Raw genomic sequence first — 121,896 nt, 5'->3', positions numbered from 1 at the left:
ATATCACAAGGGGTGTTATAATGTGTTAATGTAGATATCCATTACCTAATGGAGGACGTTTTACCTGTTCCAAATGTGTGCAATTTTAAAGTATTTAACATTTTTTTCATTCAAAATGTTGTTTGATTTACACACATAGAAAATTGACAATTTTTCCACCTTGTTTAACAATCTCAAGTTATCAGTGGATGTATTAAACATTCAATATAATAGTATATTGTTTGTAAATATGTGTTAAACACCGATAGCATTGTCATAGTTTGGGTGCGACTACCCATCCTCATCTATCATTCAGTAAACTTTTATTTGGTTTTCTTTTTTATTGAAAACTCCTTGTAATAATGTGAAATTACAATAGACATGTAGTTCATTCTTTTAATGAGGAATCAGTAATCACAATAAAACCCAGTGAATATGATCAAAATATTATATTTCATAATATATGACTTATTTTGACTATAGACGCACGTACCTAAAATCTGTATTATAAGCTGCATCTCATATAGAAATCGCACCATTTTTTTTGAACATTTGAGAACAAAAAAATCAACATTTCTCATGCGTGTAGATGCTCAAATAGAAACCGCTTTCCGTCTGTTGCATTGTACCATTTTAATAGAAACCGCAGCTTCCAATACAGATCTTACAGTACATAGAGTAAATATGGTTATTTAATTAATACATTTACAGTATTTGTTGATTGGCTCTTTTGGTTTCATATATACATGTAGTACCAGTGGTAATCTTCCAGTCCTATCTACAAATGCGTATGAATGGGTATTAATTTTCTCATTATATATGTGCCCACAACCCTATAGGATCTGCACCAAATACTGAAATATTAGTGTATTACAATCACTCCACCACTTTCCTAATTGAACTAGATGCTTTCTCTTCGTACATGTTGATCTGAGCAACAATCAAAGTCACTAGTTTAAAGTTGATACAGGTCTCATACCTTTGCCAACCACCTGCTTTTTAATTTAAACCACTATGGTGCTAATAATTTAAATACACTATTTTACATAATTATTCCCAAAAGAAGTTGTAATGATTAACATACTGTAGATGCATTCATTATTCAGTGGGTTTAAATTTTGTTGATTAATAAAATCCTCTTAATTATAAAATCTACGTGAACATGTAAAATAATAATAAAACTCATTGTTTTCTTGACGAATTTATGAAAAACACAGTGAATATGCTCAAACTTAAATAGTGAAAATAAATAGTTTTATTGTACTTTTGAAACAAACAAACAATAAACTATTGTAACATTTACACCTGTGTGCTGGTAAAGCAAAGCACTGTGGCTTTATCACCACACAGTTTGTATCCTTGTATCTGTCAGGGCTTAAAGTTCAATTTACGTTAAAGTTTGATTATTGAAGATTTAACCATACATGCTGTAGCTGCTATAGTTTCATGGCCTATGAAGACAGTGACTGTGTTATGTGTATTTTGGATTTCTTTTTTGCTTACCATTGATATATTTACGTCTGCAAAGTATAATTTCTTCAAATTTAATCAGAGAGACCTTAACCCTTTGAACAAAAAGCTTTTCCCACCTTTCACAGTAGTCAATGAAAAATTCTGATCAATTTCAACAAAAATTACAATAATTTATAGAAAAATATCTGTAAATATACAAAATATTGGACCATAATTTTGGTGCCTACTACAAAAGTATATCCTTATAAGTATATCCTTAAGTATTGGATATTTTAGCAATGAAGTATATACATTTAATAAGAAGTATGACATTAATTGTGGCATGTGCTACTGGCATTTGCCCAAGTCATTAAACTTTGAAAACAAGAAAATAAGTTCATGAATTTAATGAATCAAACCAGTAAAATAAATAAAGTTGATAAAAACTTATATGAAATATATATTGTCAATTAATAATATTAGTAACTTTTTTAACTCTAGAAGAACAATCTGGATGTAATGTATGGTAAAATGTAAATACATTACAACAGTAAATATAAATTTAATACAATGTCATGTAACTAAAGGAAAAAAAAAATGATGACTTGATTCCAGTGGCTTACAGCAAGTCTCAGAAATAATGGGGCAGCCAATCACTGGTAGCTACTTTCAGCCGCATCCACAGTCTGTATTGCAGTAGGGAACACATAATGCTTTCTGTCTGGCACATGTCTGGGATTTCCCATTTCAAAGGTGATTTGCTGGAAAATCCCTTGCATACAAACACCTCATTGCATACGAACATAGAACACTTCACCTATTCGAATACAAGGCTGTCGCTGATTAGCTCCTAAAAGTATAATGATTCTTCCTTTTCCGTTTTCATATTAGAGACGAAAAGAGATGATTTGCTCAGAGATGAAACCTATTATCGTATAAATTCCAGCAAGTTGTTATAAATTAGTTGTTCTGCGGTGTAACCTTGTCAAAACCTCATACTCTGTTTGAGATCTGTACATTATGATTCACCTGTTAGTAAATAATCTACTGAATTGCAGTACACTAGCTTTCCAAAAGGGTTAAATTTGTCATTTACAGCCTGGTGTGGAGGACAATATATTGCAATATATTACTGTTATTTTATCATTTCAACCAGTCCCTATGCATGCCCACAAATCATAAACAATTGTGTCATTTTTATATAATACATGTACATCTCTGTTTTCTTTAATTTCAGATCCTGTTTGGTATCAGGGATGTTATTCTGAACAAGAATCATCTCTTGTTTTGACCTACACAATTATAGATAGTAGTAATGAATTGACAGCTGCCATTTGTTGTAATCAATGCAGACAAAGAGGGTGAGTTTACCATGCAACTACTCCCTGAGAATATTTCTCCATTCCCTTGATACAATTTGTTAATGGACCATTTTCTGTTCACTGCAAGATCCTGTGCTATGTTTGAAATTGAACATAAAAACAGGACAAACAAAGGTCATAGCGTCGTAGTGGAGACAAACATCATAATTGATTCGACAAACGCAAAAGTATTTTGGGGGGTATTTCCATGCTTAATAATGTGCTGTACACATTTGATGATGGTCAATTTCGATGAAGTAATGGTATTCAAACGCAATATTCCCCTGTCAAAGATCAGCCTTTTGATGTGAGTTACGAAATAAAGAAATTTGAGTTCAAAATCAAATCGTTTGATTTTTGTGGCAGACGTTCGGTGCCCATCTTTCATGCAACTCGCGAGATTCCACAGTTGAATGGAAAATCACCTATTAGAGGAAGTTAATCTGTAATAACACTAATATCATTGTTGTACAGATATTTTTAACATCTGCTATTTTAGGTTTCAGATATTTATAGGTTAAATATAAGTATTAAAATGTAATGAAAATTACAAAAAATATGTATTCCAGGATAATAATATTTTGCCTAATAATAAACTGTAAGTAGGGAATTTATTGGTTTGGGCAGAATGCTGCTAGGTATACAATGTAATATTCAAATAGAAGTACTGTACAGAGTTCTCTGGGTTTTATGTTCGCTAATTTCACTGATAGCTAGCTATGCTAAATTCAACTTAATGTGTTGAATTTATTGTGTCCTTCACAAATCCGTATTTTTAAAACCTAGGGATATGCCCCCCCCCCCCCCAGTGTATCTGTATTTGGTCTGTGTGCATGTTAACTTAAAATAAAAATAAAATGCAAGACTGCTTCATTTTTTAGAAACCTTAAACCAGAAACAAATCTATTTAATTCTTGGTCATATCAACTAAAATTAAACTTGGTGAATATTTCCCATTCTATATAGTACATGTACATGTACAGACTATATAAAAGTTAGCAATGGATAAGTTTATATAACATGTCAGGCTTGACCTTGTGACTTATTGCCCTAAATCCTGTACAGATGGCAGTGTTTGACACAATTGTACCTTATTACATTAGTAGGGAAACCATGTTGTTTTCCTTACTTTGATATGAAATCCAGTCTACTCAACACATGTTCTGTGAACACTTGATATAGTTCCTGCTGTGCGTTGTTATTTTTATCACAGTGAATGATTCTAACTGGGCATGTTTTGATTGCTGTATTTACATAACATTGAAGATTGCTATGAAACAATAATTGTAATTTACACATGCATCACTTAAAATGTTTATTGCTCTGGCTCTACTTTATATATGCTACTCATTATACAAGTTAGCATACGTATCTATGCTGTCTGTTGCAAGTTGCAAGGTTTGGATGGCTGGCAGTCTTTGCTAAAGTTCCCTGGAAAGACCTGACTGTGTGTATTAACACTGCCTTACAGTGTAATCAACTCAGTTTATATAAATAATAATTTCTATTATGACATCACTAAAAGTAAGAAAATGAGTAATAAATTAAAAAGACATTTGACAATGATTTTATGCAGAGCTTTAGTTTTGTACATATTATCAATAGCAATTTTAAATTTATGTATATCATCACACATAAAATGTATTAAAGTGAATGAATATTTCAGATTTTGTAAAAAATTTGGAGCAGTGAGCTAAAGTTGGAAGCAAAGAGTGAATTTCAATGTAAAAAATGCAAAAACTTTAAAGAGAATACTGCAAATATTGAAGCCAACGATGAACAATTGCTATGAATACGGTTGGGAAGACACGCTGACAACACTCAACCAAAGGTCTTTCAGTTTGCAAGAATCTTTCATTGCTTCATAGTTATGTGCATGCACACTGTACATAAAGATATTTTGACCATAGGTACACCCCTGTTACATAATCCCCTACAATGTGTGTGCTACTATAATAGAGAAAATCTGTGATATAATATACGAGGATGAAAATGCATTTTCTAATATCAACCGATTACATGTATAACATATTTCTATGTTTGTTTTCAGATACCAATATGCTGGCATATTAAATGGTACTCAATGTTCTTGTGGTTATTCCTTTTATTCAACATTAACTCCATTAGATGAGGAATTGTGCCATGCAAGGTAATCTACATCATTACATCATGATCTGTACTTGCGAATCACTCACTCATATATCACCACTCTGATATGCAAATGAGCTAAAACTAAAATTTAGTATTCTTTGCAGTTGCTGCATAAGTTTAATTGGCACATTGTATTTGACAATGTTTATATCATTATGTTGAGTTTTTTAATTGATATTAAAAATATGGTACATCTTACACCATGCAAACTTTTGCCTGTACAGTCACATATATTTTGTATCTGTTTAATACTATATTTTTGTCAACGATGATTTCATTATGAATAAAATAATCAAAAATCATTTCAATGACCAGGGCAAAGAAAGAATCAGTTTTATCCTCAGAAGTTTTATCCTAGAAATTTTAGATTTTAAGACTACACATAAAGTTTTGAGACAGTTGCATGCTTAATTCAAGTGCTTTTTTGACTGTGATCTGTTGGTAGACTTTATGAGAGATTTTGTAGAGTTTGAAACTTTATTTCAGTACAAGTATAAAATGTAAAGAAGAACTTTTTACAAACCTTGTGACCTGTATTGTAAACCATTTAATTTTCACTGCTTCACACTTTGACACAAATTGTACACTCACATAGTTATATGTATAGTTGTATCTAGGAGGTACTGTTACTTTGAAATACTGTAAAATGTTTATTTTGCATTGCTAGAAATTTTATGACATTTAAAGATTTTATGGCATTAATAAAGTCAGAGAATTTCACGAAAGTCACTGATACTCTGAGTCATAGGATCCCTGATAAATGTAAATTGCTATGAAATTTTGAAATTCTTGAAGATATGTATTTTCCAAAATTGTGATTTACAGTATTATGTCTCAATATTATACAACCATGTGGGGAATATGTCTTACAAAATATCAAGATGGTCAGAGTGAAATATTTAAGGAGACAAAAAATGCTTTTTACACCAAAATACAATGTGCAAGATTTCGACAAATATAAAATGGAATGTTTTCTTGAAGGTCAACATGACTTCATCATAGCATACCAAGTGATATGAAAGATTAGTATATGATGGGATATTTAACATCACCTGACACAATATACAATAAATAAACTAAATATATGATAAGAATGATAAGATCAAGTATCATTTTGTTGTGAATACTGACTGTGAACAACTGTTGGCTATATCATTATTATAATACTGTAAACATTACTTATTTGCTGGTTTTTAATTTTGCTAATTTTGCCGATTAGTTAAATTCCTTCCTTAATCAAATCCATGTGAACATATAAAATAACAATAAAACTAATTGTTTCTCTGCCAAGTTTGTGAAATTAAAACCCAGTGAAGTTGCTCAAAACATCAAAATAGTACAAATAAATGACTTTAAAGTATTACTTATTAATTTTCACTGGGTTTAAATTTCGCTGATTTACCATTTCAGGCATATTCAGTGAGTTTTAAATTCATAGTTTTATCATTTAGATAATGTGTTCTATGCTAAATTTTACATATTCACTGGGTTTTCAATTAGCGCATTTTCCAGTCAGCAAAATACCGGTAAGCAAAATTAAAACCCATTGAATAATTAATCCCTTCACAGTATTACTGTAAAATCTGTATTAGAAGCCGCATTCCTAATAGAAGTCACCAATATTTTTTTTTGAATTCTAATTTGTGTAGATGTTCTAATAGAAACCGCATCCCCTCTGTTGCATTGTACTATTTTAATAGAAACTGCAGCTTCTACCGGGGTAATACAGATTTTACAGTGCAGACCATTATATTTTGTTGTAAATCCTGTGGGAATTCCTTTCTTGGAAAAAAATGTAACTCTGCATTTTATATTGTAATTTGTATTGTTTTGACAGGTGCTTTGCTGATACAGTGCAGCCATGTGGAGGAGATAAAGCATTTAGTTTGTACTCAGTGTTAGGTCCCTACATAGTGGATGTGTCAGTTGAAGTGCCAAGATACACAGTTCAGCAGAATGATCACATAGTGGTAGAAATATCTGTGCAATTAGCTAGTCCAGGAGATACTGATTTAGGTGAGTATAGTTGAAATATCTGTGCAATTAGCTAGTCCAAGAGATACTGATTTAGGTGAGTATAGTTGAAATATCTATGCAATTAGCTAGTCCAGGAGATACTGATTTAGGTGAGTATAGTTGAAATATCTGTGCAATTAGCTAGTCCAGGAGATACTGATTTACATTGTAGGTGAGTATAGTTGAAATATCTGTGCAATTAGCTTGTCCAGGAGATACTGATTTAGGTGAGTATAGTTGAAATATCTGTGTAATTAGCTAGTCCAGGAGATACTGAGTTAGGTGAGTATAGTTGAAATATCTATGCAATTAGCTAGTCCAGGAGATACTGAGTTAGCTGATTATAGTTGAAATATCTGTGTAATTAGCTAGTCCAGGAGATACTGAGTTAGGTGAGTATAGTTGAAATATCTGTGTAATTAGCTAGTCCAGGAGATACTGATTTAGGTGAGTTTAGTTGAAATATCTGTGTGTAATTAGCTAGTCCAGGAGATACTGAGTTAGGTGAGTATAGTTGAAATATCTGTGTAATTAGCTAGTCCAGGAGATACTGATTTAGGTGAGTATAGTTGAAATATCTGTGCAAATAGCTAGTCCAGGAGATACTGATTTAGGTGAGCATAGTTGAAATATCTGTGTAATTAGCTAGTCCAGGAGATACTGATTTAGGTGAGTATAGTTGAAATATCTGTGCAATTAGCTAGTCCAGGAGATACTGATTTAGGTGAGTATAGTTGAAATATCTGTGCAATTAGCTAGTCCAGGAGATACTGATTTAGGTGAGTATAGTTGAAATATCTATGCAATTAGCTAGTCCAGGAGATACTGATTTAGGTGAGTATAGTTGAAATATCTGTGCAATTAGCTAGTCCAGGAGATACTGAGTTAGGTGAGTATAGTTGAAATATCTGTGCAATTAGCTTGTCCAGGAGATACTGATTTAGGTGAGTATAGTTGAAATATCTGTGTAATTAGCTAGTCCAGGAGATACTGAGTTAGGTGAGTATAGTTGAAATATCTATGCAATTAGCTAGTCCAGGAGATACTGAGTTAGCTGAGTATAGTTGAAATATCTGTGTAATTAGCTAGTCCAGGAGATACTGAGTTAGGTGAGTATAGTTGAAATATCTGTGCAATTAGCTAGTCCAGGAGATACTGATTTAGGTGAGTATAGTTGAAATATCTGTGCAATTAGCTAGTCCAGGAGATACTGATTTAGGTGAGTATAGTTGAAATATCTGTGTAATTAGCTAGTCCAGGAGATACTGATTTAGGTGAGTATAGTTGAAATATCTATGCAATTAGCTAGTCCAGGAGATACTGACTTAGGTGAGTATAGTTGAAATATCTGTGCAATTAGCTAGTCCAGGAGATACTGATTTAGGTGAGTATAGTTGAAATATCTGTGTAATTAGCTAGTCCAGGAGATACTGACTTAGGTGAGTATAGTTGAAATATCTGTGCAATTAGCTAGTCCAGGAGATACTGATTTAGGTGAGTATAGTTGAAATATCTGTAATTGTAAATAAATTAACGTACATGTATCTGTATAAATATGTAGGTGAATAGTGAAGTGCTTGTATATGCTTGTATATCATAGAAGTACCAGTTATATAAGCTGGGTGTACAGATACTTCTTTGGTAAAATAATCATTAGGCCAAACAAAAAAATATCTTGTTTATCAGATCCAATTGCACCTGTTAGATCACATTTAATTTTTTTTTTCTTTTTATCACTGGTAGCTTCTTCATCTCTATCTCCTTCAGTGTTTGCAATGTTGTATTTGAATTTCTGCATTTTGTATATCATTTAAATGAAATTTTTTGCTGGCCACTGCAAGGTTTTCACATGAAAAATCGAGTGAAAAAATCAGATTTTTGTTTGGATATGATAGATAGTAGAGGGTCGGCAAGGGGTATTTTCGTAATAACTTACCAGCTATCCCCTCCTTGCCCTTCCTTTATAGTATGTGTAAGTTTGTAGGCAGCTGTAACAGTTAAAGTAATTAATCAGTCATTTGAATTTGAAGTACCAGTACTAAACTATGTGACTATTAAGATTGAGATTTTTTTCCTCATGCTTTTCAGGATATGATGCTACAAATGTATCTTTAATATATTTTACATGGGATGTATCTGGTAGTATTACAAGTAAACAATCATCAATAGAAGATACCACTATTTCTTCCAATATACTACATACATTTCAAGATGTAGGAACATACACAATAGGTAAGAACAAAACACACATTGTTGCTATGCCTTCACTTTTCTCATGTTAATTGTGGTTTTCAAAGAATTAAAAAATTCTGGTTTTCAAAGGATTAAGAAATTCTGGTTTTCAAAGGATTAAAAAATTCTGGTTTTCAAAGGATTAAAAAATTCTGGTTTTCAAAGGATTAAGAAATTCTGGTTTTCAAAGGATTAAAAAATTCTGGTTTTCAAAGGATTAAAAAATTCTGGTTTTCAAAGGATTAAGAAATTCTGGTTTTCAAAGGATTAAAAAATTCTGGTTTTCAAAGGATTATTAAATTCTGGTTTTCAAAGGATTAAAAAATTCTGGTTTTCAAAGGATTAAAAAATTCTGGCCATCAAAGACTGCATGATATATGCTGCTACACATAGTGATTGCAAGGAACACCTCTCATTAAACTAAGAATTGTACTATGATGTATCCAGGACATAGTATTATGAATGAATGATCGTAAAATCTTCACTCTTTTCAATCATACTGGAGTGTCACCATAATAACTGCTGAACTTCTTTATTGCTTATATTTTTACAATGTATCTAGTCGTTATGAAGTAAATGCTGTGTTTGTATTGCCCGACGACATATACTCACTATTTCTAGCTTGTCTACAATTATTGGAACACAAGGACTAAAACAAACTTGGTTTAAGCTAGCGAACTGATCTATCTATTGCTATCTTTAAATCAACATAACTCCTTCAAATGTTCTACACCATACATATATCATTGTTCATTATTTGAATTAACACATCACTAGCTGAAAGCCTCCATATATACCGGGTAGCTAACATGAATAGGAAGAAAAAACCAAAAATCAAACTAGTCAGGCATTGAAAATTACTATTACATTAACATTTATTTAACTTGACCTGCATTTTTGGTGAATTATGTTGATTGAAAGACAAAACAGTGTTTGTTAGCTTGACACAAGTTTTTAGTGTTTACAGTGTTTAGCTGACAAAAATCTGTTTTTATTTATTAAAAATAACTTACTAATGAATTCTTTGAAATTTATATTTTCCGGTTCTGGTAATCTTGTAATTGTAGACAACACCATTGCTATTGCATCTTGCATGAGCAAATTGAGTCCCTAAATTGTACTTTTACAGTGCAAACCACTGAGATTTTGTCATTGCGATTTCTCTGGAGTAAGATTAGAACTGATTACATAAATTTGTCTACAGTATCGACATATTTACACATAGAACTAACGTAAATACATCAAGACTGGCTGACATTTGAATATTTTAAGTGACTGATATAATTATGATGGTGCCAGGCAAAATTTCCATAATTAGTCTCGACATTCAGCTGTTTGTGAAGTCATGAGAATGTCGCTATTGTCAATAATTATACTGACATTACAGAATACTTTAGACTTGGTTTAATTTATCTTTGCAAATAATTCAAAATAAACTAATTACATATGTGTTTGATGATAATTCAAAGTGAAATGACAGCATAGTCTCAATTCTTGTAATCAATCATGTAAATAGACTACTGAAATCTGAAACGTGAAAGTGCCAGACAACACATTTGAAGTCAGTGACGACTTGTTTACTTGCACTTCAGTGTAACAGTAGCACAATTCAACATTTGTGAAACAAATTCGATTTACAACTTGGCTTGCTCTTTGTTGGCGCTTTGTTGAATTTAAACAAATTAATAAAAACACTCATTGATTACACTTGGTTTCATGAAGGTGTGTTTTATATAAAATATTTATAATATTCAAATGGCGATTGAAAACAACAAGCCTTAGCAGACAAATATCACCCGTATAGAACTCTATTGTGGTCATTTAATCTTTAATCTCTCATTTCACACTGACTTGCTTTGCAATTTAACTTTCTGTACTAAACGATGATATTTTTAATTTATTTTTAGCAAATGAATAATTGTAATTTTAAACATTTTAATGCTTAGACAAACATTGAACAGCATATGCACTACAGTATGACTATATCTAAGCATTTAGATTGTGTAAAGGTTGTTATATTTGCTTGCTTAATGACTGATTCACAGATGAAGTTTTATTAGGCATATTCCATGCACTTGGGGCTTAGAGTGAGCACTGCACATGAACGAAATGCAAGAGTAAGATTAAAAAAAGGTTTGAGATGAAACATATTTTTGACTCACACATATGTGGTATCACAGAAGTATAATGTAACGATTTGTTTGCTTTTTACAGGGGTTACAGTTCACCATACTATTTCTACAACCTTTGAAAGATATGTTAATATCACAGTAATTGCACCAATACCAGCTGGTTTGGAAATTGGTCATGTTCCCGGTTCCAGGTCAATTCCTTCATGTATACCAGAACATAGTGCAATACCCGATAATACCCCAACAGTATCTGGTTTTGTGGACACCGCAATTCATTTGCAGGCCTCTGTAGTGTTTGGTGTCAATTTGACTTTTAATTGGGCAATCAGTGATGATGACAGGGTGATTACATCATCTCCTTACATGGATGATTCACAGTGCACAGGCATGGGATGTTTTAAAGACTTACAGGTACACTGATTTCTCTAGTTTATTACTCTTGATGCAACAAGAGCATTCTCTTTATGGTTCTAAATATTTAAAAATTTCACAATTCAAACTAAAACAAGAGGTTTCTACTGGCCAATTGAATAGCATAGAAACATTTTCAAATGACATTGTTGCACACTGTGCTCATTGATTGGCTGGTTAGATATAGCTGCCATTGAAATTTATAAATATTTATGAAGATGAAAGAATGTCTTTGTACCAAGAGTACCTCAACCACACTGTTTAACCATTTTTTCACATGTACTGTATCACATTGTTTAAGTATTTTTACTCAAATTTTGATTACATTTTTTAGCCAATAAGGTTATGTCCATTTGGTTCAAAAATATCAAAACAATATATAAAATAAGCAAGGCAAAATGTTTCGTCAAAATTAATAAGTTGCTGGGAGGGTGTCTGACCATTTGGTAGGTTGCTGAGAGGGTGTCTGACCATTTGGTAGGTTGCTGGGAGGGTGTCTGACCATTTGGTAGGTTGCTGGGAAGGTGTCTGACCATTTGGTAGGTTGCTGGGAGGGTGTCTGACCATTTGGTAGGTTGCTGGGAGGGTGTCTGACCATTTGGTAGGTTGCTGGGAAGGTGTCTGACCATTTGGTAGGTTGCTGGGAGGGTGTCTGACCATTTGGTAGGTTGTTGGGAGGGTGTCTGACCATTTGGTAGTTCAGTATTCCACCTGTCTTGGAAGCTGGGAGGGTGTCTGACCATTTGGTAGGTTGCTGGGAGGGTGTCTGACCATTTGGTAGGTTGCTGGGAGGGTGTCTGACCATTTGGTAGGTTGCTGGGAGGGTGTCTGACCATTTGGTAGGTTGCTGGGAGGGTGTCTGACCATTTGATAGGTTGCTGGGAGGGTGTCTGACCATTTGGTAGTTCAGTATTCCACCTGTCTTGGAAGCTGGGAGGGTGTCTGACCATTTGGTAGTTCAATATTCCACCTGTCTTGGAAGCTGTTGGAATTTTTGATTTGGTTTTTGGTATATAAGCTAGTGCCTTCATGGATGGACATGTCAATATGAATTTGTTTCAGGAAATATTTTATCTATTTTAACTAAAACTGTTTAAATTAATTTCTTCTTTAAAACTAAAATTTCAGATCTGCTGTGAAGATCTGTGGCTGAGATGAAAACTACAGTGTCTGTTGTATACTGTAAAATACTTTATATTCGCTTGGAATTAATTTTCGCTGTAGGAATGACTCGGTGAAAATAAAATCCAGCGAATATACCTTTTTTCCTATATTTTACATTCAACTTGCCAAAAATCAGTGAAAATAAAAACCCCTAAAATGTCTTTTCAGCGAAAATTAATTCCAGCTAAAATAAAGTATTCTACAGTAGTTGACAATTTGGATTTTCTATTCCTTTATCCATTATTATAAGGGATATTATAAACTTCTATGGACAAAGTTGTAGCTTATAATCTAATCCTAAAAAAAACATCAAACTATTTTTGTTTGTTCAAAAATTCACATTAAATTGAAACTATTTTTATCCAGAAAAAAATTGTGAATAAAAATAAAAAAAGTTTTTGGATTTCTATACATTGTCTCTTACCTTATATCTCCTAATAAGTTTATGGATTTCTATACATTGTCTCTTACCTTATATCTTCTAATAAGTTTATGGATTTCTATACATTGTCTCTTACCTTATATCTCCTAATAAGTTTATGGATTTCTATACATTGTCTCTTACCTTATATCTCCTAATAAGTTTTATAGTTTATGAATTTGTATAGCTTTAATTTCTGTTATACACTTCAAATTGACCTACACTTCAAATTGACCTACACTTCAAATTGACCTACACTTCAAATTGACCTACACTTCAAATTGACCTACACTTCAGCCTACTGCATTGATGTAATAGGTTCCTCTACAGTTTCAGTGTAAGCGTAATGAGATTTATCTCACAAACTGTGTTATGATGTCAGTAAAAATTGGAAGGCATATCACATGTTACATGACCACCGGCTATGTTAAATTACAAGTCAGTAAAAGGGCAAGTAGTTGACATGCTGACATTTTAAAAGCAAATCAAAATAATGTCATAAGTGTCTCATTAGAATACTATACAAAAGTAAAAATATTTTTGATAATTTGCATAATTAATCAATTTTTGGCTTTTCCACTAATATTTCAAGTACTAATCATCACATTACAATGAAACTTGGTACATAGATGCTCTATGACTATTCATAGACCTGATTAGTTTTGGGTAAAAATCTGCATAATAATTACCTTATTTGCATAAAGGTTAATCAATTTTCGGCTTTTCCACTAACATTTCAAGTACTAATCATCACATTACAATAAAACTTGGTACATAGATGTCATGAGACAATTCAAAGTATTTGATTAACATTAATGCATATTAATTAACTAATTTGTATAAATAGTAAATTTTCAGTTTTTCTGCTGAGTACTAATTTTTACATTTCAACTTGGTACATTGATGCTTCATGATTATTCACAGACCTGATTAGTTTTGGGTTGAAATGCCATGCATAATAATAACCTAATTAGCATATTGATTAGCACATTTTAGGCATATTCATTTGTTTCTCAAGTACCATTCAACAGATTTTGATGAAACGTGGCACACAGATGCCCTGGGATAATGCACAAACCTGATTTGTTTGGGTTGAAATCAATGTGGTATAAGTACTGTTGCTGATAGGGACATGCAACTGGAGTTATAATTTTGTCTGACAAAATATATGACCAAAAGTCATCATATATATATATTATTTCATTAAATATTTATAATTGTTAAACCATAGCTACTTGAAGCACATGTGCTAACTTCATGCCTCCAATACCTTCAGCACACAGGAGTTCTTTCTAAGCTTTCTTTGATCATATATTCATATATCATGCAACAAAAATTAGGAAAATGTGATCACCGTACTTAGTTCAAATAAAATACAGTGAATACGGTATGTTTTTTTTCTGTTTCAGGGCATATTGCCATTGTTTCCTATGGCAAGGATACATCTTAATATCTCAAAATTTAGCCTAGTGAAACAAATATATATAATGTTTTACAAAGCACTTTTTGATGTCTAGAAGTATTAAAAAATTGACAATATTTGAGTGGGTTTTTTAATGAGGAAATGTGTTTCCATTATGGTCTATGGAAACTACTGCTATTAAAATGGCATTTGTATTATTTTACAATTTTTTCTCAAAAATCAGATTGACAGTGAACCAAAAAAGTTCACATACTTCTTGACTAATACTAAAACGAATAATTGTAAACAGATTTTGACATGAAACATTGCTACTGCTATATACACTAAAATATGCATACTACCTTAGGGGTGTAGTTATGTAGTGTTTCTTTCACATGGAGTCTGCTTCATTTTGGAATGAAAATATACAATCTCAATTTAATGATTTTCGTTGAACGACATGTTTGGATTTCCTGAACAAAACATTTACCTAAAGTTACATCATTAGTGCTCATAGACTAAATAAATATTCCCAAACCATCACATTTTGATTGATGGATCTTAATGTTTGGGCTGCAGATCATGAACTTTCTCCTTCTCATCTGATGAGCTGAGAGTCTAATGTGATTATAGTTTCCACCAAAAGCTCATTTACTTGTTTGTTAGACGCAAATTGATATTATAAGAATGTCTGTAAAATATGTTAAATAATAACATTGAATGATGTACGTTTTACTCTTTGTACAGGCCCTTAATTTAAAAAAAAAGTCTGTATAAATCACTACATTAGATTGAATGCATGTAATGATTGGAAACAAATGTTTATACATGTAGCTGTAGGCTATAGCATTCAATTGTGTACAACATTCTTAAAGTCTATATAATTTTCTTATATAAGCTTTAAATCCATGCTGAATATTTAGATCAACACATCCAAATTATTTTGTGATATTGTAACCATTAAAGTTGACTGCTGTAATTCTGCTGTTTTTGAATACAATACATGTGTGGAGATGTCAAAGCACACACATTAATATTATAAGCTAGTTTGACATTTTAGGTTGAAGTTAGATTAGTCGTAGTTCAACCTGAATGTCAATTTTTGAACTCCATCACTCACTGTTTACAAATACTTATACATCCAAATACGTAATTTTTCATGTTATACTAGAAGGCCATGGATAATTAACCTTTTCATCACCAGCTCCCACTTTTCATCACAAAATAATCCTGTTTATAGTATGCCCCTTCTTTCAAAAGATTGGACAAAAATGATCAATTTTTTTGAGTAAAAACGGAAAATTTAATTTTGTATGTTAGCTCCAAAATTTGAATTCATTTCCAGAAATATTAAAGAATATAAGAAAAAAGTGCAGACAAATTTGAGTGAGAAAGTCTGGTGGTGAAAAATTACTTTAATTTTTAATGTAGTTTGTTATTTCACTCTTTCAAACTTTCTTTTACGAGAGGTAAGGTAGCAAAGAATGAAAGTTTAAAGTTTTCTGGCACCTAAGATACAAAAGTATAAAGTTGGTTTTATTTATTTAACTACAAGTTTAAGAAAAAAAAAGTGTTTTTCTTCTATATTACTATCAGTTGATTGGACATGGACACACACCCGATATCACATTACGTATATTACTGGATGTAATGTTTTGTTGGCAGCAGGAATGATGTTACTGTAAACTGATTATTTTATTGAGAGACAAAATTCATAGTCCATGAATGCTGTCAAAATATTGTATCACAAAATTTATATCAGCATAAATTAAAAGGTTTACAGTAATCATTACTTTTATTTTTTTCTGTTATTTTTCTTGTGGGTGATTAAGAAGTTTCAGGTTGTGTATCATAGGTTTACCCTTTGAGTGCCAGATATTTTTTCCATATTTTTTCCTTATTCAATAAAATTGTCATTATTTTGGACCATACAAAGAGGGAGGGTTGTCACCTGCGCACGCGCGGGAATCGAGTCCCTAGCGATGATAACAACACATGCTAAAAACGCAGAGGCTCATTGGTAGATACTTGTTTGTAAACAATGACACGCTCGCTTTAATATATTAACTTTTAGTATTTGATCAAAAGATTTGACATTTGTTATTAACATTTTATGTGGGAATGAGCAGACTGTACAAAGTCATTTTGTAGATGGCGCCAAAAGTTGACAATGGCGATCAAATGGTTAATGACATTAGGGAAACACTTTTTTGAGCGACAACGTATGAAATCTCATGGTAACATGAAGATTTCATTATAGCATTGATTCCATTGTTGAAATTATCTCTTAATATTTCAAAATTTTGCTCACTGAGATGGGATGGTTAAGTCGGATAGTATTACTGATATGAACCATATCATTGTTAAAACTATTTAATAAACTGGCACTAAATTTAGTCAGTTTTAGTGTGACAGTTTTTCATTATTTACCTACCAGTACTATGGGAAATTATCTCCCATAATGCTTTCCATGTATGTGCAGTTGTAAACACGGTCTTTGTAGTGCAAAATTTGAATTTGGTACAAACTTCTATAAAATTGTATTGCACCAAAATTTTGTTTTGTTTGATGTTTCAAGTAACTGAAAGGAATGCGAGACTTTTGGTATTCACATTCTTATCCACATCAGAAATATCATTATTTCAGCTTCGTAGGACATCATCAAGTCACTTAGTCACAGACAGGATAATTCTTTGAAAATGAACTACAGTATATTAAAATGTCCATATTTAATATGAAGCATGATCCATTACCTTAAAGTGTAATCAGAGATGTACATTGACTCTTAAGTTGTTTTCCATATAAGTGACCTTTCTTTTGAACTTATAGGACAACTATTTTTTATGAATCTACTACCAATAGTTTAGTAACAGCCTTGTTCCAAAGTCAGATCTCTGTCTCTTAATGTGTGAACCTAGCTTCATTTAGTTTGTGTATTTGTTTTAACTTGAGTACTTTCTTGGTGGTACTGCATGTATTTAAACACATGGTTGGTATAATGGAATTTTAATTTATTATTTATTTATTTTTCAGATGCATACTTTTAACACTACTGGGCTATTTACCATCAGTGTTAATGTGTCCAATCATCTTGGCAGTGTTGCTGAGACGCTTTGCATTGTAAGTCTATTTTTAGTATATTGAATATCACGACCTGGGCTTTCACTAACCTTTCAATAGAAATTAAACATAAAAAAAATTGATATAAAGTTTATGTTACAGTAGCAGTTGAGATTTTTAATATCTGTGAACGTATTTCAAACCATCAGCATCACAAAGCATACCTAACACGCAAAACTTACAGATTACAACACTTAGCAAATAAGCAAGGATACTATCAAAAACAGTTAGAGATGAACACAAATATGTTTTTACCAGACTCACTAATTTGCATTTGAATTTCTAAAAATATAGTATATATATATATATATATATTGTGGTCATCTCATAATTCATATGACTTCTTCAATTCACATGACATTTTTAAATTCACACGACTTCTTCAATTCACATGACTTCACCCACATGTCTTCAGTTCACATGACTTCACCCACATGTCTTCAATTCACATGACTTCTTCAATTCATGACTTCTCCAACTCACATGACTTCTCCAACTCACATGACTTCTCCAACTCACATGACTTCTTCAATTCACACGACTTCATCCACATGACTTCATCCACATGACTTCATCCACATGTCTTCTCCAATTCACATGACTACTTCAATTCACATGACTTCTTCAATTCACATGACATTTTTAAAATCACACGACTTCTTCAATTCACATGACTTCACCCACTTGTCTTCTTCAATTCACATGACTTCAATTCATATGACTTCTCCAACTCACATGACTTCTTCAATTCATATGACTTCTTCAATTCACATGCCATTTTTATATTCACACGACTTCTTCAATTCACATGACTTCATTCACATGTCTTCAGTTCACATGACATTTTTAAATTCACACTTCTTCAATTCACATGACTTCATTCACATGACTTCAATTCATGTAATTTTATTCAATTCATGTGATTTCTTCATAGCACACACTTGCATATCCTCTTCATAATTTGTTGATACTGTGTACCATTAGATAGCACTGTTGATTTCAACTATTGTACATATGATCCAATTTGAGTTTAAATACACCTTAACACTTTGAGTGCTTTTGTTGCTCCAAATTCAGTGTAAATGTTTTTCACAAACTGGTAAAATTGTCACTAAATTTCATCATCATTTTGCACCATACAGTTTCAAATATTGCTTTTAGTTTTTAATTAAAAAAGTTTGTCAATTTTTATCAACATTTCCTGTGGGGAGGAGCAAACTGTACAAAATGTTGTAGATGGTTCCAAATTGCACTCAAAAGGTTAAATAATTGAAGTTCCATTAATTCATATGAACCATTGCTGAAACTACACTATTCTGGGGGCGGAGCTACATCACTGAACTATTATGTAGTTCTATAGGCTCTGTGTGAGCTGCTGTCAAACACTGATTGTAGAGTCAGTAGAAAAAACAGCGCAAACTAAACTATATGACAAACTTAAGTAACCAAATTTATATATTACACATGTAGGGGTAATCTTTTTCAATACACTGTTCAGAAGAGTCTTAACAACTAGCCCAAAGTAAAACAATTTTGCTCGACCGTTGTTTTCATTGGTCAGGTGGTAAAAATACTCAGATGTTCACTCCCAAAAATATCGCCGATTTGTCATTATGACCGTATCACTTGTAGCCATGTTCAACAATTAATGAAGTCATTTACCACAACACAATGAGAACCGATGCGTTCATGGCCAACTAACAAACCGCACTAATAATAATTAAAACTTGTTGTCCAAAGCACCAATCAACAAAAACATTTTTGCTTGTGACAGTACTGTATACAGACTGTAGAATATCAAATGATTGGAAGTGGATTATTAATACTGACCAGTTATAATGTTAACTCTTATTTCAGGTTGTGGTGGATAAAGGGCATTCAAACATTACCATTACAATGGAATCACCTTCCTATTATGTTAAAGTATTTGACACATCTGTAAGATTTGCTGTTTCTATAGTAACTGCACATCGCCAGGACAGCACGATGTTCATCAACTTTCATGATGGAATATCTCATGAATATTCATTACATGATGGCAACCAAACTGATTCCATGACACAATGGTATGAACCAAACTATATTCATATCACATCCAGTTATGGTATAGGATGTACTTTGAACTTACAGTTTGAGCACAGATATTTTGAGCCAGGAATCTACAATACAACAGTGGAAGTTACGAGTATTCATGACCATCCAGAATTTGCTAGTTTACCGCAGTATATTATAGCACAGGAGGCTATTGCTAGTTACCCTACTATCAACATTAATCCCTGGGTAGTAGCTAACCAAGACATCAATGTAACAGTGACTTTGACTGTTCCAGCGGAAATTATATTGTATGATTGGGCAGTAAATGGAATTGGTATAAATATCTCTGAAAGTGTCCAGCACACTGAGAACACATTTCATTACAACTTTCCTGAAGCTGGATTATATTCACTAAGTGTGAATGTTTCTAACTATGTGAGTTTTCTCACTGCATATGTGGAAGTCACAGCTTTAGAAATGATTGTAGACTTACAATTGGATGTTGGTGGTAGCGAAGTTATAACAACTGGGGACACTGTCTCTGTCCTGGCATTAGTCACTGCTGGGAGTGATATACAGTTCATCTGGGATTTTAGTGATGGCTCAGATGATGTGACAATATCCGATGAAGACCCTCCCTCTGCAGACTATGTAGCTGCACAGAGAAGCAATCACACATATACCATGCGTGGTGTGTATGATTTAGTGGTAACTGTACAGAACTTAATCAGCTCATATGAAGTTTATCTAGAAGACCAATATATTGTACAAGATGCAGTAGAAGGACTGCTGCTATCAGGAGGCCATCCTACCATACTGGGTAATAGAACTGAAATCTATGCACATCTGTATGAAGGAAGTGATATCAGCTTTGATATTGATGTTGGTAATGGACGAATACAAGCTGATGTTGTTGGAAACCCTGACAGTTCTTGGACTATCTACTATACCTTTAATGCTACAGGATCATTCAGAGTTACCATGTATGCTTATAATAATGTGTCTATGGAATCAGATACTGTGTCTGTATTGGTTCAAGAAGACATAGAATCAGTGACTGTTGAGTTATATACAGAAGCAGTTATTGGAGTTGAAGTGCCAGTAACAGCTTTAATTGATGGTATGTATTGTCTTTGCTGAGTCAATATGTATGTATAGAATATTCCATATACATGTAACCTATTCATTACAATAATGCTACCAGTGCTAATATGTAGAACATTTCTTATTGCCCAATTCTGTATGCCGTCTAGTCTTGTACTAACACTAATATTGAACCAATATATAGAACATTTTTTTAAAGCTTTGTGCAATGACCAATACCCATTGATTGTCCAATACAAGAGGCCATCTAACCAAATAATGCCACCAATACTGAGCTACTACATGGTGTGTTCCTTGCTGTTCAGCCCCATGACCAATATCCATTCATTGTCCAATACAAGAGGCCATCTAGCCTAATAATGCCACCAATACTGAGCCACTACATGGTGTGTTCCTTGCAGTTCAGCCCCATGACCAATATCCATTCATTGTCCATTACAAGAGACCATCTAGCCTAATAATGCCACCAATACTGAGCCACTACATGGTGTGTTTCTTGCTGTTCTGTCCCATGACCAATATCCATTCATTGACCAATACAAGAGGCCATCTAGCCTAATAATGCCACCAATACTGAGCCACTACATGGTGTGTTCCTTGCAGTTCAGCCCCATGACCAATATCCATTCATTGTCCAATACAAGAGGCCATCTAGCCTAATAATGCCACCAATACTGAGCCACTACATGGTGTGTTTCTTGCTGTTCTGTCCCATGACCAATATCCATTCATTGACCAATACAAGAGGCCATCTAGCCTAATAATGCCACCAATACTGAGCCAATATACCTGTATAGAGCATTGCTTACAGACCAATACACATTGACTGCTCAATACAGCAGACCATCAAGCCAAGGAGTGCCACCAATATTGAGCCACTACATTCCTTACAGTGCAGCCCCATGAACAATACTTGCATGTCATATGGCGTTTCATTTAAGGTAGAGATGCAGGTTCGTGGGCACTTGGGAGTGAAATTATTTTTTTTTTGCATTTTATTATCCAAAAAGTCTTGGCTATAGACTGTTGAAATTTTGTAGAATTGTGAATAGTTGAACATACTCAAAAAACGATTTTAAAATATAGATAACATGTGCAAAATTATCTCTTTTGAATGCTTAGCAAGATTTAGCAAGGCTGTACATAAATAATAAAAAAAAAACATGGTGAAAAAAATAGAAATGTCGGGATCTCAATATTATGCACTGTATTTAACTTTTTACAAAACGATAATACATTTAAATTTGAAACTGTAACAGCCATTTTAATTATGAGCATTAGCAAACTTCTTACTGAGTGAATTGTTATGCAAATTAGCAATTATCTCAGCTTCTTTTTAGTGCACTCTCCAGAACATTAAAAAAAAATAGCTCCTAGATGCTTTGACTTTTTGTTTTGAAATTTTCACAAATGATTGACAATGTGTTTATCTTCAAAATGCCGTTGGGGCATTGTTTTTAGTTGAATAGTGTTACAGCAATCATACAGACAACTAGCCTGGGTGTTAATTTATGCATAAACTTGAAGTAGTGAAATTTGAGCTGCTGCCCTACTAAATTGACAACTGGCAGACAGTTTTCAAGACGCTGCTTTCTTCATAGTAAACAGGTGTACCCATAAACCAATTTTGACAGGAAACAGAAGCATGGTTTAGAAGCTAATTTTGTTAGTCCCCGTTCGGACGCAGTCCGAAAACGGGGACTTATGTTTTGACCTGTGTGTGTCTGTGTGTGTGTGCGTGCGTCCGTCTGTCCATGCGTCCGGACCCTTATCTTAGAAATGCCTCGACCAATCACAATCAAACTTCACACATACATCATACATGATATTATGCATATGCACGTCAATTTGTTTCACGATCTGATTCAAGATGGCCGAATGGCGGCCATTTTTGTGCTAAAAATCATCAAAATCAAGCATTTCTCGGCTGTTTACAGATGGATTTTTTCAAACAGGTTCCTGATGCACATCATTTATTTTTCAGATCAGATTCAATATGGCTGTCTGGCGGCCATTTTGTTTTAATGAATGGGCTTCTAGACCCATATCTCTGACTTGTTTTGACTGATTATATTCCAATTTTTAATATTCATTATACATCATGTCATAGATTAACAGATATATTGGTTTGATAATCTTATTCAAAATAGCTGAATGGTGGTCATTTTTGTGCTAAAAATTCATCATATATCAAGCATTTTTGGCATTTATGGATGGATTTTGTTCAAACTTGGTACATTACATTAGACGTTGCGGGTTCCTGATGCACGTCATTTTATTTTTCAGATTGGATTCAAAATGGCTGACTGACGGCCATTTCGCTTTAATGATTGGGGTTCTAGAGCCATATCTCTTAAATGCTTTGACTGATTATATTCAAATTTTATATATTCGTTATACATCATGTTATATATATACATGTATTCAAAATGGCTGATTTTTAATGCTGTTCCAGAGCAATATCTCTCAATATAGACAAGTACTTGTTTGACGATCAGATACAATGTACAAATGTCAATCATTTTAATGTTAAAAAATCGTATTCCTGACATGGTTGTAATCCAGCTATATTACTATAAACAAAACTATATATCTTAAATTTGATAACTAACAGGGACTGTGCCATGCATGGCTTGTACTATAAACAAAACTATATATCTTAAATTTGATAACTAACGGGGACTGTGCCATGCATGGCTTGTTTAAATCACTTTTGACCAAAAAAGCACATTTTTGTGCATATTTCAAACTACAGTGTTCATAAAAATAAAATACTAACAAAACTTACAATAAGCTTTCCGAAAATATATTGTTTTGTGGACAAGGGAGGTCATCTTGGTTTCCTAATTAACTAATTAAAATACCTGTCAGGTAAACTGCATCTCTACCTTAATTTTACTGAAGTTAGGAAGTATTCTAACTAGATTGTAATATTGCTATTTCATAGAAAAGAATACAGTTGTTGGTACTAGTTTGTGTCATTGTTTTTGATATTTCAGATGTTATTTCAGCACGTACTGATTTGATATATAACTGGAACATTGATGGCATATCATTGCTAACACAGATTCCTGTTATTGGTTATACATTTACAAATAATACACACTTAAAGGTCACTGTGAATAATTTTGGTAAGTATAAAACTAAAATTATTGTCAGTTTGTATTTTTCTCTCACAGATTATCATGTATGAGTGTTCAGTCACTATAATCCTTGTAGTCATCATATACAGGTTCTGTTCCCAGGAGTTTCTTATCCAGGGTATCTATTTTTTTAATCCAGGGAAATTCAGTTCCCATTGTGGTGACTAAAGAATATAAGTGAGTTTGCTTGTAGAGGACATCTTTATAATTCTGTGGTCTCTGATTTTCAAAGAGTTTTAAAAACACCTATTTAGTTTTAGTTCTGAAAATGCTAATTCAAAGATTCTGTGCATTCAGTCAAAATATAACAACCCCTTCTTGGTTTTAGACAAACATTTAAATTCTAAAAATAAAATACAAATTAATGCCCTATAACTGTAAGGGTTATATTGTACATGTACTTCGACAAAGACTTTCCATTTTTAACATTTTGAGAAAAAACAACTGATTTTAACAAGAAAATTGTGAAATATATTAAGAATAATTCATATTCATGTTTTCCATATGCACACAATGATATTTTTCCCAATTATTGATTACACAATAATATTACAGAAAAAAATAATTTACTATATTATTTAATATTTTAGCATATTATGAATTGTGAATCTTGAATTATGACTGAAAAAAGCTGAATGAAATAACTAATTTATGAACCATTACTTTAATAAAGATGATTTTACTTGGTAGAAAATACCTTATTTTCTACGTAAAAACAAAATAATTTCACAATATCCAAAACTGAAAGATTTTATTGTATGTTATTTATTTATAGTTGCCAGACAGATAGCCGAAATAGATGTCAGTGCAGTTACTACATCCAATATGTACTTGACCCATGCTGTAAGCATAGAAGTTGAGAGAAATGTTACATTCACATTAAAAAACTCTCAGTCCAGTACCCTTGATGTTAGTATTGACTATGGTAACGGTGTTACACACAATATCTCCAGTGGATTGACAGGAGAGGATTATAGCTGGGTGTATGTTTATCCCATTACTGGGATCTTTGAGGTTACTACCAATGTCACACATGGAGGTGTTGTCAACACGTTTACAAGCATTATTAGTATTCAAGAAGTAATCACAGGTTTGGAATTGATGGGTTCCTCAGCTGTTAAATTCTACAGGTAAAGTAAACTAAGCACTGTAAACAATTTCACTATTTTCATTGAAAGGATGATTCATTGAAAATAAAATCCATTGAATATACCCTTTTCCCTATATTTCACATTCAAGTCATCAATATCAGTAAAAATATACTCCATAAAAAACACCAAAAAGTCTTTTCAGTGAAAATTAATTCCAACTAAAAAAAAGTATTTTACAGTACACTGTCATGATATCGCACATATTGCCAACTACTTGGTTGCATGGGGGGATGTATTATGTGTAATTAGTGCCTGTTGAAACAAAGTACAAAAACAAAGATTTATAATTTCACCTCCAAGCATGTATTTTTCTGTTCATCGACCTGGCTGCACCTCAGTCTCTGACATGTCTGGTTCAATCATGTTCAAACTTTACAACATACATACATCTTGGGATACATATGCATTTGCATTCATCATATGATCTGATTCAAGATGTTTGATTGGTAGTCATTTTACTGGCTACATTCTAATGAATGAGTGACATCAATGTGTAAAAGGCCTGTCTAAACTGACTGTGTACATAAGGTATTCAATATAAAAACACTGCAACTAGCCAGATAGTTGACAGTGAAATCAATGTCACTTGTGTAAAAGGCATGTCTATAAACTGACTGTGTACATAAGGTATTCAATATAAAAACACTGCAGCTAGCCAGATAGTTGACAATGACATCAATGTCACTTGTGTAAAAGGCATGTCTAAACTGACTGTGTACATAAGGTATTCAATATAAAAACACTGCAGCTAGCCAGATAGTTGACAATGACATCAATGTCACTTGTGTAAAAGGCATGTCTATAAACTGACTATGTGCATAAGGTATTCAATATAAAAACACTGCAGCTAGCCAGATAGTTGACAATGACATCAATGTCACTTGTGTAAAAGGCATGTCTAAACTGACTGTGTACATAAGGTATTCAATGTAAAAACACTGCAACTAGCCAGATAGTTGACAATGACATCAATGTCACTTGTGTAAAAGGCATGTCTAAACTGACTGTGTACATAAGGTATTCAATATAAAAACACTGCAACTAGCCAGATAGTTGACAATGACATCAATGTCACTTGTGTAAAAGGCATGTCTAAACTGACTGTGTACATAAGGTATTCAATATAAAAACACTGCAACTAGCCAGATAGTTGACAATGACATCAATGTCACTTGTGTAAAAGGCATGTCTATAAACTGACTGTGTACATAAGGTATTCAATATAAAAACACTGCAACTAGCCAGATAGTTGACAGTGAAATCAATGTCACTTGTGTAAAAGGCATGTCTAAACTGACTGTGTACATAAGGTATTCAATATAAAAACACTGCAACTAGCCAGATAGTTGACAATGACATCAATGTCACTTGTGTAAAAGGCATGTCTATAAACTGACTGTGTACATAAGGTATTCAATGTAAAAACACTGCAACTAGCTAGATAGTTGACAATGACATCAATGTCACTTGTGTAAAAGGCATGTCTAAACTGACTGTGTACATAAGGTATTCAATGTAAAAACACTGCAACTAGCCAGATAGTTGACAATGACATCAATGTCACTTGTGTAAAAGGCATGTCTAAACTGACTGTGTACATAAGGTATTCAATATAAAAACACTGCAACTAGCCAGATAGTTGACAATGACATCAATGTCACTTGTGTAAAAGGCATGTCTATAAACTGACTATGTACATAAGGTATTCAATATAAAAACACTGCAGCTAGCTAGATAGTTGACAATGACATCAATGTCACTTGTGTAAAAGGCATGTCTATTAACTGACTGTGTGCATAAGGTATTCAATATAAAAACACTGCAGCTAGCCAGATAGTTGACAATGACATCAATGTCACTTGTGTAAAAGGCATGTCTAAACTGACTGTGTACATAAGGTATTCAATATAAAAACACTGCAGCTAGCCAGATAGTTGACAATGACATCAATGTCACTTGTGTAAAAGGCATGTCTAAACTGACTGTGTACATAAGGTATTCAATGTAAAAACACTGCAACTAGCTAGATAGTTGACAATGACATCAATGTCATTTGTGTAAAAGGCATGTCTAAACTGACTGTGTACATAAGGTATTCAATGTAAAAACACTGCAACTAGCCAGATAGTTGACAATGACATCAATGTCATTTGTGTAAAAGGCATGTCTAAACTGACTGTGTACATAAGGTATTCAATGTAAAAACACTGCAACTAGCCAGATAGTTGACAATGACATCAATGTCACTTGTGTAAAAGGCATGTCTAAACTGACTGTGTACATAAGGTATTCAATATAAAAACACTGCAGCTAGCCAGATAGTTGACAATGACATCAATGTCACTTGTGTAAAAGGCATGTCTAAACTGACTGTGTACATAAGGTATTCAATATAAAAACACTGCAGCTAGCCAGATAGTTGACAATGACATCAATGTCACTTGTGTAAAAGGCATGTCTAAACTGACTGTGTACATAAGGTATTCAATGTAAAAACACTGCAACTAGCTAGATAGTTGACAATGACATCAATGTCATTTGTGTAAAAGGCATGTCTAAACTGACTGTGTACATAAGGTATTCAATGTAAAAACACTGCAACTAGCCAGATAGTTGACAATGACATCAATGTCATTTGTGTAAAAGGCATGTCTAAACTGACTGTGTACATAAGGTATTCAATGTAAAAACACTGCAACTAGCTAGATAGTTGACAATGACATCAATGTCATTTGTGTAAAAGGCATGTCTAAACTGACTGTGTACATAAGGTATTCAATGTAAAAACACTGCAACTAGCCAGATAGTTGACAATGACATCAATGTCATTTGTGTAAAAGGCATGTCTAAACTGACTGTGTACATAAGGTATTCAATGTAAAAACACTGCAACTAGCTAGATAGTTGACAATGACATCAATGTCATTTGTGTAAAAGGCATGTCTAAACTGACTGTGTACATAAGGTATTCAATGTAAAAACACTGCAACTAGCCAGATAGTTGACAATGACATCAATGTCATTTGTGTAAAAGGCATGTCTAAACTGACTGTGTACATAAGGTATTCAATGTAAAAACACTGCAACTAGCTAGATAGTTGACAATGACATCAATGTCATTTGTGTAAAAGGCATGTCTAAACTGACTGTGTACATAAGGTATTCAATGTAAAAACACTGCAACTAGCCAGATAGTTGACAATGACATCAATGTCACTTGTGTAAAAGGCATGTCTAAACTGACTGTGTACATAAGGTATTCAATGTAAAAACACTGCAACTAGCTAGATAGTTGACAATGACATCAATGTCATTTGTGTAAAAGGCATGTCTAAACTGACTGTGTACATAAGGTATTCAATGTAAAAACACTGCAACTAGCTAGATAGTTGACAATGACATCAATGTCATTTGTGTAAAAGGCATGTCTAAACTGACTGTGTACATAAGGTATTCAATGTAAAAACACTGCAACTAGCCAGATAGTTGACAATGACATCAATGTCACTTGTGTAAAAGGCATGTCTAAACTGACTGTGTACATAAGGTATTCAATGTAAAAACACTGCAACTAGCCAGATAGTTGACAGTGACATCAATGTCACTTGTGTAAAAGGCATGTCTAAACTGACTGTGTACATAAGGTATTCAATATAAAAACACTGCAACTAGCCAGATAGTTGACAATGACATCAATGTCACTTGTGTAAAAGGCATGTCTAAACTGACTGTGTACATAAGGTATTCAATGTAAAAACACTGCAACTAGCCAGATAGTTGACAGTGACATCAATGTCACTTGTGTAAAAGGCATGTCTAAACTGACTGTGTACATAAGGTATTCAATATAAAAACACTGCAACTAGCCAGATAGTTGACAATGACATCAATGTCACTTGTGTAAAAGGCATGTCTATTAACTGACTGTGTGCATAAGGTATTCAATATAAAAACACTGCAACTAGCCAGATAGTTGACAATGACATCAATGTCACTTGTGTAAAAGGCATGTCTATTAACTGACTGTGTGCATAAGGTATTCAATATAAAAACACTGCAACTAGCCAGATAGTTGACAATGACATCAATGTCACTTGTGTAAAAGGCATGTCTATTAACTGACTGTGTGCATAAGGTATTCAATATAAAAACACTGCAACTAGCCAGATAGTTGACAATGACATCAATGTCACTTGTGTAAAAGGCATGTCTATTAACTGACTGTGTACATAAGGTATTCAATATAAAAACACTGCAGCTAGCCAGATAGTTGACAATGACATCAATGTCACTTGTGTAAAAGGCATGTCTATTAACTGACTGTGTGCATAAGGTATTCAATATAAAAACACTGCAACTAGCTAGATAGTTGACAATGACATCAATGTCACTTGTGTAAAAGGCATGTCTATTAACTGACTGTGTGCATAAGGTATTCAATATAAAAACACTGCAACTAGCTAGATAGTTGACAATGACATCAATGTCACTTGTGTAAAAGGCATGTCTATAAACTGACTATGTACATAAGGTATTCAATGTAAAAACACTGCAACTAGCTAGATAGTTGACAATGACATCAATGTCACTTGTGTAAAAGGCATGTCTATTAACTGACTGTGTGCATAAGGTATTCAATATAAAAACACTGCAACTAGCCAGATAGTTGACAATGACATCAATGTCACTTGTGTAAAAGGCATGTCTAAACTGACTATGTACATAAGGTATTCAATATAAAAACACTGCAACTAGCTAGATAGTTGACAATGACATCAATGTCACTTGTGTAAAAGGCATGTCTATTAACTGACTGTGTGCATAAGGTATTCAATATAAAAACACTGCAACTAGCTAGATAGTTGACAATGACATCAATGTCACTTGTGTAAAAGGCATGTCTATAAACTGACTGTGTACATAAGGTATTCAATATAAAAACACTGCAGCTAGCCAGATAGTTGACAATGACATCATGTAAAATAGTAAAACTGCTCATAACTGCATAAACTTCCTAGAGTTGTTTTTCATGTAAAAATTGATTTCTCTCCAGGCCTTTCAAGGTACTACATTGGTTTGCTTCAACCATCAATGGAACCGCAGTGATATACAAGTGGACAATAACACCATTATACGTAGACACTGATGCTTATGTATCTGGTGTGAATTCAATATCTTGGACATCTGTTCACGCTAGAGTGAGTATAATCTAATATGAGATTGGATCAGGATAATCAGGATTGGAGCGAGTCAACCAGGAAGGCATTTAATTTGCCTTGATTAAGCTGATTGGTTGTCATTTGAAATTGCACTGTGAGACAAAGTAATTTTTGGGAGTGGAGCTATGTCACATAATGTTGTATTTTGCTAAGACTTTTACAATGTTTTTCTATGGGCTCTGTGCGAGGTGTTGTTGAACTTCAGTCGAAGAGATGCTAAAAATAGCTAGTCGATGAAACAACACAAACTCAACTTTGAAATAATCCTGAGCTACCAAATATATATATGTTGCACATGTAGAGGTAATCTTGTTACACTGTTCAGGAGAGTCTCAACAACTATCCAAAAGTACAGTTTTCTGAGAGTTTTTGGTCTTTGTTTTCACTGTGATGGTTGCCAGGCAGTGAAAATGCCCGGATGCTCAACCCAGGAGTACCTATATGTATTATTTGTGGACCACAACAATATTTAAAACCACTAGAAATTTTAGATAGAGGGAACTGTTTACCCATTCCTATCAACTATTGTTCTGCAATTGTGGTGTGTAATCTATAAGTTAATTTTATTTTTGTAATTTCAGAAATCGCATCTCTTCAGGACCCCAGGTGTATATAATGTTTCATTGACTGTTTCTAATGCATTAAGTTCCGTCTCAACTTCCATGGTTACCATTCTACAAGATCCAATCAAACACCTTGATGTTTCCATAGCAACTGTTCTCCATGAAGATCCATCTGTGTTTGTGATCACTATTAAAGGAGGAAAACACTTTGATGTTGATATGAGTTTTGGAGATGGCACAACTTTTTCTTTTAGCACTGAAACTGAAAAAAATATCACTGAATTTTCTGATTTTTCTGGGCAACTTCCTAAATATACATATCATGTGGTGAAACAGTATATTAACATTGGTCACTATGACTGTGTTGTCAATATTTCTAATGATGTTTCATTTGAAACAAAGTCATTGGCTGCTATTGTTGATGAACCAATCTCTGGTCTGTTGTTTACTTCTGTGTTACCTCCTGTGATGTCTCTGTATGATGAATTGACAATGACAGCAGAGGTTGCAACTGGTACAGACGTTGTATTCAACTGGAATTTCAACGATAATTCTGTTGTTCAAACGTAAGTATTCACTTCTCAGATAATGTTATTCTCAAAATAATTATAGTTCTTTTCATTTATGATCTCAAATATTATTTCACATTACCAGTATCTAAATTCATGTCTTTGTATTCAATTTATACCACGTCTGTATTGTTGAGATTCAATTTATACCATGTCTGTATTGTTGAGATTCAATTTATACCATGTCTGTATTGTTGAGATTCAATTTATACCATGTCTGTATTGTTGAGATTCAATTTATACCATGTCTGTATTGTTGAGATTTAATTTATACCATGTCTGTATTGTTGAGATTTAATTTATACCATGTCTGTATTGTTGAGATTTAATTTATACCATGTCTGTATTGTTGAGATTCAATTTATACCATGTCTGTATTGTTGAGATTTAATTTATACCATGTCTGTATTGTTGAGATTTAATTTATACCATGTCTGTATTGTTGAGATTCAATTTAATTTATACCATGTCTGTATTGTTGAGATTTAATTTATACCATGTCTGTATTGTTGAGATTCAATTTATACCATGTCTGTATTGTTGAGATTCAATTTATACCATGTCTGTATTGTTGAGATTTAATTTATACCATGTCTGTATTGTTGAGATTTAATTTATACCATGTCTGTATTGTTGAGATTTAATTTATACCATGTCTGTATTGTTGAGATTCAATTTATACCATGTCTGTATTGTTGAGATTTAATTTATACCATGTCTGTATTGTTGAGATTCAATTTATACCATGTCTGTATTGTTGAGATTCAATTTATACCATGTCTGTATTGTTGAGATTTAATTTATACCATGTCTGTATTGTTGAGATTCAATTTATACCATGTCTGTATTGTCGAGATTCAATTTATACCATGTCTGTATTGTTGAGATTTAATTTATACCATGTCTGTATTGTTGAGATTCAATTTATACCATGTCTGTATTGTTGAGATTTAATTTATACCATGTCTGTATTGTTGAGATTCAATTTATACCATGTCTGTATTGTTGAGATTCAATTTATACCATGTCTGTATTATTGAGATTCAATTTATACCATGTCTGTATTGTTGAGATTAAATTTATACCATGTCTGTATTGTTGAGATTCAATTTATACCATGTCTGTATTGTTGAGATTCAATTTATACCATGCCTGTATTGTTGAGATTCAATTTATACCATGTCTGTATTGTTGAGATTCAATTTATATCATGTCTGTATTGTTGAGATTCAATTTATACCATGTCTGTATTGTTGAGATTCAATTTATATCATGTCTGTATTGTTGAGATTTAATTTATACCATGTCTGTATTGTTGAGATTTAATTTATACCGTGTCTGTATTGTTGAGATTTAATTTATACCATGTCTGTATTGTTGGAGATTCAATTTATATCATGTCTGTATTGTTGAGATTTAATTTATATCATATCTGTATTGTTGGGATTCAATTTATACCATGTCTGTATTGTTGAGATTCAATTTATATCATGTCTGTATTGTTGAGATTTAATTTATACCATGTCTGTATTGTTGAGATTCAATTTATACCATGTCTGTATTGTTGAGGTTTAATTTATACCATGTCTGTATTGTTGAGATTTAATTTATACCATGTCTGTATTGTTGAGATTCAATTTATACCATGTCTGTATTGTTGAGATTCAATTTATACCATGTCTGTATTGTTAAGATTCAATTTATACCATGTCTGTATTGTTGAGATTCAATTTATACCATGTCTGTATTGAGATTTAATTTATACCATGTCTGTATTGTTGAGATTCAATTTATACCATGTCTGTATTGTTAAGTTTCAATTTATACCATGTCTGTATTGTTGAGATTCAATTTATACCATGTCTGTATTGTTGAGATTCAATTTATACCATGCCTGTATTGTTGAGATTCAATTTATACCATGCATTCTGCATTAACACTGCATATATTTTTTTAAATGATTATTTTTGATTTCTTTTTAGACATGGTCATTCAAGTACATTTGTACTGCAAACCAAGTACTGCATATATTTTTCTAAATGGTTATCTTTGATTTCTTTTTAGACATGGTCATTCAAGTACTGCAAGACACAAGTTTTCAAGTACTGGTACTTTTAATGTCTCAGTGAGCGTACAAAATATAATGTATGACGAACCAATCATGCTGCAGTATCCTTACAGCATCATTATTCAGGAACCAATCACGTATGCGGATGTGACACCGATGAACACGAACCATGCAGAGTTGTCCAATGATCTTAATGCTACAACACAGGTGATAGATTTCCAAGTATTCGCTGATGGGTTTCCGGTTGTTTTTGAAATTAATTATGGCGATAATTCTGCTACTGAAATAATAGTTGGAGAAATACGTACATATCTTGGTGTAGTTGTGACTGGGCATCATACATATTCCAGTGGTAAGTAATGTTTTAAATTAACAGCTTCAACCATACATACTATGAAAAAGCCTGTAAACGCAACTGTAGCAAAGATAACAAAAACGAAAGAGTGTTTGAATTGAATGTGCTGTTTCATCTTTATCAATCTTTCATTTTTATTTTTATTCTTTTTTTTTTTTAAATGTTTTTGAGCCAGGCGACAGTTCTGGACTGTGTTTTTTTTGTATGTACTAGTGCTGTCACATAGTGCATCTTTCATATTTTTCATCCAATTCATATTATTGATTGACATTCAGGCATTGTGATAATTAATGAAAGTATTTTCCCAAAATGCTATAAAAAAAAATTGTCAGCTAACTGTTGAAAGTAACCATAGGTTTTTTCTTTAACATGATCATAGCAAGTTACAAAATTCATAGAGAATGCTGAGGCTTGTTGATATTTCTGACTGTTGCTCAAAATTGTGCTTAATATTTTTTTATAATATTTATCAGTGTCAAGTTACCTAATTAGTATGCATTTCAAGAAATCAATGTGTGTGCATGCGCAGTTTAAAATTGAACAATTTTGAGCGCAATGAAATTATGCATAGAACTAGTAGCACTAAACACAATTTTTGGGCCTGTATATATTTTGTGATGTCTCTTAAGATGTTACTGACACTAAATACCTCATACTACATGCTTTTACTTACTTTGATGATTTATGTTTTTCAGAGGGAGAATACACAGTTTGTGTGACAGCCATAAACCTACTCGGTAATGTATCAGTCTGCATGATGGAGCTTTTTAAAGTTCAAGTTGCACCCCATGGATTGTCAACTGACAATACTCAGTACATTACTAGATTTGGGAATACCACTGATTTCCAGCTGTTCTTGGAAGGTGGAACTGATGTACATTTTGACTGGATAATGGGTGATCAGACTGTGTATGTTGATGCAGGTAGGAGGACAGATTTAGTCACTTGACTATAGATGTAAATGGCAGCTAAGTTTTTAAGTGTTCTATTCTCTTGTCATCAAGTCCACATTTCCAAATACTATGGATACATATATTTATAAGCGATGAAAAACTTGTCTTTTCAGTAAAACTGTGCCAACATGCTTTCCTGTAGCCAACATGGTAGTTATAAATTGACTCATTCTATGATAACAAGCTGAAAAATGATGTAAAATTAATGTGTTTTTAGTGACACATTTGTTATCAGACTCCAGCAAACGGTTGAAAGTATTGTGATCATAGCAAGTTACGAAATTCATGCAGAATGCGTTATTTCACTCTAGTACTGAGAGAAATCACAGTATGTGTGTATGCGCAGTTTGAAGTGAAACCATTTCGAATGCAATAAAATCATGCATAGAATTCACTCCAACCACAAACTAGTGGCATCAAACTGGTTGTCGGTTGAATTGTTTTACAACTGTTCGTTAAATGGATATTGTTGCTTCGACCATATGCTATGGACTGAATTTGAAATATTCTATCTAGATAGAACATAGGTCAGGGAAACATAGGTTACATAGGTCAGGGGAACAGTAACCATAGTGACGGAAAAAAACAAAAAATAATTGAGGGGTAAAAATAAGTCTTGCTGCTCTCTTGCTCGTCAAAATCTATTTAACAATGTGAGTGCCAAAGTCAACTTCAGACTACATTTATTTTAGTTACATTTATAGTCTGCTCTTTTCCATGTGAAATGTTAAACAATTTGTTTGTTTGGTCCAGAATTAAGATTGAATTCAGTGAAAATTACCAAAATTTAAGCAGGTAAAAATTTGGCACTTGTTGACTGCTCCAGAATTTTGTGGTTATCCATTGGTGTAGATTTTTATAGCCATGCACGGAATCAGTTATTTTTGCATAGTTGAAGTAATTCCATGATTTTTGTTCATTAACAGTATGACTATGTTTGTTTTAGGTACGAGTGTCAGTCACCACTACTTGACGGATAGTGACTATGTTGTTACAATAACAGCTTACAATGACGTAGGAACAATATCCACACAGGTGTATGCATCTATCTTGAGTGGTGTACAAGGTAAAAAATTATTGTATTGTTATGTATTACATTGTTATCTCATCACTGTGGACAGCATGTTCAGTTTGAGCTAGAGATGTTGCCAAAATACTAGTTATACCGGTAAATAGAACATTTATGTGTCAGACACCTCTTTGATGGGAATAGTATTAAGCATATCGTAGAATTTCTGATATTGTTGCTGCCTTTTTTCCATAAAAAACATACTATTTGCAAAGAGTATCTGATTTGCATTGACATTCTTTTATATCATATCAGCTTGCTGTCAGAACAAATAAATAATACATTGATTATGTAGATTGAAACCAATGAGATGTATATTTTGCAGGGGTTGAAGTAGAAGTTGATAAAGATTTATGGTCAACTGGTTCTGATGTAACATTCACAGCAGTCACATTAACAGATGCAACCCGCTGGTTTATTTGGGATATGGGAGATGGTAGTAGTACCTCACAGACTGTAATTAATGAGAAGGTGTATACATACACTGGTTCAGGAATGTAAGTATTGGTTATTAATACATGGTGAAAAAAATATCTTGTGTATCATTACAGCATTGCAGTTTAGTGTGATAAAGGTGTGCAATAATCTGATTGCCAGTGACTTTGGGTGGGCATTTGCCCGGGCATGGGTGCTTACCCGGATAAATACGGTATATCTTTTGAAGGTTTGCTTGCAATTATAGTCATTCTACATAATTCCAGTTGTATCAGCCAAAGTTTTAAGTTTTATTTACAGACCAGCCAATTCTTCTAAATTCAACTTGAAGCAAAGTAATTTCTTTCTACTATGCCCACTATAGACTTGGAACAAATAAAAAAATGACAACACACATTTAATAAGGTTGATCAGATCACGTTATTCCTTCATATATTCAGTTTTTAGCTCCGCTGTCGACTTTGTCGAGCGGAGCTTATCATGAGTGATTGTCCGTCGTCGCCCGTGTCAATGTTTTACTTTTTCGACTTCTTCTTGAAAACTACAAGCCTGAATGCTTTGATACTTTGTATATGTACCTTGGGCAGACCTCTCTCAGATTTGTTCATTTCATGATCATATCTTCAATTCTCTAATTTTGGTGAATATTTTTGTCATTTTTGGTAAAAAGTGATATTTTTTTCTTCTTGTTAAAAACCACAAGTCCAATTGCTTTGATATTACATATATAGGTACTACATGTGGACCACTCTCAAATTTGTTCATTTTGTAATGATATCGTCAATTCTCTAATTTTGGTAAATATTTTTGTCATTTTTGGTAAAAAGTGATATTTTCTTCTTGTTAAAAACCACAATCATTTATGGTGAAAATGATATTTTTGAATTTTTGTTGAAAACAGCAAGTCCCATTGCATTGATACTATGTATATTGTTCATTTTATAATGATATCTTCTGTTCTATAATTGAAATGTGCATTGCAAACAACGGAGCTATCTCAGCCAAGAGGCTGCTTGTTATATACTTTTAGAACAATTCTTTTTTCAAACTAGGTAGCAGAAATAACAGAAATATTTTAATGATTGATTTTGCCTGCTGAAAATTAAACACCTTATATATTATTACATCATGATTGGGTGAAATTGCACATTTCACTTTCATTTCCTATCAGTATCTTTTATTTCCCTGAGATTAATATCAACAAATATTTGGTCTGCTGGTCTCTTCATCTGTTTATTCCTGTTACTTTTTAATTTCCAGATTCTATGTGAGTGTGACAGCAGCAAACGCATTGAGTAGTGTGACTTCTCCACCAGTTGAAATTCACATTGAATCAGCTGTGGATGACTTGGACATATGGATTCATAATAACCCAACTCTGATTGGCTCAGCAACAAAATTCTATCCTGATTTGTTTGCTGGCAGTGACTTGACATTTGAATGGGATTTTGGTGATAACCAATCACTGTCTACCAATGAATACAGTGTGGAACATAAATATACTAGGTATGTTTTATCACTCCATTTCCTACACAAATCTTTTATGATAATTTCGGTATATGATTCATATTCTCAGCAGGTGTGTATATCTTGTATGGTTTTCATAACAAATGCTTATTGAGTTAACCTTTTCACTATCAGTTCCCTTTTTTCCATCACAATTTCACAATATAGTCCTGTTTATAGTCTGCACGTTAACCTTTTCACTATCAGTTCCCTTTTTTCCATCACAATTCACAATATAGTCCTGTTTATAGTCTGCACGTTAACCTTTTCACTATCAGTTCCCTTTTTTCCATCACAATTCACAATATAGTCCTGTTTATAGTCTGCACTTTCCTTCAGAATATTGGAACAATTTTTCCTAGGATGAGAAGTAAACTTCTTTTTAGCCTAACCTGAATGTTCTGATTTTTGAATATATTTTTTTGTGTTTGGGATTATATGCTCCAGTAAACTGGTATATCGTAGAAATGTTCATTTTTAATCCCTTGTATGGAATAAACTGGATACACATCTCTTGTTTGTACTGTCATGTACAAAAAAAGCCATACTGAAGTATAAAACTGAAAATTGATTTTTTTCCCCATATTTTGTATAATGATTTGAAACAAATTTAAATTTACTATCTCTAAGAATTAATTCTCTATTTTTTAGGATTAATATGCCATTTATGCAGACTTTCTAGAGGTTTACTGACCACATATTCATTTGTTTGAATGTCTCATTAAAGTATTTGGCAGCATTGTAAGGGTTAAGATTCCTATCAAATATTCTCACATTTGTATGCTACTTTACTACTTAGAATATTTCATTTTTTCTTATCATACCCTTGTTTCCAATGAGAATTTTTAAAAATTATGCAGTATGTGTTGATCATTAATTCATCACAAAAGAATTTATGAAAACATGGTTTGATAGTCATCATATACAAGATACCAGATTCAAATCATTCTTTTTTGTTTTTCACATTTTTGTTTATTTTTTTCATCTTATCAGTGCTGTTTGTTTTTCTCTGTTTTGTTTCTTCATTGTTGAATTATCTGTCACCGTAACGTCATAAGTTACAGTGTGCCGTAATTTTGCATTACCTTATGGGGTATTTTCATCCTACCATATTAGGAAATGTGAATTCCAGATACATGTATGGAATGATTACGCACATAAGCGTCTAGGGTTTGACGGGACTCCACACAAAGAAGTTCGCTAAATCTGTTCTAATTTTTTTGGATTTCGGCATTCCCATGATGCATTTTTGGAATGAAAAGATGTATGATAATAAGGTTATTACGAGGATACCTCAAAGTATGCACTCAGACAGTACAGCGTCACATCGACCTTCGCTGCGTGTCAGTCGATACTCCCACTGTACTGTTTTTGTGCATACTCTGAGGTTTCCTCGTAATAACCTCATATTATTACAACATTTGTATTCTCTAAGTCAAGCCTACGTCACAAACTGGTCAAAATCCCCAAACATTGCCAGCAACCAATCACAGACTAGCTTAAACAATAGCTTTCCCTGACGATAATACTTAGCAACGTTATTTCCCCCACGCTAACTTGAAAAATCTTTTGTTTTAGTCTCGTTTCCGTTTCCGGTCTGTCTTAGAGAATGTGTGAGTTCTCAAACATGTTGTGATATTCCTGTTAAATTGTTTTCTTTCGTATTTCTACAGCACTGGTGAATATTTAGTGACCTTATATGCACACAATAGAGTAAGCAGTGCAACCATCCAATCAACAGTGTTCATATTGGTTGAGATGTGTAAACCACCATTGTTGATCATTCATAACCCATATTCAAAAGTAGGTTATTTTGAAACATCTTTTGTAATACTTTCTATATATTATAACATCCCCACCGTGCGACATACATGACAAATCCAAAATCTATTAAATAGTTTAACCACGTACTACCAGACTTATTTTCATTTTCATGATACCAAATAATTAATAATAACAAATTCAAAACTTGTATCTGTATTTCATATCAAACTAAGAGAAGATATTATTTTTGATTTCATGAAAATATTTTTTTTATTGGAATCAGTAATTGTAATTCACAAATTACACAGGATTCACAGTAAAAGGAAAATCACCTATTTACAATATATTTTCAGTGGTTGAGATGTAAAGACATACACATAGAAGTAGATGCAACTATTGATTGTGAAGTGACTGCTCAAACTAACTATAGATGGAGTATTTTACAAGATAACCAAGAGATCACATTAAATAATGAAGCTATATTGTATCAGAGAATTTTATTCATCCCAAGTAAAACATTAGACTATGGTACATATACTATGAGCTTAAAGGTGGGTGTGATTACTTTGTTACAGTGAAAATCACTGCAGTTTGACAATAGACACCATTTTTTTAATTAAATGAGTCAAAAATGTGTCTAGCCATAACACACACTGACTCAAAGAATGTCAGAGACAATGTAGTCCCTGACTATTATAAACATTTAGTGTTGATTACTCTGAATGTAAAAAGTCACACTAATCATCATATGGTGTTGAAAAGATCTGGGGTAATTGCTAAACATTGTACAATAAATTATCTAACAAAAACCACATGTGTCAGTGTTTACATAAAAAAAAAATGTTCAAAGAATGATTGAAACTGTCTCATGATGCTGAAGAGGACTTAATGCAAAACAGGTTATGAAAAGACTGTGCGATAGGTTCTGTCAATTTATGATGTAGTTGAGATAAGTAGATATTACAAAACAACTTGTATTTTAAATTCCTTTTTTGTATTTTTGCTTGTGAACATCTGCAATCTAGCCAAGTTACCATTTATATATTGGGTGTGATACATGTAGCTCCACCCCTCCACTTCTTAATACTTAATACTTTACCTTGTCTCTGTCTGTAGGTTGAAATGAATAGTACTATAGTGTACTCCATAAAAGAGACAATAGTGGAGGTGGTTCCTACACCATTGGTAGCCATTATTGCAGGAGGAACAAGTCGTGTTGTTGGTAGTGATACAATTGTACAGTTGGATGCTACTTCATCCTTTGATCCAGATTTCCCTATTGAAGGAGGACTCAGGTATTATAGCTACCTTTGTAATCCTCAACTCAAATCAAACGTTGTTACTCTTCACAAATGTGTATGCATCCAAGTATGTTTTGTTACTAGTAGTCAATCGTAGGGACAAATAATCACCAAGATGACGATGAGAGATATACTGACTTTTTGACAATGATTTTGCCTCTTACATTGTATTTCATTATTTCATATTATTGTTTTCACTATACTCAAATAACCATGGTTACATAGATGAGTAGAGGTGACGATGGGGAGAATGCAACCTATTTGAGGGGCAAAAAAGATGTCATTAGCCATTCACAACTATGGTATTTAATTTTTTAATACAATGAACCAGTTGGTGAAAGTAATTTTGTTTTGATTATGAAATCAACTAGTGATTGAATGTTTGTAATAATGTACATTTTCTTGTTTTTTTTACTATTCCAGCTTTAATTGGACTTGTAGCCTTTTGACGTCTCCAACTGTTTCATGCTTTAAGGAAGAGTTACTGGCTAACATGTCATCACCACTAGACACCAATGATAGCTCTATTTCATTCTCAACTTCATTGCTTCTTCAAGATCCTTTAGTTTCCCTGGTCTTCTGGTTAAGAGTTAGCAAAAATGGACGTGATGATGCATATACAAGTCAAGTATTGGAAGTTGTACCGGGCAAACCACTCAAGTATGTTTATTTATGATTTGTAAATTGTTTCATACACTGCCCAAATGATGAAATAAATCATCCCCCAAATGCAGTCTATTCATACACAAAACTGTCTCACCACAAGCGTTACATGTGAGTTCCACAGTAATCAGGCAATCATGTAACAAAATATTATACAGAGGGTACACATATTGTCATATATAATACAAATGAACAGGTTTTCATTTTTTCAAGAAAATAAAGGAGTGGTCCAACTAATTAAGTTTTTATAGTAGTTTTGAAATAAGCATTAGTCATACATAAATCAGCTATACATAAATTTGAGTTCAAGGTCCTTCCTATATCGATTATTAATAAAGATGAATACAGTAATTATATAATTAGTTATTATTTATTTCAGTGTGATGATGAGCTGTCCTCTGTGTTGGAAAGATGTTAATGCTAATAATGAGTTGACATTCAATGCTGAGTGTGTTGATTGTTGGGATGATGTTACCTATACATGGACAATGTTTGTTGTCCTTGATGGTAGTGGTACTAATTCCTTACCAGGTTAGTACTAGACCCATTAAATTATTAATATATATGCTGCTAAAATCAAACCATGCATAGACCATTGTAGCGGGGTATGCTACTGAATCAGGAATCTTGTAACTATCAACCAATACTGTATTTGGTAGATGATAAACACTATGCAAATGTAACCATATCAGTATTCAAAACAGAGAATACCCTTTTATTCCGACAGTAACAATGGCTGCACAGCACAACTCAAACGTGGACAGAGAAGAGAACCGAACTAGAAAATTCAAAAACGTCAGCCTAAACTTCTGATTGGCTGTTACATAATGCCTCGCTCTGGCTAACACTCCATATTTGGAATTGGCTTAAAATAGCCGGACGATAGTAGTTTCTATTGTATCGTAACGTAATTGCTATGGTGGTAGAAATACACTAAGCTAGCAACTTTGACAGTATAATAGAATAGAAATGTATAACGAATATTATCAACGATGATTCATACAAATAAAACATAACTCATAATGATAATTGCATGTAGCAAACAATGGAATAATTCCAATTGAAATAAGCATAATTACGAATCTGGTCATTAAATAACAACTATCTCATATATGCACAAGGTGCAGCGATAACCATAAACTGACCAATTGATACACTTTATACTATTGTATGGAAAATCAACTCTCTCATAAACCAGGTTCTGTTACTCTTATTTTAGCATCTCATCGTTGTGTGACTGCCGATGGAAGAGACTACGTTCAGCTAATTATTTATCCGAATATTACAGATGAGTCTACAAGCATGTCAAATGCAATAGGTAAATAATTATGCTTCCATCACCAGTATTTCATATATATGTATCTCAACATACAGTCCTACAGCAAAATTTCAGGAAAACCATAAAATTGTAATAATTGAAACAACAGTACCTCAAAACAACTACTTTATTAGCTCATGTGCTTAATATGTAAATGACAGAGTTGTCTATGCTCAAAACAACTACTTTATTAGCTCATGTGCTTAATATGTAAATGACAGAGTTGTGTCTATGCTCAAAACAACTACTTTATTAGCTCATGTGCTTAATATGTAAATGACAGAGTTGTGTCTATGCTTAAAATAACTCATATTTTCATCGTCCAGTGTACAATGAATGTAATTATTGGTTTATGTGTGATTCTGTTAAAAGTGTGCTTCTAATATAGCAAATAAAGTATGTTTATTTGTTGTTCAACCTATATGATTTGTAGTAAAACCTTATGTAATGGATACGATATTTGGTGCCTTCAACTGAATTGTGCTTTGGAAAAGTCTGAGCTTGCAAAAAACAAAGCCAAGAAAACATGTCTTCAGTTCAGGAAGTTTTATAGATATCCATTCCCAGTACATTAATATAGATTTAAATTTTACAGATGGCAATGCAGTCTATGATGATGGTAGTGATTATTCTGGTCCATATTCTAACATTATCTATGATGGAGATGTTGATAATACAGGGAATCCTAACAGTGAGGTTACACCTCAACCCTTTGGTGGTAGTGGTGGTATAATTGATGCTGAAGAACAGAGTGAAGAGCCCAGAGGTATTAAAGGGCATCTTGTGCTTGCCACCATCATTGTATTCAATTTATCTCTTATCTTTTTGTTTTGAACTAATGAATTAACCATACAGAAAAATGACAATAATATGGATTTTAATCAATTTTGCTGCTAAGCAACACTGTTAATATCCTGCTATTCACATTGAAATAGTGCACTGTGTACTTGATAATCTACTACCGGGTATATATAGTATGTAATGTTTAAACTTGAATTTCATACTAGGCTCACCTTCAGGTTGATTCTTGAATTATGAACTAGTACTTGTCATATACGAGTATGTAATTATGTGATATTGTGTTTATGATAAAAAGGGGATTCAAACAGCAACATTGGTGGAGGCGTGGTAGAGGAAGAAGAAGAAGATGGACGTGGCACTGGAAATGGAGATACAGGCAGTGAGTTCAATACTACTAATAAAAATGATCGAGGAGTTAACAGATATGAACTCAAGGGGGTAGATTTTGAATAAAATGTACACAGTTAATTTAAAAAATAACAATACCCTCCCCCCCGGAGTTTGTAATGGCCAACCCCTTATCATTAGTGAATAAAGAATGACACACAGTCCATTATTGCTTGATAATAAAACAAGGATGAGAATATGTGTTATAATAAATATAACATTATAAATAGACAGCAAAGGGAAAATTTCGCTACTTCAATGTTTATATCAAACTCATGACAATTCATTTCACAAAATGGTGTGATCAAAATGAACACGTGCATAATAATATTAATAACAATCTTTATTTTATTCTTCTTTGGTTTGTAAATAATAAAGTATTTTTTTTATGTTAGTGTAGTGTTGGTATAACTGAGTAGTTAAATTAGTGTTTTTTTAGCTCCGCTGTCGACTTTGTCGAGCAGAGCTTATCATATGAGTGATTGTCCATCGTCGTCCGTCGTCGTCGTCTGTGTCAATGTTTTACTTTTTCGACTTCTTCTTGAAAACTACAAGCCTGAATGCTTTGATACTTGGTGTATATGTACCTTGGGCAGACCTCTCTTAGGTTTGTTCATTTCATGTTGATATCTTCAATTCTCTAATTTTGGTGAATATTTTTGTCATTTTTGGTAAAAAGTGATATTTTCGACTTCTTGTTAAAAACCGCAAGTGCAATTACTTTGATATTACATATATAGGTACTACATGTGGACCTCTCTCAGATTTGTTCATTTTGTAATGATATCTTTAATTCTCTAATTTTGGTGAATATTTTTGTCATTTTTGTTAAAAAGTGATATTTTCGACTTCTTGTTAAAAACCACAATTGCTTTGATACTACATATATAGGTACTACATGTGGACCTCTCTCAGATTTGTTCATTTCGTGATGATATCTTCAATTCTCTAATTTTGGTGAATATTTTTGTCATTTTTGGTAAAAAGTGATATTTTCGACTTCTTGTTAAAAACCGCAGGTCCGATTGCTTTGATATTACATATATAGGTACTACACGTGGACCTTTCTCAGATTTGTTCATTTTGTGATGATATCTTCAATTCTCTAATTTTGGTGAATATTTTTGTAATTTTTGGTAAAAAGTGATATTTTCGACTTCTTGTTAAAAATCAATAGTTCAATTGCTTTGATATTACATATATAGATACTACATGTAGACCTTTCTCAGATTTGTTCATTTTGTGATGATATCTTCAGTTCTCTAATTTTGGTGAATATTTAAGTCATTTTTGGTAAAAAATGATATTTTCGACTTCTTGTTAAAAACCGCAAGTTCGATTGCTTTGATATTACATATATAGGTACTACATGTGGACCTCTTTCAGATTTGTTCATTTTGTGATGATATTATCAATTCTCTAATTTTGGTGAATATTTTTGTAATTTTTGGTAAAAAGTGATATTTTCGACTTCTTGTTAAAAACTGTAAGTCCGATTGCTTTGATACTATTCATATTGTTCATTTTCTAATGATGTCTTCAGTTCTTTAATTGAAATGTGCATTGCTAACAGCGAAGCTATCTCAGCCGATAGGCTGCTTGTTTTTTTTTTAGCTCCGCTGTCGACTTTGTCGAGCGGAGCTTATCATATGAGTGATTGTCCGTCGTCGTCGTCCGTGTCAATGTTTTACTTTTTCGACTTCTTCTTGAAAACTACAAGCCTGAATGCTTTGATACTTGGTGTATATGTACCTTGGGTAGACCTCTCTTAGATTTGTTCATTTCATGTTGATATCTTCAATTTTCTAATTTTGGTGAATATTTTTGGCATTTTTAGTAAAAAGTGATATTTTCGACTTCTTGTTAAAAACCGCAAGTGCAATTGCTTTGATATTACATATATAGGTACTACATGTGGACCTCTCTCAGATTTGTTCATTTTGTAATGATATCTTTAATTCTCTAATTTTGGTGAATATTTAAGTCATTTTTGGTAAAAAATGATATTTTCGACTTCTTGTTAAAAACCGCAAGTTCGATTGCTTTGATATTACATATATAGGTACTACATGTGGACCTCTCTCAGATTTGTTCATTTTGTGATGATATTATCAATTCTCTAATTTTGGTGAATATTTTTGTAATTTTTGGTAAAAAGTGATATTTTCGACTTCTTGTTAAAAACCAATAGTTCAATTGCTTTGATATTACATATATAGATACTACATGTAGACCTTTCTCAGATTTGTTCATTTTGTGATGATATCTTCAGTTCTCTAATTTTGGTGAATATTTTTGTCATTTTTGGTAAAAAGTGATATTTTCGACTTCTTGTTAAAAACCAATAGTTCAATTGCTTTGATATTACATATATAGATACTACATGTAGACCTCTCTCAGATTTGTTCATTTTGTGATGATATCTTCAATTCTCTAATTAATTTATTTTTGTGAATATTTTTGTTATTTTTCGTAAAAAGTGATATTTTCGACTTCTTGTTAAAAACTGTAAGTCCGATTGCTTTGAACACTATTCATATTGTTCATTTTCTAATGATGTCTTCAGTTCTTTAATTGAAATATGCATTGCTAACAGCAGAGCTATCTCAGCCGATAGGCTGCTTGTTTTCAGTAAGAGCATTGTTTATGTACATTTGTATTTGATAACATGTTTGAACATTACACTATTTTGTTTATATACCTCAACAGATAATGACGAGAGTGGTGATGAAGGTACTGGGGAAGGCGATGGTGATGATAATAACGGTGACCAAGTACGGGATGAGAATATAGTAGTAGTATATGAAGAACACATTGCAAGTAAAGCAGTCCAAGCTAAAAGGTTACTGGTGTCAGAGACAAGTACTGGATTACATGGACAATCATTGGTAATAAATGATGGAGTATTAGATGAAGATAGGACCTATGTAGTGGTTGTGACCATGTCCAGCTCTGGTATGTTGATAAATCATTTCCATTGATACCTATGTAGTGGTTGTGACCATGTCCAGCTCTGGTATGTTGATAAATCATTTCCATTGATACCTATGTAGTGGTTGTGACCATGTCCAGCTCTGGTATGTTGATAAATCATTTCCATTGATACCTATGTAGTGGTTGTGACCATGTCCAGCTCTGGTATGTTGATAAATCATTTCCATTGATACCTATGTAGTGGTTGTGACCATGTCCAGCTCTGGTATGTTGATAAATCATTTCCATTGATACCTATGTAGTGGTTGTGACCATGTCCAGCTCTGGTATGTTGATAAATCATTTCCATTGATACCTATGTAGTGGTTGTGACCATGTCCAGCTCTGGTATGTTGATAAATCATTTCCATTGATACCTATGTAGTGGTTGTGACCATGTCCAGCTCTGGTATGTTGATAAATCATTTCCATTGATACCTATGTAGTGGTTGTGACCATGTCCAGCTCTGGTATGTTGATAAATCATTTCCATTGATACCTATGTAGTGGTTGTGACCATGTCCAGCTCTGGTATGTTGATAAATCATTTCCATTGATACCTATGTAGTGGTTGTGACCATGTCCAGCTCTGGTATGTTGATAAATCATTTCCATTGATACCTATGTAGTGGTTGTGACCATGTCCAGCTCTGGTATGTTGATAAATCATTTCCATTGATACCTATGTAGTGGTTGTGACCATGTCCAGCTCTGGTATGTTGATAAATCATTTCCATTGATACCTATGTAGTGGTTGTGACCATGTCCAGCTCTGGTATGTTGATAAATCATTTCCATTGATACCTACTTGGCATCCTCCATCTGTATTTACCCATTTTATGTATCTTATATTTGAAGTTAATGAAGTGTCATGAAAGGGGAGCCAACACTAATTAAAGAAGAAACTATTGGGAATTGAGTTGGGTCTATACAATCACAATGAGCATGCCCCCAACTTCTAAAGTAGGAGCTACGTCAAGATCTGCCAAACATTGTCAGGACCAATCACAAACACGAACAGATAATTATTTTTCAGATTAACACTTTTGTTTTTCTCCATGGTAACCAACTTTCCCCCACACTAACAAAACAATACTTCAGACAGTCTTTGAGTATTTACAATAAAACATGTTGAAATGGCAACACTCACTGAGGTTGTTGAATGGGGGAGCCTGTGTACTAGATTATCTGCTCTCCACAAAAGTCTGCATTTCCTCCTAAGATCTTGTTTATTCTAGAACTATGTAAATTTATTTGCAGAATCAAGAAAAAGTGGTGGTTGTACAAAAAATTAGCATATTCAGATTATTAGCTTGTATATGCAACAGCTAGTCAGCTACCCACTGGCTATGGAGATAACATTGTTCAGACTGTTGTGGAGATTGGGGTAATCAGCCAAATGATTCTGTACGAAGGATATGAATGGAACATATCGGTTAGTTTTCCCAGTAATGTGAGATTAGACATTCACAAATTAATCAATGATTCTCTGTTTTGATTTCTTATAGATGGAAGAGGTGCACATAAAGTTGAACGGGAGGGACTTGCCAACATTTACTTCACTGTGAATAAAGGACCTATGTGGGGGAAATGTACATTACTGCCAGAGAGTGGAGTAGAAATGGATACAGTGTTTACAATATCATGTCAAGAATGGGTAGATGATCAGCAACCACTAATGTATCAAATTAGTTATAGTATTGGTAGTGCTGGATCAGAAGAATTATTGTATTATGGAATGAAATCTTCTGTTAGTTTCCAGTTACCTGCAGGGGATCCAAATAATAATAACACAGGTAAGAACATAATATGATGTATAACATTGCCCTTATATAGAGATTGTATTTTATCAGCTCTGAATCTACATAACATATTGATGTTAAATTTGGTAACGAAAATTTGTGTTCTGGTGTTACAGGGTCTGTGACATAAAAATGAAAGCATATTTATATGAATGAAACCAAACAAAGAACATCACATGGAGCATGTTTCAACTTTTAGATTCATTTACGACTTCATCAGTGCAATGTGTGTCTTCATGTTCTGGTGCTATGGCGTTCATTGCTATGCACCAATCAGGTTTTGTGTGTAAAAGAAGACAATATAGACATACTAATTAATGGTGTAATCATAATAACAATAATGATGTCCTCACAGTGCCATATTGGATTCAGAGTTAATTTTATACTTTATAGTGCACTCACTTGCATACCGTCTCACATAGAATCTAAGAACTCTGGGAATTTCAGTATTGTATTATTATTATATAGAATGTGTACTAAACTGTAAAGAACTCATAAAATACTGATCTATTTCATGTCATGTACATATACTATACATGTGTTTTGCATTTGAGGTCTGGGTACTGTACATGTGATGAACATGTGACATACATGTGATATACCTCTGCACATCATGTATACTATTATGAAATGAATGAATATAATTCATTTCAAACCCAAACTATTATAGAATAGGACACAACTTTGTTGATTTGGTCTTGAATATATTATTTTTATGTAATTAATACTAAGAAAATAAAATATTTAATAAAAAATTAGCATGTACTCCTAGGTTATGGTAGATGTTTGTAATAGGTTCAACTTAATCATGGAGGTGTGTTAGGAACTAGATTATTTTTTCAGTGGCTTATGGTACAACATACAATAATTATAACTTTTTGATTGATGTCATATTTGCAGAGGGTTTGCACATTTCCATTGTGGATAATTTTGGTGGCAAGACTAAAGTGTGTTCATTGGAAGTAACAGTGGAACCCAAACCACTTTCAAACTCTCCTGAGTCACTTCTGTAAGTACAAAGGCTGCATAGTATAACTACCAAATCATATATCAGTCATCACTTATTATTCAGCACTGTTGTGTATGTTGTGACAATGACAAAACATCAGGAGGCTGGTATATGGTTTCCATCAAGTGGCTGGATGTTCCCTGCACTAAGTTCCAGCACTAAATAAAACATTTTACTAGTATTTGTCGGATAAATTGGCTCATAACATTTCAAGCTACTTAAATACCATTGACTTTAGTACAGAACAACATAATTAAAAAGTTATCCATATGTCTATGCTACTAACTATAAACAATATACACTTAATAATGTTATTTTTTATGATAGTCATAGTTATGTTGCTGGTCCTGGAAGTACTTTATACATTTACATGCAGAATGGTGATGAACAGAGTGTGCAGTTATATGTTAGGATGGTGTCTTCTATGATAAACAGATTACAACCATTAAATCCTAATAGTTTGAATTATACACAAGTAAGTAGAGAAATACACCATTGTAAATTATTTTCATATATTTTTAATTACTTAAAAAGCATTTTAAGTGAATTTCAGAATAAAATTGCAGAAAATTGATGCATCATATGTACTTAAAGGAATATATTAAAAATATATATATATGTATGCATGCTAATTAAAATGATAATTAAAATAAAAACCTGTGTCATTTACATGCACTACCAATATGAGGAATATAAGCTGTGTTCAACTTATATGGAACTCTTTGCGGTTTGTGCCTGTTTGTATGTCTGTCTGTTCTATTGATATCTTAAGAACCAATTATCAGATTTTAATGACATAATTTGCATATTAGTTAGCCAATTTTAAGCCTTGTTTTGTTCATGTACTATTCAACAGATTTAAATGAAACTTGATACATATATGCTTTGGGATAATGCGCAGACCTGATTAGTTTTTTGTTGAAATTGAGGCATATTAATTACCTAATTTGCATACTAATTAGCCTATATTTTTCCTCCAATATCTCGGCCACTCAGATTTAATGAAACTTGATATATACACATGTAGATGCTTAGGATAAGCCATTTTAAATATATATTTGGTTTAGGGTTCAGTTGTGTGTTTACTAATTACTTTACTTAATCTGAATAAATTAACCAATTTATAGGTGCTCCGCAGATAACTTGAGTACCCTTGTCAAATTTTCATGAAACTAAGTGCTTTTGAATAATCCACAAATCTAATTACTGATACTTCAGGGTTGAAATCATTGCATATTAATTACTTGTCATTAGTTTCATGTTATTTTATTAAATATTTATAATTAAACCATAGCTACTTGGATCGAACCACACTGATGATTGCTTGCAGTTATATTTTTAAATGCTGTATTTGCTCTATTAGAAGCACATGTTAATACAAAGGACAAAGACATGTCTATGGTCAAAATATGACATATTTAAATGATTTTGCATGCAATAAGCAAATTGTTCCTTTATGTTTATTGAAGATCTACTTCTAATATAGTAAATACAGTATTCCTTATTTATACTTAATGCCTCAAATACCTTTCTAAGCTTTCTTTGATTCTTTATAGAATTTGAATACAAGGCAAGAAATTCGACTTGCATTGCTGTATGCCATTGATTATTTGACAGTACGTGATTCTAATGATGTCTTACAGTATTCTATGATTCTGATAACTATTACTGATTCGCCCAGTGAGGTAAGATTTTACAACTCAAACATTTTTAATCTTAAACAAACTTCTTCTCCAAAACCACCTGTTGGATTTCATTAGATATTTCCACGATGTGTCGAGGACTGAGCCAGATATGGGAGTTTGTGGTACTATCTTCTATTCTTAACTAATTTGTACATGCAGTTTATTAAATTCTCACCCAAAATTAAATTGTAGCAAAAATTTTAATACAGGACATAATACAATGTTTGTGCCCATTTTTACAGCTGTCTGTTAATGCTATGATGCTTGCTGCTGAATTGGTTGAACGTATGGTGAACGTTGTTGTCTTGGATGATAGCATATCTAAAGTCACCAGTCAAAGTGTAATTGGTTGTATCGCTATGGTAACATCAAATTTACTGGAAGCATCTGATGGTAGTTACACTGTAGTGCCACCTGGAAAGAAGAAATTCATCATTACTAAAATTGTTGGATCAAATGAAGACTTGCTAAAGGTGACATTTCCTGAAACAGTTGTCTCATACTGCCCAAGTGTATTCTTGTGATAACCTTATTTTTATACAGTTTTTTCTACTTGTGGTGATTTATGGTATGTAAATTTGCCTGAAATGGCAATAAAACATGTTTTGTACTGTACACATATTTGTGATCAGTGACAATTGTATTTTTGTTGCACACTATATATAGAAAGTGTTTGAATAACCATGATTTTTTCATTGTTTGTGATGTATTTTATCCCAAATTTTATCAAGTGCTGATGTAGCTTTCTACGGAATGGCAATTTTTGTTTTTTATATATTTTTTGTAAAATTCTGACAATATTGGGGACAGAGAAAGTATTTAAAATTTAATAAGGCATTAAGAATTTTGTATATTGGAGATGTGATTTATTCATAATCTGCTGATCTGCTTAGTAAAATATGATCAGTAGTGTAAAATCAAGCACATTCTTAACATTGTATTCACAATCTTAAAAGCTCTGTAAAAACTGAAAAGTACAGATGAAATACAAATATGAATAACTGCCAGTAACAGCACAATTCATTTTATAATAACAATATGTCAAATCAAACAGTAACAAGTGATTGTTTTTATGATCTGCTAAACAAAATTCAAGGTCATTGGCGACTTGTAAAGACTTTGAATAATGAAAAATATTCAAAACTCAAAGACAAGACAAAAACAACTATTTTCAATGCAAAATGGCACATCACCAAGCAGGTGAAGCCATTCTGTTTGTTTGTTTGTTTGTTTTGTAAGGTTCTCTTCATATCTAAAGTATTCAACTGGCAGCCCCAGTTAGAAAGTCATTATATATAAGAAATGATATTGTGAACTGGCATTCAAGCTTCAATACAAATATGAAACCAGATGATAATACTGAAATGAAATGATGAAATACTGCCTAATTATTTTAAAAACAATGTTTACATCTTCCTTTTACTCATAAATCTTATTCCTTTTTTAGGCTCATCAAACTCTTCAGGCAATTGATGAAGCTGCCTTAGAAATAGAAACAGACAATCTTGACATATACAGTGGTTGTCATAGCCAAGTGTCATCTGTTGCTGTTACCAAAGGCAGAACATCATTCCAGTTCCCAAGTAACATGAATGAAGTATTGGCTGATCTTGGTGACAATATGATAAATAATTGTTATAGTCTTCAGTTGATGTCTTTTAGAGGTAATCCTTATACATGGGATGAAACTTCTGCCAAGGTATGTCTTATCATTTTACCAACAACATGATAATATTTTTTACTATAGACCCTTTGCATGTTTGATACTTAAGAATTTGTTGGTCATTGGTTCAACATTCAATTAAAAGTAGTCAGAATGTCTTGTACTAGTGTTCTATATTCCCAGACTCAAGTAATGTAGATGGATGTGTCTGATCTTTTTTAATGTTTTCAAGATAAAATATATGTAGATTTTAAAAATTACCAGATCAGTTTTGAATAATTAAGCTCATTCAGCATTTTCACACTCCTGACAGTACCAATCAAATTGCAGGAACGTCAGATAGTGACAGCCATCAAAGAGTAACCATTCACGACGGAGTTTATTTGTTGACATAATAAGGTGTGATAAGTTGCGTGAGTTGCGCCCTCTGTGCGGTGTTACAATGACCACCAAAATGAATATTCATTGAGACTCGTTACAAGAAGGCATGAACTTTGCGAATTCGCAGTATTGATCTTTCCGATGAAACATACACTAATCTGTCAGGCGTTAGTGAGGTCTGATGCCGTTCAGCCGGCGAGGCCGCCACTTACGCCTACATGTTCTGACTGAGATAGATAATTCATTATCATATTCATTTTAGGAGGGTCAATACTAATAGTTTTTCTATGTTATTTTCTACAGGTTGCTAGTGATGTATCATCATTTGAGTTATTAACCTGTAGTGGTTCTAATTTAGCCATTGAGAACCTCCAGTATGGGATCACCATTCACCTACCAAGGACACCACAACTGGTACCATATTATTCACATTTGTTTAAAATACCAATGGTCTGCATAGTCATATGTGTTTTACATGTGGGTCAAAATTTGTACTGGTATTTGCAAAGACATTTGAATGCATATAAAAATATATATATAAAAAATATTATATTATATTAAATTGCATTCATTGTACTTCCAGGTTTTTTGACATAATGTTAGTAAACTTAATGCCCAATTAGTATCTTGTAATCTGTGATTTACAGCACAGGGGCCGGACTCGATTAGTTGCTAATTGCAACTACTTTTGACCCCTATTCCATTTGTATATTATTGTTTGTATGTATTTTGTGTGTTGTGAAGACTTGCTTTGTTGTTTCGAATAAACATCTATGTACATGTATCTATCAATCTATATGACTGTGAAAATCATTGCCCTTTACAGCAAGTCTCAGGAGAATCAGGGCAGCAACTGACACATGTATTGTCCTTTTAAACTACCACCGACTGGTTGTTACATCCACTCAGTATGCAACCGGGAGAATACAAATCTTTCTCATTGCAGTATTTTAACAAGTCATTTAATTTTCATCATTTTATATTTCAAATTTATCAATGATAGTGACATTGAATGTAACTATGGTCAACCAACTTGATATTTTTGTTCAAACCTATTCTAACCACTCTTGATTAGGTGAATATCATGCTTGATATGTTGCAATCAAACTAGCTTAATCTAGACTTGAATAGACCAACTGTTTAGTCAAAACACAAACTGCCAGCCACTTTGTGAGCTAGTTTACCAACTTGCTGCCCCAATACTTCTGAGACTTGTTGTAAGTATCATGATCAATAAAAAACGACTGAATGTTTGAATCAGAATAATTTGTTTTTCTTCCATTTCAGAGTGAAAATCTTGGCAATTTCACATTTGACAAATCATTTCTGAATTACCATGAATTCAATGTTACTAGCGAAAATATGGAGCAGTCATTTCATCTGTTAATAGAGTTAATACCAATTATTCAAAGAGGATTTCCCATCAAATTACTTATGAGGTTAGTACCATAAATGCATACTGAAGTTGAGTACCTTGGACACATTGACCCACCTTGACCAAAGTTGTACATCTCCCAAGCTATATGTATATTTGTGTCTGGGAGTTACTGTCACTTTGAAATACTGTTTAATTTTCACTGTTAAAGATGTCCATGATTTTATAGCATTTGTTAAGATTTTTTTTGCAAAAGTCATTGACACTTTGTGACATAAGACCCCAAAGAAATTTTCACTGATACAAAATTTCAGAATTTTGCTGACTCACAAATTCATGAAATTTGTCTTTTGCAAAACTAAAATGGTATACAGAAGACCATTTCAAATTTGGCTCAATAGATAAATTATCAGAAATTTTATTTCATTACAATAATATAACTTTGCTGGATTTGCTTCAATGTGAAAATTTGTTTTAGATATGGAGAGCCACCAACGCCATATGATTTTATACTGGAGAGATTGTATGATGAAGATGCAAACCTGATGACATTATTCTTCAAAGCTGGTTACTTTAATAGTGAGTATTATGAACATTTTATTCACTATTATGAGATAAATCTTCAAGGGACACACCTCATGGGTATTGGTGGTCACAATATAGGGCTGAAAATAATTTGTTATCAATGTTATCAATTTGCATTGAACAATTTCATTCAAACATGGAATATATGCGCAAACACATTTCTTTTATGTCTTGTCTCTATTAGAAGTGCATTTACTTAATTATGTGAATGACCTACTAATAAAACGATGAGAGTTTGTTGTACTTCAAATCTCACCAAAACATGTGCTTATATAGCACTTTTGTTACTTGCATTCTTAGTATAAATTATAGAATGTGTGACTTCATACTAATCTAGGGGGTCAATCTAACATTCACATTTTGATGTTATTTGTTTACATTTTGCCAACCAGCTTGGGCATGACTAACAAATATTGGCTCCAGCACAATCTACTGTGGCTATGTTGCCAAATGTAATTTTTTTTAACCAGGACACATACATGTACATGTACATGTACTGATATATTTAATAACAGCAGCAGTGAACACAAACATTTTGCCTTCATCGTGCCTGTTTCTCGCCAACCAGCCACTTTGCAGACACATACAGGCAAAGCGTACATAGAAGTGGGTCTTCCTATTTTTGATAGCAGAGCTACATGTACATCACAGAACATTTTATGCTGCTAAGACGCACACCACTGTACCATGTATTTTTATGGGCTCTTCACGAGCTGCTGTTGAACGCCTGGCAAAGAGCCGATGAAAGCAGCTGAGAAAACAGTCGAGAAAGTAGGATACACCCAACTTTAAAGTAATCCTGAGAAACCAAATTTGTATATGTTGCACACGTAGGGGTTACACTGTTAAGGGAAGTCTCAACAACTATCACAAAGGTACCAATTTCTGAGAGTTTTCGTCTTTTTTCACCATGATGGTTGCCAGGCGATGAAAATGCCCAGATACCCGCCCCTGAGAATAGTATTGTTTATAGTGCTAGACTATCAATGTGAACAGTAGGTGCAGATTCTTTAAATTATCGCCAATATTGTCATTTCAGGTACTGGTACATACTACCTTGGTCTAATGGATGGTGAATTTGGTGAGTACAGATACCGACCGGATTCAGTGACAGTCAGACATTATACACTCAAACTGTGGTGGGGTGAATGTTTATACTGGAGTAAAGAATCCGAGAATTGGCTAAATGATGGTTGTGATACAATGGAAAGTTCAACATTTGACGTCACTCATTGTAGATGTAGCCATCTTACCAACTTTGCTGGTGGATTTTCCCAAACGGAACAGGAACTGAGTTTTGCTGATATTGATCAGTTTAACAGGTATACTATTTTTTCATCAAGCTGGGGTTTCTTTAGACAGCGAATCGCAGTCGTGTTGGAGCATTATATAAGGCAGAATTTGATACACTGAAAAACCTATCAACAAACAAGCTGTTCATTGATTGGTCTGACTGTTATGGTTGGGTAGGCAATCAGACACAATCTTGTGATATAACTTCACATTGACTCACAAATCAGAGTGACTTTCACAAAATATTACAGGTGGCACTTTAAGGCTATAACTAATTTTTTTATATTTTTTTTTCAGCGTGGAAGTGAACCCAGTTGTGTATTCATTTGTTGTTTTTGTTGTTGGTATTTATTTAATCTTGTTGATTGTTTGTTACCTTGGTGATGTGCATGATGATAAAAAGAGGGGTGTGGTTTATCTGCAAGATAACCAGCAATCTGATCAACAATGGTAAGCCATCATACACATGTATCTCATTACTTAAATATTGACTTTATCTAAGTATCATTTCATTGATATGCATGAAAAAAGATTGCATGAAATAATATTTTTTTTTCTGGCCATAATTGTAATGCTTTACATTTTCTAAATATTAATACATAAATTTTAAATTTAAATATTTCAAATGGGTAACCCTGAATTAATTGTATGTCTATTTTTACAGTTATGAAATTACAGTAGAGACTGGATTCCGTTCTGGTGCTGGTACTACAGCTAAAGTCAGTCTAGTTCTTCATGGAGAGTTAGGCCATTCAGAAACTAGAGAGCTTACTGATGAGAAACGACCACTTTTTGAGAGAAATTCCAGAGATAAGTTTATTGTTAGGTAAATGAAATTTACAAGTATTTATTTTTATTGTAATATTGCTACATTGTGTCAAATGAACTTAACCTATTGAGTACCATAAACATTTTGGTGCATGATTTTAAACTATTTTCTATAACATTTTTGATAATTTTGAACCAAATGGACATAATTTGTAGATCAAAATATAATTTATTTTGTGAATGATATCGAAAGTTGTCTTTAGTCCTCAAAGGTTTAGTATTTGTACACCTGTATAGTATACACACATATTCAAGTACTGTAGACCACTGGCCCAAAATAAGTACAGTTTAATACATCATATAATATACACATGATGTACATGACAAATTCTGGCACTCAAGAAGAAATAAAATAAATATATAATTGAGTTGGTAGTGTAGAACCGCAAACGCTCACAGATGCAGGCAACTAGGACAAAATGCTTGCTCTTATGCTGGGTAATTTTCAGATCAACAACATTCCTGAATTTATCTTTGTTTCAGTGTTCCAGAAACATTAGGTACAATATACAAACTCCAAGTGTGGCACAATAATGCTGGTTCATCGCCAAGCTGGTTTCTGAGTAGAATTAGTGTTCGTGATCTGATTAATGGGCAGAAATGGTATTTTATTTGTGAGAAATGGTTTGCAGTAGAAGAAGATGATGGCAAAGTAGAGAGAGACATTTACCCCCAAGACTATGGTGTAGGATTCCAAAAGGTATTGCCGTTTTAATAAATCTTATCTAAAAATAGCCACTGACTTGTTTATGCCCCCCAAATAGTATTCTATACTCATCATTACGTATGTCACATTCAACTGACGATAGAAACCATGTTTTGGTTGTAGAGAATTCAACACTATTTAGTGAGCAAAAACAAGTAAAGTGACTCACTCACTTACAAAGAGATTTCATGGCCATTACGAATAGGTAAAACAGCCTCAAACTGACCATTGTTTTTTTATGATCCTAACTTGTAGCCAAAATGCCATCTAACATGTATAGAATTGTGTTGGGGGAAATATGCTAAAAGTTCACAATATTTTTCTTTTTTTTCATTTTATTCTCATTTTTTTTACGCTAACATTTAACAATATTTTTCTTTTTTCCTCAGGTTTTTTATGCTAAAGGTTCACAATATTTTGCTGATTATCATTTATGGAGTTCAGTCTTCACAAAACCATCTCATAGTAGATTCACTAGAGTGCAGAGGCTGACATGTTGTCTTGCAATATTACTCACATTCATGTGTATCATTGGTACATGGTATAGATTCAATGATAGACCAGTAAGTTATAATCATGTACATTAGTGGTAATTCTAACACATTGTATCAAATCACATGCATACTAATTGTTTTCAAGACCATAGTGTTAGTGAAATCACAAAACATAAGTAAGTAGCATTTGACCTAATAATATTAGAACTTAGATGCCGTCAAGATCTTGTTTAAAGCAAGAGAACCATGCAACTTTTTTCCCCTGAATTCAGATTTTGCACTATCCATATCACTGCACATATACATGTATACAATGCATTATGGGAGATAACCTTCTATTGTATAAATGGAAAACTAGTATCATGCTGGAAACTCAATAAATTATATATCAATTTTTTTTAAATAACTTCACAATGTTAGATTCAATACAATGGCCCCTCGCTAAGTCGCGGGTGTCGGGATCCAAGCAAAAACCGCGACTTATCGAGGGCCGCGACTTACCGAGGGACCTCGTGAAAGAGGGAGATCGTGCATTGAAAAACATATAAAAAGCGCATATAAACCCTCGGTTTAGCTAATTGATGTATCATCATATGTGTCAGGCAGTATTCGAATAAAATCGTGATTATGTTTGCTGTAAACATTGCGTTGATTATTTTGTTTGTGTCCGATATTATGTGGGTCGCTTGCTGTTGCTTGCGACTTCGACGGTAACAGCTTCCAAAATAAACCAGTTTCATCGCAATTATAAACTTGTTCGTCAAAATAACCACCTTCATAGATAATTTCTCTCAGTTTTTCGGAAAAGTTCTGACAGCGTCCATGTTCACAGATCGAGCTTGGATTGAGACTGCGTGTGTCGATAGCGTGTCCTCTTTGCCATCGCAAGAACCACCCTGACACTTTCGCATGTTTTTCTGTTCAGTCCCGCCTCTTGGTCAACTTTGAAAACAAATTTACTTTTCATTTTTTACCCACCCACGAATAGTGGGCTCAACCACGGCTAGATCACGTGCAACCCATAACTTGGTTTCACCTCTACTTGACACGGTCGATCGCCGTGAGTTTATGGCGTACGAACAGGCTGGATAGCTTTTGCTTTGACATGCTGCTCAATTGAGAAATAGAGATCAGAATTCTATGAATTCAACTCATTGTAGAGAGTTTTTTTAGAGGTATACCAAATGGGACCGGCCAAGAAGTATGTACGGTCACTACTCGACACCCCTGTTGACACCTTGAGTAAGGCCGCCGTCACCCATTTCGTCTCAGCAATTGACGGACAGTGGGTGTTAAGTTGTCTCTTTAACGGTTAGTTAAAAACACTATGCCACGAAACATTAGTCTTTGTACTTCAAAATTGCTGTCAAAACACAATAGAAATTTTGGGAGCCATCCAAGTACCCGCCACTTAGCCGAATCGCGACTTACCGAGGCGCGACTTAGCGAGGGGCCACTGTATCAATAATAAATATATATCAATTTTTCATCTTATACATATGTCACTGAGCAAAATTTTGAGCACAAATTATCTCACTATAAAGAAACCAGTGTAAAACTGCAAATTGTGACCATTTTGACATAACAACAGAAGTGGTAAATTGGAATTTGACACAGTTCCTAAATGTGTAGTGGAAGAAACAAATCAAATCAAATTCATGGTTAAACAATAGTGCCAACTACAGTGGCCCCTCGCTATATCGCTGGTGTCAGGATCCTGTCAGGGTATCGTGAAAGGGTGGTTTATGCACTGAAAATGGATAAAAAGTACATATACACAAACAGGTTTACTCATAGTTCGTTTTCTTTATTGAACAACATCACAGCATCCATGTCCACATAGATTCAACACATTGCAGTGAGTTTTATAGAGCTTTATCAAAAAGAGCTGGCCGAGAAGTACGTAAAGTCACGACTTAATACCCCATTGACACTTCGAGTCATACCCTGTCACATCTCCTCCTGCCTTTTAATGGCCAATTAGTTACAAGATGTGATGAAACATTAGTTCTTTCACTTCAAAACTGCTGGTAAAGTACAATAGAATTGTCAGAAGCCATCAATCTACCCGCGACTTAGTCGAAACCACAACTTACCGAGGCGCAACTGAGCGAGAAGTCACTGTATATGTATATATGTACTAAATTGAAAAGATCAAAAGTTGATTCCTTAACTGTAGTCATAAAATTATTCACAACCATAATATTAAATACATATTTTTTATTTAATCTAAAGGAGTGGTCAACACATCTGGGAATTATTGATGTTTCAATAGAATCTCTTGTTGTTGGCATAGTTACAGCATTAATGGCTTTACCTGTAAATGGACCAATTGTCATGCTATTCAGAAGAAGTAAGGTATGTGGATATCAATGAAGATCTAACCCCAATTGAAGAAGTCACATGAATTGAAGTAGCTACATGAATTGCGAGATTATCACAAAATTCCAAGACAAACCTACATTGCTAAAAATCGTGATGCAAATTAGTTATTTTGTGCAAGAATTAGTTCATATTCATCTTGGACCGTTTTTGATAGTACCGGTATATATTCACAATATGCATGTTTAGCGTTTTTAAATACCATGATAATTTTGCTCAGTTTTGTTTGTGCAATCGAACATTACTAAGTACACACTGCAATCTGTGATATTATATTAGTTAAAACTCTGTTTGATTGAGATGCACAAAAAGGATGAGAAATTCACTGGGTCTAATTTTGGCAGAATGAATGTAATAGAAATATATTCACTAGATTGTGAAGGAAACAATACATTCTGTATTTTCTGAGTTTTAATTAGTCCCCGTTCGAACGCAGTCCGAAAACGGGGACTTATGTTTTGCCCTGTGTGCGTCCGTCCGTCCGTCCGTCCGTGCGTCCGTGCTTCCGTGCGTCCGTGATCACCTGTATCTCGAACATGCATGGACCGATTGAGTTCAAACTTCACTCATACATCACACATTATATGGGACATATGCACATGCATTTTTTTCATGATCCGATTAACGATAGCCGAATAGCGGCCATTTTAAGGCCGAAAATGCATCAAAATCGCACATTTTCACCATTCCGGACCCGGATCTCAGTTATGCATGGACGGATTTTGTTCAAATTTGGTACATACATTAAACATAATAGGACCTTGATGCACGTCATTTTTTTTTTTGGATCGAGTTCGAAATGGCCGACTGGCGGCCATTTTGTTTTAAAGAATTCAGTTCTGGATCCGTATCTGAGACATGCTTGGATTGATCGAGTTCAAACTTGACACACACAAGGTACATCATGTCACAAATATGTATGTGCATTTGTTTCATGATCTCATTAACGATAGCCAAATGGCGGCCGCTTTAAGGCCGAAAATGCATTGAAATCGCACATTTTCACCATTCCGGACCCGGATCTCAGTTATGCATGGACGGATTTCATTCAAATTTGGTACATACATTAAACATAATAGGACCTTGATGCACGTCATTTTTTTTTTTTGGATCAAGTTCGAAATAGCCGACTGGCGGCCATTTTGTTTTAAAAAATTCAGTTCTGGATCCGTATCCGAGACATGTCTGGATTGATCAAGTTCAAACTTCACACACACAAGGTACATCATGTCACAAATATGTATGTGTATTTGTTTCATGATCTCATTAACGATAGCCAAATGGCGGCCGCTTTAAGGCCGAAACTGCATTGAAATCGCACATTTTCACCATTCCGGACCCGGATCTCAGTTATGCATGGACGGATTTCATTCAAACTTGGTACATACATTAAACATAATAGGACCTTGATGCACGTCATTTTTTTTTCGGATCAAGTTCGAAATAGCCGACTGGCGGCCATTTTGTTTTATAGAATTTAGTTCTGGATCCGTATCCGAGACATGCTTGGATTGATCGAGTTCAAACTTCACACACACAAGGTACATCATGTCACAAATATGTATGTGCATTTGTATCATGATCTCATTAACGATAGCCAAATGGCGTCCGCTTTAAGGCCGAAAATGCATTGAAATCGCACATTTTCACCATTCCGGACCCGTATCTCAGTTATGCATGGATGGATTTTGTTCAAATTTGGTACATACATTAAACATAATAGGACCTTGATGCACGTCTTTTTTTTTTTCGGATCAAGTTCGAAATGGCCGACTGGCGGCCATTTTGTTAAAGAATTCAGTTCTGGATCCGTATCCAAGACATGTCTGGATTGATCAAGTTCAAACTTCACACACACATGGTACATCATGTCACAAATAGATATGTGCCTTTGTTTCATGATCTGCTTAACAATAGCGAAATGATGGCCATTTTAAGGCCGAAAATGCATCAAAATCACGTATTTTCACAATTCCAGAACCGGATCTCAGTCATGCATGGATGGATTTTGTTCAGATTTAGCACAATGTGTTGTACATATGCAGGTGCATTTCGGTCATGATCTGCTTTGAATGTATATGTCACTCAAATATGAACGGAACGGGGACGTGTCATTGACAATGACTTGTTTTAATGGGATTAGCTATCAGTGAAATAAAACTCAGCAAATAATTATAATACTGTATCAATTCTAACAGAATAAATATGTCTACCGGTAACTTATTTGTATGCATTATTATTTTTTTGAGGTTTTGGCACTGCTTGTACTTTATTGAAATAATTATTGAATCCACAACAATGTTGGTCATTTTTTAGCCAAAGAAACCTTGTCAGGAAACAGAAAGAATGTACAGTACAAAGAAAAGAACTAGTCACATTTCATCAAATGGTAAGTGTCCTTTTACCAGGTTACTCCCATCATATCCAGATATTGCATTACGCAATACCTTGGAAAAACTTCCACAACATCTGCAAATTACTTATATCCTTAATACATCTACCATATTTTTCTTTGGAGGAGGTAATGAAATTGATATCATTTCAATAGGTAATTAGCATAATACATGTACACTTTCATGAACACAGATATTGTTATTGATAATTTCAGATACCATGGAAACATTATTGACTGGTGAACCTTATTATCCATCTGTAGTAGAAGAGACTGCATGGACATGGCAACGATTGCAGTCATGGGCACAGGGAAAGTGGAAATATAGGCACAGATTTCAGGTTTGTTTTGAGTGTTTAGATACATGTAAAGTGAAGTTGCTATTACTGTAAAATCTGTAGCTGCATTCCTATTATAAGTCAAACCAGAGGTACCTTACTTGGGGTTTGCAAGTAGCGTGATATGATACCAAGATCCTGTTTCAATCTCGCTCTTGCATAAGCGTTCCCAACTCAGAACAATGCAAATGCGAATGCCCAAGGTAACTAGGGTACTGGGAGGTCCAGGTGGATCAAAATAGCTGCTCACGATATGACGGATTACGAGAACAATATTTTCTGTACATTTTCAATGTATTACATTTTTCACTATGATAGTGGTGAGACATGTTTTATTGTTTTATTACAAATTATATATTTCATGTAAGAAGGTCGTAGCATCAGTCTCGCTATCTACGAGATGAGAATTGAATGGGATCTTGACATGATGTCATCATACAGTACTATGTGCGTTGCAAATCCCAAGTAATGTACCTCTGGTGGAACCCATTCTTTTTGAATAATTGAGAACCAAAAATTCTTCATTCCTCATATGTGTAGATGCTTTAATAGAAGCTGTGGTTTCTAATACAGATTTTACAGTATTATGTGTTCATTCTATGTGTATATAATGTGTATATTGTCAAAATCACAACCAATAAACGTTCTGACACCTTATTCAATGTAGTATATTCATTGTGCGTCTGATATTATTACCATTTACATTGACAAAGGTGACCTACAGCTAAATTAAGCCACGTATTACTATACTACCAAAATCTATCTGTGTGTTAAGTATTAATACAGTTTGATTACCTACATGTTTTGCCGTTGATCCTCCTGTTTGAAAGTGATCCACCTTCAAGTTGATATAATCGATAACATATTCTGTGGAAGAAATATTTTGTAGCTTGCTGTATTATAAATTATTTATTTAAAATATTTCTGATTTTACATGTGACTGAGCTCCATGCTTTTGTTGTAACCTGTAGAGTATGGTAAATAGCAGTAAAGAAAGTCTTCATATTGATCCAGCTATCATAAGTGATGTACACTCAACTCAAGAACAGACACATATTGCTACTCCAATTCTATCACAATATGATTCTGCAAGTTGTTCAAGTGGATTTGGTGATCTCAATAGTGAAGACAGAAACAGGTTCATCACTCATTCTCATATTCTAATTATGATTCCTGTGAAAAATACTTTTAAATTTGCTATTTTTTATGAAGGAATGATTCAGTGTTTTACACATATCTCACCAAAAATCATATGTGTTTTAATTTCACAAATTTGTCAAGGAAACATTAAGTTTTATTTTACATGTTCAAGTTGATTTAATTTAGTGGATTTTATTTCTCAGCAATAATTAAAACCCAGTGAATAATTAATTCATTTACAGTAGTTGCATCATCATAATTCTATTATTTTATTATGTTTCCAATCATTTTATTTCAGACTTGTGGCTGACAATAAATTGAGTGGTACTGATACCAACAGTGTAGTATCCACTGTATATGATAAACACCATTCACTGGACCATAAAAAGTTTAAGAAGATTTATGTTCCTCACTGGTGTAGATATATTGCATGGTTTCTAGTATCCCAAGTCATTTTCTGGGCTGCATTCTTTGTGATATTCTTTGGTATAAGGTATGTTTTATAATGTGACTTACTTCATTGATTTAACACTCATTATTGTTGTTGTCGTTGACATCATCATCATCACCATCACCATCATCATCACCATCATCATCACCATCATCATCACCATCATCATCACCATCATCATCACCATCATCATCACCATCATCATCACCATCATCATCACCATCATCATCATCATCATCACCATCACCATCACCAACACCATCATCACAATTGCTATCATCATCATCTTGTTTTGGGGTAGCTAATTGATTTTGCCAAATATTTATAATTTCAGATTTTGTAAATCCAAGTCTGTGATGTGGATTCAATCGCTTTATTTCTCAATTTTACAGTGTGTATTTGTTACACAACCACTAGTGGTAAGTCTATAATATCATCTGTATATGATTCCTTAATTATTAATATTACAGTATTATTACACTGGTCCTGAATTTCAATAATACACTTTCTTTGGATACTATTTTTCCCCCAGATTGTAATTTTCTGCACATTAAAGAAATTATTTTGTTGTTTTTCATGTAGATTCTCACTGTAACACTAATCCGGTCATTCCAGTACCGGAATGATATCCGTGTATTCGATCATGCTGATGATAACACTGAATTGTTGGAACCTGGAGATTTGCCTAAATCAAGACTTGATTACTATGCAGATGAAGATGATGATGATGACTTATCTAAGGTAAAAACCACTTATACATAAATTCACTCAAAATAATTTAAAGGGCAGTGGTCGTCGCGCTGCTCGTGTTTCAATTTCATGTAAATAAACAATGTACTTTATACATGTTGTATCTGTTGCTATGAGTCCCATATCAAACAAGACACAGTGTGACGACCACTGTTCTTTAAATAATAGTACAGTTAGGATGGTATGTATCTAATGGACCCAGTTGCATTTTTGATATTTCTACCATCATTGCCTTGATTCTTGGCATCTATATTAGTGTTTTATCAAAAATATTTCATTTTGAATCACTCTATCATGAAAAGTATCAGTTTATGTTTTTTTATAGCTACATTAATATTAATATTAAAGGTGGGGGTCGTCACTTGCACATGTGGTGATCTTGTTTACAAATAAGTCTTTGCGTTTTAGCTTGTGTTGTTATCGTCACTAGGGACTCATTCCTGCATGTGCACAGGTGACAACTCCTTCAGCTTAAGTATATTGAGAGTAGATTACATTGAATTAATATTTTTACATCTGTTATATCACAAAAACAGTGTAAATTTAAAATTGTACCTGTGACGCTTTCTGTGGCTTACTAATATTGTTTTCTTCTTCCATAGGGAATTGCTGCTAGACAAAGATCCAGATATCTTCGCTTTGCCAGACCACCACAGAAAAAAGAATTACAGAAAGCCAAAGAGAGAATGATGAAAGAAAAGACAATGTATTCCATTCTTAAGTATGTGTCTCAATTTTACATAAATCTCTGAATTAAATATACAGGAGCTCACTCGTTTCATTTCAGTGGAGTTGGAATGTGATAGCAATTGTGCACTTATTGGGTTTGACTTTGCTACGGTGTTTAATTTTACATTCATTCACTAGTAATTCAATATTTAGCTTTTCTAGCATTGTAAAATACTTTATTTTCACTGAAGGAATGATTCAGTGAAAATAAAATCCAGCAAATATATCATTTTTCTTATATTTTACATTCAACTTGTCAAAAATCAGTGAAAATTAATTTCATACAAAACACCTACAAAGTTTTTCAGCGAAAATTAATTCCAGCTAACAGTAGTCAACTGTAAGTATCAGTATGTCACATGTGAAACTAACTCACAGATGTTTTTGTTCATCTTACAGGGGTTGTTTATTCTACTGTATACTCTTTACATGTGTAATGTTAATGTGTTATGGCAAGTTTCATAATCATCATATTTTGCTGAATAATGCTGTGAAAAACACATTTGTTAGGTAAGATCGTGTTATAACTCTTCATATGTACTTTCATATCCTGTATGTTTCATCAAAATTACAAAACAATCTACAAAATCAAATTGTGAAATTCAAACCACAGATATGAATACTTCCAGGTCTTAGTTTGACTGACTGACAGGAGAGTAAGATAGGTGCAGAATCGAAACTTTTGCACTGTGGAAAACATTTTTCAAATTCTATTAAAATTAATTTTTCGCATTTTATTAAAATTTTTGCTACAAGTCTGTTTGTAGTAACAATTACAAAGATGTACTGTACTGCAAACCGTTTAAACTTTTCGCCACTACAATTTATAGTCTACACATTCCTTTAAAAGATTGCAGACAAATTTTGGCGTGAAAAGTTTTGTGATTCCTGGAATTTATTCATGAAATCTTTTGCTCATTCCGTGTAGTAGGATTCCAGTGAAGTAAAACAATTACATTATATACTGGTATTAGCATTAGTATGATTTTGAATGGCAGTTTCCAGCTCATCTACTACTGTAAAAAGACCGTTCTATGTTACAACAGTATGGCGGACCAGTTACACTGACATGCGGATGGGAACAGTCATTCCTGAGTTGCCATGGGTATGTGAAATAAAGAGGTACAAAGGCAGCTAGGAAAATTCAAGAGAACTTTCCTCAGTTAAAGTTAGACTATCTGAAGCGTATTCGTGATGCTGTCGGCCAACACAACATCCTTGATGATATGGTGATAACTTTTTATCAAACGAGTTTAAAGATCATGCCAACAGGGCTCCAATCAAGTGCCAATCATTGGGTTGGATGAGATGACTGCACTACTTGACTGTAAATTAAATAGAATCTTGTTTCTACCTAAACTTCTGTACAAGGGAAAAACAGAAATATGTCAGCCATCATTTAATTTTTCTCACGAATGGGACACTTGGCACTCAGGAAATCATTGGAGCAATGAGTCTACCATGTGCCGATACATCAATGAAATTATTGTACCATATTTCAAAGACGCATACTCGGCTCCAGCTAAACCCTGATTATAAAAGAGTCGCTATTTTTGATGTCTTCTATGGCCACAGATGCGAATCTGTTCTTGACAAGTTCAGAGAAAACAATATTCTACCAATATTTGTACCAGCAATTGCACCGATGAACTTCAACCACTGGATGACATGAGGTCTGCTGATGGTGATAATTTTGAAAGTGTTGATCTGAGATTAACGTGTACTACTATTTTCCGTAAAAATGTATCAGTATCACTTCATTTATGTTATTTATTTATTTTTATTGAAATAATGACTACAATGAATAGGTTTGTTTTTTGAGTTTATTTACTTTTCAATAAAGTGTATTTGTCTTGTCAGTACATTTTCGGTGTGTTGTTTCACAAAAAAGACAATGTTTTACAGTATGTTTGATCACATTTTCCCTGAGGTTGATGTACTGTAATTGTACATATATAATTCTCATCTATTTTTCAGAACACCACATGCATTCACAAGCATTCAATCCATTCCTGATTTCTGGGCTTGGTGTGAAAATGACCTGATGGATGGCTTATACTGGGATTCCTGGTACAGCGGTGGCCATCAAGAAAACAGATCTATTATGGGAGGAAGTCACATACTACTAGGGAAAGTGTCAGTACGACAACTACGTGTATCTGATGACTCATGTAGCATTCTTCCTGGTATGAACGGGATAGTTAACGATTGCCGTGGCACATTCTCTGATTCCAGTAATTCTAAGATGCCATATGGACCGAATGAAACTTGGATGTATCAAGATACTAGTCATATTGTGAGATATTGTAAATGGGGACGATTTGGTTACTATGATGGTGAAGGATTTGTTACTAATCTCAACAGCACAAGGTATTTTAAACATATAGCTTATATTTATACCAGACACTTGATTAAATGGCAGCAAGGAACTGGAATTATAATAGTTAATGCATTGAATAGAAACTGCTGCTACAAATAATACCCTTGCATACGAAATTATGCTATGTAAAATAGCAATCTCAGTTTGTAAATTACTCAAACCCTAATGAGATTGTTATCACATAATAACTTTAGTGAGTTCTTTGAAATCCACTTTAAAAACGCTTTACCAATTTTTCTAGAAATCCATTTGATTCAATTTAATTCCATAGAATTTAAAAGCAAATTTGACAGACAATATTCATATGATGTTTATATTGATAAATAAAAACTTCCTAACTATGTGTTAGAAAATAACATACAATGTACATAGTATTGTGCACTAATACAAGGGGTGTCATATGTTGTACAGTTCCTGGTATATCAAACATATGTGTCAACTTTTTTTACCTTTTAGAATGGCAGCAGCTGAACAACTGTCGCAACTAAAAGAAGATAACTGGATAGATGTACATACTCGATTAGTCATAGTGGAATTTACTTTATATAATCCTCCTACAAATCTATTCACGTAAGTTTGATGTACTTATACTAGAATTATACATACAATGTTCTAAACTCTTAAATTCATATATTCAATATTACATAATAGGCCTTTGAAAAAAAAAAAACACAACAAAATTTATATTGCTTCACAACAATGAACAAAATCGTGTCTGAAAATACTGCAAATTTGTCCTTGTCTGTCACACCTCAAAAATTAACACACAGTAAAATAAAAAACATAAAACATAATATACGACAAAGGTATGTAGAATTCTGAAAGTTGAGTGTAACAAATGATATTTATAAAACTGAGAATGTATATAAAGTTTAAAAACTTTATATATTTGCTCTTATGTAATCTGAAACATAAAATAATAATGACTCGTTTCAGAATAAACAGTCATGTATTAGAAATAGAAAAAGGTAGACATACCCAAGCCAAAACAACTTTAGAAGACTTTATTAGTCCCCGTTCGGACGCAGTCCGAAAACGGGGACTTGTGTTTTGACCTCTGTGTGTGCGTGCGTGCGTGCGTCTGTGCGCGCGTCTGGACCTGTATCTTAGAAATGCCTGGACCAATCACAATCAAATTTCACACATACATCATACATGATATCATACATATGCACGTCAATTTGTTTCATGATCTGATTCAAGATGGCCGAATGGCTGCCATTTTTGTGCTAAAAATCATCAAAATCAAGCATTTCCCGGTTGTTTACAGATGGATTTTGTTCAAACCTTGTATATACGTTGGACATTATAGGACCTTGATGCAATAATTTTGTTTTTCAGATAACATTCAAAATGGCCGACTGGTGGCCATTTTGTATTAATCAATGTGGTTCTCGTGCCATATCTCCAATATATTGTTTTGACTGATTATGTTCAAATTTTAAATATTCATTATACATCATGTCATAGATATATTAGTTTGACGATCCTATTCAAAATGGCCGAATGGTTGTCATTTTTGTACTAAAAAATCATCAAATATCAAGCATTTCTGGCATTTATGGATGGATTTCGTTCAAACTTGGTACATACATTAGACATTACGGGTTCCTGATGCACGTCATTTTATTTTTCAGATCAGATTCAAAATGGCTGTCTGGTGGCCATTTTGTTTTAATGAATGGGTTTCCAGACCCATATGTCTGACTTGTTTTGTCTGATTATGTTCAAATTTTTAATATTCATTATACATCATGTCACAGATATACGGATATATTGGTTTGATGATCTTTTTCAAAGTGTGCTATTTTTGTGCTAAAAAAATCCTCGAAGATCAAGCATTTCTTGCATTTATGGATGGATTTTGTTCAAATTTATAACACGCGTTAGACATTACAGGTTCCTGATGCATGTCATTTTATTTTCAGATTGGATTCAAAATAGCTGACTGGCGGCCATTTTGTTTTAATGATTGGGCTTCTAGAGCCATATCTCTTAAATACTTTGACTGATTATATTCAAATTTTATATATTCGTTATACATCATGTTATATATATATTTATATACATGTATTCAAAATGGCTGATTTTGAATGCTGTTCCAGAGCAATATCTCTCAATATGCACAAGTACTTGTTTGAGGATCAGATACAAATGTCAATCAATCTTAGATTTGTTCATTTCATGATGATATCTTCAATTCTCTAATTTTGGTGATTATTTTTGTCATTTTTGGTAAAAAGTGATATTTTCTTCTTGTTAAAAACCACAATCATTTATGGTGAAAAATGATATTTTTGAATTTTGAATATTGTTAATTTTCTAATGATATCTTCTGTTCTTTAATTGAAATGTGCATTGCTAACAGTGGAGCTATCTCAGCCGAGAGGCTGCTTGTTGGTAAAAAGTGATATTTTCGACTTCTTATTAAAAACCGCAAGTCCAATTGCTTTGATATTACATATATAGATACTACATGTGGACCTTTCTCAGATTTGTTCATTTCGTGATGATATCTTAAATTCTCTAATTTTGGTGAATATTTTTGTCATTTTTGGTAAAAAGTGATATTTTCGACTTCTCGTTAAAAACCAAAAGTCCAATTGCTTTGATATTACATATATAGGTACTACATGTGGACCACTCTCAAATTTGTTCATTTCATGACGATATCTTAAATTCTCTAATTTTGATGAATATTTTTGTCATTTTTGGTAAAAAGTGATATTTTCTTCTTGTTAAAAACCACAATCATTTATGGTGAAAAATGATATTTTTGAATTTTCAATATTGTTCATTTTCTAATGATATCTTCTGTTCTTTAATTGAAATGTGCATTGCTAACAGCGGAACTATCTCAGCCGAGAGGCTGCTTGTTGGTAATAAGTGATATTTTCGACTTCTTGTTAAAAACCAAAAGTCCAATTGCTTTGTTATTACATATATAGATACTACATGTGGACCTTTCCCAGATTTGTTCATTTCGTAATGATATCTTAAATTCTCTAATTTTGGTGAATATTTTTGTCATTTTTGGTAAATAGTGATATTTTCAACTTCTTGTTAAAAACCGCACGTCCAATTGCTTTGATATTACATATATAGGTACTACATGTGGACCTCTCTCAGATTTGTTCATTTTGTAATGATATCTTAAATTCTCTAATTTTGGTGAATATTTTTGTAATTTTTGATAAAAGTGATATTTTCGACTTCTTGTTAAAAACCAAAAGTCCAATTGCTTTGATATTAGATATATAGGTACTACATGTGGATCTCTCTCAGATTTGTTCATTTCGTGATGATATCTTAAATTATCTAATTTTGATGAATATTTATGTCATTTTTGGTAAAAAGTGATATTTTTGAATTCTTGTTGAAAAGAGCAAGTCCGATTGCTATACATACTACACATATTGTTCATTTTCTAATGATATCTTCAGTTCTTTAATTGAAATGTGCATTGCTAACAGCGGAACTATCTCAGCCGAGAGGCTGCTTGTTTATTATATGCTATATTAATGAATGGAAATTATTTCTGAGCATGCAAATAAATTTATATTATATTTTCAAAATGTTTTACATTTTCTTATGTGTTTGTTTCAATATTTGTTGTAGGTCTGTAGCATTAGTACTAGAATTGCCTGGTACTGGTGGGATATATCCATTACCAATGATATCATCCATTATGTTGTACAGATATGAAACATTCTTTGACTACTTCATCATGGTCTTAGAGGTTCGTATTTTGATATAGTAGTGTTAGGTTTTATTTACAATGAAGTGTAGATCATGGCTGATACATGTTACAGTTAAAATACACTACAGAGATTTCACTTTAAATTTACATGTAAAACTCAAGTGGAATATTATGAGGATACTGAGGTATCCTCTGAAAAACCTTATTATTTTATATCTTTTCCTCCCAAGGGTATATCATTGCAATGCCAAAATCCAAAAGGCTTAGAACATATTTAACTAACTTCTTTGTGTGGCGTCCGGTCTAACTCTGGTGGCTTCGCATTTTCTAATATGGTAGGCTGCAAATACCCAATGCAATACCACTAAACTTATGGCATTATGGTGACAGATGTATAATAATAGATCTTCATACATGTTTCTGAAAGTTGTATACCCTTATCGTGTAAATGTTATGTTTAACTTCTATCTATATGGTTTCATTATAATCTGCTCAGTTGATGTTTCTTGCACTGGTTGTTTACTCTGCAAAATGTGAAGTTGGTATGGCTATCAAAGAGAAGAAGGACCACTTTTTGAGAATATGGGCATATATTGAGGTATATATTCAACTACTTGCGTTATATCACAGAAAACACATGATACCATGTGTTCAAAGACTGTGTAGAAAACTTGCTTGTTGGATTCTGTGATCTAGCAACTGATTAAATATTTGAATGTATGCTGTATACAAACAATGTTCCTGTTATGAATTTGATGATACTTTATGAAAAGATTGGTCACTATTTTACATAATATGTGAAATAAAACAAAAAATATTTCAGCCTGATTATAGGGTTTAATAATAATAATACATTGGACTCTATAACAAGAAACAGCTTTTTCAATTATGAAAAATAGTAAACCTTTTTTGACTCACAGTGATAAAACAATGAGTTCATAATACAATTGAACATTCCATTGGAGGTTTTTATATAAACCTACATTTTATTGTTTTAGTTTATTATTGTATAATAATGGAAGTCAACTATATAACTATTGTTTATTTAATATTTTAGATAATTTTTATCCTGTCATCGTTGACGTTCTTTGCATGCTATGTATATCGATGTGTGTATGTAAACCAAATAAGTGAAAGATTACAAGCTACATATCATGAAGAATTTGTTGATATGTCATTCCTAGCACTATGGGATCAGGTAAGAAAGCTGTAGATTTATGAACTTTTCTTTGCCAGCATTGTTAATCATCTGATTAAATTGTATAATTATGAATTTGCATATACTGTATTTGCTCTATTAGCAACACGTGCGCTTTCATAAATTACAGTCTGGAACTTCTATGGTCAAATAAAAAAAAATGTAATGATTTTTGGTTTATATGCACTTTTATTTTAAATGCTGGGGGCTGCCATGTTTGTTTTTATTATTCGAGGATGCTAATGTGCGTAATCGTTCCATATATGATACTGTAAAATACTTTTATGTTAATTTTTAATTTAATTGTTAATTAGTATATCTGTGATCCGGCCGGGGGTCATTAATTTGGGTCGTGTCTGTGCATCTGTGTGTGCACATTTTCACGTTTTTTGCACACATGTGTGATCCAATTCAGTTCAGAGTTGGTACAGAGACAGGAATTGATGGTGCTATTATGCACATCAAGTTATTTTTTTGATTCTTCAAAGTTTCATTGTGTTTTTCTTTGATTTTTAACATTTTTCCTTCAAAACTGCTGGAAAATCCGACTTTTCCCAAAATTACCCAAGTTTAATCCGAGTTTTGATGACGCATACGCAGTTCTCGTCTTGGTGGAAATGGCAGTCATTTTTGTGTGAGTATATTGTATACTGGAATTGTATCTTATTTGCGCAATGCTTATATGGACAAAATTGTGTCTCGCCAATTTCAAAGGTAAGAAACTGTGCTTGTTATGGTATTTATACACTTTGAATTATCATTTGTGTCTCGGGTTTGGTGATCGTGAGAAACTATTGCTAACCTGGCGAGAGTTTCGCCAGAAAAACTGCCTTTTTGTTTTTGACTCCTGTGTGCGAAGCACAAAAGGGAGTCTTTGCAGTTACCCTGTCTGTATGTATGTATGTATGTATGTCACTTTTTTTGTTCCACCGTTATCTCAAGAACCACTAATCAAATTTTGGTGAAACTTGGTACATAGATGCTCTGGGATAATGCGCAGAGCTGATTAGGTTTTGGTAAAAATCAATGAATATTAATTACCTAATTTGCATGATAATTAGCTGATTTTTAGCTGTTCCAAGACTGTTCCACTGATATCTGAAGAACCACTCATTGGATTTTGATGAAACTTGGCACATGGATGCTCTGAACTAGTGCGCAGATTTGATTAGTTTTGGGTAAAAATCTATGAATATTAATTACCTAATTTGAATGATAATTAACTGTTTTCAAGCTGTTCCATGACTGGTCCACTGATATTTGTGGAACCACTCATTGGATTTTGATGAAACTTGGCACATGGATGTTCCGAACCAATATGCAGGTTTGATTAGTTTTGGGTAAAAATCTATGAATATTAATTACCTAATTTGCATGATAATTAACTGATTTTAAGTTGTTCTATGACTGTTCCACTGATTTTTGAAGAACCACTCATTGGATTTCAATGAAACTTGGCACATGGATGCTCTGAACTAATGCGCAGATTTTTGGGTAAAAATCTGTTAATATTATTAATTACCTAATTTACATAATGATTAATCAATTTTCGGCTTTTCCACTGATATCTCAAGTACTAATCATAACATTTCAATAAAACTTGGTACATAGATGTCATATGACACTGCACAGACCTGATAGTTTTTAGGGTAATATCAGTACATATTAATTACCTAATTTGCATAATTAATTAATTTTCAGGTTTTGATATTTCGAGTAATAATGATCATGTTTCAATTTGGTACATAGTTACTTGAGGACTGTGTAGAGACCTAATTATTTTTGGGTAAATATTTGTGCATATTAATCACCTTATTAGCATAATTAGTTAATTTTCAGCTTTTCACCTGATATCTCAAGTACTAATCATCACATTTCAATGAGACATAGATATTCTAGGACTATGCAGAGACCTGATTAATTTTGGGATAAATAATTGTGCCTATTAATTACCTAATTTGCATAATTAGTTAATTTTTTGCTGTTCTATGGCTGTTGCACTGATGTCTAAAAACCACTCATTGGATTTCAACAAAACTTTTCAAGAGTACCTGTCACATTTCAATGAACCTAGGACTATACACCATATTAGTTTTTGGTAAATATTTATGCTTCTTAATCACCTAATTAACATAATTAATTAATACTGTATATCTCAAGTATTGATCATTACTTTTGAATACAACTTGGTACATAAATGGTCTAGGACAATAGACAGCCTGATTAATTTTGGGTTAAAATCTGTTCATATTAATTCTCTAATTAGCATAATAATTAATATTTTTTGGGTTCTAATCACATTTCAATGAAACTTGGTACATTGTGCAGACCTTATTAGTTTTACACTTAAATCTGTTCGTTACCTTATTTGCATAATTAATTTTCTGCGTTTCCATCAACATCTCAAGTTCAAGTAATTTTGAATTAATTTTTAATGTGTCTCCAATACTCTCAGCACACGGGAGTTCTTTCTAAGCTTTCTTTGATTATTATTCTTGTAGGAATTGATTATGTATTGTGTAAATTGAAAGTTTACCTCGTGATTTAAGAGGTTTGCAGTGCTCTCTCCGGGATTCAAACATCATGGTGGTGTCGGCGCAATGCTGCTCTGAGACGCTTGCCAGACTCTGCCCCGCTCAAAATCATTATCGCCATGCTTGATTTCCGCAACATTTACATTATGATTACCACTGCTATTGTTCTATGGGATGCATCCTAAAGTTTAGTTGGTTGGCATGTACTCATTGAAAGTGTTGGTTTATTTACGTAATCCACTGATCACGCCAGTGCGAAGTTAAAAATATGTCACTACTCGGAGAGCTTGCCCAGAACACTACTTTTCCCAAATAAACGTACTGGTACGTTTATTTTTTTCCCCGAAAAATTCAACCCGGTACAGTCTTATTTGGGATGGTACGTTCATTTATTCATTTTTCTAAATCAGGCAGATTAAAAAAAATCATGCCTTTTTTCCCAATGAAAAACGAAGCCAAAAGATCGCACTAAAACATCGGTAAATATCTTCTGTGTTGCTTTCACCATGAGGTCGCTGAACTGTCATTAACATATTTAAATGTTTATGGTAATTTGAGCACTTGGGCACCATCCAGCATTTTGATTGGTTGATTAGCGACTTGACCTATCTGGTCAATAAACACACCTCGTCAGCATGGATAACATGGCGGATATCCTATGGCATGGATATCCTATGTGTGTCCGACTGTTCCACTGCTATCTCAAGAACCATACATCGGTTTTTGATGAAACTTGGTGCATAGATGCTCTGGGCCAATGCGCAGATTTGATTAGGTTTTGGTAAAAATCCATGCTCGTTAATTACCTAATTTGCATGATATTTAGCTAATTTTTACTGGTTCCATGACTGTTCCACTGATATCTAAACAACCACTCATTGGATTTTCATGAAACTTGGTACATAGATGCTCTGAACTAATGCTAGGTTTTGATTTGTTTTTGGTAATAATCCGTGGATACTAATTACCTAATTTGCATAATGATTAGTCAATTTTCGGTTTTTCCACTGATATCTCAAGTACTAATCATCACATTTCAATGAAACTTGGTGCACAGATGTCATATGACACTGCACAGACCTGATAGTTTTTATGGTAATATCAGTACATATAATTACCTAATTTGCATAATTAATTAATTTTCAGCTTTTGATATAAGTAGTGAGCATTACATTTCAATGAAACTTGGTACTTACATACTCAAGGACTATGCAGAGATTGATTGTTTCGGATAAATATTTGTGTATATTAATCACCTAATTTGCATAATTAGTTAATTTTCAGCTTTTCCACGGGTATCTCAAGTACTAATCATCGCATTTCAATGAAACTTAAACTTGGTACATAGATCCTTTAGGACTATGCAGAGACCTGATTAGTTTCAGGGTAAATAATTGTGCATATTAATTACCTAATTTGCATAATTAATTTTCAGCTTTTCTACTGATATCTAAAGTACTAATCATCGCATTTCAATGAATCTAGAATTATGCAGAGACCCAATTAGTTTTTGGTAAATATTTGTGCATATTAATCACCTAATTTGCATAATTAACCAATTTACAACTTTCACACTGATATCTCGGGTACTAATCATCACATATCAATGAATGTTTATACATGGATGCTGTTGGACAATAGACAGAATGGATAATTGTGGGTTAAAATCTGTACATATTAATTACCCAATTTGCATAATTAACCAATTTTAAGCTTTCACACTGATATCTAAAGTACTAATTTCCATTTTAATGAAACTTAGTACAAAGATGCTCTAGGACAATGTACAAACGTAATTAGTTTGGGGTAAAACTCTGTTCATATTATTTCCCTAATTAGCATAATAATTCATAATTTTTTGGTTCTAATCACATTTCAATTAAACTTGGTACATAGAGTTTTTGTTACATTGCGCAGACCTCATTAGTTTTACAATCAAATCTGTTCATGTTAATTTTCTGATTTGCATAATTAGTTTTCAGCTAAGTAATTTCAAATTATATTTAATGTGTCTCCAATACTCTCAGCACATGGGAGTTCTTTCTAAGCTTTCTTTGATTTTGATTGACTGTAATTTTCCAACATTTCATGACGCCCATTGTAGAACCAAATTAAGGCCTTTCACTCCTCCTTGACGCCTATTTAAACGATTATACGGCATCTTGCTTTTCGCCAGCCATGAATGTCACACTAGTAGATGAACTTGATCGATACTGCCGACCATTCCGTGCATTTTTTATCGATGCACAACGTCACGCAAATCGAGAAAAGTATTGTCCTTGCAACAATTTCACGCAATACGTCACTATTGTACTGTGACTGATTTTAATAATAATAATAATATTATAATATTTATTCAACATTAAAACAAACTACAGTGAGTTGTTCTATGGTCGTATAAAAATAAAATAAACTACATTAAGATACAGTAAAGTTAACCAACTAAACAGAATCCTAAATAAAGCTAAATAATATTACAAACACATTTAGAATCACAATAAAATTGTATGATACAGTACAATACAATACACAAACTAGTATTGCTAAGGAGTGGAAAATCACATTCACATTAGAGTCATAACTATGGAAAGAATATTTTTAAATTTGGTGGAGCTGCTCATATATCATTTGCATACATTTTTGTATGTATTGTGCAGTTTCCCAGCCAGTCCGACTCGAGTAGTGATTGGTTTGCTATTTCATTACATCTTGCGGCCCTTCAAACAGTATATTGCTAGACATGCAACAATTGTTGTCCATTTATATTCCTAATGCAATTTCTTTCTGGCTGGTATAAATATATTAAGTAATATGTTTTCGTACTGAAAAGACGATGCACAAATATCTTTTTTTAATTAAATTTAACAGCTAATGGGAGCACATATGCTACAACCTCTGCTTACTTTTGACTAAATGTTTTTTTTTGTTTTTTTTCAGGTGTAGAGCCAGAATTTTTTTTCTCAGAATGCAAAGCCACTGGAACTGCATATATTACAAAAGCATACTATTTGCTGCATGTCTGACAATTGTATAAAGTTTCACAGGTCCTCTTTTTTTTACTTTGAGAAGTGCTGTCAACCAAAGCATAAATATGTGTTTCTCTGTACATAAAAGTTCAATTTCACACGATTTGTTAAATATTAATGTATGATAATAAAAACTTGATAATATTTTTCTGGTTGGATTCTTGCACTTTATTTGTATCATTGTCATATGAGAAGTACTCTTGTCCTTATTTAGGGCCACAAACTACATGTAGATCTGTACATGAAGTACATGGGAAGTAAAATTGTTGACACAGGTAATGTACACCAAGGATCATTGCAGTTTCTCAGTTCCTCATCTGGTGCTAGTACTTGTATGACAAACAGTATCATTGCCCTGTTACTGTCTAAAATATTTCTAAAAGTTTTTCGCTGGAACAGTTCTGTGATTGACAGTGTTCTTGTATTAGGAATACAGTTGTACAAGGAAGTTTATCCAAACAGACACAACACTGACTCTTCAACATATTTGCAGATGTGATCTGCATACTTACATGTCATTTTACCTGTTGTACTTGTTTTTTGCTTTCTGGTGTTCTTCCTGAGACCAGGATGGAGAGTGCTACAAACTTGAAAATGACATAGAAATCATGTTTGCCAATTTATGTCCATGCCAAAAACTGGACAAATTATATGTTGCAACTTTCAAATGACAACAAGTGAAGGCAGTGTCATTCATGACCTGTTTGATTGAATAAATTTTTACGGCTTGGAGGCCATTTTTTTCCTTAAAAATCTAAAACACAAGCTTTTTCTCAGATATGCGTCATCCAGTTTTGTTCAAAGTTGGTACAGGGACAGGTAATAATTGTTTACAAGTGCACATCGCATTATATGTTTAACAAGTTATAAATTGTCTCAGAAACGCCAAATGAATATTTTTTTTTACCCCACCCCCCTAAAATTGTAACACATCAATTCTGAACAATTAATAATGGAATTTTAATACAGCTCACAATAATTGCGTTCACGCACAGCTTAACTCGGGCTAAGGAATGCTAAGTACGGGTTAAATTTAAGACACGGTCTAGACCTTTAGCACGGGCTAACGAAGTGTGTGCGAACGCTTAGCCCAGGGCTAAGCGCCCTCTGCGGCAACCTTTGGGTGTGAACATTATGCACGTGATCAAATATATCCAACTTTCTCATTCCCAAAATGGCAACCGAGCTCAGTGTACACGCTTCCACACTGATCAGGTTGCTGTAGTAGAGCGTACAGCAGCACCAATCATAGACAAAATAAATTTGGTACGCTGTCTACGACATGCATTAATAAAACTCTGCATTCTGTTACGCCGTTGTATACTGTTTCTGTGCATCCAAATAAGTTGGGTCCGTCTTCTCTCCCGTTCCTGTGCACGTCGCTTCAAAATTAGAATGAAACATGTCAGCAGCAGAAATAGAATTTTGCATGTGTCATTCATTTTTCGTTCGTAAATAGCGGCTTGCACCTGAGCCCGTGCTAACGACTGCCCCCCCCCCCTGTGCGTGGACGCAATTGGGTCTAGCCGAAATGCAAATATGCTAGATAAGCCTAAATCAGCTTAAATCTTAGCCCGTACTTTGTGTAACGTAAACACAACTATTGAATTAATTCACTCTGACACAAACCCAGTTCAATATAAGTCTTTAAATTTTTTTTGAGCAGGGGCTATGACATGACATGTCATGTCTTGTTACAGTATGCTTCTGTTATGTTATGATTTTCATAGTTGTATTTATGTTTGTAGGTTTTACGAGATATTAGTGGTGTTATAACATTCCTTGTTCTAATCAAGTTGTTCTATGTGTTACGATTCATTGGTATGGTTGCTAAGTTTGGTAATATAATCAGTGTTGCTATCAAACAGCTTCTCATCCTCACTGTAAGTACTGTACGAAAAGAACATTGTTTATCATATTAATATTTTTTTAATAAAATGTGTCGTATGCTTGAATAAAAAAATTAAAAAGATATGATTAAATATACTATGATACAATAGATTCATTATACAAGTGTGCATTTTATTTTTGAAATAAAATCTAATTTGCATAATATTAAACCTAATTTGCATATCATTAAACCAAATTTACATATATTACTTTGGAGGACTGCATTGATGTCACTTGTTATATAAGTGTGTAACGACAATTGACAAATTCTGTCAAAGTCTGACAGCACGGTGGTAAAAAAATGTAGGTATCAAACAAAATTGTTGTTAATATTATCTTTTCAGATATGGTATACTGTCATAGTGGCTATCTATAGTGGTGTTGGTGTGATTGTATTTGGAACTGTATCATTGGCATTCAGTCATTTTGGTTATGCAGTACAAACTATGACTTCAACCATCAGAGGAGCATATGATTACAGTGAACTCAAGAAAGTGTATCCAATAGCTGTACCAGTGTTTTATATAAGTTATTTTTTAACTTTGCTCATACTTTTGCTTGGAATGGTAAGTATAGTATATATATTGTATTTCATTTATTGACTGCCATCTGAGAATTGCACAATAGAGCTTCTTAGTGGTTAGTGTGTAGTATGTCTGTGCGCATGTCTGTTTCACTGATATCTCGTGAACCAATTATCAGATTTCAATGATACTTGGTACATATATTCTCTGTGAAATTGCACATACTTGATTAGTTTTTGGTTGCAATATGTGCATATTAATGACCTAATTTGCATATTAATTAGCCAAATGTATGCATTTTCACTGGTTTCTCATGTACCGGATTTGGCTGATACCCTGCCCATCCTAAACCCTGCCCATGGGCGATGTTTCAAATAGTGGGCGATGTTTTGGTCCACACATTGCCTGACTGATCCTACAAACCTTTTTACAGACCCAATTTTCCTGTCCGACATCTTGTATCGAGCGCAATATTTCAAATATGACGCTAAAAATAATTCACTGAAGTCGATAAGCATAAAACTTCAATAAAACCAATGCTGTATACGAATTGCTGTTGCGTATTATTTCACTTACGTTTATTAGACTCAAATAAAGTCTACGCTTGAAAAGAATGTTATTTACAAAGTTTAAAATAGCCAAGCCTTCCTGATTCGAGCCTCTTGGTTGTTATCAGTAATGTTTAATCTTTGGCTGTACATGTATATCGCATTCTAGACAAAAAGTTCAAGATCAGTAAACAAGAAATGGGCAAACTAAAATGTCTCCAGCGTTTCACATGCGACATGATTATTAAAAAAAAACAGAGTTCAGCGGTCGTGTACGTTCTATAAATCTAACCTTACACACATAATCTTGTATTGACGTGTTTTTTGTCCAAAAAAGACGTTCCCTTTCAGTTAACCCCCAGTTAACTCTTTGCGTTCATGGTATTTGTGAGAGTTGAAAGATTTTTTTAACAAATGACATTAACTATATTGATTTGCGTCAAGCTGGATGGCCCGAATTTAAATATCAGTGCATGAACTCTGGAGGTCATTGCCCAATGCCGCACGTAATTCAAACGCGTGGTTATTACAGTTCAGACTAAATGTATGTGAATATTGCGATCGAAGTGCGCTGTCCAAAGTTTATTATATTATTGTAAAATTTAACTTGACGCATAGTATGGTTTATATTACATTTTCACTTCATTTTGAATAAAATAATTCACCATTGGAACATCGATGAATCACAAGTATTTAAAATATTTTGTTGACTTTCCGCAGATGCTTGACTACTATCCTTTTCAATGATTTAAATGCGCCCGTGTTTATGTTTGCGTAATTATTACGAATTCAACGCATTATCAAGTCGGTAATATTGAAATATTCACAGACCCAATACCCCGGGTCAGCACCCTAACAATAGTAGTTATTATGAAAGCAATACATTACACAGTTGAAATAATCAGAGCCGGTACAATATTGTAAATAAATTTGCGTAACTAGAAAAGCAGTTAACTAAGTAAATGACGTTGATATATTCAAAGCCAGTGCAGAGTAGCAGACAAGTTGCGTAATTGCAGTACCGTTGATATAATAACAATTTTACTAGATCGACGCACGCACCACGAAAGAAAAAGGTTGCCAAGATAACACGCCAGTTCAGTGCATGACTTGGGGTCAAACATCAGTCAACACACACTTGATGTCAGCATCGCCGCGCAGCAAGTTTCGCAAAGAAGTACTTGAAGTTCAATTGCGCCACAAAATAATTTCGCTGATCACTCAGTTGTCGCAGCGTGTGTTGTGTCATGTCTATGATGCACCTGTTTCGACTTTGGCTTGCTTTTCCTTCTTAGTGCATGTTCTTGTTCACATAAAATGCGACCTCTCACCAATGTATTAAAACACATTGAATTTCTACTTTGCATGATTATATTTGGTCAACGCGAAACATTATTTTTTCTAAACATTTTCTGAGACTATTTTTATCAGTGCTGGGTTATTTTTCTGAACAAGATGGGCTTCGCGTTTTTTTGGTCCACATTTTTCTTTAAAAAAAACCGAATCCTCCATAAGATCGCCCAGGGCGGGGTATCAGCCGAATCCGGTACCATCAAAGAGATTTCAACAGATGACAGTTGAATTCACTATAAAAGCATAAATATGACACTATGATGGTTTATTGGCATAGCAAATTCATCTGTGGCAATTACGGTAGAAAAAAAATTGATATATAACAGTGGTGTTCCACCATGATTTCAAGATTGAAGTATTTCTACAGATTGGTGAGCACCAGTTGAAATACAAGGAAAAAACAATTATATCCCCTTATAACCATAATGTAATCGTACTCATATTTCATTTTGTTCACAGGCCAAGACTTTATTGAATAGAAGTTATAAATTATCTAAAGAACAAGCCACAGAGACAGTGAGCATCAAGGAATTTGTCTGCTTCACTTGGGAGAAGTTTTTGTTATGTACAGGAATTCATAAACTCTCACCTTCACATGATGATGATATGAAAGGAGTCGTTCCACCAGTAAGGCATTATTCATATCTTAGCTCATGGTATATTATTGCCGCCAATAATATATGAAGTAAAGTTATGTTCAATATTTTAACATAGCTAACTTATGTGTGTTTAAGTGTGATACATTCCTGGATGTATTCTGTAAAATATGTACTATTAAGAGAAATACCAATATTGAGACAGTTAACATAAATAAAAAAAGCAGAACATTTGCTCTACAAATTCCTGATATATTGCCAAGTAAATGGTTCCTGACAGAGTAAATGAAAAGTGTTGAAACCTGAACTTGTTTTTATGGAAACAACCTTGTGATTAAGCCAAACACATGAAACCATTTTAAAATTGACAAAACACTTTTTTCTGTGAACTTCCAAATTGTCACAAGGAATATTTTACATACCTGTGTCAAAATCATGTTAGCACTGGGAATCCTTAATGGAGAGTAGTAAAAATAATAAATAATGTAATATTTTAATGTGGTTTGCACCTTTGATATCAGTTCTAGCATTTAAAGAGAGTTTTCATTGACACAAGTCTGACTTATCTTCAATTTCTAATACATAGTTGATTAGTCCTGGAAAATGTTTCTGTCAGTAGTAGTGTCATCTTTGAATGAATGAGGAAACAATCAGCACATACAGTATCTTTGAATGAATGAGGAAACAATCAGCACATACAGTATCTGAGAATGAATGAGGAAACAATCAGCACATACAGTATCTGAGAATGAATGAGGAAACAATCAGCACATACAGTATCTTTGAATGAATGAGGAAACAAACAGCACATACAGTATCTGAGAATGAATGAGGAAACAATCAGCACATACAGTATCTGAGAATGAATGAGGAAACAATCAGCACATACAGTATCTTTGAATGAATGAGGAAACAATCAGCACATACAGTATCTGAGAATGAATGAGGAAACAATCAGCACATACAGTATCTTTGAATGAATGAGGAAACAATCAGCACATACAGTATCTTTGAATGAATGAGGAAACAATCAGCACATACAGTATCTTTGAATGAATGAGGAAACAATCAGCACATACAGTATCTTTGAATGAATGAGGAAACAATCAGCACATACAGTATCTGAGAATGAATGAGGAAACAATCAGCACATACAGTATCTGAGAATGAATGAGGAAACAATCAGCACATACAGTGTCTGAGAATGAATGAGGAAACAATCAGCACATACAGTATCTGAGAATGAATGAGGAAACAATCGGCACATACAGTATCTGAGAATGAATGAGGAAACAATCAGCACATACAGTATCTGAGAATGAATGAGGAAACAATCAGCACATACAGTATCTGAGAATGAATGTTTCATCATAGTTTTCTCAAATGGCATACTCCAGCACTTTATACCTAAGACTTTATGTGTTTGATAGGAGTTTACGATGGCTGAGTTTGAATATCAAGTGGATGAGTTAGAATTCCGTATAAATGCTATAACACATCAACATGGTTTAACAGAGAAGCCATTCAGTTATTTTGATGACAGCGATGGAACCTATGGTATTGGAGATGATGGAATATCTAGTGGTGGATCTGAGGTTAGGACAATATGTTGTATACTTCTGTTACATTGTGTATTGTTATTAATGCCCTATGTTTGCAACCCAAATAAATGATTGAAGGCTTTAAAAAAAATTATTTGTTTTTGATGCACATGTCAGTTTTATCAAAATAAAGTAAAATAAAATAAACAGAAATGAAAGGAAACTTTAGTTGGGAAACAGAATTTGATGAAACACCTTGCAGATTAGATGTGTGGGTTTGCTTTCTCCGCTGTCAGTGGTAAGAAGGTTTTTTTTTTATCTAAGGAGGAAATGGCTTTCCCTTCTGAGGCTGCTTCTCTTATGCTACTTTGTTACACAGTGAGAAGCCTTGAGTTTCCTCTCCCATTGTTTTTGAATGAATAAAGATTACATAAACACTATTTTTCAATATGCAATTATCTTTATTCCAGATGCGAATATTCAATGATGCTAAATTTGAAGAAAGAATACAAAAGATAGAGGACAGTCTTTATGGACACAATCCTGAATTACGAGAACTTGTTGAATACAGCCAGTTTGAGGATGATAGGGAAAATCAACTCAGGTTAGAGAAATTAAAACTAGAAAACATTTTTGACTTTTATCATTACCTTAGAAATTCTTGGATAAAAACATTCCAATAATGTCTGCGCATGGGGGTTGATTACCATGTATAAACATTTGATATCAGAACGCCAGGAACCAGGGGAAACCAGCGAATAAATTATGCAAGCTAGAAATCAACCCCCCCATACTGATGGTGCTATAACTTGAAGCACGTCTATTGTATAAATATTGCAATAAAACACATTTAGCTTTTTTGAAGCGGTAGAGTAGTATATTGAAGTTGCATTCCTATTTTTCAAACTTGGAAGGTAATATTTTCTGATCAAACATACAAATTTTAAGATTGTAGATTAATAATTAGCTGCAGATTATTAAGCAAACCTCCTAAATTAAGCTAGATTTGTGAGCAATAAAGACTGAGTGGATGCTTTGTTTGTCAGATACTTTTAAAATAATTTTCCAATCTTCACAAATTGAAATGTGTGGGGGCAAGAGTGCGGACAGGATATCTACTCTTATATAATAGCTAAAACAGTATCATTTGAACACTGTTTTTTTAGTTTTGATGTTCTGGGGTGACTTTTACATATTCTTGGAAGCGGACATCCAGGCATTTTAACCGCTTGGCAACCATCACCATGAAAACAAAGGTCGAAAACTCTCAGAAAACGGTACTTTGAGATAGTTGTTGAGACAGTGTAACAAAATTACCACTGCATGTGCAGCATATATAGATTTAATTGTTCAAGATGACTCCAAAGTTGAGTTTATGTTGTTTTCTTGAATTTAGCTATTTTCATCAGCTTTTTTACCGGCGTTCCACAGCAGCTCACGTAGTAGTGTACATCTTAGCAAGCTCTGCCACTGAGGATTTGCAAAGTGAAAATTGTAAACAAAATTTGATTATTTGTACAGGTCAGAACTTGAATTAGAAATCTTCAGACAACTTCAGCTGCATAGGCAGGATGGACATCTGAAAATGGAACAGCATGACAGTGGTAGAGATTCAGTATCTGATCCACAGGAAATGCTGGTTGATGAAACATCTACATCCCCTCTGCCTTCATTGAAAAACAGTAGTGGTAAAATTGCATTTCCAAAACCATTGGCACCAATAGGTATATATATATTTATGATCGTTGTTTTCTGGGTTGAAGTGAATGGTGGCTATTTAGATTGTACATTTTTAGTCCTCTTTCGGACGAAGTCCGAAAACAGGGACTTATAATTCGGTCTCCGTGCGTGCGTCTGTCCGGAGCCATATTTCAGAATCCTTTGGACTGATTTCGTTCATTCACTTGGGACTTAAGTTTCAACAAGGACACGCTCGTGACAACCCCTCCACTTTATTATGAAGAGCACAAAGAGAACTTTCAAAAATTTAACTGGGACTGTGTCATTTTCAATGGCTTGTGTTAAATCTGATTTTTTGAGTTGTCTAAAACATTTGTGGAAGAAATTTTAGAACATTTTAGTTGGCATAGTAAATACAACAATATAACATTATATTATGATTCTAATGTTTTGCATAATTAAAGTAAACAACAACTACCTGGATTTCTTTCTTGTTTGTTCAAAATTATTGAATGGTGGTCGTCACACAGCTCATGTTTGAATTCCATGTAAATGATGTATTTTACATGTGTTGTATAACGTTGCTATACGAGTCTCATATCAAACATGATGTGACACAATGACCAGAACCAACAATTTCAAAATTGAAATGATAAAATACATTTAATTTGTAATGAAATGTAATTAACGATGAAACATTCAATGTTTAACTAAAAAGTGAAAATATACATTCAATTTAAAAGAGATCTAACCCTCATAATTTTTTTTATTTTCAGGGCCCCTAGATGCATTACAGAATCTCACTGATGACACATCAGTGAAGAGTGCAGATACAAGACACACTTTTATTAAAGTTAAACCACAAACAAACAGTTATACTGATGATATAGACCAGCTGTGTGGTATTTTCAACAGTGAAAATGACAGTATATCATCTCAAGTAGGTGGTAAACAACCCTGCAACAGTGTCAAAACACAAGTCTTACCCAAGCTTTATTCAAGATATGACAGTTCCACATCGGGATATAACAGCGACAACATTCCAAAATCTACTAGTAAAACAACTACTCAATATTTACAAAAAGTTCCACCAGAAGAATTAATACGAGATGAACCATCTAATTCAGCAGGAAGTGATTCACAAAAACTATGTGAGAGTTTCCCAATGCTTAACGCTCTATTTTCATCACATGATAATCTATATGAGTCATCATCAGAGGATGAAATTACACAACTAACCTCACAGAGACCTAAAACATGCAAAGAACCTGAAGGAAGGAGACGACTCCGCAAAACTAAAACACGTGGAAAGGGAAAAGGAAAACGGAGAATGATGGTAGAAGATGATGGAATAACATTCAATGATGAGTGTTTAGTTTCTGATACAGACAATGATATACCAACAATACAAATGTATCCTTATGGTACCAGTAAAGATTGTTGGTGATTTACATAAACACAATGATATCATTGATAAATATGTGATACAATGTATTGCTATAATTTTATTTTTGCTACTGTGTTGTTATTATGCAAATATGTTTTTCTTTACCATTTTATTTCAACTGTAAGCCATAGATATTAGTTAGTATTAGTTGCCTTTACTACAATTAGTAATTGATGCAAACTATTTTATTCTATATTTTGTATATATAATATATATATTAAATATTTATTTAAGTTGAATTAATTTTCAATATGCACAATGGAATTTGTAAATGACTTGGATATTTCTATGTGGTATGAAGTAAGTTGATTTGTTGTATATACCAAAGAATTTGTTCCAGTATGATAATATAGCTTTATGTATTTACTATCATTGTTTTGATTTGAAAGTGTCAGAAGGAGGATGAATGTTAAGATATGTTTTTGACATATTTTTTAGTTTGATGTTAAAATGTTTGTTGTTTTCTTGACATGTTTATCCTAAGGTAGGCAAGCTTTAGAGAATTTTTATAGAAGTTTTGGACACATATTTTTTTACTACAATTTAAATTAAAAATACATCACCAAAAACAAATATTTTATATATTTTTGACTAGAGAGAAGATATGAATCATGAATATTGATAATGGTCATTATGTACATGAATTTATTTTTTCTTTTCATTATCTAATCATTGTCTAATTGTCGGTGATTATCAATGCTGATCATAATATTGGTACATTTTTTTAAATCATGTATTTTGTCTCAAGGATTGTTTTTCCAGTTTAGTGTCTTAAATGTACTTTTTAAACAAACCAGTATATTAATTTCATTTTACTAATTGTATAAACAATGTATATAATGAATTTGTATTAAAATTTGTACAGTTAAATAGAATCAGGAGCTTCCTGAATTTCTGATCCACATTGGCCATCTTGGGGATATTTTTGCCTTCAATCTCATTCATACATGCCATATCATGTCGTGGCTGATTTCAGTTGGACTTGTATCATACATACTTCACACCTGCTTATCACATATCATGGCTGATTTCAGTTGGACTTGTATCATACATACTTCACACCTGCTTATCACATGTCGTGGCTGATTTCAGTTGGACTTGTATCATACATACTTCACACCTGCTTATCACATGTCGTGGCTGATTTCAGTTGGACTTGTATCATACATACTTCACACATACTTATCACATGTCGTGGCTGATTTCAGTTGGACTTGTATCATACATACTTCACACCTGCTTATCACATATCATGGCTGATTTCAGTTGGACTTGTATCATACATGTTTCACACCTGCTTATCACATGTCATGGCTGATTTCAGTTGGACTTGTATCATACATACTTCACACCTGCTTATCACATATCGTGGCTAATTCCAGTTGGACTTGTATCATGCATACTTCACACCTGCTTATCACATGTCATGGCTGATTTCAGTTGGACTTGTATCATACATGTTTCACACCTGCTTATCACATGTCGTGGCTGATTTCAGTTGGACTTGTATCATACATGTTTCACACCTGCTTATCACATGTCGTGGCTGATTTCAGTTGGACTTGTATCATACATACTTCACACCTGCTTATCACATGTCGTGGCTGATTTCAGTTGGACTTGTATCATACATACTTCACACCTGCTTATCACATGTCATGGCTGATTTCAGTTGGACTTGTATCATACATACTTCACACCTGCTTATCACATGTCATGGCTGATTTCAGTTGGACATGCTTCACACCTGCTTATCACATGTCGTGGCTGATTTCAGTTGGACTTGTATCATACATGTTTCACACCTGCTTATCACATGTTGTGGCTGATTTCAGTTGGACTTGTATCATACATACTTCACACCTGCTTATCACATGTGGTTGATTTCAGTTGGATTTGTATCATACATACTTCACACCTGCTTATCACATGTCATGGCTGATTTCAGTTGGACTTGTATCATACATGTTTCACACCTGCTTATCACATGTCATGGCTGATTTCAGTTGGACATGCTTCACACCTGCTTATCACATGTCGTGGCTGATTTCAGTTGGACTTGTATCATACATACTTCACACCTGCTTATCACATGTCATGGCTGATTTCAGTTGGACTTGTATCATACATGTTTCACACCTGCTTATCACATGTCATGGCTGATTTCAGTTGGACTTGTATCATACACACTTCACACCTGCTTATCACATGTCGTGGCTGATTTCAGTTGGACTTGTATCATACATACTTCACACCTGCTTATCACATGTCATGGCTGATTTCAGTTGGACTTGTATCATACATACTTCACACCTGCTTATCACATGTCGTGGCTGATTTCAGTTGGACTTGTATCATACATACTTCACACCTGCTTATCACATGTCGTGGTTGATTTCAGTTGGACTTGTATCATACATACTTCACACCTGCTTATCACATGTCATGGCTGATTTCAGTTGGACTTGTATCATACATACTTCACACCTGCTTATCACATGTCGTGGCTGATTTCAGTTGGACTTGTATCATACATACTTCACACCTGCTTATCACATGTGACTGATTTCAGTTGGACTTGTATCATACATACTTCACACCTGCTTATCACATGTTGTGGCTGATTTCAGTTGGACTTGTATCATACATACTTCACACCTGCTTATCACATGTCATGGCTGATTTCAGTTGGACTTGTATCATACATACTTCACACCTGCTTATCACATGTCGTGGCTGATTTCAGTTGGACTTGTATCATACATACTTCACACCTGCTTATCACATGTGACTGATTTCAGTTGGACTTGTATCCTACATACTTCACACCTGCTTATCACATGTCATGGCTGATTTCAGTTGGACTTGTATCATACATACTTCACACCTGCTTATCACATGTCATGGCTGATTTCAGTTGGACTTGTATCATACATACTTCACACCTGCTTATCACATGTCGTGGCTGATTTCAGTTGGACTTGTATCATACATACTTCACACCTGCTTATCACATGTCGTGGCTGATTTCAGTTGGACTTGTATCATACATGCTTCACACCTACTTATCACATGTCGTGGCTGATTTCAGTTGGACTTGTATCATACATACTTCACACCTGCTTATCACATGTCATGGCTGATTTCAGTTGGACTTGTATCATACATACTTCACACCTGCTTATCACATGTCGTGGCTGATTTCAGTTGGACTTGTATCATACATGCTTCACACCTACTTATCACATGTCGTGGCTGATTTCAGTTGGACTTGTATCATACATACTTCACACCTGCTTATCACATGTCGTGGCTGATTTCAGTTGGACTTGTATCATACATACTTCACACCTGCTTATCACATGTCATGGCTGATTTCAGTTGAACTTGTATCATACATACTTCACACCTGCTTATCACATGTCGTGGCTGATTTCAGTTGGACTTGTATCATACATGCTTCACACCTGCTTATCACATGTCGTGGCTGATTTCAGTTGGACTTGTATCATACATACTTCACACCTGCTTATCACATGTGGCTGATTTCAGTTGGACTTGTATCATACATACTTCACACCTGCTTAGCACATGTCGTGGCTGATTTCAGTTGGACTTGTATCATACATACTTCACACCTGCTTATCACATGTCGTGGCTGATTTCAGTTGGACTTGTATCATACATACTTCACACCTGCTTATCACATGGCGTGGCTGATTTCAGTTGGACTTGTATCATACATACTTCACACCTGCTTATCACATGTCGTGGCTGATTTCAGTTGGACTTGTATCATACATACTTCACACCTGCTTATCACATGTCATGGCTGATTTCAGTTGGACTTGTATCATACATACTTCGCACCTGCTTATCACATGTCGTGGTTGATTTCAGTTGGATTTGTATCATACATACTTCACACCTGCTTATCACATGTCATGGCTGATTTCAGTTGGACTTGTATCATACATGTTTCACACCTGCTTATCACATGTCATGGCTGATTTCAGTTGAACATGCTTCACACCTGCTTATCACATGTCGTGGCTGATTTCAGTTGGACTTGTATCATACATACTTCACACCTGCTTATCACATGTCATGGCTGATTTCAGTTGGACTTGTATCATACATACTTCACACCTGCTTATCACATGTCGTGGTTGATTTCAGTTGGATTTGTATCATACATACTTCACACCTGCTTATCACATGTCATGGCTGATTTCAGTTGGACTTGTATCATACATGTTTCACACCTGCTTATCACATGTCATGGCTGATTTCAGTTGGACATGCTTCACACCTGCTTATCACATGTCGTGGCTGATTTCAGTTGGACTTGTATCATACATACTTCACACCTGCTTATCACATGTCATGGCTGATTTCAGTTGGACTTGTATCATACATGTTTCACACCTGCTTATCACATGTCATGGCTGATTTCAGTTGGACTTGTATCATACACACTTCACACCTGCTTATCACATGTCGTGGCTGATTTCAGTTGGACTTGTATCATACATACTTCACACCTGCTTATCACATGTCATGGCTGATTTCAGTTGGACTTGTATCATACATACTTCACACCTGCTTATCACATGTCGTGGCTGATTTCAGTTGGACTTGTATCATACATACTTCACACCTGCTTATCACATGTCGTGGTTGATTTCAGTTGGACTTGTATCATACATACTTCACACCTGCTTATCACATGTCATGGCTGATTTCAGTTGGACTTGCATCATACATACTTCACACCTGCTTATCACATGTCGTGGCTGATTTCAGTTGGACTTGTATCATACATACTTCACACCTGCTTATCACATGTGACTGATTTCAGTTGGACTTGTATCATACATACTTCACACCTGCTTATCACATGTTGTGGCTGATTTCAGTTGGACTTGTATCATACATACTTCACACCTGCTTATCACATGTCATGGCTGATTTCAGTTGGACTTGTATCATACATACTTCACACCTGCTTATCACATGTCGTGGCTGATTTCAGTTGGACTTGTATCATACATACTTCACACCTGCTTATCACATGTGACTGATTTCAGTTGGACTTGTATCATACATACTTCACACCTGCTTATCACATGTCATGGCTGATTTCAGTTGGACTTGTATCATACATACTTCACACCTGCTTATCACATGTCATGGCTGATTTCAGTTGGACTTGTATCATACATACTTCACACCTGCTTATCACATGTCGTGGCTGATTTCAGTTGGACTTGTATCATACATACTTCACACCTGCTTATCACATGTCGTGGCTGATTTCAGTTGGACTTGTATCATACATACTTCACACCTGCTTATCACATGTCGTGGCTGATTTCAGTTGGACTTGTATCATACATGCTTCACACCTACTTATCACATGTCGTGGCTGATTTCAGTTGGACTTGTATCATACATACTTCACACCTGCTTATCACATGTCGTGGCTGATTTCAGTTGGACTTGTATCATACATACTTCACACCTGCTTATCACATGTCATGGCTGATTTCAGTTGAACTTGTATCATACATACTTCACACCTGCTTATCACATGTCGTGGCTGATTTCAGTTGGACTTGTATCATACATGCTTCACACCTGCTTATCATATGTCGTGGCTGATTTCAGTTGGACTTGTATCATACATACTTCACACCTGCTTATCACATGTGGCTGATTTCAGTTGGACTTGTATCATACATACTTCACACCTGCTTAGCACATGTCGTGGCTGATTTCAGTTGGACTTGTATCATACATACTTCACACCTGCTTATCACATGTCGTGGCTGATTTCAGTTGGACTTGTATCATACATACTTCACACCTGCTTATCACATGGCGTGGCTGATTTCAGTTGGACTTGTATCATACATACTTCACACCTGCTTATCACATGTCGTGGCTGATTTCAGTTGGACTTGTATCATACATACTTCACACCTGCTTATCACATGTCATGGCTGATTTCAGTTGAACTTGTATCATACATGTTTCACACCTGCTTATCACATGTCATGGCTGATTTCAGTTGGACTTGTATCATACATACTTCACACCTGCTTATCACATGTCGTGGCTGATTTCAGTTGGACTTGTATCATACATACTTCACACCTGCTTATCACATGTCGTGGTTGATTTCAGTTGGATTTGTATCATACATACTTCACACCTGCTTATCACATGTCATGGCTGATTTCAGTTGGACTTGTATCATACATGTTTCACACCTGCTTATCACATGTCATGGCTGATTTCAGTTGGACTTGTATCATACATGCTTCACACCTGCTTATCACATGTCGTGGCTGATTTCAGTTGGACTTGTATCATACATACTTCACACCTGCTTATCACATGTGGCTGATTTCAGTTGGACTTGTATCATACATACTTCACACCTGCTTAGCACATGTCGTGGCTGATTTCAGTTGGACTTGTATCATACATACTTCACACCTGCTTATCACATGTCGTGGCTGATTTCAGTTGGACTTGTATCATACATACTTCACACCTGCTTATCACATGGCGTGGCTGATTTCAGTTGGACTTGTATCATACATACTTCACACCTGCTTATCACATGTCGTGGCTGATTTCATTTGGACTTGTATCATACATACTTCACACCTGCTTATCACATGTCATGGCTGATTTCAGTTGGACTTGTATCATACATACTTCGCACCTGCTTATCACATGTCGTGGTTGATTTCAGTTGGATTTGTATCATACATACTTCACACCTGCTTATCACATGTCATGGCTGATTTCAGTTGGACTTGTATCATACATGTTTCACACCTGCTTATCACATGTCATGGCTGATTTCAGTTGAACATGCTTCACACCTGCTTATCACATGTCGTGGCTGATTTCAGTTGGACTTGTATCATACATACTTCACACCTGCTTATCACATGTCATGGCTGATTTCAGTTGGACTTGTATCATACATACTTCACACCTGCTTATCACATGTCGTGGTTGATTTCAGTTGGATTTGTATCATACATACTTCACACCTGCTTATCACATGTCATGGCTGATTTCAGTTGGACTTGTATCATACATGTTTCACACCTGCTTATCACATGTCATGGCTGATTTCAGTTGGACATGCTTCACACCTGCTTATCACATGTCGTGGCTGATTTCAGTTGGACTTGTATCATACATACTTCACACCTGCTTATCACATGTCATGGCTGATTTCAGTTGGACTTGTATCATACATGTTTCACACCTGCTTATCACATGTCATGGCTGATTTCAGTTGGACTTGTATTATACACACTTCACACCTGCTTATCACATGTCGTGGCTGATTTCAGTTGGACTTGTATCATACATACTTCACACCTGCTTATCACATGTCATGGCTGATTTCAGTTGGACTTGTATCATACATACTTCACACCTGCTTATCACATGTCGTGGCTGATTTCAGTTGGACTTGTATCATACATACTTCACACCTGCTTATCACATGTCGTGGTTGATTTCAGTTGGACTTGTATCATACATACTTCACACCTGCTTATCACATGTCATGGCTGATTTCAGTTGGACTTGCATCATACATACTTCACACCTGCTTATCACATGTCGTGGCTGATTTCAGTTGGACTTGTATCATACATACTTCACACCTGCTTATCACATGTGACTGATTTCAGTTGGACTTGTATCATACATACTTCACACCTGCTTATCACATGTTGTGGCTGATTTCAGTTGGACTTGTATCATACATACTTCACACCTGCTTATCACATGTCATGGCTGATTTCAGTTGGACTTGTATCATACATACTTCACACCTGCTTATCACATGTCGTGGCTGATTTCAGTTGGACTTGTATCATACATACTTCACACCTGCTTATCACATGTGACTGATTTCAGTTGGACTTGTATCATACATACTTCACACCTGCTTATCACATGTCATGGCTGATTTCAGTTGGACTTGTATCATACATACTTCACACCTGCTTATCACATGTCATGGCTGATTTCAGTTGGACTTGTATCATACATACTTCACACCTGCTTATCACATGTCGTGGCTGATTTCAGTTGGACTTGTATCATACATACTTCACACCTGCTTATCACATGTCGTGGCTGATTTCAGTTGGACTTGTATCATACATACTTCACACCTGCTTATCACATGTCGTGGCTGATTTCAGTTGGACTTGTATCATACATGCTTCACACCTACTTATCACATGTCGTGGCTGATTTCAGTTGGACTTGTATCATACATACTTCACACCTGCTTATCACATGTCGTGGCTGATTTCAGTTGGACTTGTATCATACATACTTCACACCTGCTTATCACATGTCATGGCTGATTTCAGTTGGACTTGTATCATACATACTTCACACCTGCTTATCACATGTGGCTGATTTCAGTTGGACTTGTATCATACATACTTCACACCTGCTTAGCACATGTCGTGGCTGATTTCAGTTGGACTTGTATCATACATACTTCACACCTGCTTATCACATGTCGTGGCTGATTTCAGTTGGACTTGTATCATACATACTTCACACCTGCTTATCACATGGCGTGGCTGATTTCAGTTGGACTTGTATCATACATACTTCACACCTGCTTATCACATGTCGTGGCTGATTTCAGTTGGACTTGTATCATACATACTTCACACCTGCTTATCACATGTCATGGCTGATTTCAGTTGAACTTGTATCATACATGTTTCACACCTGCTTATCACATGTCATGGCTGATTTCAGTTGGAATTGTATCATACATACTTCACACCTGCTTATCACATGTCGTGGCTGATTTCAGTTGGACTTGTATCATACATACTTCACACCTGCTTATCACATGTCGTGGTTGATTTCAGTTGGATTTGTATCATACATACTTCACACCTGCTTATCACATGTCATGGCTGATTTCAGTTGGACTTGTATCATACATACTTCACACCTGCTTATCACATGTCATGGCTGATTTCAGTTGGACATGCTTCACACCTGCTTATCACATGTCGTGGCTGATTTCAGTTGGACTTGTATCATACATACTTCACACCTGCTTAGCACATGTCATGGCTGATTTCAGTTGGACTTGTATCATACATGCTTCACACCTGCTTATCATATGTCGTGGCTGATTTCAGTTGGACTTGTATCATACATACTTCACACCTGCTTATCACATGTGGCTGATTTCAGTTGGACTTGTATCATACATACTTCACACCTGCTTAGCACATGTGGCTGATTTCAGTTGGACTTGTATCATACATACTTCACACCTGCTTATCACATGTCGTGGCTGATTTCAGTTGGACTTGTATCATACATACTTCACACCTGCTTATCACATGGCGTGGCTGATTTCAGTTGGACTTGTATCATACATGTTTCACACCTGCTTATCACATGTCATGGCTGATTTCAGTTGGACTTGTATCATACATGCTTCACACCTGCTTATCACATGTCGTGGCTGATTTCAGTTGGACTTGTATCATACATACTTCACACCTGCTTATCACATGTGGCTGATTTCAGTTGGACTTGTATCATACATACTTCACACCTGCTTAGCACATGTCGTGGCTGATTTCAGTTGGACTTGTATCATACATACTTCACACCTGCTTATCACATGTCGTGGCTGATTTCAGTTGGACTTGTATCATACATACTTCACACCTGCTTATCACATGGCGTGGCTGATTTCAGTTGGACTTGTATCATACATACTTCACACCTGCTTATCACATGTCGTGGCTGATTTCATTTGGACTTGTATCATACATACTTCACACCTGCTTATCACATGTCATGGCTGATTTCAGTTGGACTTGTATCATACATACTTCGCACCTGCTTATCACATGTCGTGGTTGATTTCAGTTGGATTTGTATCATACATACTTCACACCTGCTTATCACATGTCATGGCTGATTTCAGTTGGACTTGTATCATACATGTTTCACACCTGCTTATCACATGTCATGGCTGATTTCAGTTGAACATGCTTCACACCTGCTTATCACATGTCGTGGCTGATTTCAGTTGGACTTGTATCATACATACTTCACACCTGCTTATCACATGTCATGGCTGATTTCAGTTGGACTTGTATCATACATACTTCACACCTGCTTATCACATGTCGTGGTTGATTTCAGTTGGATTTGTATCATACATACTTCACACCTGCTTATCACATGTCATGGCTGATTTCAGTTGGACTTGTATCATACATGTTTCACACCTGCTTATCACATGTCATGGCTGATTTCAGTTGGACATGCTTCACACCTGCTTATCACATGTCGTGGCTGATTTCAGTTGGACTTGTATCATACATACTTCACACCTGCTTATCACATGTCATGGCTGATTTCAGTTGGACTTGTATCATACATGTTTCACACCTGCTTATCACATGTCATGGCTGATTTCAGTTGGACTTGTATTATACACACTTCACACCTGCTTATCACATGTCGTGGCTGATTTCAGTTGGACTTGTATCATACATACTTCACACCTGCTTATCACATGTCATGGCTGATTTCAGTTGGACTTGTATCATACATACTTCACACCTGCTTATCACATGTCGTGGCTGATTTCAGTTGGACTTGTATCATACATACTTCACACCTGCTTATCACATGTCGTGGTTGATTTCAGTTGGACTTGTATCATACATACTTCACACCTGCTTATCACATGTCATGGCTGATTTCAGTTGGACTTGCATCATACATACTTCACACCTGCTTATCACATGTCGTGGCTGATTTCAGTTGGACTTGTATCATATATACTTCACACCTGCTTATCACATGTGACTGATTTCAGTTGGACTTGTATCATACATACTTCACACCTGCTTATCACATGTTGTGGCTGATTTCAGTTGGACTTGTATCATACATACTTCACACCTGCTTATCACATGTCATGGCTGATTTCAGTTGGACTTGTATCATACATACTTCACACCTGCTTATCACATGTCGTGGCTGATTTCAGTTGGACTTGTATCATACATACTTCACACCTGCTTATCACATGTGACTGATTTCAGTTGGACTTGTATCATACATACTTCACACCTGCTTATCACATGTCATGGCTGATTTCAGTTGGACTTGTATCATACATACTTCACACCTGCTTATCACATGTCATGGCTGATTTCAGTTGGACTTGTATCATACATACTTCACACCTGCTTATCACATGTCGTGGCTGATTTCAGTTGGACTTGTATCATACATACTTCACACCTGCTTATCACATGTCGTGGCTGATTTCAGTTGGACTTGTATCATACATACTTCACACCTGCTTATCACATGTCGTGGCTGATTTCAGTTGGACTTGTATCATACATGCTTCACACCTACTTATCACATGTCGTGGCTGATTTCAGTTGGACTTGTATCATACATACTTCACACCTGCTTATCACATGTCGTGGCTGATTTCAGTTGGACTTGTATCATACATACTTCACACCTGCTTATCACATGTCATGGCTGATTTCAGTTGGACTTGTATCATACATACTTCACACCTGCTTATCACATGTGGCTGATTTCAGTTGGACTTGTATCATACATACTTCACACCTGCTTAGCACATGTCGTGGCTGATTTCAGTTGGACTTGTATCATACATACTTCACACCTGCTTATCACATGTCGTGGCTGATTTCAGTTGGACTTGTATCATACATACTTCACACCTGCTTATCACATGGCGTGGCTGATTTCAGTTGGACTTGTATCATACATACTTCACACCTGCTTATCACATGTCGTGGCTGATTTCAGTTGGACTTGTATCATACATACTTCACACCTGCTTATCACATGTCATGGCTGATTTCAGTTGAACTTGTATCATACATGTTTCACACCTGCTTATCACATGTCATGGCTGATTTCAGTTGGAATTGTATCATACATACTTCACACCTGCTTATCACATGTCGTGGCTGATTTCAGTTGGACTTGTATCATACATACTTCACACCTGCTTATCACATGTCGTGGTTGATTTCAGTTGGATTTGTATCATACATACTTCACACCTGCTTATCACATGTCATGGCTGATTTCAGTTGGACTTGTATCATACATACTTCACACCTGCTTATCACATGTCATGGCTGATTTCAGTTGGACATGCTTCACACCTGCTTATCACATGTCGTGGCTGATTTCAGTTGGACTTGTATCATACATACTTCACACCTGCTTAGCACATGTCATGGCTGATTTCAGTTGGACTTGTATCATACATGCTTCACACCTGCTTATCATATGTCGTGGCTGATTTCAGTTGGACTTGTATCATACATACTTCACACCTGCTTATCACATGTGGCTGATTTCAGTTGGACTTGTATCATACATACTTCACACCTGCTTAGCACATGTCGTGGCTGATTTCAGTTGGACTTGTATCATACATACTTCACACCTGCTTATCACATGTCGTGGCTGATTTCAGTTGGACTTGTATCATACATACTTCACACCTGCTTATCACATGGCGTGGCTGATTTCAGTTGGACTTGTATCATACATACTTCACACCTGCTTATCACATGTCGTGGCTGATTTCAGTTGGACTTGTATCATACATACTTCACACCTGCTTATCACATGTCATGGCTGATTTCAGTTGAACTTGTATCATACATGTTTCACACCTGCTTATCACATGTCATGGCTGATTTCAGTTGGACTTGTATCATACATACTTCACACCTGCTTATCACATGTCGTGGCTGATTTCAGTTGGACTTGTATCATACATACTTCACACCTGCTTATCACATGTCGTGGTTGATTTCAGTTGGATTTGTATCATACATACTTCACACCTGCTTATCACATGTCATGGCTGATTTCAGTTGGACTTGTATCATACATGTTTCACACCTGCTTATCACATGTCATGGCTGATTTCAGTTGGACATGCTTCACACCTGCTTATCACATGTCGTGGCTGATTTCAGTTGGACTTGTATCATACATACTTCACACCTGCTTAGCACATGTCGTGGCTGATTTCAGTTGGACTTGTATCATACATACTTCACTCATGCTTATCACATGTCGTGGCTGATTTCAGTTGGACTTGTATCATACATACTTCACACCTGCTTATCACATGGCGTGGCTGATTTCAGTTGGACTTGTATCATACATACTTCAAACCTGCTTATCACATGTCGTGGCTGATTTCAGTTGGACTTGTATCATACATACTTCACACCTGCTTATCACATGTCATGGCTGATTTCAGTTGGACTTGTATCATACATGTTTCACACCTGCTTATCACATGTCATGGCTGATTTCAGTTGGACTTGTATCATACATACTTCACACCTGCTTATCACATGTCGTGGCTGATTTCAGTTGGACTTGTATCATACATACTTCACACCTGCTTATCACATGTCATGGCTGATTTCAGTTGGACTTGTATCATACATACTTCGCACCTGCTTATCACATGTCGTGGTTGATTTCAGTTGGATTTGTATCATACATACTTCACACCTGCTTATCACATGTCATGGCTGATTTCAGTTGGACTTGTATCATACATGTTTCACACCTGCTTATCACATGTCATGGCTGATTTCAGTTGGACATGCTTCACACCTGCTTATCACATGTCGTGGCTGATTTCAGTTGGACTTGTATCATACATACTTCACACCTGCTTATCACATGTCATGGCTGATTTCAGTTGGACTTGTATCATACATGTTTCACACCTGCTTATCACATGTCATGGCTGATTTCAGTTGACTTGTATCATACACACTTCACACCTGCTTATCACATTTCGTGGCTGATTTCAGTTGGACTTGTATCATACATACTTCACACCTGCTTATCACATGTCATGGCTGATTTCAGTTGGACTTGTATCATACATACTTCACACCTGCTTATCACATGTCGTGGCTGATTTCAGTTGGACTTGTATCATACATACTTCACACCTGCTTATCACATGTCGTGGTTGATTTCAGTTGGACTTGTATCATACATACTTCACACCTGCTTATCACATGTCATGGCTGATTTCAGTTGGACTTGTATCATACATACTTCACACCTGCTTATCACATGTCGTGGCTGATTTCAGTTGGACTTGTATCATACATACTTCACACCTGCTTATCACATGTCGTGGCTGATTTCAGTTGGACTTGTATCATACATACTTCACACCTGCTTATCACATGTGACTGATTTCAGTTGGACTTGTATCATACATACTTCACACCTGCTTATCACATGTTGTGGCTGATTTCAGTTGGACTTGTATCATACATACTTCACACCTGCTTATCACATGTCATGGCTGATTTCAGTTGGACTTGTATCATACATACTTCACACCTGCTTATCACATGTCGTGGCTGATTTCAGTTGGACTTGTATCATACATACTTCACACCTGCTTATCACATGTGACTGATTTCAGTTGGACTTGTATCATACATACTTCACACCTGCTTATCACATGTCATGGCTGATTTCAGTTGGACTTGTATCATACATACTTCACACCTGCTTATCACATGTCATGGCTGATTTCAGTTGGACTTGTATCATACATACTTCACACCTGCTTATCACATGTCGTGGCTGATTTCAGTTGGACTTGTATCATACATACTTCACACCTGCTTATCACATGTCGTGGCTGATTTCAGTTGGACTTGTATCATACATACTTCACACCTGCTTATCACATGTCGTGGCTGATTTCAGTTGGACTTGTATCATACATGCTTCTCACCTGCTTATCACATGTCATGGCTGATTTCAGTTGGACTTGTATCATACATACTTCACACCTGCTTATCACATGTCGTGGCTGATTTCAGTTGGACTTGTATCATACATATTTCACACCTGCTTATCACATGTCATGGCTGATTTCAGTTGAACTTGTATCATACATACTTCACACCTGCTTATCACATGTCGTGGCTGATTTCAGTTGGACTTGTATCATACATGCTTCACACCTGCTTATCACATGTCGTGGCTGATTTCAGTTGGACTTGTATCATACATACTTCACACCTGCTTATCACATGTCGTGGCTGATTTCAGTTGGACTTGTATCATACATACTTCACACCTGCTTAGCACATGTCGTGGCTGATTTCAGTTGGACTTGTATCATACATACTTCACACCTGCTTATCACATGTCGTGGCTGATTTCAGTTGGACTTGTATCATACATACTTCACACCTGCTTATCACGTCATGGCTGATTTCAGTTGGACTTGTATCATACATACTTCACACCTGCTTATCACATGTCATGCCTGATTTCAGTTGAACTTGTATCATACATACTTCACATCTGCTTATCACATGTCGTGGCTGATTTCAGTTGGACTTGTATCATACATACTTCACACCTGCTTATCACATGTCGTGGCTGATTTCAGTTGGACTTGTATCATACATGCTTCACACCTGCTTATCACATGTCGTGGCTGATTTCAGTTGGACTTGTATCATACATGCTTCACACCTACTTATCACATGTCGTGGCTGATTTCAGTTGGACTTGTATCATACATGCTTCACACCTGCTTATCACATGTCGTGGCTGATTTCAGTTGGACTTGTATCATACATACTTCACACCTGCTTATCACATGTCGTGGCTGATTTCAGTTGGACTTGTATCATACATACTTCACACCTGCTTATCACATGTCGTGGCTGATTTCATTTGGACTTGTATCATACATACTTCACACCTGCTTATCACATGTCGTGGCTGATTTCAGTTGGACTTGTATCATACATACTTCACACCTGCTTAGCACATGTCGTGGCTGATTTCAGTTGGACTTGTATCATACATACTTCACACCTGCTTATCACATGTCATGGCTGATTTCAGTTGGACTTGTATCATACATGTTTCACACCTGCTTATCACATGTCATGGCTGATTTCAGTTGGACATGCTTCACACCTGCTTATCACATGTCGTGGCTGATTTCAGTTGGACTTGTATCATACATACTTCACACCTGCTTATCACATGTCATGGCTGATTTCAGTTGGACTTGTATCATACATGTTTCACACCTGCTTATCACATGTCATGGCTGATTTCAGTTGGACTTGTATCATACACACTTCACACCTGCTTATCACATGTCGTGGCTGATTTCAGTTGGACTTGTATCATACATACTTCACACCTGCTTATCACATGTCATGGCTGATTTCAGTTGGACTTGTATCATACATACTTCACACCTGCTTATCACATGTCGTGGCTGATTTCAGTTGGACTTGTATCATACATACTTCACACCTGCTTATCACATGTCGTGGTTGATTTCAGTTGGACTTGTATCATACATACTTCACACCTGCTTATCACATGTCATGGCTGATTTCAGTTGGACTTGCATCATACATACTTCACACCTGCTTATCACATGTCGTGGCTGATTTCAGTTGGACTTGTATCATACATACTTCACACCTGCTTATCACATGTGACTGATTTCAGTTGGACTTGTATCATACATACTTCACACCTGCTTATCACATGTTGTGGCTGATTTCAGTTGGACTTGTATCATACATACTTCACACCTGCTTATCACATGTCATGGCTGATTTCAGTTGGACTTGTATCATACATACTTCACACCTGCTTATCACATGTCGTGGCTGATTTCAGTTGGACTTGTATCATACATACTTCACACCTGCTTATCACATGTGACTGATTTCAGTTGGACTTGTATCATACATACTTCACACCTGCTTATCACATGTCATGGCTGATTTCAGTTGGACTTGTATCATACATACTTCACACCTGCTTATCACATGTCATGGCTGATTTCAGTTGGACTTGTATCATACATACTTCACACCTGCTTATCACATGTCGTGGCTGATTTCAGTTGGACTTGTATCATACATACTTCACACCTGCTTATCACATGTCGTGGCTGATTTCAGTTGGACTTGTATCATACATACTTCACACCTGCTTATCACATGTCGTGGCTGATTTCAGTTGGACTTGTATCATACATGCTTCACACCTACTTATCACATGTCGTGGCTGATTTCAGTTGGACTTGTATCATACATACTTCACACCTGCTTATCACATGTCGTGGCTGATTTCAGTTGGACTTGTATCATACATACTTCACACCTGCTTATCACATGTCATGGCTGATTTCAGTTGAACTTGTATCATACATACTTCACACCTGCTTATCACATGTCGTGGCTGATTTCAGTTGGACTTGTATCATACATGCTTCACACCTGCTTATCATATGTCGTGGCTGATTTCAGTTGGACTTGTATCATACATACTTCACACCTGCTTATCACATGTGGCTGATTTCAGTTGGACTTGTATCATACATACTTCACACCTGCTTAGCACATGTCGTGGCTGATTTCAGTTGGACTTGTATCATACATACTTCACACCTGCTTATCACATGTCGTGGCTGATTTCAGTTGGACTTGTATCATACATACTTCACACCTGCTTATCACATGGCGTGGCTGATTTCAGTTGGACTTGTATCATACATACTTCACACCTGCTTATCACATGTCGTGGCTGATTTCAGTTGGACTTGTATCATACATACTTCACACCTGCTTATCACATGTCATGGCTGATTTCAGTTGAACTTGTATCATACATGTTTCACACCTGCTTATCACATGTCATGGCTGATTTCAGTTGGAATTGTATCATACATACTTCACACCTGCTTATCACATGTCGTGGCTGATTTCAGTTGGACTTGTATCATACATACTTCACACCTGCTTATCACATGTCGTGGTTGATTTCAGTTGGATTTGTATCATACATACTTCACACCTGCTTATCACATGTCATGGCTGATTTCAGTTGGACTTGTATCATACATGTTTCACACCTGCTTATCACATGTCATGGCTGATTTCAGTTGGACATGCTTCACACCTGCTTATCACATGTCGTGGCTGATTTCAGTTGGACTTGTATCATACATACTTCACACCTGCTTAGCACATGTCATGGCTGATTTCAGTTGGACTTGTATCATACATGCTTCACACCTGCTTATCATATGTCGTGGCTGATTTCAGTTGGACTTGTATCATACATACTTCACACCTGCTTATCACATGTGGCTGATTTCAGTTGGACTTGTATCATACATACTTCACACCTGCTTAGCACATGTCGTGGCTGATTTCAGTTGGACTTGTATCATACATACTTCACACCTGCTTATCACATGTCGTGGCTGATTTCAGTTGGACTTGTATCATACATACTTCACACCTGCTTATCACATGGCGTGGCTGATTTCAGTTGGACTTGTATCATACATACTTCACACCTGCTTATCACATGTCGTGGCTGATTTCAGTTGGACTTGTATCATACATACTTCACACCTGCTTATCACATGTCATGGCTGATTTCAGTTGAACTTGTATCATACATGTTTCACACCTGCTTATCACATGTCATGGCTGATGTCAGTTGGACTTGTATCATACATACTTCACACCTGCTTATCACATGTCGTGGCTGATTTCAGTTGGACTTGTATCATACATACTTCACACCTGCTTATCACATGTCGTGGTTGATTTCAGTTGGATTTGTATCATACATACTTCACACCTGCTTATCACATGTCATGGCTGATTTCAGTTGGACTTGTATCATACATGTTTCACACCTGCTTATCACATGTCATGGCTGATTTCAGTTGGACATGCTTCACACCTGCTTATCACATGTCGTGGCTGATTTCAGTTGGACTTGTATCATACATACTTCACACCTGCTTAGCACATGTCGTGGCTGATTTCAGTTGGACTTGTATCATACATACTTCACTCATGCTTATCACATGTCGTGGCTGATTTCAGTTGGACTTGTATCATACATACTTCACACCTGCTTATCACATGGCGTGGCTGATTTCAGTTGGACTTGTATCATACATACTTCAAACCTGCTTATCACATGTCGTGGCTGATTTCAGTTGGACTTGTATCATACATACTTCACACCTGCTTATCACATGTCATGGCTGATTTCAGTTGGACTTGTATCATACATGTTTCACACCTGCTTATCACATGTCATGGCTGATTTCAGTTGGACTTGTATCATACATACTTCACACCTGCTTATCACATGTCGTGGCTGATTTCAGTTGGACTTGTATCATACATACTTCACACCTGCTTATCACATGTCATGGCTGATTTCAGTTGGACTTGTATCATACATACTTCGCACCTGCTTATCACATGTCGTGGTTGATTTCAGTTGGATTTGTATCATACATACTTCACACCTGCTTATCACATGTCATGGCTGATTTCAGTTGGACTTGTATCATACATGTTTCACACCTGCTTATCACATGTCATGGCTGATTTCAGTTGGACATGCTTCACACCTGCTTATCACATGTCGTGGCTGATTTCAGTTGGACTTGTATCATACATACTTCACACCTGCTTATCACATGTCATGGCTGATTTCAGTTGGACTTGTATCATACATGTTTCACACCTGCTTATCACATGTCATGGCTGATTTCAGTTGACTTGTATCATACACACTTCACACCTGCTTATCACATGTCGTGGCTGATTTCAGTTGGACTTGTATCATACATACTTCACACCTGCTTATCACATGTCATGGCTGATTTCAGTTGGACTTGTATCATACATACTTCACACCTGCTTATCACATGTCGTGGCTGATTTCAGTTGGACTTGTATCATACATACTTCACACCTGCTTATCACATGTCGTGGTTGATTTCAGTTGGACTTGTATCATACATACTTCACACCTGCTTATCACATGTCATGGCTGATTTCAGTTGGACTTGTATCATACATACTTCACACCTGCTTATCACATGTCGTGGCTGATTTCAGTTGGACTTGTATCATACATACTTCACACCTGCTTATCACATGTCGTGGCTGATTTCAGTTGGACTTGTATCATACATACTTCACACCTGCTTATCACATGTGACTGATTTCAGTTGGACTTGTATCATACATACTTCACACCTGCTTATCACATGTTGTGGCTGATTTCAGTTGGACTTGTATCATACATACTTCACACCTGCTTATCACATGTCATGGCTGATTTCAGTTGGACTTGTATCATACATACTTCACACCTGCTTATCACATGTCGTGGCTGATTTCAGTTGGACTTGTATCATACATACTTCACACCTGCTTATCACATGTGACTGATTTCAGTTGGACTTGTATCATACATACTTCACACCTGCTTATCACATGTCATGGCTGATTTCAGTTGGACTTGTATCATACATACTTCACACCTGCTTATCACATGTCATGGCTGATTTCAGTTGGACTTGTATCATACATACTTCACACCTGCTTATCACATGTCGTGGCTGATTTCAGTTGGACTTGTATCATACATACTTCACACCTGCTTATCACATGTCGTGGCTGATTTCAGTTGGACTTGTATCATACATACTTCACACCTGCTTATCACATGTCGTGGCTGATTTCAGTTGGACTTGTATCATACATGCTTCACACCTGCTTATCACATGTCGTGGCTGATTTCAGTTGGACTTGTATCATACATACTTCACACCTGCTTATCACATGTCGTGGCTGATTTCAGTTGGACTTGTATCATACATATTTCACACCTGCTTATCACATGTCATGGCTGATTTCAGTTGAACTTGTATCATACATACTTCACACCTGCTTATCACATGTCGTGGCTGATTTCAGTTGGACTTGTATCATACATGCTTCACACCTGCTTATCACATGTCGTGGCTGATTTCAGTTGGACTTGTATCATACATACTTCACACCTGCTTATCACATGTCGTGGCTGATTTCAGTTGGACTTGTATCATACATACTTCACACCTGCTTAGCACATGTCGTGGCTGATTTCAGTTGGACTTGTATCATACATACTTCACACCTGCTTATCACATGTCGTGGCTGATTTCAGTTGGACTTGTATCATACATACTTCACACCTGCTTATCACGTCATGGCTGATTTCAGTTGGACTTGTATCATACATACTTCACACCTGCTTATCACATGTCATGCCTGATTTCAGTTGAACTTGTATCATACATACTTCACATCTGCTTATCACATGTCGTGGCTGATTTCAGTTGGACTTGTATCATACATACTTCACACCTGCTTATCACATGTCGTGGCTGATTTCAGTTGGACTTGTATCATACATGCTTCACACCTGCTTATCACATGTCGTGGCTGATTTCAGTTGGACTTGTATCATACATGCTTCACACCTACTTATCACATGTCGTGGCTGATTTCAGTTGGACTTGTATCATACATGCTTCACACCTGCTTATCACATGTCGTGGCTGATTTCAGTTGGACTTGTATCATACATACTTCACACCTGCTTATCACATGTCGTGGCTGATTTCAGTTGGACTTGTATCATACATACTTCACACCTGCTTATCACATGTCGTGGCTGATTTCATTTGGACTTGTATCATACATACTTCACACCTGCTTATCACATGTCGTGGCTGATTTCAGTTGGACTTGTATCATACATACTTCACACCTGCTTAGCACATGTCGTGGCTGATTTCAGTTGGACTTGTATCATACATACTTCACACCTGCTTATCACATGTCATGGCTGATTTCAGTTGAACTTGTATCATACATACTTCACACCTGCTTATCACATGTCGTGGCTGATTTCAGTTGGACTTGTATCATACATACTTCACACCTGCTTATCACGTCATGGCTGATTTCAGTTGGACTTGTATCATACATACTTCACACCTGCTTATCACATGTCATGGCTGATTTCAGTTGAACTTGTATCATACATACTTCACATCTGCTTATCACATGTCGTGGCTGATTTCAGTTGGACTTGTATCATACATACTTCACACCTGCTTATCACATGCCGTGGTTGATTTCAGTTGGACTTGTATCATACATACTTCACACCTGCTTATCACATGTCGTGGCTGATTTCAGTTGGACTTGTATCATACATACTTCACACCTGCTTATCACATGTCATGGCTGATTTCAGTTGGACTTGTATCATACATACTTCACACCTGCTTATCACATGTCATGGCTGATTTTAGTTGTACTTGTATCATACATACTTCACACCTGCTTATCACATATCGTGGCTGATTTCAGTTGAAAACTAGTCTCTTGAACTAAATAGACAGATTGTCTGTGAAAACGAGCTGAGCAAACCGACATTAGAGTATCATTTTTTCGTAGTAAATTTGAGAACTCTAGCCAACGATTTTTTTTTTTCAATAAATCATAATATGATCGGTGAAAAGGGGGCTGCCACCCAAATACTGCCGCAACATAATGACCAGGAAGTCTGTTCCGGACTTTTTCTGTGCCAAAGATTTAACAACTAGCCATTGTGAATTTATTGATAATGGTTATTGATATTTTTCAGATTGTCTTAAACATATTATCGTTCGGCCTCTTTTAAAGACATCTGGGCTGGACATTGATGTGGTAACAAATAATCACCCCGTTTCCAATTTGCCTTTTGTTGGCAAAGTTAAAGAGAACATTTTTGTAGAACAAATCATTCACTTCACTCAAAACTTCAATCAGCATATCAATTACCAGGTACAGTACAGAAATTCAAAATGGTGTAATGGTATCTTTAGACGATCATTGTGATGTAATTGTACTTCTATTAGATCTTAGTTCTGCTGTTGATATGATTGATCACACCATACACGATTACAGACTAGGTATGGGTGAAGGATGTTGCTTTAAATTGGTTTCCATCGTATTTTTAAAGGTAGAACTCAATGTGTTTGTATTGATGGTGTATCATCAGAACCATGTGAACTGTTGTATGGTATGCTACAGACCAGTGTATTAGGTCTAATTCTTTTTACTCTCTATTGTGCTCCCTTGAAAGATATCATGAGGAATCATTTGAATTTCATGATGTATGCCAAAGATACACAATTTTATATCACGTGTAAAAACGCTGAAATGTTAGACCTGTGATTGAGGCGTGCGTTGATGAAATTCGTTGATGAAATGTTTTCACGTCGGTTTGGATGAAATCGATCCTTCTGACCTAGTGAGGAATCTTGGGTTTTGCTTTATCCCATATTATAAAACAAATTTCAAATGTGTGTAAATCAGCCTTTTATGCATTATTTAAGATAGCCGGTTTGCAGATATCTATTTGACAGGCAATACAGAGAAACCACTTCGATGATGATGGAATTACAGCAGACGCAGCTCCAAAATTGTGGTGGCCTCCTCCTCCTCAGCAAAACACTACAATCTCATGAAAATTTTGTGAAGGAGAACGTCTGTGATTTATAGGTACTGTTGTAGTTGGCGAACTGTTGTTAGATGATATTTTCAGCTACGATACGTTAGCGGCCTTGATTGAGGAGTAAGGCATCTTTGTCAACAACCAAACCAAACAGCCCCATTTTCAGAGTCAACACATATTCCAGAAAGTTGCAGTCATTCTTTGCTTATGTAAATGTTGCCACATTAATTTTAAAGTTAATCGCCCATTTCTTGAACAGTTTAATTTTCTGTGAACTTATAATATCATTTTATTTTATCTTATGTGGTTATTAATAAAACTAGTCCTGTGATTATTGTTCTTCACCAAGAGGTAAGTGAAATCATTTGGATCAATTTAATTTTTCTAACATTTTTGGGGAGGGGGCTCTTCCTTTTTTGACTCTTGTACATAATAGGAGCCCTTGGAGTCGACATATCTTTGTTTGTGCGCGTGTGTGTGCGTGTTCCCCTCATTTGTCACGAACTAGTGATTGCATGTCAATGAAAATTGGGTCATCAATAGTGATATTATGTAACATCAAGTCTGTCAGAATGCTCATATATGGTGCCTTTAAAGTGTTTCAGTTGGCCATTGCATACGAGTGCTCTAATCAGCTTACCAGACAACTTGTTCAGTTATACATTGCTATAGTGAAATGTATTATAGGAGTGAATGAAGTTAGTTTTGAATGTCTGTGGAGATGTTCAAAGTAAGGACAGCTCTTTAAGAGTAGAATTAGTTACTATAAATAATGATGATTTAGTTAATTAATTTCAACAACATGCTAAGCTGTACTCAGGATTCAAAGCCGTCATGGAATTGGTAGTATTAAACCTGAGACCTACATAAAGTCTGTGACACAAGAACATTTCAGTAAGTTCAGAAAACTTGTAATGTAAGAGCTGACCTGATGGTGCAGCTATTTTAGATGAGTTTCTACAGGATATTTTCCGATATACAACTCCTGGTAAAGCTAAAGTAGAGCCCACTCTCCAAAACATTCTGCTCCTCAGAGAGATATAGAGCTTTGCGGTAAGTTACCAATAGGTTAGTGAAGTTTTGCAATTGCAGCATGAGAAGGAAACGGCAGCAGAAATGATTAGCCACAAACAAGAGTAAGAAATACTAATCAAATCGCGGGCTGGATCTACATTACAAACAAGCAGCCTATCGGCTGAGATAGCTCCGCTGTTAGCAATGCACATTTCAATTAAAGAAGTGAAGACATCATTAGAAAATGAACAATATGAATAGTATCAAAGCAATCGGACTTACAGTTTTTAACAAGAAGTCGAAAATATCACTTTTTACCAAAAATTACAAAAATATTCACCAAAATAAATTAATTAGAGAATTGAAGATATCATCACAAAACGAACAAATCTGAGAGAGGTCCACATGTAGTACCTATATATGTAATATCAAAGCAATCGGACTTACAGTTTTCAACAAGAAGTCGAAAATATCACTTTTTACCAAAAATGACAAAAATATTCACCAAAATTAGAGAATTGAAGATATCATCACAAAATGAACAAATCTGAGAGAGGTCCACATGTAGTACCTATATATGTAATATCAAAGCAATGGGACTTGCGGTTTTTAACAAAAAGTCAAAAATATCACTTTTTACCAAAAATGACAAAAATATTCACCAAAATTAGAGAATTAAAGATATCATCACGAAATAAACAAATCTGAGAGAGGTCCACATGTAGTACCTATATATGTAGTATCAAAGCAATTGGACTTGCGGTTTTTAACAGGAAGTCGAAAATATCACTTTTCACCAAAAAATGACAAAAATATTCACCAAAATTAGAGAATTAAAGATATCATTACAAAATGAACAAATCTGAGAGAGGTCCACATGTAGTACCTATATATGTAATATCAAAGCAATTGCACTTGCGGTTTTTAACAAGAAGTCGAAAATATCAGTTTTTACCAAAAATGACAAAAATATTCACCAAAATTAGAGAATTGAAGATATCATCACGAAATGAACAAATCTGAGAGAGGTCCACATGTAGTACCTATATATGTAGTATCAAAGCAATTGGACTTGCGGTTTTTAACAAGAAGTCGAAAATATCAGTTTTTACCAAAAATGACAAAAATATTCACCAAAATTAAAGAATTAAAGATATCAACATGAAATGAACAAACCTAAGAGAGGTCTACCCAAGGTACATATACACCAAGTATCAAAGCATTTAGGCTTGTAGTTTTCAAGAAGAAGTCGAAAAAGTAAAACATTGACACGGACGACGACGACGACGACGGACAATCACTCATATGATAAGCTCCGCTCGACAAAGTCGACAGCGGAGCTAAAAAGATTGTAGAAGGGAGGCAGAAGTTATAACGGGTCAATCAAAGAGAGGCATACTGGCGAATGAAGCACGCACAATTATATCACCCTGATACTGTAATTGGTCAGCAGGAAAAGAAAAAGTTGATGCACTCAGGATGGAATTGGAAACTTTAAAATCAAATACAGTTGAATTATAAAACAATGAGGAGCGTTGCTAAACCAGTGACCGCCAGCTATGTGAATGTAATTAGCGAATGTTAGTTAGTCACTCGTGCGCGCGTACTTCTTCGTCAACGAAAGTGGCAGTGTCGTTGTCACTATACAAATCAATCTTCTCCGTACAAAAGTTGCGTCTTCTAAATCATCTGAAAAAGGATTTAATTTTCGGCTGAAACCACTCAGTCGGACCCGTTTCTCTTTACTCATGGGTTCAAAATACTTTTTTTGACGACCTCTCTTTTTTCCTTGTTAAAATGATGTTGCTTTGCCTTGCCGAAAAAAAAGGTGTTGGTTGTGCGTTCGCTCTTCCAATAATGAATGTGTGTATACGGAAACTGCTGACACTAACAATATAATACAATATATTTACAATACAATATATTTACAATAGCAAACACCCAAGCTGTAGAGACAACAGATCACTTGAAGTAACGTAATGCTATTGTTCACAATTTATCTATCATTTGGATTATGTAAATAATTAAGTGGTTGGTTGCATTTTGAATGGCAAATGAAAGATTTCTCTTCAATTTACGTCAAAAATAACATTAGTACTGAAAGAATACACTAAAAGAACATGAAAATTTGACCAGATTTCCCCCTGTTGCTACCTTAACCGAGTACTAATCATATGAATATAAAGGCGGTCTTACCCCAAAATAACTAGCTTTATTTGTCAATTACAATCCTGCATTGCATTGCTATTGTGTTTTCGGGATACTCCAAGTGAATAATAAGAGTACCAGCATTTAGTTCAATTGAATAACTTCTACTGTAAATAACAGCATAAATATATTGGTTCAACTGTTGTTCAGTGATATGCTAACACAAAATATAGGTTTTGTTGAGGCATGATGTTTCTAGATTATCACTTATTTTATTTAATCTTTTAATTTTTTTTTATTTTATACATTATGGGGTTGGTTTTAAATTTTTAATTTTGGCTTTCATTTGTAGGGGTATTTTGGAGGGTCTTGGAAAAGATGGGATGGTCGGTTTATAATTAGTACAATTGGGGTTGCAATGGTTGTGGTATTTGGCATATGGGACAGAGATATGTTTTTTTTCCTCCCTTATAGAACACACACAGCAGTGCGTCCAGCGCTTGCCAGTATGTATAAGAGTTTTGGTTCCAAATACATTGCAGAAAATGAGGGAATACCATCAATTTTAAACAAAATGGCCACCCAAGGTATATATCTTTGCAGCCGTGATGCAGATACACTCAAGGGCAATGGACACACTTAGATTCAAAATAATACCTGAAGATTTGTTGTCAGTTCAATTGATAACAAGTTCCTCAAATATCACTAAACAGAATGATGTATTTGTGAGAATCCAGCAATGAGGTGTTGCAAATTGTTGCAAAATGTGTTAAACTAGGCAGGACGTTTAAGGCAGAATGTTGGAAGTACTAAAGACAACCTACAATTTTCAGATTTTACAATTTTGTCACGAGAGCTTGACCCCAAATAAGGTGTCGCAAATACGACTAAACAAATAAGGCTAAACAAATACGATTCTCGAAGACGGCTAAGAGAAGTGTATGATTCGGCAATGATGAGAATGTAGTCAATTTTCATCAATTCTTTTCCCTTAGCAAATACATATATCAGAATCTACATGCTTTTGATCTGGTCTACAATAACTAAGTAATTAGCCGAGCACATGTTACAGAATCTGATTGTATTATAAATTTTGTTTTTTTCTCTGGTTATTCCTTTCAGTTCAACACATTAATTCTTGTTGAAAGTTTAAAACGATGCATCAATATCTTGCCAGAAAAACAGCAGACCTGTTATATAAAATATCCTCAGATCACTTTCAAATCCTAGTGTTATTGCCACAATTGTACTAATCTGTTTCATTATCAGTTGTAATTAACAGAGGGCGAGTCGAAACTGCAAAATGGTCGCAGAGTTGCAATAATGTATCTGAGATATAATTGCAATCTGTCAGAAATGTGTGTCATTACTAGATATACAAGGTTAAATAAAAATAGAAGCCATGTTTCTGGGCAGAAAGAAACTTTCGGCAAAGTATGTTAAAATTCCTTATATGCCTGTGAAGAGGAAGCCATTTTATCCAAAGAGCTACAACAAAAATGTGTTAAGAATGTGTTAAAGAGAAATCCAAACGATCACTGAGTAGAGAAGAGTATTCCAACTGCCGCAGCCAATCAAAAATGACAATAATTATTGAAAGAATGACTATACCCTGGTTGACGAGAAAAAACACCTGCACCAAAAATAACACATGTAGACCTTTACACACCGGCTCTCGTTGCTACACTTCAGACCTTCAGGTGTGTCTACACTATGTTCGAAGATCAAGTGGGAAGTCAGCATGTTGTCTGTGATACAAGACTGTTTAAATTAGTTGGTAAAACTGCCAATTGTCTTTCTTCAATATCTACAGTGAATGACACGAATATTCAGCGACAGTGGTTCAAAGAAGCAAATCTCTGAAGAATCTGCAACAACACTGCATTCTGATGAGGTATCAAATTGGGGATTTTGCATTTCATAACAAGGAGGAAAATTATCCTTGTCTTGGGTTAAGTGCGATGCTCACAAAATCAGCACAGGATACACCTAGGACACATTCAAATCTATCTTTGAGTATATATGAACGTTGTAAAAAGACAAGCAATGATGCTGGAAAAACAAATTGTGCTAGATTACCAGTACCATGATTGATTAAGTAGTTACTGAATGTAAATTCAATAAGCTGCTGAAAGTTTTTCCTGTAATCTAAATGACAATGATGACAAACCTGTACATGCCATTATAAGTATGAAAATACAGAAGTCTGACGATTGCGGTCGTCCGGACTTAGCACCAAATAAGCTCCAGCTTTCAGATAGCGAGGCAATTGCTGAAGATGACCAAAGAAAGGCCGTTTTTTTTTAACTCGCCCTAACAAATCGAAGTCTTTTACAACCTTTAATAAGCGTCAACATGATTCATCAACAGAGAACACTTATCATACTATGTTTAAACCAAAAGACGCCACCACAGCCCAGGTTATATCAGGAGAGGTAATTAATGTTACAGTCAAAATTATCTGATACGATACAATATTGCAAACTTAGTGTTGTTTCTGGATTGACTCCACATTGCAAAAATCGGACAATCCTGGGAAGGAGAACTGGTTACCAGTAATTCGGAAAACCAGTGTAGCCATGGTATGCGTGGTGTTGCCATCTTTATCTCTAAAAAGTCCGGTAAAACAGTAACAGATTTTAACAGGAAAGCAGGAAGTAACAGTAACAGGAAGGCTTATCCAAGCCACACTGGATAATAATATTAATTTAATAAACGTATATGCCCCTAACAATATATAACTGAAAGACGGCGCTTTTTGAACACCTTGGCCACTGTATGGGTACCGATCTCACAAACATAATAATTGGAGATATTGTGGATAATGTCTTGCATATTCGTGACGTCATTACTTATGTTAATGAAAAAAACAAACAAGGAATTGTTTTAAAACTAGACCAAATGAAAGCATTTGATCGTGTTGACCACAATTATTTGAATAATACTTTAAAGCTTCTAATTCAGGTTCCAATTTTGTAAGCAGGCAATTACAAACCTTGAGTATTCCATTTAGGTGGGTGTTGTATTTTTCCAATTTTAATTATGCTGACATGTGGGAAAGTATTTATAGCGGTTTCTGGGATAATTTTCTTGGTGACAGTGGCTACAAGATATTCCATAATGCATTTTGTAGCAACGTGCGTTATGTGATTTCTGCCATAATAACGTAGAAAACGTCTACCATGTGATAGCTCTATGGTTTTCCGTTAAACAACTTTGAAGTTTGTTGATTCATCAAATATAAGAACAGAGACAACACGTTCGTATATGATTTTTGGTTATTTCGAACGTATGTAAGCAGAAAAAGGAGAAACAATCAAAATATCACATTAATCTCCTCGGAACTTGTAAATGCAGAATTAACATACAAGGGTTGAAACAAACTTCTGAGAAATTGCTTACGATTTTCAATATTAACTGCCTCCAAAGACCATACAATAACACTGTGTAATGATGGCTACTTTGCTCTTCAGGTTGAGGAACTGTTCATCAGCAAACTTCGAAAAGACCGATTGTCAGCTGTATGAATATTAATGGTACTTGGCAGCTAACAGTGAAGTCCACCGTGAACATCGACTTGCTACTTCAACAAGGCGTAAATATTAGAGGAAATAAGATTGAGGCATGCGGCGTAACAAGACAGTTTATCACTGTCTCGTTTCTGAATGTTCCGATGTATATTTATGACGAAGAAATTGACTCAGCTTCGAATTACACATCCAAATTGTGTGATTTCATAAATTCCAGAAAAAAGCGCTCAATATAAAAAATGCCATCAGATTTGTAAGAGTGGAGTTTCCAACAGGTGTCGAATTCCTACCATACGCTGTGAAATTCGAGAACGGTCATTAAATCAAGTTAATTCATAACAATCAAAGAAAAAAACTGTCTTAAGTGAAGGTCACATTATTCACCAATGCGTATAATTTTTTTGTACAGGATGTCTTAGACATGGTCATACGGAAAAAATGTCGGGCACAAAATTGGTGCAAGTGTGGTCAATTCGAACATATAGCAAGAGATTGTGACAAATCATACAAATACAAATCGCCGTGAACAATTGAAAAATACCAACAACAAACCAAATGATGACAAACTTGAAAACCAATTAACAAACAAAAATTATCCAGATATTTACCAAGAGGACAGCCCAACTTGTTGATGAGGAAACAATAAATGGTCAATCTGCAAACCTTATCCACACCAATCGATGTTGACAATGATGAACTATTTACAGGAATAAATGCAAAAAACGACCACACAGTCCTCAACAGACAATGACAACCAGACTGATTCAACTGCACCAATTAGAAGAAAAAAGAACACACCAGAAGCTGTTCACTCCAAAATCTAAAAACAAAGATAGTAATTTATCTGATAATCATGATTAAGTGTTAATGTTCTTCTATTTCCTCAATGTTTAATGGTTGTACTCGATTCCGCAAACGCCGATGGTTCACGAAACCTTCTGGCAGGACTTCTTTGTTTCAACCGTTAAAACACTTTGGGATGGTGACGTAACAACAGATAATTGCCGTGACCAGTGCAACCGTGGAATGACAAGTGTGGCACTTTTATTACCAAAGCCACAGGTATAAACAGAGATTTTCTCACCGACTCCTTTCTTTAATGTGCCTGCATACCTGATCATGTAATACTCGACAATCTTGAAAAAACTATGGATGCATTATAAGAAGCCCTGTCATATGTAAACGATATAAAGATATAACGGTTTGTGAGAGTGGAATTTCCTCGAATCTAATACCTCTACCATATGTTGTACAATTTGTGGAAGAGGGTTTCCTATGTTCGTGTTTTGCACAACAACCAGCACAGAGTGTGCAACCACTGCCTGGGGGATGATTACATTATTCATGAGTGTCCAACATATCGATGCAAAATACTCAAAGTAGAAGGGCATACAGAATGAACATGTCACACTTGTATTCAACCTGAACACATAGCTCGAAACTGCCCTGGATTACAATCAGTTTCCGACGAGCCACCAATGAAAACAGGAAACATTGGAAACAATGACGACATGGAACATAGTATTTATGAACAACAAGAGAAAAATCAGAAAGGCGAGAAAAAAGTCGACAATACATTTTATTTTTTAAATTCACATACATTTCTGGAAAAATTAAGTCTCTGGGATGGAGACGTAATCCATGACAGTTGTACAGACCAGTGCGACTTTGCTTATTAAAAATCATTTGGTATTAATATTATCAGATCAATGTATTCCCTGGCCGTTTAATATCAATCTTGATATTGAAGACCAACTTGTCAACCTTATAAATAATTATGCCCCAAATAATATAGTTGAACATCGCAATCATTGACAGAATTCCATTGACTTCAGGTGATCAAACAGCATGATTTACCACGCTGACAAATCAACATTCCAGAACCAAAGAATTCACATAGTGACGTTCAGTTAATAATATGTTTTGCAAGGCCGCATTGAAACAGAAAGGTGAAGAACGGCACTTGAACTGGAGCGATGTATCAGCGTGGTCACAACCAAGCATGGAAGACTGGTGGTGGACACAACGTGCA

General features: G+C 34.8%; 1 protein-coding gene across 1 annotated transcript; it reads left to right on the top strand.

Moving 5' to 3' along the window:
- Window positions 1-3,031: 3,031 nt before the first annotated feature.
- On the top strand, window positions 3,032-90,512 carry LOC100375380 (polycystin-1-like protein 1). Its single transcript, XM_085501928.1, has 60 exons — window positions 3,032-3,099; window positions 4,843-4,941; window positions 6,781-6,959; window positions 9,048-9,191; window positions 11,406-11,734; window positions 17,755-17,841; window positions 19,699-20,995; window positions 23,979-24,110; window positions 24,898-25,252; window positions 30,327-30,471; window positions 31,074-31,621; window positions 33,689-34,044; window positions 34,743-34,970; window positions 35,947-36,066; window positions 36,395-36,566; window positions 37,765-38,010; window positions 39,684-39,813; window positions 40,128-40,325; window positions 40,891-41,069; window positions 41,499-41,735; window positions 42,118-42,269; window positions 42,958-43,056; window positions 43,652-43,822; window positions 44,153-44,236; window positions 46,954-47,199; window positions 48,726-49,013; window positions 49,920-50,028; window positions 50,356-50,503; window positions 51,585-51,713; window positions 51,956-52,186; window positions 53,161-53,412; window positions 54,061-54,171; window positions 55,045-55,196; window positions 55,611-55,711; window positions 56,757-57,039; window positions 57,308-57,460; window positions 57,675-57,836; window positions 58,322-58,538; window positions 58,934-59,107; window positions 61,274-61,396; window positions 63,737-63,809; window positions 64,029-64,153; window positions 65,122-65,288; window positions 65,589-65,783; window positions 66,076-66,160; window positions 66,324-66,482; window positions 67,094-67,212; window positions 67,620-67,730; window positions 69,198-69,590; window positions 70,057-70,170; window positions 73,219-73,339; window positions 73,797-73,898; window positions 74,358-74,498; window positions 81,807-81,941; window positions 82,293-82,514; window positions 84,833-85,000; window positions 86,400-86,564; window positions 86,981-87,114; window positions 88,032-88,234; window positions 88,967-90,512. Exons 1-60 carry the CDS (start codon window positions 3,032-3,034, stop codon window positions 89,635-89,637), a joined length of 12,237 nt encoding a protein of 4,078 aa, XP_085358054.1. The 3' UTR covers window positions 89,638-90,512.
- The last annotated feature ends 31,384 nt before the right edge of the window (window positions 90,513-121,896 follow it).

Source organism: Saccoglossus kowalevskii, chromosome 7 (genome assembly GCF_978046115.1).
Source record: "Saccoglossus kowalevskii chromosome 7, keSacKowa6.1, whole genome shotgun sequence".
Classification (NCBI taxonomy): domain Eukaryota; kingdom Metazoa; phylum Hemichordata; class Enteropneusta; family Harrimaniidae; genus Saccoglossus; species Saccoglossus kowalevskii.
This window is presented reverse-complemented; position numbering and strand designations above follow the sequence as displayed.

Coding starts and splice junctions, on each gene's coding strand:
- LOC100375380 (XM_085501928.1), top strand. CDS start 3,032: ATGGTCAATTTCGATGAAGTAATGGTATTCAAACGCAATATTCCCCTG. Junction 38,011..39,683: donor GTGGAACATAAATATACTAG/GTATGTTTTATC, acceptor GTATTTCTACAG/CACTGGTGAATATTTAGTGA. Junction 61,397..63,736: donor TGCTATTCAGAAGAAGTAAG/GTATGTGGATAT, acceptor GTCATTTTTTAG/CCAAAGAAACCTTGTCAGGA.